Source organism: Melanerpes formicivorus, unplaced genomic scaffold (assembly GCF_026170545.1).
Source record: "Melanerpes formicivorus ecotype bairdi unplaced genomic scaffold, bMelFor1.0.p_v2 SCAF_105, whole genome shotgun sequence".
Lineage (NCBI taxonomy): Eukaryota > Metazoa > Chordata > Aves > Piciformes > Picidae > Melanerpes > Melanerpes formicivorus.
The window spans coordinates 715,232-831,836 of NW_027142457.1; the positions used below are offsets into that span (position 1 = coordinate 715,232).

The window sequence follows — 116,605 nt, forward strand, 5'->3', positions numbered from 1 at the left end:
TGGTGACTGAGACCCCCAAGCCTGCAATCCTCCAAGTGAGATGAAAGGGGAAAATGGAAAAGTGAGAAAACACCTGCTTTCAGATAAAGACAGCTAATAGGTAAAGCAACAGCTGCCTGTGCAAGTAAGGCAAAACAAGGAATTCATTCAGGGTTTTCCATCATCAGGCAGGCGTTCAGCCAGCTCCAGGAAAGCAGGGCTCCATCTCACATAATGGTTATTTGGGAAGACAAATTACATTCCCCTCCCTTTTCCTTCTTCTGCCCCCAGCTTTATATACTGAGGGTGGTGTCATATGGTCTGGAACAACCCTTTGGTCAGCTGGGATCAGCTGTCCCAGCTAGGATCAGCTGTCCCAGCTATGCCCCCTCCCAGCTTCTTGTGCACCCCCAGCCTGCTCTCTGATGGGGTGATGTGAGGAGCAGAAAAGGCCTTGTCTCTCTGCAAGCACTGTTCAGTAACAGCTAAAACATCCTGACATTTCCACACTCTTCTGCACTAATCCAAACCATAGCCTCATACCAGCTATGGTGAAGGAAAAACAGCTCTATGCCAGCCAAACCCAGCACAGCAGGTACCACTAGTGCGAGCGAGCGGGACCGAAAAGAAACATTCAGTGTGAATTAAGACTCTGGCGGAGGAACAAAGAAAATCATCAAAGGCTCAGACATTACACTGAAGTATATCCTGTGTCTGCAGTACCCTCACCTTGGTTTAATTTATGTTTTGTTCCTGGTTTCACCTCTTCTCCTGTTAGCATAACTGCCTATTATCACAAATTGTCAGCGCATTCACAAAGCAAATGGCACCGAGGCTGTTCCTTTTCACTTGAATAAATTAGAATCCCATACCAGCTAATTTTCCCAAAGTACTTTTCAATTGTGGTAAAAGAATATTGCTAATTGCTTTAGGTTGCTAATTACTCTGTGCACTGAAGGGTTTTGTTCCTAAATGCAAAGATCCTTTGAAACCTCAAGAATAGGAAGCGTTTTAGGGACCACTGGCTTTGTGTTCCTTGTTTCAATAGCACGTTTTAAGTGAAGGCACCGGTGTCTGTGCTGCCTGTGACTTCTTACTTGCTTGATTATGCAAAGAGCCATGAACTGCTGCTCTCTACCAGTGGGGAGGGAGAGCTGGCCAGCCAGACACTTGACACAGCTGGCTGCTAAAGATGGAACAATCTGGGCTTTATCCACACAGGTTATTGAAGGACAAGGCATTAAACATTCACAGAAGTGCTTACTGCATCTGACACAAGCAAGTCGCTAATTAGCTGTGGAAAACACAAGACCTGCGTACAGCCTGAAATGTTCTTGGCAACATGCAACCCTTTGTCTCATTTGCATCCTAGAGACAGAAACTCTCCTGAAAAACACTCACCTTAGAGAGACTGAGCCCAGCAACCAGCTTCTTACGCAGTCTGAGGAAATCTGCATCAGAACCCAGCCAGAGTACAGCATCCAGCTCTGGAGCCCCCAGCACAAGAAGGACATAAATCTGTTGGAGAGGGTCCAGCAGGGTGCCACAAAGATGATCAGAGGGCCAGAGCACCTCTCCTATGAGGGCAGGCTGAGGGAGTTGGGGCTGTTTAGCCTGGAGAACAAGAAGTCTCTGGGGAGACCTTAAAGCAGTCTTCCAGTACCTGAAGGGAGTCAACAAGACAGCTGTTAAGGGATATTTTTCAAGGGTTTGTAGTGACAGGACAAGGGGCAATGGCTTTAACATTAGACCAAGGTAGGATAGGATAGGATAGGATAGGATAGGATAGGATAGGATAGGATAGGATAGGATAGGATAGGATAGGATAGGATAGGATAGGATAGGATAGGATAGGATAGGATAGGATAGGATAGGATAGGATAGGATAGGAGGTGTTCAGGAGGAGACTTGTTGGGGTACTTGGTGCCATGGGTTAACTGTTTGGGCGGGTTGGATTGGTTGATGGGTTGGACACGATGATCTTGAAGGTCTCTTCCAACCTGGTTTGGTTTATTCTAAATAAAGGATAGACCGGAAAAGATCATCAAGTCCAACCTATCACCCAACACCATCCAATCAACTAAACCATGGCAGCAAGCACCCCATCCAGTCTCTTCCTAAAGAGATTGAGATTAGACATAAGGAAGAAATTCTTTACTATGAAACTTTAAGATAAATGATGTCCTACTCTTCTGGAACCATCAGGCAAAGGTAACAGGATTAAAATAGCCATTGCAGCATAGCAAATCCTGTGTCCTTCTCATCCTGCACAGTATTGTTTCAGAAATCACAATGTACACGTCATCTCCAAAGAGAGTTGTGGAGATTGTCTTAGACAATCACAGGAATCTTGGTTCCAAGGAAGTAAGGAGCTGGGCTTTATAAATAGGTCTATAAATAGAAGTGCAAAGGATCATGCTAGTTCTTTATGCTCCCCAGAACAATGCAAGAGACCTCATCATTAACTTTCCCTCCATTATTAGAAATAACAGGATGGATGAGCTTTTAGAAACCAAAAGAGAATGAAAAGAGAGAGGAGAGCTGTTCTACAGGAGAGGTAGCACTCTAAATATTGCGTGTAGTCTGGACAACACAAGGATGGACCACGCAAAAGCAGACAGAATCAGAGGCCTCTGCTCTTCTACCTTTGCTGCCTCTGAAAAAGAAATTTGTTCAAATGAGAGGATCCTAAGGCTGCTGTGTTACATTCAAGGGTTCTTATGAGTGTCTCATAGGGGCAGAAATGCAGATAAATTGTTCTCATAATTAGGTCTTCTCTTTTGCGTGGTTATGACAACAAAATAATCAGGGATCTTCAGAGTTCATGATCATCCCTGCTGTTCAGCCCAGCACCACAGGCAAGATGGTCCCACTGGCCCTGGAAATGCTTCATGCAGGCATGATGGGGTATCCATGAAGGTCTTCTCTTGTGGATGTTGCCATGGAAGCTTCTTAGTAACCGGTCTCTAATAAGCCCTTACTGTGCAAATATCAGCTGGAGGTTTGGCTTTGAATGTTCACAGTCCCTTGGCACTGTGATTAATCATTGAATCAGTCAGGGTTGGAAGGGACCACAAGGATCATTCAGTTCCAACCCCCCTGCCATGGGCAGGGACACCTCACACTAGATCAGGCTGGCCAGAGCCTCATCCAGCCAGGGCTTAAACACCCCCAGGGACAGGGCCTCAACCACCTCCCTGGAAAACCCATTCCAGGGCTTCACCAATCTGAAGACCCATGGCATGTTTCATCTGACAAGAGCACTGTGAGCCCATGTCTTGCCTTGACTTGTTAGGTGTCCATTCAAACAGCTGTTTTTCTTGGCTCTTTACCATGCAGGAGAAGGAAAGGGATCAAGTGAGCCATTCAATTCTAGACCAACAAGGATTTTACCGGTATAAAATCAGTATCCTATTGAATTATCAAGCTACAAACCAAGCACAAAGTTGTGTCCCCAGTCACTTAATCTCACAGCAGACACAAAAAGGCATCATCCCTGAAGAAAAATGAATTACTTCCCTCTACAACAATCAAAGAAAATCTTCCTGTGAGCCTCCCTCAGTGGAGGATTTCAAAGTCAGCCTTTAAGTTACTGCTACAGCAGGCAGAGACACTCAGTCATTGTCCTCTCTCAGACACTATTTTTCAGTTTTCAAGGCAAACTTTCAGCACCTGATCTGTTTGGGTTTTTTCCTTCATTCTAACTTTTGGCCCTTCAGTTTAGCAGTTTTGAGAGAACTTGGCAAAGAGCAGCATTCTTCTTGTGCATGCCTGGGAGAACAAAGCTTCAGGGGACAAGGTGAAGCCGTTTGGGTGCACCTTGTCTCTTTGCTGAGGCTTTCTGGAACTAACACATCTCAGTGGAAAGATTTCATATATTTCAGAACAGAAGCACCTTGAACTACAGGAGCACTGCTCGTGTGGAAGCTTCCCCAAATGGTGCTGTATTGAAAGCTTTTGAAAAGCCTCACTTAGTAACTGCCTCAAGGAGACTCGACAGGCTATAGGGAAGTGACATCTCCATAGCATTTGTTCACCCTCAGCGCGTTGACTCCAACTCAACACAACAATCTCAGCCCATCAGGTCCTGCCCCGGTGCTGAAGCAGTGAAGAGAAAAAGAGAGAGAGACATGGAAGGAAAAAGAAGAAAGGAGGATTATGAAGCTGGACAAAGAAAGAGGCAGAGGTGAACAAAAACAGTTGGCTCTTTGTGGGCTGCCTTTACTTAGGATGAGACATAGTTGTAGAAACTACAGGGGGGAAAAAGGGTTTGATTAGACTTTCTGCAGATAAAGTGCAGTCTAGGAAAAGAGCCTGTGATTATTTTTTAGCTTGTGAGCAGGGACAGTAAACATCATAGTTTTGATCACATGAATCACAGGGAGGTGGTGTAGTCACCATCACTGGAGGTGTTTAGGAGGAGACTGGATGGGGCACTTGGTGCCATGGTTTAGTTGATTAGATGGTGTTGGGTGATAGGTTGGACTCGATGTATATAACTACCTGAAGGGAGGTTGTAGCCAGGAGAGGGTTGGTCTCTTCTCCCAGGCAACCAGCACCAGAACAAGAGGACACAGTCTCAAGCTGCACCAGGGGAAGTTTAGGCTGGAGGTGAGGAGAAAGTTCTTCACTGAGAGAGCTGTTAGCCATTGGAATGTGCTGCCCAGGGAGGTGGTGGAGTCACCATCCCTGGAGGTGTTCAAGAGGGGATTTGACGTGGCACTTGGTGCCATGATCTAATAGTCATGAGGTGTTGGGTGACAGGTTGGGCTTGATGATCTTTGAGGTCTTCTCCAACCTTGTTGATTCTATGATGACTTCAAACCTGGTTCATTCTATTCTATTCTATTCCATTCCATTTTTTTCCCTACCTGTTCCACTTTGCCATTTTTCTCACAGCAAATAATTGAATAACCCTGAATAAATCCATCTGAAAATGTCAATATTTGAATGATAGCTCCCCATTCCCCCAGTCCATCAACGGGAGTTATCTTTCAACAGCTTTGGTTTGCCTGGTTTGAAGAACACCCAAAACCCAAGGCTTTCCAAAGTCAGGCTACAGGGAGCTGCTACTACTACTACTATTACTATTACAAATTACTATTACTGCTACCATGTTATGGTCTGTCTTGCTGCTCATCCTTTTCTTCTACAAACAATATCCAGCAGGACAACTCCCAAGCAACAACATTCAGCACTGATGTTCGTGCTTTCCTTCATGCTGCCCTTTTAACTTCAGGACTCCACAGGAAGCACCATAAAATTGCTTCTTTTCCACTTCACTGCAAGATGAATGAGAAGCTTTACAATAAGATTTAATACATTCATTTGGTTAAAAAAATCTGAAAGGCTTTGAAGTTAGTCACCCAAACAAATTGAAACTGGGCTCTAAAATAAAGGATGCTCTGAGGTCCTGTGCTCCTCAGTGATTTCACTGCCCTGCTGACTGCAGGTAGCCAGCAGTTCAACTGGAATTATCTTTGCTATCTAGTGAAATAATTTTGTTGCCCTACTTGTTAACAGCTTTTCTGTGGTCTGATAGGGAGAACCTTCCACAGCCATGAGAGAATGTTGTCTCTCAGCAGTCTGATAAGCATTTGCTGCTCATGAATGCTTTCAGCTCCACCACTGTGAAATTAACTTCTTTTTCGGCATTAAGGAAATGAAGATTTGCTCAAAACAGCAGAAAATCTGTCCTGGAAGGCTTCTTTCCCCTTCCTCTGTCGTTTCCTTCCAATCTTAGTTTAGGAAGGATGTTGACTTGCTGGAAGGTGTCCAGAGAAGGGTTTGGAACACAAGCCCTATGAGGAGAGGCTGAGGGAGCTGGGGTTGAATAGCCTGGAGAAGAGGAGGCTCAGAAGAGACCTTATTGCTGTCTACAATGACCTGAAGGGAGGTTGGGTTTTCTCTTCTCTCAGGCAACCAGCACCAGAACAAGAGGACACAGTCTCAAGCTGTGCCAGGGGAGGTTTAGGATGGAGGTTAGGAAGAAGTTCTACACAGAGAGAGTGATTGGCCATTGGAATGTGCTGCCCGGGGTGGTAGAGTCACCATCACTGGAGGAGTTCAGGAGGAGACTTGATGGGTGCTTGGTGCCATGGTTTAGTTGATTAGGTGGTGCTGGAAATCACAAACTTAATAAGTGTTTCACCACATGGTACGTGTTTTTTTAGTGTACTTGCTTTGGAGGGACTTAGATGTTCATCACTTCTGTCTGTTTCATAGGATAGGATAGGATAGGATAGGATAGGATAGGATAGGATAGGATAGGATAGGATAGGATAGGATAGGATAGGATAGGATAGGATAGGATAGGATAGGATAGGATAGACCAGGTTGGAAGAGACCTTCAAGATCATCATGTCCAACCCATCATCCAACACCACCTAATCAACTAAACCATGCAACCAAGCACTCTATCAAGTCCCCTCCTAAACACCTCCAATGATGGTGACTCCACCACCACCCCAGGCAGCACATCCCAACGGCCAATCTCTCTCTCTGTGTAGAATTTCTTCTTAACATCCAGTCTGAACCTCCCCTGGTGCAGCTTGAGACTGTGTCCTCTTGTTCTGGCGCCGGTTGCCTGGGAGAAGAGACCAGCCCCCACCTGTCTACAATCTCCTTTCAGGTAGTTGTATATCAATGATCAAACAGGACACCATGCTCCAGACAACTTATTGAAACCAAATTGGGTCAATGCTCTTCATGGAGACCTCTAAGAATTCATACATGCTTTCAAAACATAAAATGTTGTCCTAGCAGCACTGGAATAATTTCTTCAGATTTAGAATAGAATAAACCAGGTTGGAAGAGACCTTCAAGATCATCAAGTCCAACCTATCACCCAACACCATCTAATCAACTAACCCATGGCACCAAGCACCCCATCAAGTCTCCTCCTGAACACTCCCAATGATGGTGACTCCACCACCTCCCTGGGCTGCACATTCTGCCCCTCTGCTGTCTTGTTTAAATCCTCCTTCTTCAGCCTCTCCCTCAGATGGAGTCCCTACTGTGCACCTTGCTCTCCATCCTACCCTTCCATTTCCTTAAATTCATCTCACATCTACTCAATCCTTTTGATTATTCTTTTGACAAGCTAGGTTAAAATTGGCCCACGGTTCTAAAAGCCATTAGGAGAAACAGACAGAGTGATTATTGTGACATTCCATTTTGTTCTTTTTGCTTAAAAGCAAGTAATGCAACTTGATACCTTCTGAACTGTAGGCATTCTGTATGTAGCACAGGGAGTCTGTGGTGCTGCCAGTCACAGCATAGCTTCAAAATGAACCAGTTTCCTACAGATGGAGATAAAATTAGATAGCATTTTGGGGAGGAATAACCAAGTGTTGTCCTACCTTCCATCTTCGATGCAGTTGAGGCTTTGCAAGTAGGAACTGGCCTCAAAGGAGTTAAAGATGCATAGAAATGTCTCCTGTTCAACAATAAATGTGGTGCAGAAAAGTGAGACCTATAGTGGAATGCACTAGAGATCTGGACTGCAGCAAGAGCAGAAGGGAAGAACTATCTCCCAGCAACGACCATCTAATATGTTTTATTGATAGGGACAAAGTAATGGCAGGGACTGCACCATGAATTCTGATTCACAACTTCCACCTGCTAGAAGAAAGAGGTAACATTAGCTGCCACAGGAGATGAAGAATGCCTAAGCAAAGAAAATGGGAAAGGAGACACAGTGGGGAAAAGTGTGTGTGTGGGGGGGGGGAGAAAGGAATGAATAAAAGCTTTGAAGATCAGCTCAGCTACAAGAAAATAAGTCAACAACAAAAAGATAACTGTGTGTGACAAGAAATCAATAGCAGGAGTTTTCACAAAACAGAGATGAACCTGCACAAGCAGGTCCAGGTGAGGACCACAGAAACAGCCAGAGGGATGGAACACCTCTGCTACGAAGAGAGCTGGGGGTCAAAATGGAGAAGAGAAGGCTCCAGGGAAAACTTATTGCAGCCTTTCAGTACTTAAAATGAGCTTATTAAAAAGATGGAGGAAGGCTTAGAGAAGGATGGAGAAGAACCTGTAGTGATAGGACAAGGGGTAACAGTTACAAAATGAGAGCAGGATCAGACTGGAGATAAGGAAGAAATTGTTTATGGTGAGGGCGGTGAGACCCTGGAACGGGTTGCCTAGAGAAGCTGTAAGTGGCTCATCCTGGGAAGTGTTCAAGGTCAGATTAGACAGGGCCCTGAGATACCTGAGCTGGTGAAAGATGTACCTGCCACCCATGGGATGCTTCATGAGTTGGGGGATTGTTCTTCAGTCCTGAGGAACAAGCCTATAGCCACTGTGAGCAGGCTTTATTCCTTGCTTCCTTAGAAATGAGAAGGTTTGACAGCTACATAGTTGGGGCCACTTGATTAGGCAAGTACTTAAAGGCTGGACCAGAGGATCCTTGAGGTCCCTTCCAAGCTGGCATTCTATGGTTTTAGGATACTTTCATGCTTACAAACTCTCCTAGCGCTATTCTCTAGCGTGATATTAAAGTTACTCTTAAACACAGAAGAAAAATTCTTGAGAAGTGAAATCTTTCCCCCCAGGGAAATCCACAGCAGCTCAGTACATGTTAGACTCTGGTGTTACATACAAAAAGTTCAGAACATCTTTGCTGCTCTAAGGAGATTACAGTCCTACAGGGACATGAAAAATTCATTGGAGTTTCACAGACAGCTGGGTTTTTTTCCTCCCCCCCATCTCTGACTGGATTCTGTTCCGTCTGGAGAGAATGAAGGAAGCTCTCTTGACCTTCTAAACCTGACTAATTGCTGTGTTAAATTCCACTCTTATTGCATTTATTTCACTGTGTTGCTGTTTTCTTTCTTGTTACTGTTTATTTATCGTCATCTTTGGATTCAAAATTTGCTTGGAAGCTGCTGTTACATTTTGTTTCTCCATTGTGTCAGGGGGTATCTACACTTGAATGTAACATATATGCTTCTAAATTTAAATTACTTCTGTCCCTAGGAGATGAAAAAAATCTATAAACTATCTCTACAGTTCCTTCCTTTCATTGCATTTGAAGTACTCCTCCAGTTGACAGTGTACTGCAAGAGTGGCATCAGTGATTCTCCTGGTGACTGTCTCTCAGCATGCATCAATTCAGAAATAAAAAGGCAGCTTTCTAACCATCTGTGCCTCAGAGACTCAACACAAACTAGAAGACCAGGAGGATTTTATGTTTGGTTTTGTGGGGTTTTTTTTATTCCATATGACCATGAATAAACATTCTGTGGGCCAAACCTTACCCTTGCTTATATTTCAGTGGTTCCAGGCTTTTATCACCTGCTCTTGGAGATAGCTGTAATATTATCACTCCTTGTATGGTGAGACTCAGCAGCTCATCGTCTCCTTGGCTAACACTCCCTCAGTGTGACACTGTGACTTCACTTGAAGAAGAGCAGTCATGCTTCCAAACATGATCAGAAGGTTATTTCATCTGATCAAAGGTTTACCCTAGGAGTCATCAGGGTTTCCAACTTGGCACACATCAGAGGATGCTAAAGCAGGTGACAATAAACAACTCATTTGTTTCTGTACAACTGCCATTGTCTAGGGCAAAAGCAAGGCACTTTTGACTACACTTTGATGAAATGTTTTAGTTTACTGATGTTTAACAATATAAGACTGTTGTCAGAGGATGTAGGGAGGCAACCAGGAAGGCTAAGGCCTCGTTGGAACTCAACTTTGCAAGGGAGGTCTAGGACAACAGAAAGGGCTCCTTCAAATACATTGTAGGGAAAACTAACACCAGAGGCAATGTGCTGAGTGAAGTGGGTGCCCTGGTGATGGAGGACACAAAGAAGGCAGAGTTACAAGATGCCTTCCTCATCTCCATCTACACTGCTGGAGGCTGTCCACAGGAGCCCCAGACACCTGAGGCAGAGGTCATTGCCAGACCACTCTCCATCACCTTTGGCAGACAGGAGAGGTACCTGAGGACTGGAGGAAGGTAAATGTCACTCCAGCCTTCAAAAAGGGTAAGAAAGACGACCCAAGTAACTACAGACCTGCCTGGGTGCGTTCCTGTGTGACCTGGTAGAGGAGATCCTGCCTTGGCAGGGGGGTTGGACTGGATGACCTCTCGAGGTCCCTTCCAGCCTAGACAATGTGACCTCAGGCTTCACTGCATATGTGAGAAGCTATGAGAGAAGAAACTGAGTATTCAAAAAGAAGGTGTGGAGGATCCTGAAGAATTCTCATCAAACTTTAGAGGAAGGAGGGAAATATCTCATGACTCCTCTTGCAGAGTGTTTGCTGCCATACCTCCGACATTTGCTAAAGGCAATATTTACCATTTCCCTCCGCTTTGCTCCCTTTTAGTACCACTTGAATGACACGACACTTCTCAAAATCCACTGTGAAGGGAAGCAGTCTAGTGCTTAGAAGAGATGGAATTCATTATTCAAGCACCAGGCTTACTGACAGCACATGAGAAAGGTCAAAGGAGCAGATTAGGAGCTTGCTGTATGAATTAAACATATCGGTTGAGCTCTGTGGCAGTGAATACATTTCACACGGGCAAAAGAGATTTGGGCATTTTCTGTCAACAGATTGGGGCACATCCTTTTGCACTTTCAGCTTGAGGAAGTGCAAAACATGTTTGGAGAGGGGCAGATGACAAGCAATGAGGTAATAAGAATGTGAAATTATGCCTTGGGCCATTTTAAAGGGAAATGTTGGCTAGGGGAGTTGCAACAGAGAGAATCACAGAATCATAGGATCAACAAGGTTGGAAGAGACCTCAAAGATCATCAAGTCACCCAACACCTCATGACTGCTAAACCATGGCACCAAGTGCCACGTCCAATCCCCTCTTGGACACCTAAAAGTAGTGCAATTTTTAATCCTCCTAAATGAACAAAACCTGAGTAAAGGGATGGGCTCAAGTTTTATATATTTGACTGCCACATGCAAACAGAGAGTCTTCCTTTTTTCTTATCTTTAAAGCACTCTTTAAAGGCCTTAGAGCAGTCAGATTCACTTTGTAGGCTGTATTGCAGTCACTGCTAATGTAGGAAGCAGAGTTTTAAGCAGAGCATTTAAATCAGAGCCCTCAAAGCTAGAAAATCCAGACACAGGAATACCAAATCCAGACACAGAGAGGCATGCACATTCCTAATCATTATGCTAAGCAGCTCCAGTCTGTTCTGCATTAAACAAATAAAGGAAAGAGAGATCAGTGAAAAGGTAAACTGCAAAATATATATATTCCACATGGGGTTTTTCTCCTTGTCGCTGGAAGCAGCAAGCTCCCAAGAAAGCAGCTGTGACTCATTTTCCTCACTCCTCTCTTCCAGATACAAAGCCATCCCTAGATTGGAATACTTTGGAGGCACCACTGGCTGCAGTTAATGGGACTGGGTTGGTAGAGTTTTGTCAGTAAAAAAACCAAGCCATGCAGAGTCTTTATGGGTCACAGGCAGCACCGTGATTTTATCAGTCCCCAAGCTTCAGAAGAGAGTGCACACTCCCCACCCACCCCTTCAAGATCCCTGTCAGCCTTCCCTGGGGAGAAGAATCCTGGCCAAAAGGCTACTTGGACATGGCACTAAAGCAGAGAGATGAGCATCCACATCCACACACAGCTTCAGGTCCCATTAAAATAAGCCTGCCCAGTTCAGGGGCCTTTATCAACAAGCAGCTCTGACTGTGCATGTCAAAAGTTCATGCCAAGTGGAGATCTCAGTTCAGAGTCCCAGTTTCAAGGCTCCAATTCCCAGTCTCTCCACTGAAAGAGTGAACAGGTATCATGGTGTTGCACACTTGATGACTTCCTTGGAAGAGAGTAGCACACGTCACCACACACCATTACTCTAACTCCTCTGTCCAAACCTCTCAGATCATAGAATCAATAAGGTTAGAAAAGACCTCAAAGATCATCAAGTCCAACAGATGACCTCCTCTGGTGGTGTTAACTGATAACAAAACTTTGCAGTCCCTGATTTGTATTTATTGATTTGTTTCAGTACCACTCAAGCTTTCCTTTTTAGTGTAGAACCTACACTTAATCTGTCCCTTTATTTGCACAGCTAATCAAGCAGTAGTCCATCCACCCAACACAGTCCTTGGTGCAGGCTAGCCCTCTGGAATACTATCTTTGCTCCAATTTTAGAAGCCTGAACAATGCAATTTCCATCATATGCAGCTCTTTTCAGATCCAGCAGAGAGTGGTAATAGACTACCACTCTAATTTGCAGCCACATATAACAGTGAAACCAGTGGCCTTGGGTCCTGGAGCTCCCCTACAGCCTTCCCTGGTGCTCAGAGACATTTCCTCCCACAGAATCTACTCTCCAGCTCAGGATATCCCAAAGGTCAAATTAATGAGCAAGGTTGCCTGAAACTGTGTTTCTTCCCTGGAGCCACAATACCAATTAACTGCTCTTTGGAGAGACACCCCAGGTTGCTAAGTGCCAGAAGAAAATCCCTCTCAAGTTTAGAAGACAACATCTCTCCCAGGCAGACATTTCATATCTCAGATCACACGTCTGTGCTGTCATCACCAGCACCTGAGACTCACTGAAAGCTGAAAGCAGGCTGTAGCCTAAATTAAACTAATCAAACCCTACTACAGATAGTGCAGTGCATAAGCAGTCAAACCACAGATGGCATTTGCATTTTTACCTTCAGAAAAGCCCCATCCAATTTCAACTGACACAAGGCTACCATGAAGTTAAGAACACCTTTAGCTGAATGTGTAACAGTGAAGATGGTTTTGTACCACCCAGCCTTGCAAAAGTATTCTTTTGGACAGTCAAGCATGCTGTGTTTCCAGCTCTGATGAGTGGTGAAGGCAGCTACCTGTCCCTTGACAGCACCTGCAGACCAGCAGAAACCTGTCTGGTTTAGCTCTGTATCTGTTTTGTCCCAGGACCACAAAGGGTTAAGAACATCACCAGCTGCAGCTAACCTGCTGCCCACTGTCACCCTGAGGGCTTTCTGACATTGTGTTTTTCCAAGGTTTGTGCCTTGTGTGGCACTCTGCAACCTCTCTCCCACCCTCATTTGCATTTTTTCAATTTCAGTGTGATTTTGGAGTGTTTTGTCTCCAGCTCAAATCTATCAAGGTAGCACTGAGCTGCTCTTTTGATCTGAAAGGCTTTTGCCTGCTCTTACTCCTGTGGATGCGTGTTGTGAACATCCCCTTATTCTCTTAGCAGGATGTTTCTGAGCTAAGTTTGTGCCCAGATGCATGTATTATTTTTTTGACATCCATAAATCTTGACTGTGAAGCTCTCCCATAACACATCTAATGCATCACCCTCAGGTGAAAAGGGGATTTTGAAAGCCACCAAGCTTATAAGCTTAAAGGATCATTTTAGCTGTGTCACCTCAGCTTGCAGTCCCACGAGCTGCTGCTTGGGCTTTGTGTCATAGAATCATGGAACTGTTATGCCCACAAAGTGCCACCCAAAGATCCCTTCACAAATGCACTCCTCTTCCCACACACTCATTTTTCAGGCTCCTGCTTTGGAAGGGACAGAGAATAGGGGAAGCTGGAGTAGATGATCAGGAGGTCCTATCCAACTCAAAGGATTCTGAGACCAAACCCAGTGGCACATGCAGCCATCCAAAGGCCAGCTGCACACACTAACCTGTCTGGTGGCACATAGCCACCACCCATATGGCAGCACCTGGAGAGCCATGCTCAGGCTCACCATCCTGGAGGTGGCTGAGGAAAAGCACCAATGCCAGTGATGCTGGATGACTGAGGCACCCAGGCTCTGACCCAGGACAACCTACCTGACCACAGCTCACCTGACCATGCCCTGTGCCTTCTGCCCTTCTTCTTTGGACATGCCACTAAGGGTGTTTGAAAAAAACCTCACAGTCTTGGCCCACTATGACTTGTCCACTTCTGGATGGTTGCTGCCTTGGCATCTAGTTGGATATTTCCTCACTCACCTTAGCATGATTTTATGTAGTCACCACTGGTCTCCAGTAGACTTTGTGTCCATCTACAGTTAGCCTGGAAAAATTCCATTCAAGGTCAAGAGTTTCCCCTCTGAGTTCTATCACAATGTATTAGAGGTTGGAAGGGACCTCAAGAGATCATTGGATCCATCCCCACTTTGGGGTATCAATTCCTTACAGGAATAGAATAGAGATGGAATAGAATAGACCAGACCAGGTTGGAAGAAACCTTTGAGATCATTGAGTCCAACCCATCATCCAACGTCATCTAATCAACTAAACCATGGCACCAAGCACCCCATCAAGTCTCTTCCTAAACACCTCCAGGGATGATGACTCCACCACCTCCCTGGGCAGCACATTCCAATGGCCAATCTCTCTTTCTATGAAGAACTTCTTCCTAACATCCAGCTTGAACCTCCCCTGGTGCAGCTTGAGACTCTGTCCCCCAGATAATCTTGTAGCCATCTGGCAGGCTCAGCTTTTTAGGGCTGGGTAGATTCCTCTACAGCTTCTTCAACAGCAATCATCTTCTGGAGGAAGCTCAAGATTTGCTTTTCCCCACATTTTAGAGCAAATCTGTCCCTTCCCATCCTGACCAAGAGTAGACAAAAGGCCACATGAAATGGAAAGTGGCACTGAGATGTCACTAGCTGCAAATTAATTCAGTCTGGCCAGCTGTGCACACACCTCTGTTTTCAGGTTAATAACAAAAACCAGCAAGACATCACATTATTAGTCACAACAGAGGGGAAAAAAATAAGAGGTGAAAAGAGTGAGGCTCTCTACAGCTGTTATTACACCCTTCAGAAGTAGAGTGTCCAGTGTCTAGCCATCCTATTATCCTACCTCTGTGAGAACTGGAAAGTGCTGGGGAAAACAAATTAAAAGCAATAAAGGCAGGAACTGTGGAACAGGGACAGTGGTTTTCCCCAAACAGTGGTTTTCTTTCTCTGGTGAGATCAAATATAGTGAATCAATATTTTAGCCCAGGAGGGGCTCTTGGTTTTCAGAGAAACCTTTCTGGAGGAAGGGAAGCATTTCCCATGAATAAACTTAATGCTTCAGGGGACAAATATAGCTGTGACTCCATTTAATGTCAGTTCAATACAGTCACCATGTTTTGGGAGTGGGGAAAAAGCAAAAGGAAACAGACAGGTCACCTTCCTGTCCTGATTCCTGACATGCCACAGCCCTGCAAAGGGTGAAATGGGGAATGCTGCTGTTCCCCTAGAAATATTGTAGCTCTGAGTGCAAAGAGCCCAGGAGGTTAGGGAGCAATAAACAAAAGTATTGTTGTTATTACTTTGTGTCCTTACTTTTATTGAGTCTCATGTTTCTTTGCCAGAGAGAACATTGTTAGCTTCCTTCCTTTCCCTCCCCAGCTGCCTTTGGCCTGTACAAACTGGAGGGGGTTGCTCCTCAATTACACTTATATATATATATACACACACACACCATATATATATACACACACAGAGAGGTTAGGAGTGTGGGGGGAGAGAGGTTAGGAGTGTGGGGGGAGAGGGGTTAGGAGTGTGGGGGGAGAGGGGTTAGGAGTGTGGGGGGAGAGGGGTTAGGAGTGTGGGGGGAGAGGGGTTAGGAGTGTGGGGGGAGAGGGGTTAGGAGTGTGGGGGGAGAGGGGTTAGGAGTGTGGGGGGAGAGGGGTTAGGAGTGTGGGGGGAGAGGGGTTAGGAGTGTGGGGGGAGAGGGGTTAGGAGTGTGGGGGGAGAGAGGTTAGAATAGCAGTGAAGTTTTTCAACTGATTCAGCTAATTTTATTACCTGTGGGAAGTGACAGAACAGCCACCTCTGGGGGGAAAACATAAGAGGACCAGATGTTGCATGGAAGGCAGGAGGTTATTTTCCTTTCTATATTCAGCATCTGCCTTAATCTTCTTTGACCTGTTGAATGATTAAGCCCTGGCCAGACTGTTTGCATTTAGATCTTCCTGAAGCCTCCTCACACTGGGAAGAGTTCTGCACCTGTTAAGAAGAATTTGATTCAATATTAACAGCCTGCAGATAATTCTGCTGCTGCTTGCTGTCAGAAATAGCCTCTCCCCTTTCTGTCACCTGGTCACTGCTGTGTGTGGAACAAGCAGCCCACTGAACATTAAGATATTTTCCCTCTGTACAGCCTTTGCTTGTAAACTGAGGTCAGTGATATAAACAATCATGAATACACAACATAAAGACCAGAGCAGGTGCCTGAGATTTTGGCAGCAGGACCTGTCTTTTCACATTCAGAAGAGTCACAAGAACAGCAGTTGTGCAGCTGGTAGGACTCTGGGTTCTGACAAACAGCAGCTTTTTTTTCTGCTGTGCCTGTCCCAGACCACAAGATATTGGCTGCCATAATTCATGGTGAATCAGGCACAGAAGTGGGGTAGGCAAAGAGGGCAGATGAAATTCAGAAGTCTCCTGCTGTGATTCCTCATTGCCTGCTACCTGGGGCAGCTGTTCAAGCTGAGGCTTGTCAGGTCTGATTCCATGCTACACCCATTTCTGTTGCTCTCACTGAGATGAGCTATCACTCTGGAAGACTAAGTCCCAGGAAAATTCCCTCAGTGCTGCAAAGCTCATTTTGTACATCACTTCTGTACCAAGCCAGCAGCCTGGGGTGTACTGAAACACTGACAGACTTCCCTTATCCCTGACTAATGCATAGACACCACAATGTTACCCTGTAGTTGTAGGTACTCTGACCCAAATTTAAACCAGCCCTGGGGGAGAATTCTGGTGCACGTCAGAATTAAACCTGGCTGGGAAAACAACAGGGAATCAATAAACAATCTTTAATTTCTGACTTCTTGCTCTGAAAATGAAGCCAAGCTGTTCTGATAGATCTGATTCACTGAATTCAAGATGCTCTAATGCAGCCCCAATGGTTTTGCTTGAACAGTATCCCAGCTGCCAGGGAACATGGGCATGCATCATATTATAGCAGTGTAAGAGGGGAGGCATGTGCAGGGGGTGACAGGCAAATCCTTTGCTGTTTAAATTCAAGATGACTTGCTTGGGAAAAGCTCCATAATACACAAGGGGCAGAGACTTCTTCCATCATAAAGCTACATGCCAACAAAGTTAACCTTACTTTTGTACCACATTGTCCTGATGGTTCCCCTCTTCACATCTTACCCAGTGCAGACAGCTCAGCTCTCAAGTGAGCTTTGCCTTGGAGAGGCATTAGAGCTACTCAAGTTGACTTCACTGTGTCCTTGACAGTCAAGGACACAGTCTGGAGTCTTTCACAGCCTTCAGGAGATCTTTGTTTTGGACCCAAAAAGCACTCAGTAGTGTCTGGATACCTGTCTGCAAGAGCAGGCAGCTCATCTCATTTAAAGTAGCTCTTTAGGGTTTAGGTAACAAAATAGATCAACTTGGCAGCATGCTACCAAGAGACTTATTTTCTCTGCTGTTCAAAATGCAGGTCCCAAATCACAAAGCATCAGTAAATCAATTAATAAATTAATTGTCATGCAGGAACACTTAGAAGTAATTAGAGTAGCAGACATGCAGACTGATCTCTCGCATTGCTAACAATTCACACTGCTGGTATTCAGGGGAAGAGAACAACTCTCCCTTCTCCTTGCCCTCAGCTTCCAGCATGCTCCTGGAAGAAGATCACAGATTGTTCTACCTCCCAAAACAGAGAAGCTTTGTAAAGTAGGTTACATTTGTCACACAAGAACCTCAAGTCTGCTGACATCCTTCAGTGGTTTGTTTGCAACATTTTGAATTAAACCAGTGAGCTTGGAAGATTCCCTACTATCTGAAGGGAGGTTGTAGCCAGGTGGGGGTTGGTCTCTTGTCCCAGGCAACCAGCACAAGAGCAAGAGGACACAGTCTCAAGCTGCACCAGCTGAAGTTTAGGCTGGAGGTGAGGAGAAAGTTCTTCACAGAGAGAGTTGTTAGCCATTGGAATGAGCTGCCCAGGGAGGTGGTGGAGTCACCATCCCTGGAGGTGTTCAAAAAGGGACTGGACATGGCACTTGAAGTTCAGTAGTCATGAGGTGCTGGGTGACAGGTTGGACTTGATGATCTTGGAGGTCTTTTCCAACCTTACTGATTCTATGATTTGGTGGACAGGACAAAGAAATTGTTTGTAGCAAGCATGCTCCAAGAAGTTTGACTGACCAGAGCTACACCGCTGTGCTTCTACCACAAGCTCTGCTGTGCAAGGGCTGTGTGGAAAAGGTTTTATTTATCTTTAACATAAGCAAACTCAGAGAGGAGTGCTCTGTAGACAGTCTAACTTAGCTTCCTGACAGAGAGCTGAACAACTTCAGTATCTGAACAACTCCAGTATCTGAAGGGGGCCTACAGGAAGGCTGGGGAAGGACTTCTCAGGATCTCAGGTAGTGATAGGACTAGGGGGAATGGAATGAAGCTGGAGGTGGGGAGATTCAGGCTAGATGTGAGGAGGAGGTTCTTCACCATGAGAGTGGTGAAACCCTGGAATGGGTTGGCCAGGGAGGTGGTCGAGGCCCCGTCCCTGGAGGTGTTTAAGAGCAGGCTGGATGAGGCTCTGTCCAGCCTGATCTAGTGTGGGGTGTCCCTGCCCATGGCAGGGGGGTTGGAACTAGATGATCCTTGTGGTCCCTTGCAACCCTGAATGAAACTATGAAACTTAAGGTGCTTGTAGCCAGGAAAGGGTTGGTCTCTTCTCCCAGGCAACCAGCACCAGAACAAGAGGACACAGTCTCAAGCTGCGTCAGGGGAGGTTTAGACTCGAGGTGAGGAGAAAGTTCTTCACTGAGCGAGTTGTTCGTCATTGGAATGTGCTGCCCAGGGAGGTGGTGGAGTCACCGTCCCTGGAGATGTTCAAGAGGAGATTGGACGTGGCACTTGGTGCCATGGTCTAGTCATCAGGTCTGTGTTGATAGGTTGGACTTGATGATCCTTGAGGTCTCTTCCAACCTTAGTTATACTGTGATACTGTGTAACTTCTGAAAGATCATTTTGAAGACCATACAAACTGAACACTCATCTCTGCAACTCCAAGCTCCTACACGTGTTTTTAGGGGAAGGAACAGTAGAAACCAACCTGGAAGACAGAGCACTGTAATATTTGTCTTGCCAGGTGTTCAGCTCAATTGCTATAAGCTAGAAATAAATTATTTGGTCCTGTCAATATCCCTGCAAGCCTCTGTACCATGATATACCGACCACATCTAGGTCAGCATTGTACTTAAGAGGGACCAAAAAACTCTTTTTACTAGCATCTGAAGGAGAATAAGATGTAATTAAAAGACTAAAAATAAGCTTGGATGAAGAAATAGTTCAACAGAAAATTGTCCTAATATTTTTTGTCTCTAAAAGTAGGACATTCAGACACAGTGGTGCACTTAGCATGATTTTGTTGTCTACACAGGAGGCTGGAAAGCTGCCTTTGCAGCCTGGTAAACCAGAGACACAACAGAAACCTCGATGCAAAGCCCCTTCACAGTTTTGAGATAAAAGATAATTTCCATCTTTTGCTCCAGATTCCTTTTAGAGGAACAAGTGAAGGGGTTTGTGTTGTGAAGACAGAGGCACAAACCAGAACTTTATTCATCAGTTGCCTTGTTGTCCTGCACATCTCAAAGAACTTTAAACCAAGCTATCTGCTGCTTTCTGCTTGTTGTGGCTGTGCTGAGAACATGGGCCATGCTCCTCTCTTAGGGTGATCACAATGCAATTCATGGTAGCTCCATTTGCTACAAGATTGCAGTGACTCTAAGGCAGAAAACTGAAGATGGATACTCATCAGGAGATCTGAATGCAATTGGGTTTTCAGCCTTGGTCCTGTCTCTTTGGTTTTCAGCAGCAATAAAATAGTTACAGAAGAAAAGAACTGTAATGCTGCTGATGACCATGATAGAAGATCTTCAGGCAATACACAACAGCAGGATATCCACTGGGATAAGAGATAGCAGTAACAAGGTAAGGCAGAAGTACTTCTGAAAATGAACAGCTGGGATGTACTAAGCTTCACCTACTTGAAGTTAAGCACAACCATTATTTCACACACACTCCAAAAAAAATACCCAAATAAAGCAATCCAGTAACATGAAGGGATGGGAGAGCTCCCACAGCAGGCCTAGGACACAGGGTTTGATGGGGGGGTTGATATTATGTCAGAACCTTGGGGGAGTGAGGAGGGCTCAGCAGGATAAAGTTTCTCAGCACAGACAGAAGTACCCAGTACAGAAAAGGCTGCTCAGAGACATTTTTTAATACCCACACCAAAGTGACTCTCTCCTATTTCCATTCCCAGCTCTCATCAGTGAGATGAGACCAGACATCCTAAGGATGCTCAGCTCAGCCATCTCCCAGGCAGTGAAAAAGGGCTTGCCTACCTAGGAAACCCGTTGTTAAAGGGGGAAAAAAACACCCTCAGCTGTGAAAGGAAAGCACATTAAGCAATCAGCACCAAGCCCCCTGCCCATGCTGCCATTCTGGTTTGGCACACTAACAGCCCCTTTCTTCAGTTTCCCTCAAGAAAATCAGCTTATCAAAAGGCTGTTGGAGAATAACTCTTGCAGATCATTTCCACTTGGTCACCTCCTTCCAGAGCAAGCAGCCAGTGTCTGACAGAAGGACATCCTGAAATGTTCTTCCCTCCAACCCTCGTCAAGAAGGACACTTATAAAGAGTTCCCAACAAGAGCATTTCATGGATTTCTCGAAACTGAAGAACTCTCTGACTGCTCTAGAAGCTAACCCAGCTGCCATCCCCTGCTCCAATACCATAACAACTTCAGTTTACAGTAAACAAAACCCAGGATGAATTTCAGCCTTCAACCTCACAGTATTTCCTTCCTGTTTTCCCTGCTCATACACAGCTGGAGATATCAGAGGGATATCTCTTTTTTAGGGTGGGATGGATTGGTGTTTTTCCCCCCCCCCCAAAGAGTTTCATAGCCTATTCAGAGGACTTCTTGAACTCTTTCAGACTGGAAATTGAGTATCACTGCTCTATAATTCACTCTGGCTATGCTCAAGCTGTTAAGTCCTGATGCAATCCAGACTGAAGAAGATATGAAGTATTCTGGCAGTCAGACTGCAGACCTCTGATCTGAAGCCTGAAAAAAAACCCAACCCAACTTAGAATACACACCACAGAAAAACAATTTGGACCTCTACAAGATAAAATAAAAGAGAAGAAAACCAAGTAAATAGTGATAATAAAAGAAAGATTCTCCCAGCATGCTTTTAATGCTCACTGGTAGGTCCCTAGAGCTGTTCAAGGGTGTTCCTCGGATAAAAGAATGCTTTTAGCAGCAAACAGCATGGCAGAAGTAGATGAATAGTGGAAATGAACAAAGCAAGGATGCAGGGAACAGTTACCACTGAAATGAAGAAATTAGTTTTCTTTGCCTGTCAAAAAAAACCCCTTGTAATTTGTTACTCCTTGGAAAGTTACCAGTGCTTCAGCTTTACAAAGGATAATCTTGTTCCATGCTCATTTGTTTTCCAGCACCAAATTTAAAGGCAACTGAAATGTTTCCTTTCAAGACCGCAGTGCTTGCTTTAATTATGCAGTCAAGGGGACACAGTCTCAAGCTGCGCCAGGGGAGGTTCAGACTCGAGGTGAGGAGGAAGTTCTTCACCGAGCGAGTCATTCGGCATTGGAATGGGTTGCCCAGGGAGGTGGTTGAGTCATCGACCCTGGAGGCGTTCAAGGGGAGATTGGACGTGGCACTTGGTGCCATGGTCTAGTCATGGGGTCTGCGGTGTCAGGTTGGACTCGATGATCCTCGAGGTCCTTTCCAACCTAAGTGATACTGTGATACTGTGATACTGTGATACAGGTTGAGGTTTGAGCAGCTTTCTGAAGAAAGAATCAACTGAGAAATGCAAGAGGATGGCAACTCACTCTGCTGGCTTCGTGGCAATGAAAAATCAGAGGTTTAAAGCAAAATGAATAGGACAGAATAGAACCAAGAACAGACCAGACCAGAAGAGACCTCCAAGGTCATCACATCCAACCTATCATCCAACACCATCTAATCAACTAAACCATGCAACCAAGCACCCCATCAAGTCTCCTCCTGATCACTTCCAATGATGGTGACTCCACCACCTCCCCAGGCAGCCCATTCCAATGGGCAATCACTCTCTCTGTGTAGACTTTCTTCCTAACCTGCAGTCTAAACGTCCCCTGGTGCAGCTTGAGACTGTGTCCTCTTGTTCTGGTGCTGGTTGCCTGGGAGAAGAGACCAACCCCCACCTGTGTATAGCCTCCCTTCAGGTAGTTGTAGAGAGCAAGAAGGTCTCCCCTGAGCCTCCTTTTCTCCAGGCTAAGCAACCCCAGCTGCCTCAGGCTCTCCTAGCAACCAGTGCTAGAAGTGGCTGGTACTAAAAATGGTTTGACCCCATTTTTAGGCACAAGATTAGCCTGAGAGCTTCTCAGTTAAACCACACCCATACTCTGGTGGGCTTTTTTTTTACTCCCACCACCAATTAAACATCCATATTCTGATTTTTGGCTCCCACCACCTGGATTCTGCACACTCACCAGCTTTCCTTGGCCATGATGCACAGACCCTTGAGGAAAGCAGATAGCAGGCCAGAAAAACAGTTCAGGCACAACATAGATGAGTTCACCAAGTTCTGGACACCTCAAAGCACAATTCTGCACTCTGAAAGGAGTAGTTTGACTTTGAGGACTGTCTGCTCATCAGAAAAGTCAGTGCTGCAGAAGTGGAGCTGAAAAAGCAGCACATAGAGCAGGGTCTGAGAAGTGGAACACTTCATATGAAGTCACCTCAAATGTGTTTTTCCACCTAAAGATGGATTAAAAAAAAAAATCAAGGGAGCAGTGTGAAGGAGGAAGATGGAGAGCAATCAAGTTCTCCACACTGCCCACTTCAGTACTATCAAAGTCTGATTGTCAGGCTGGCTGCTTCTCAGGATGAGAAAGCTAGAGGAGTCTGAAGGAAAGAGAGGGAAAGAAAGAAAAAAATCCCTTAGAATTGAAGTGCATCACTTAGACTCATGGAATCAATAAGGTTGGGAAGGACCTCAAAGATCATCAAGTAATGGCAGCATGGTGTAGAGCAGACACCAGAAGGGAGTTGCTCTGAGGCAGTGTGTAACTGTTAACTGCCTTGGAAGTGTGAGCAAGGCAAATGCTGTGGTTTGCACCACCAGGTTTGCAGGCCAGCCTGTGTGTTCTTTCTGAAGGAGCCATGAAAAATGCCTCTGCAATGTGTCCTCCCCACAGGACTAAGCTGCCTTGCCCAGGGCAAGTCCCTCACAGCTGCAACGCCATTAACTCTGTGCCTCTGCTTTGAGCAGGACATTAGAGCACGGAGCATTACGGTGTGTGAATGGTAGATGATACATTAGAGGGAAGACTTAAAACAATAAGGCTGTGCCACTCTTAGCCTGAGGAGTTTGCAGAAGGCTGCAATTTGTTGCAAACTCAATGGGAAAATAACCTGAAGAGTCACACATGAATCTTCTCTTCCAAATGGGTGCTTCAAAGGAAGCACTGGGCAAACAAAAACCAACCCAAAAACCCCACAGCCAAAAGAACTAATCCTTTAACCCCCACACACATTTCAGACAGTGATGTTTATTGTGCATTTCAAGGCACTGTAAATCCATGAAGCATATAGTACAGGGGTTTTATTAAAGACAAATACTCCTCTATTAATCATTTTGCAGTATTCAAATGCAACAAAAAAAGATGTATTGTGAACAGTTACATTTCAGGCATGGTTTTCATGGTGCTCTCTGAATCTATGAAACACCCAATTCATTTTAAATTCTCCTTCCCTTACTGTCCTGGAACAGCCCTTTCAAAAGTTGCAGCATTTTTCCTCACATCAAGCCCTAAAGTTTGCAACAGACTTTTGGCATTCTCCCACTAGTGCCTTCAGGATTCAGAGGCCAAACCAGCTGATGGCACCCAAAACAAACCTCATTGAGAATGTGCAATCATGATCAGGGGAAAGAAAAAGGTGGAAATAAGTATTGCAAACAGCCTCTGGATTCCCAGTTACTCTTTTCTGCTTTCATCTCTTCACAAAGGTTCACCAGCTACAAGAGGAAATCACTGATCACAACAAGCTGCAGGGTCACTGTGCCATTTCTCCTGAGCCTGCCAGTGTTTAGAATACAATAAACCAGGTTGGAAGAGACCTTCAAGATCATTGAATCCAACCCATCATCCAACACTATCTAATCAACTAAACCATGGCACCAAGCACCCTATCAAGTCTCCTCCTAAACACCTCCAGTGATGGTGACTCCACCACCTGCCCAGGCTGCACATTCCAATAGACAATCACTCTCTCTGTGAAGAATTTCTTCCTAATATCCAACCTGAACCTCCCCTGGCACAGCTTGAGACTGTGTCCTCTTGTTCTGGTGCTGGTTGCCTGGGAGAAGAGACCAACCCCCACCTGGCTACAACCTGCCTTCAGGGAGTTGTAGACAGCAATAAGGTCTCCCCTGAACCTCCACTTCTCCAGGCTAAGCAACCCCAGCTCCCTCAGCCTCCCCTCACAGGGCTGTGCTCCAAACCCCTCCCCAGCTTTGTTGCCCTTCTCTGGACACATTCCAGCAAGTCAACATCTTTCCTAAACTGAGGGGCCCAAGATGAAAGTCATGCATTGACTAGAAGACATGAACTGAGCCATCAGACAGAAACATTTGCCAAGGTGAAGAGTTACAAAACCACTCAACAGCACATGGGGTTTCACTCCACTGAAACCCAGCTGAAAAGGCATAATTTAAGGGGAAAAAAAGGTCACCTTTTGCAGGTTTGTGTAGCAGACTCAACTCCAGTCCTGTAGCAGCTGGCCTTGAGAACCTTCTTGGATAGCTGTATTGTGGAAACCTCCTTGAAGTCAAACCACCATGAGAATCAGAGGTGTTGTCTTTCCTCCTTTCATTGCTCTGCAGCTGCCTTTGAACGAAGGAGCAGGTTTCTCCAACTTCACACTCTATCAAAGCTTAATGACTTGATGTTTGTCTGGTGTTGAGAGTAGCTTGGGGTTGTCTGATAGCTCTCAGATAGCCCACCCTTGGACAAGTTCCCAAAGCAGTAAATGCAAGGTGAGGAGTTGTGGAGGGATCACTCCTCACCATACCAACCTCCCTACAGTGGAGCAGACTCACACCGCTAAGTACCAGTCAAAACTTCTCTGCCAAGCACTAGATTGCAGGGTAGAGTATCTGGCAATTATACAATTCCCCTTGGGAATGTGCCAAGGACATTTCAAACATACATTTTGGAAGTGGCATTTAATTCTGGTGGGGTTTTTTTTTTTAACCCCCTTCTATTTTCAGGAGAGGTTATGCAATTTGTGTAAGGGAGGCTACAGGTGATGGTAAAAAAACATCCTCTGTGAAATACATCACTCTGTTTGTCTAACAGCCTGGAACAGAGTGATCAGAGATCAGGAAGGGAAGGAATTTAGCTTCTGCACATCAATCAGTAGAGGAAGATTGCTATAATGAATTATTATAACACAGCCATTTCACAAGGTGTGCTGTCATCTATTGGTGTCCCACAGCTCAGCTGGAGATTTCCTGACTGCAAGTTCTTTGACAGAAAGATCTGAAAGGCAAAACAGGAACCACTTGACTTAATGTCAGAAGTTTACAAGGGTGTGAATGTGCCTTTGCATTCTGAGTATCCACATCCTTGCTCATCCACCTTAGAATAAACCCCACCATTGGTGACCTGATTCATGCCCTAGATTGTCCTGCTGCTGATGGCTGCAGCACATCAGGCTTGGCTGCTTGCACTGAGACCTGTGGACTACAGCAGTTGTTTCAGAGCATCTGCTCTACCATGAAATGTAGGCAAAGGGTGGTGACAATTTTAAGGTGCAAGCTCTAGGGTAAAATATAGTTAAGAACTACACTTTGAAACTAAAACATGTCCCCAGAAAGAAACCTGAATATACCAAGGAGGAGGAAAAAGGGAAAGACCTGAACAGACTTACTGCTAATGCATGAAACAGTTACCTGTGGAACACACCAAGCACAGAACCAGAGAATTGTTTTGGTTCAAAGAGGCCTTCAAGATCTTCAAGTTAACCTTGGCACTGCCAAGGCACCCCTATAAACCATGTCCCTCAGCACCACACCTACACAGCTTTTAAACACCTGCAGAGATGGTGACTCCACCATTTACCTGGGCAGCCTCTTCCAGGGCTTGACAACCTTTGCAGAGAATGTTTTGCTAATATCCAATTTAAACCTTCCCTGGCATCTGGCTGCTCTGATGCCTGCCCCAGAGTACAGTAGCTACACAGCAGATACTCATCATTATATGAGAGAGTGTCACACCAGTGGTGTTCCCCACGGGTCAGTGCTGGGCCCCATCCTGTTCAATATCTTCATTGATGATCTGGTTGAGGGGATTGAGTCACTCATCAGTAAATTTGCAGATGACACCAAGTTGGGAGCAGATATTGATCTGTTAGAGGGTAGAAGGGCTCTGCAGAGGGACCTTGCCAGGCTGGACAGATGGGCAGAGTCCAACAGGATGGCATTCAACAAGTCCAAGTGCCGGGTGATGCACTTTGGTCACAACAACCCCATGCAGTGCTACAGGCTGGGGTCAGAGTGGCTGGAGAGCAGCCAGGCAGAAAGGGAGCTGGGGACTGACAGCTGACTGACAGCTGGCTGAACATGAGCCAGCAGTGTGCCCAGGTGGCCAAGAAGGCCAATGGCATCCTGGCATGCATCAAGAATAGTGTGGCCAGCAGGAGCAGGGAAGTCATTGTGCCCCTGTACACTGCACCAGTTGGGCTACACCTTGAGTACTGTGTCCAGTTCTGGGCTCCTCAATTTAAGAAGGACATTGAGACACTTGAACATGTCCAGAGAAGAGCAACAAGGCTGGGGAGAAGCCTCGAGCACAAGCCCTGTGAGGAGAGGCTGAGGGAGCTGGGGTTGCTTAGCCTGGAGAAGAGGAGGCTCAGAGGAGACCTTCTTGCTCTCTACAACTACCTGAAGGGAGGTTGTAGCCAGCTGGGGGTTGGTCTCTTCTCCCAGGCAACCAGCACCAGAACAAGAGGACACAGTCTCAAGCTGCACCAGGGGAAGTTTAGGCTGGAGGTGAGGAGAAAGTTTTTCACAGAGAGAGTTGTTAGCCTTTGGAATGTGCTGCCCAGGGAGGTGGTGGAGTCCCCATCCCTGGAGGTGTTCAAGAGGGGATTGGATGTGGCACTTGGTGCCATGGTTTAGTAGTCAAGAAGTGTTGGGTGACAGGTTGGACTTGATGATCTTTGAGGTCTCTTCCAACCTTGGTGATTCTATGATTCAAAGTGTGGTTCCCTGTGGTCATTTTACCTCCCGAAACACATGGAGAGATAACCTACACTGGGCACTACAAATGCATATTCATGTAAATAGAATAAGATAATCATGGGTGCAATGACAAGCTTACATATCTAGCTGGTTAGATGTAGGGATGAGTCAGAATAATCTGTAAATTATCTTGAGAAATCTCCTTAATTCAGAATTAAGAGTTTAGCCCTAAATCACTGATTATCTTTCAAATCATTTAATGCCATTTGCAAAGGATATCAGCAGCTTTAGAGCTCAGTTTCCAAAGAAACTCCCATGCCTAATACCCGAGTTTTAGAAGTAAATCTATATCCACAAGCCACCTGGGCATGTTTTGAAAGCATAACCTGTTTACTCTAACACATCCATGACTCAGTGATGATGTTTTTTCTTATCCCAAAGTTGCTGCAATAGGCAGGGGCAATCTAGTCATGTTTCTATACAATATATAGGCATTGCTGCTCCTCCTGCTAACAAAATAATGCTTATTTTGACAGAAGCTGCTGGGAAGCCTGTGAACACCCTAATCTTGCTGCCTACCCATTCCTCTGCTAAAGAGTTGGAGAAGTCTGACAACACACAGCTCAAGAACACTGAGTTGTTTTTCCAGATCAGCTAAATCCTTTCCCCATCTTTCAGATGTGTCTATCCTCCTCCATCAGAGCAGGTTTGAGGGGTGTGCTCTGTGCTCTGTGCTGCTGTGGGGTTTGAGTGCACCTCTGGTGAAGACTTCTCCATGTCATACTTGTGATGTGGGACAGCAAGCTCTCCCACGAAGGACTGATTTCTGCTTCCCCTCCATCTCTTCCCTGGGGTCTCTGAACAGGAGGCTGAGGTTCCCAACCCATGCTGACACCTCAACAGTCTGCTGGGGCATAGAGACACATGGAGCAGCACACACGTGGCCACAACACACACAGACCCTGCTGCACTGATGGGCATAGCACCCAGCTTGCTCAAGCAGTGATAGAACAGAATTAACCAGGTTGGAAGAGACCTTTGAGATCATCAAGTCCAACCTATCACCCAACACCACCTGATCAACTAAACCATGGCACCAAGCACCCCATCCAGCCTCTTCCTAAACACCTCCCACCACCATCACCTCCCTGGGCAGCACATTCCAAAGGCAAATCACCCTTCTCCCAGTGTCTCAGCCCACCCTAGTGAGAGTCTCTGCTCCTTTTTAGGGCACAATGCTAAGGAGAAAAAATACGATTAAGGCTAATCAAGGTTGTGGGAGGTACATATCTCCTGAGAAGGAGGGAGGACCACAGCCTTCATAAAGGTATCTAAATTGTTTGCTCATGATTCTGCAGTTGCATTATCCCTTATTTCCCCAGCAGCACCACCCCATTTGCTCTCCTCTCCAAGCTAGCTCTTCATGATGAATAAAACACTAGGAGAAGCCCTCAGCATCCTGAGCTTCCTGCCTAAATGAGCTCCTTTGGCTTCAGCCACAGCAGCTGCCATTTGCACTGCTCAGCCTTTCAGGATGGTTTGGCTGAGCAAAACCCACTCTGAAAACAAACAAACAAACAAACAAAAGGCAGGAGGGAGCAAGAGATGTCTTCTCATTTGACAAGTGCACAGACATGGTAAAAGACCTGCACCTTGCCCTGGAGAAAAGTGGTGTGCTCTCAGCAACCCCAGTAACACACACACACACACAAACACACACACACACACACACAACACACCCACACACACACATCTTCTTCTGGGCTAATTGGAATGAAACTATTTTTCCTCCTGCACTACACCTCACCCTGTAAGTTTTTGCAGTGAATGGATATCAAATGTCAGTTCATTACCCTTGGGGTGGTGCCATAAGGCCACGGGGCAGACAAAGAGCCAAGGCCCCATGCTGCACAGTGCTGATGGTTTCAGTTCCTTTAGGATACCCAGAGGAAAGCTGCCAATCCACAGTCACACACCACAAGGTCAAGTCTTCTGATGACCTCTCTCACTTTTGTTGCCAGCAGACAGAAGCAGTGCAAGCTGAGCAGGGCCCAGGGGAGGAGGAAAGTGTGTCACGAAGTGTCAGCAGCAAGAGGCTCTGGATATCCACCCAAATGATGGCTTAGAGCTGCAGCAGCTTGGGCACTCCTTTGGACTTTATGTAACTTTAAATTATTGCACAAGCAATAGAAGAAGAAAAGGCTCAGAGAAGAGGAGGCTCAGGGGTGACCTCATTGCCCTCTACAACTCCCTGAAAGGTGGTTGTAGCCGGGAGTGGGTTGGTCTCTTCTCCCAGGCAACCAGCACCAGAACAAGAGGACACAGTCTCAAGCTGTGCCAGGGGAAGTTTAGGCTGGAGGTGAGGAGAAAGTTCTTCACTGAGAGAGTTGTTCATCATTGGGATGTGCTGCCCAGGGAGGTGGTGGAGTCACCGTCCCTGGAGGTGTTCAAGAGGAGATTGGACGTGGCACTTGGTGCCATGGTCTAGTCATGGGGTCTGTGTTGATAGGTTGGACTCAATGATCCTCGAGGTCTCTTCCAACCCTAGTTATACTGTGATACTGTGATACTGTGATTTTAGGAGGAGGGTTGGGCTACAGCAGACAGCCATCAGAGGTGGAGGGCCTCATCCAGCAGAAGAAAGGAAGAAAGCTGCAGAAAAGCATTGCATGCAAAACACAGAGGCTCAGCTGTTCCTGGCTGCTTACACTACAGCAGTGCTAATTACAACCATTCAATGTTGGCCAGACTGTAGCACTCCATCGAGTTAATCAGGTTGGTAGCAGGGTCACAAATGATTTTCGTTTCTAGGCACGCTGTGCGGTGTTCTGCCTCCAGCGAAATGATTTCACATCGTTAATGTTGCAATTAAATTTCAGGAAAAGGTTTTGCAGGGGAAGCAGGAGAGTGTTCTAGGGGAAGCTGCCCCAAAGTTTCAGCTGTCTGTTTGAAAAGACATGCAGTTAATTTCTGTTAACCAATCACACCCAAAAGATGCAAATCGCTGCATTCCAGAGAAGGGCAACAAAGCTGGGGAGGGGTTTGGAGCACAGCCCTGTGAGGAGAGGCTGAGGGAGCTGGGGTTGCTTAGCCTGGAGAAGAGGAGGCTCAGGGGAGACCTTATTGCTCTCTACAACTCCCTGAAGGGAGGTTGTAGCCAGGTGGGGGTTGGTCTCTTCTCTGAGGCACCCAGCACCAGAACAAGAGGACACAGTCTCAAGCTGTGCCAGGAGAGGTTTAGGCTGGATGTTAGGAAGAAGTTCTTCACAGAACGAGAGATTGGCCAATTACTTATGGCACCACAAAGCCCTGCTGTGGGCTTAGGTGGACTTTGGGGAGTTCTATGGGTTTGGTTCAGAGGCTAAGAATCACAGAATCACTACAGCTGGAAAAGACCTTCGAGATAGAATAGAATAGAATAGAATAGAATAGAATAGAATAGAATAGAATAGAATAGAATAGAATAGACCAAACCAGGTTGGAAGAGACCTTCAAGATCATCGTGTCCAACCCATCAACCAATCCAACCCACCTAAACAGCTAACCCATGGCACCAAGCACCCCATCAAGTCTCCTCCTGAACACCTCCAATGACGGCGACTCCACCACCTCCCTGGGCAGCCCATTCCAATGGGCAATCACTCTTTCTGTATAGAACTTCTTCCTAACATCCAACCTGAACCTCCCCTGGTGCAGCCTGAGACTGTGTCCTCTTGTTCTGGTGCTGGCTGCCTGGGAGAAGAGACCATCATCCGCCTGTCTACAACCTCCCTTCAGGTAGATCATCAGGTCCTACCATTATCTAGCTCTACCAGCTGCCATTACTGCATCACATCCTTGGGCACCATGTCTAGGATGTTAATGATGTCCTCAGAGCCACAAAAAGTGACATTGCTGAAGAAGTACTTACGAGCAGTTACAGACACCTTCCATGTGCTTTATTGCTGCAGGAGCCAGAGCACTTCTTTGGAGTCTCACAGAGCTGCAACCCCACAGCTGCAGAAGCTGCTGCAGCACTCAGCATTCTTAGACCTGCCTTCTTAGCCTTCAGCTTTCCTTTAAGCCACTAGACAGACTTCTGGAGCTTCACAGTGATGCTGAAAATACTGCAAAGGTAAAATTACTAACAGCCATGGCCTTTCTCTAAAGAACAGACCCTTAGCATTTCTCCTCTTGAATCACCTGGGAGAGGTAAATGGACGAGGCAAATATCACTCTGCCTTTTAATTCCTGGTAGGACAAAATCAGATTTCACTCTGTGCATTTTAGTTGCAGTGTTGTCTATGTAGTACTGCAGAATTCCATGTTGAAACATAAATAAAACCCCCCAAAATTAAAATCAGTTCAGAAAGGTGTCTGCAATGTGTGTTTTGCTTCGGTGACTGTGACCTTTAGAAGCTACTCAGGCTGCTGTTGGATTTAACATTTCACCAGCAAACATATTTTAATGCACAGAAGACCATTCTCAAAGTTCACAAAGCTGTTTGCATAGATGAAATAAAAAAGACTCAAAGATTGTAACTGGAGGGAAAAAACAAATAAAATCAATGGCTGCAGGTTCCTTCCAAGTGTAGAATAACCTGAAGCCAGCAAGTTTTCTCATGGGCTGCCTGACACTGACCTGTATCAGGAATAGTGTGGCCAGCAGGAGCAGGGAAGTCATTCTGCCCTGTGCTCAGCACTGGTTAGACTACACCTTTAGTACTGTGTCCAGTTCTGGGCCCCTCAGTATAGGAAAGATGTTGACATGCTGGAAGTGTCCAGAGAAAGGCAACAAAGCTGGGGAGGGGTTTGGAGCACAGCCCTGTGAGGAGAGGCTGAGGGAGCTGGGGTTGCTTAGCCTGGAGAAGAGAAGGCTCAGGGGAGACCTTAATGCTCTCTACAACTCCCTTCAGGGAGGTTGTAGCCAGGAGAGGGTTGGTCTCTTCTCCCAGGCAAGCAGCACCAGAAGAAGAGGACACAGTCTCAAGCTGCACCAGGGGAGGTTTAGGCTGGATGTTAGGAAGAAGTTCTTCCCAGAAAGAGAGATTGGCCATTGGAATGTGCTGCCCAGGGAGGTGGTGGAGTCACCATCACTGGAGGTGTTTAGGAGGAGACTGGATGAGGTGCCATGGTTTAGTTGATTAGATGGTGTTGGGGGATAGCTTGGACTCGATGATCTCAAAGGTCTTTTCCAACCTGGTTAATTCTGTGTTTCTATTCTGTATTCTGATCTCCTTCAGCATTTTGTAAGCAGCTTGGTTCAAAGTTCACATAAACCACCAGAAGACCCTCCAGCCTTTCAATGCACTCTTCTGTTGGGTTCAATCCTTCTCACTTCTGCTGGGTTCAATCCTTCTCTATGATTCTATGAAGAGATCTCAGCAGTGGGAATTCTTTCTCTATTTAAAACCACCTCTGAGATGAGTAAAAAAAACCCCAGAAAGCTCCCTTTCAAACTATTGCATAGCCACTGCTCTGGTTTCACACGCTCACTGCACTCCCTGCATGCTGCATGCTTATAAAGCTGTTACCTAAATCCCATGGTTTACATTCCCTGAGGATTTGTCCATGTCCATTTAACACAACATTTATCAGCTCTAAGTGCCATAGGGATAGGAGCTGTGAATTATTCCGAGCAGCAACTACCTAAATTGGCCAAATAAATTGCTATCATTTTAGGTTCAGTTCATCACAGACATCATTTTGGTGCTGATATCCACACAGGCTCTGAAAATGCTTTGCTGGCTGCCCACTTATTAAGCAAAATAATTGGAATTCAATTGTTAGTGCATTTATTTCACCTCACAAATTGTTCCCCACCATTGATGCACTGCTGAACAGAGAAAGCTGAAGTCTCTTCCCATCTCAATTTCCCCCTTTTGTCTTTGTTTTAATTTTGGTTTTGTTCTCATGCCTTCTTTCAGCCTTTGAAATAATTGGCAGTGGCTCAGCCACAAACATACCTTTCATGGTTTGAAAGCTCACCAGCCTGGCTCTGCTCACCCTCTCCCACCGCCTCTCTGAAGAGCAGCCCAGCAGGCATTCAGTAAAGCTCTCCTTTGAAGTACCTTTGTGCTGATGTCATGGACATTTCTGCTAGCCTGGCCTCCTGGAAGAGGTGATATGCTTTTCACTCTTTCATTTCCATGCAATTCACAGCCCATGTAAAGCAAGGAAATGAGAAATTATGTTTCTGAAAATGGGGGGGAGGGGAAAAACAAACCCACGGGTTTAGATTGTCATCTCCCCTGTGACACCTGTTCCCTGCTGCTTCTGCTTGCTCTGGGGTCCTTGGAGCTCAACTTCCATGCAGAGAAAAGCCAACATCTGCACACACTCTAAAGGAAAGTTTGTTTTATCCACACAGAGATACTGAGCCAGGACAACAGGCTGGCACACACAGCACACAGCTGACTGCTGGGAACCTACTCTAATGGAGAGACAACACTTGTGGCTCACTCCCCTCCAGCATGCCTTTGCCACAGCCTCCCACTAAACAAACCACACACCAGCACACCTTCCAGGACCCACAGGGTCTCTTCCCCCAAAAAAGTCAGACAGCTTCAGGGAAAAGCATACAACAGCCAAAAAATCATCAGAACAAATATTTTCCCCACCTGATACTGACATCTAACTCCCCCTGCCAAACTAATTCAACAAATGAACATTTGCCACTGCCCATAATGTCTGGTAATTCAGAATACAGAATAAACCAAGTTGGAAAAGACCTTTGAGATCACTAAGTCCAACCTATCCCCCAACACCATCTAATCAACTAAACCATGGCACTAAGTGCCTCATCCAGCCACTTTTTAAACACTTCCAGTGATGGTGACTCCACCACCTCCCTGGGCAGCACATTCCAATAGCCAGTCTCTCTTTCTTCCTAAAGAAGAAGAATAATTCTTTCTTCCTAAAGAATTCCTGAAGAATTTCTTCCTAACATCCAGGCTAAACCTCCCCTGGCACAGCTTGAGACTGTGTCCTCTTGTTCTCTCACAGGTTGCCTGGGAGAAGAGACCAACCCCCGCTTGGCTCCAACCACCCTGTATTACATACACCTAAAGGAGGCCAAGTAGTAAATAACTGCTTGGAATGTGATCACTTTTGTCTCATGCCTGCCTTGCAGAACAAGAACAACCCACTGCACAGAATCAGGTTATAATGATAAATAATAATACTCCTCACACTTAAACCATTCAGGCTCTGCAGGGGATGATGAGCCCTGTCTCAGGCAAACAAGATGATGCTTGTTAGTGCCTAGCAAAAAGGGCAACAGCCCCCATCAGGGCAGGGAGAAATTAATGCAATATAGATCAGAAGATTTCATTTCGTGTCTGAACTCAGAACAGGTGAAAATAGGCTACTGGGTCTGGGACTGACACTGTAGGTGTTGCCTGGCTCAAGAAAACTTTTCTGGTCCTCTTCATTTGCTGTTGTTCCCTAAGAATCAAATGCTTCTCTCCATCCCATTCCCTCCACCACTTCTCCTCATTACAAAGCTGTTTTCCTCCAGTCAAGACAGATAAGTGAGGACTGTGAGTGATGTAATTACAGCAGCTCATTCTAGCTCGAAGTCATGGCATCAGTTAATCACACAATTGCTGCCAACAGTAACAGAGAGAAACAAAACCTAGGTCTGAACCTTGAGTACTGTGTCCAGGTCTGGGGCCCTCAAATTAAGAAGGACATTGAGACTCTTGAACGTGTCCAGAGAAGGGCAATGAGGCTGGGGAGAGGCCTCGAGCACAGCCCTGTGAGGAGAGGCTGAGGGAGCTGGGGTTGTTTAGCCTGGAGAAGAGGAGGCTCAGGGGAGACTGGAATGGGCTGCCCAGGGAAGTGGTGGAGTCACCATCCCTGGAGGTGCTCAAGAGGGGATTGGACATGGCACTTGGTGCCATGGTTTAGTCATGGGGTCTGTGGTGACAGGTTGGACTTGATGATCTTTGAGGTCTCTTCCAACCTTGGTGATTCTGTGATTCTGTAAACAGAAAATGAAGTCAAATAAATTAAAGAACAAATAACCCTGATGGAATCAGAACCTGCTCACAGGCATTTTATGAGTGCACTGTCTCAATAAACCCACTAAATTCTGTGGCTATCCACTCAAAACTGCTTCCATCCCAGTCAATGAATTTTTACAGACAACTTCAGAGAGAAACAACAAACTGCTACATTAAAAAGACAACAGCATCTCAGCTCTCCTGTGTGCATCAGAGCCATCTCCTAGCCAGGTGTTAGGTGGATTGAATCATATTGTCACACAAGATGAAATTAAGTTTGCCTGGCTGGATTCAATTTCCAGTCTGTTTATGAAGAGCTCCCATTAACTCTGAGGAGCATTGGAGGAGCTGAAGTCTAAACAGGGAAATTTACAAGCCTCAAAATAGTGGTTTGATGGCTCCTCCAGGTTGCAAACTCTCACTTTCAAATACCTCATCTGCCTGATTTGAAATATCCATTTGCAACCGAGTATCTCCTTCCAGACAAACGCTGTGACCATCACCCTGGTGTTCTTAGGAAGCTTCTCCATCTGCTTTGCTGTATGGCTGATTTCACTGAGAAAGATAAAACCTCTGTCTTTGCCTGTGATCCACATTCAGGCCACTCTCTCCTGCTCTCTACCCCAGTACTGAACTTTCTATGTAAGGTACAGAGTAATCCACCAGGAGACAATCTGCTTCCAGCATTAGCTACACCATCTGAAGCTGGATACAAACTAGAACCATCAAGAGAAACACAAAATGGGTAGAGTGGGAAGAGACCTTTAAAGGTTATCTGGCCCAACCCCTCTGCAGTCAGCAGGGAGATCCTCAACTAGAGCAGGTTGAATGGTTCCAGAGATGGGGCATCTACAGCACCTCTGGGCAGCCTGGGTCAGTGTTTCACCACCCTCATGCAGACTGTGATTTCATCCTGGCAATCCTCCAGCCCCCAGTTCATGCTCTTGGAAAGACTTCTGCATCATTAGCTCCAACACCTATTGATCATCTGCTTCCAAGGTAAGTGCTGAGGAGAGTTGGTATCATGGTAAAGTAAACAAATCACTAACAGCTCATCACTTCAACAAGTGGTGTGAAAACAAAAACATTGTTAAAGTTGTGCTGCACTAGTAATTAGCCTCTTCAACTGTGGAAATGTTTCAGGGCAATTCAACCCAGGAAAGAGACTGAAAAAACAAAATCCTCTTAATTAGAGCTCTTTATGCAGCTACACACACGCAGAAACAGTCCAGGAAAACATGCTAGAAGCTTCAAGTCATGCAAGCAGAAGCAGGAGTTAATTTATCCTTAACTCCAGAACCAGAGCAAGCAGAGAAGCTTCATCCTTTCTGCTTAACAAAATTAGGAACACATAAAAAAAACTATTCTACCCTTATATTGAACAATCTTCTGAAGCCTCTACAAGCTCTCCTAGGATTAGAGTAGTTAGCCTTATTAGGAACACAGATGGTGCACATTTGCTGCACTCAAGAATCAGGTTACACTGGCCCACGTTTGGAGATGCTGGGCAGTGAAAGCCAAACAGAGTGAGTGAAATGGGGGAGGACAAGTAAAACCCAAATACTGTTGCCCATCAAGGCACTGCCATCAAGGACTATCTGATTAAGAAGGCAGCAGAGAATTCTCTCTGATTTAATGTCTGCTTAATACCTTCAACTTGCTGTGCACCAGGAAGCCATCAAAGGTACTGATGGAACAAGCATACCTATGTGATGTGGACAGAACATCACAGCACTGCAGAAAGAAACTATCCAAAAGAGGAGAACAGCTTTGGGAGAAAACATTTTGAGGCAACAGAAGTGACTTAAGGAAAAACTTCTTTCCTGTGAGGGTGTCAGAGTCCTGGAGAAGGATGCCCAGAGAGGTTGTGGAGTCTCCTTCTCTGGAGGCGTTCAAAACCCTCCTGGATGTGATGCTGGGTGACCTGCTCTGGGTGTTGGATCTCCAGAGGTTCCTTCCAACCCCCCACCATTCTGTGACTATGATTCTCTGTGATTTTCCCTATTACCTTTAAGAGAACATTACCATGGGAATGGAGTCATGCACTAGTAAATAATAGCTCAGTGCCTTAGGACCATCAAGGGGGAAGTGAAGACTGGCATCACTGACCACATAGTTCTTCAGATGCAAGACGAAAAACAAATCCAAGTAAAAAACACCCCAAGATGTTCAGTCATAGAGCAGGGCAGGTCAGTCTGTGTGGAAAAACAAGCCAAGCCAGCAGACTCAGCCACAAATAATTGCCAAGCACCACAGCTACAAAAGCAAACAAAAGAATAGCTGTGTGTGTAAAGAGCTTAATTAAGGCATTTTTTGATTTCACTCTAACCCTGCAGCCTGCCCCCCAAAGCCACCAGTCTGACCTGGCAAAGACGACAGAAACACAACACAGAAGTTGGGTAATTAAGGCTGCAGCTCATTAACTCTTCCTGTGATCCTCAGGCTTAAGGTTTCCCTTTGTGTGAGGAGCCATCCATCAGCCCCATTAAAGGTAACAGACAGACAACCCTTGTCTCATAGACCTGTTCCTCTAACACTGATGTGAGGTTCATGTCAGGACTTTCTAACACCCCTAACATATCAAGCCTGTGGGGCTCTTGACTCTATGTGCCCTGACTCAAGGAAGAGAGCAGACTTTGCAATACTGAGGTCAGTTTCAAAGTGATTTCTCTCTAAATGACTTCAGGAGGTGTCTGGGGGAGAGTTACTGCCACCAGAGGTTAAGCAGCTGTAGGAAAATAGCAGCAAAAAACCCCGAGTTATAATATCCTCACCAGAGCTTCAGTGAATCTGGAAGCAAAGTTAAAAGCCATTAGAGTGGGTTCCTGATCCAGTCTCCCAACAGGAAGAGCAGGAGCAAGAAGCACAACTGAAGCTAAGATAAAGACTATATCAGCTTCTGAGAATAGGGGCCAGAACCAACCAGCCAGGCTTTTGCTGATCTTTCCTGAACTTCTCTTATAATCATGAGACAGTGCTCTGCTCCCATAAATTCAAGGATTCAGAGCCCCTCAGGGATACCAGGGAAACCCTAGAAAAGCAAAACAGCCCACATGCACACCCCCCAAAAAAAAGAGGAATTGATCTGAAGTTAGACTCGCTGGATTAAGAGCAACAGGATAATAATCTTGACTCTTCCTTTAGAAATAAGATACATGCCAGTTCCAATTCTGTCAAATAAGGAAAAGAGGTAAAACACAGGACAGGAAAAACACAAATGATACTTTCTTCCCAGAGAAAAATCACAGAATTGTCAGGGTTGGAAGGGAGCTCAAGGATCAGCCAGTTCCAGTGCCTCTACCATGGGCAGGGACACCTCACGCTACAGCAGGTTGCTCACAGCCACATCCAGCCTGGCCTTACAAACCTCCAGGGATGAGGCTTCCACCACCTTCCTGGGCAACCTGTGCCAGTCTCTCACCACCCTCATGGGGAACAACTTCTTCCTAACATCCAATCTGAATCTCCCCATTTCTAGTTTTGTTCCACTCCCCCCAGTCCTATCACTCCCTGACACCCTAGAAAGTCCCTCCCCAGCTTTCTTGTAGCCCCTTTCAGATACTGGAAGGCCACAATAAGGTCTCCTCAGAGCCTTCTCTTCTGCAGACTGAACAGCCCTGCTAACATTTCCCTTAGCCTAAGTCTTATCCACCACCTGCTTGACATGATGTATTTAAAGTGGGGACTAGTACTGATTCTAAGAGGAACTGGGATATAACACAGAAATAATTAGATAGCACGAAGAGCTAAAATAGCACAAAGGTGTGATACTCAGAGACACAAGAGAAGGTACAGCTTGTTCACTTCACACTAGGAGTTTCTCCTGTAAAAGGACTTCAAGTGAAGACATCCTAGATGGGTTTCAGGGTCTCACCAGTGGCCTCATGCCCATGCATTTGCCTAGCAAAGGAGCAGCTCAGTTCAAGCGTGCCAGCTGGGGAAGCCAGACACACAAAGTCATTCTCCATGAATGCTTGGAGACTAAAACATGCTGTCAGCTCCTAGCCAGCAAATAAATAATGCTGCAACACTAAAACCAATATGTTAAAAACCATCAAAAAGAAAACCCCATTCTAAAGGTTATTTCTCCACTCAGTAAAGCCAGTATTAAAATGATTTCATCTTTTCAGCTGAAGACCAAATCAATTGCCCTGTGCTTGCACACACCCACACCCAGGCTGTCAGCTGGGATCCCCACGCTGGCAGCCTCATAATCCACAGCTGTATATTAGCCACCTGAACCTGACAGGAGAAGCTGGTTTGGCAGACTTCCTTTCTGTTGTGGAGGTTATCTAGAGGACAGTGACCTTTAAGCAAGCAATTTATCATGTTTCCTCCTACAAAGAAACTCAATACCACAGCAGACTTCCCAATCAATAGTTGTAACTATCATCACCACAAGCAGCTGCCCAATATTATTATTTTTTTTTTGCCCATTTTGCAGCCTTTTAAAGATAGTTTGACAGCACTGAAAATGTTGCTTTCAGCTTTGACAGTTTTGTCTTGGTGCAGAACCCAGACAAGGCAAACTAAGCGAAGAGCCTTGAAGAGACAAAACCACGCCACCAATGTGCCAGAAACAGCTCATGAAAAGCTTGTTTCCTCCTGCAGGTTCCTTTTTCACACAGAGGGACAAACTGTGAATTCCTGGTAAGCCACCCATCCTTGTGGTCATTCTCCTTCTGTCACCAAAGGCTTCAGGGGTTGCTCAGGGGAGATTTTACAACAGCAGCAATATTGAAACCAGCAGTTGTGAAATAGTTGTAATTTTCTCTAAGATGAAGGCTGATGGCTATTCTGAAAGAGAAGAGAAGAGGAAGAGAAGAGGCAGAGACGAGGAAGAGACGAGGAAGAGAAGAGGAAGAGAAGAGGAAGAGAAGAGGAAGAGAAGAGGAAGAGAAGAGGAAGAGAAAAGAGGTTGGAAGAGACCTCCGAGATCATTGAGTCCAACCTATCCCCCAACACCATCTAATCAACTAAACCATGGCACCAAGCACCCCATCAAGTCTCCTCCTAAATGCCTCCAGTGATGGTGACTCCACCACCTCCCTGGGCAGCACATTCCAATGGCCAATCACTCTTTCTATGAAGAACTTCCTCCTAACATCCAGCCTAAACCTCCCCTGGCGCAGCTTGAGACTGTGTCCTCTTGTTCTGGTGCTGGTCACCCAGGAGAAGAGACCAACCCCCACCTGCCTGCAACCTCCCTTAAGGTAGTTGTAAAGAGCAATAAGGTCTCTCCTGTGCCTCCTCTTCTCCAGGCTAAGCAACCCCAGCTCCCTCAGCCTCTCCTCACAGGGCTGTGCTCAGGCCTTTCCCCAGCCTCGTTGCCCTTCTCTGGACACCTTCAAGAGTCTCAATGTCCATGTTAAACTGAGGGGCCCAGAACTGGACACAGGACTCAAGATGTGCCCTAAGAGACATCCATGAAGTAAGGGTAGCTAAGGGTTCCCAGGTGGTATAGATTGTGATTGCAGAGAGCTTAGGAAGGAAACTCACAATTTAAGTAGCACAGATGGATAACAAAGCTGTTCATCCTCTCATTCCTATATTGAGAGAGATTCCAGTTACCAAAGTGTTTAGAATCATAGAATTGTTAGGGTTGGAAGGGAGCTCAAGGATCATCTAGTTCCAGTGCCCCTACCATGGGCTGGGACACATCACACTACAGCAGGTTGTTCACAGCCACATCCAGCCTGGCTGCAAACACCTCCAGGGATGAGGCTTCCACCACTTCCCTGGGCAACTTCTGCCAGTGTCTCACCACCTTCATGGGGAAGAGCTTCTTCCTAACATCCAATCTGAATCTCCCCATTTCTAGCTTTGTTCCACTCCCCCTACTCCTATCACTCCCTGACACTCACCCAACTGTATCTCAGTTAATACAGCTGCAGAAAACTCAAGGTCTGAAGCTTCCTAGAGGCTGAATGCCCTGATTTGGCACCATAGAAATTTAATTGAAGAATTAATTCTGGTCTTTCATACTCTTTAGAAGTTTATTTGTTTTAAATAATAGATGGGTAGGATTTGGTTTTAAGCTTAAAAAGTTGCTACCAGCCTGTGTCACAGCAAGGTGTTCAGTGAGTTCCAGGCAGAGGGTAAAAGAAAAGAAAAAGTAATTTGAGAACTGAGGTTTCACTCAGCAAGGAGAGATTTGGCTCCAGGTGAGACAGGAACATCTCTTACCTAATCCTTTTGATCACATCTGAAGGGAGCTGATGCAAGCTAATCACAAACCCAAGGGGGAATTTTTCTTGTCATGTGGAAATATCCTGCACTTCATTTTCTCACCCTGCATCACACAGGGAAATAATGAACACACATCCTCATTCTTTCCTCTCTCTAAGCTTTTGGTTTTAATTTATTAAGCCAAATAAGAGGTAGGCAGTTGAAATACTTCTGTTTAAATTCATCACTTCCTTTCATGCAACTCACCTTATTTTTATTTAAAGCATATCAGCTGGGAGACTCTAACAAATACAGATGTGGCTGGTGGTGGTGCTGGCTGCTGTGGTGCAGGGGCTCCCTGCCTGCTTGCTGGACTCCTCAACCTGAGGCAAGCACATGGCTGGCACTGGCCAGCAGCCTTGCTGGAATATTCAGTCCAGTTCTTGGCCCTTCAGTTCAAGAAGAACCTCAGGGACTTGTGGTTCTGTGCTGGACTCTTTCAAGCCAAGATGCCAAAGGCAGTAGAACATCTTCCTGCTGAGGAAAGGCTGAGGAGCTGGGGCTCTTTAGCCTGGAGAAAAGGAGCCTGAGGACTGACCTCATTCATGTGTATAAGGATGAGAAGGGCAGTGTTGAGAGGAGAGAGCCAGGCTCTGCTCACTGCCATCCAACGATAGGACAAGGGGCAATGGGTGCAAGCTGCAGCAGAGGAGGTTCCACATGATCATAAGGAAAAACTTTCTCATGGTGAGGATGACACAGCCCTGGAACTAATTGCCCAGAGATTGTGGATTCTCCTTCTCTGGAGACATACAAAACCATCCCGGATGCATTCCTGTGTGATCTGCCCACGTGCTCCTCCTTTGGTAAGGGTTATTGGACTGGGTAAGGTCTCTCCCCACCCCCAACACTGATTGTCTTCTCCTACCCAGATTTTTTTAGTGTAGTCTCTAAGCAGAGGGAAGCATCCCAGGCCCCAGCCAACCCTAGCCCTTTGCTTTCTGCACACAATTTTAACACTGCTTGTAGACTTGGTATATACTTCAGTCCTGATAATCAATGATCAACATTTCTCAGGCTACTGCATTTCCTACAGAACACCAAGCTATAGCTTTATTTACTTAATTTAATTATGGAGACACATAGGGAGCACTTGGTTCTTCTGGCAAAGTGTGACAACACTGATACCTCACTAAAATGAGAGAAGGCTTGTGCTAATGATACCCTGGAATGCATATCCTTTAACAACATCCTTTATTATGAGAATAAATACATAAAACAAGTGCAATATATTAGCCACATTTCCTCATATACATTCAGAAGAGAACAGGAAGCTAACAATAAGCATAATCATCAGAGCTGGTTGAACAAACTGATTTTCACTAAGCCAACAACACTGGAGGACAGCTGGAAAGTTTAGTAGAGCAGGCAAAGAAGATGGAATTTCAATGTCTCCTTCTAAAGACAGGCTCAAGGTGTGAGGTGATGGAAGTTGCTTAGCTCCGAGCAGTGGCTGTTTGGGGTTGCTCCGACTGCAGCTGCTTCCCAAGGTATTCCCTGAAATACAACAACAAAAATAGATTGAGAAACACTCAGTGGAGCAGTGGAAGTGGTGGGAAGGAAGAAGCAGAGAAAGAGATAAAAACTTAAGGTTGGAATTATTTGTTCAGTTAATGCCCACTGCCAACAGTCAGCTGGAGCTACTATGAGAGTGCCTCTCTGAAAACGTGGTCTGAACCAAACATCAGCAACAGCATCTCTGGAAAAAGAAAGGGCTCAGTAGTAACCTTTAGAAGTCCTGACAACCACACAGCACACCCACAAAGCACAGCCTGTGCTTGCTGACTATAGATACTAGAAGCTGTGGCAAAGCATGTAAAGGGATCTGTTCCACAAACCCAGCTGCACAAACAAGCAGTACCAGTGGACAAGCTGACAGCTTCACACACAGGCTAGCAGAACAGTCACTGACTGAGGAACTCTTATGTTTAAGCTGGAAGAAAGAAGAGATGACAGAGTCACAGATTTGTTTTGGATAGGAAAGACCTGGGAGATGGTTATGTCCAACCATTAACAGCATTGCCAGCTTACCAACTAAACCATGTGCCTCCACACCACATCTACGTGGCTTTAAAATCCTTCCAAGGATAATGACCTCACCACTTCCCTGAGCAGCCTGTTCCAGGGCTTGACATCCCTTTTGGGGAAGAAATTGTTCCCCAGACCCAATGAGATATCCAAGCCAGGCTCACAACACTTAAAAGCATTTCCTCAGCTGCATTCTGAAGCACACTAAGTCACTTATACCTATCCTCTCAACCCAGGAAGAAACAACCCACACACTCTTAGCATTTGCCTTGAGCCACAAGGTTTGAGTTCTATGGAAAAACACTGCACAACTCTTCTGTGAAAGCAGCTCTCCATCCCACAGAACCACAAAGCTAGCTGGGCTGCTGCTTGTTACAGAAAAGCCTCAGCAATTGTTCCACTGCATCAGCTGAAGGAGAGGGCTCGGCACCTCTGAGATGTCGGTGTCCTTTTTCCATTGCTGATCCTACACTTAGCACCACAGTTTTTCCTCACTGCACAAGCATTTCAACCTACACAGGTCAAACATAAGCAGCAGTTCAGGGGAATTATGTTCAGGATGAAGCCTTTAACAAGAAAGCACACTCAAGGACTGCACACTTGGCTTGATTTACGAAAGGAAAGAAAGGAAAATCAGCTCTTGCTGCATAATTCAGAGCCCGGCTTTCAGTTTAGAATCCTGCTGAACAGCTGCTCCCTACACATTACAGCTCCTGGTGCACAGCAAGGTTTAAAATCACAACTGCAGCACCCAACAGCACTTCTCAGCTTTGATGTTAAGCATTCAGAAAAGCAACATTCCTATCAAGTAAGAATATTAATCCCAAACTTCACTGGCAAAATATCAACCCATCCTTATCAAAAGCAGATGCAGCTGTGTGGTGGGGAGATAACTCTCCAGTGGGATTGTTTAGACTTATCCTCATTTTCCTTTTTACACCCAGCAGTGACTTATTTCCATTTTGCTACTCCTCTGCTCCAGACCTGTGACCAATGTTTAAAGGCATAGCTTAAAACTGCCACAAGCTGGCCCAGCCAAGCTTGCTTTCACAATTCACTGCATGCAGATGTGCAACAACTCAGTGTAAATCCATGAGAGTACAATGCATTACCTCTGCACTGCAGAGCAGTGTCAACATGTGCAAGTGGAGTGCATCACTTCTGAGAGGAACTACAAAAATCCTCCATTTCTCAACTCAAATTTAGGTCAACAAATCTTAAACCACCATATTTCCCACTTCCTTGGTCACTCAGAAGTCTGTCACAGTGAGGGGTAAGTAATTTCCATTTGCAAATGAATCTTTTCACCCATATTTGAATGGCCAAGTGAGATTCTTCCCCCACCAGTAATTTCTTTCTTTCCCCCCCCAGGCCTATCTTGAAATACACAATCTCTGTGGTACCCAAAGTGCTTTCTTCCAAGAAGCAAGCTTTAGAGGTGAATACATGAATTTAGAATAGAATAAACCAGGTTGGAAAAGACCTTTGAGATCATCAAGTCCAACCTATCACCCAACACCATCTAATCAACTAAACCAAGTGCCCATCCAGTCTCTTCCTAAACACCTCCAGTAATGGTGACTCCACCACCTCCCTGGACAGCACATTCCAATGGCCAATCTCTCTTGCTGTGAAGAACTTCTTCCTAACATCCAGCCTGAACCTCCCCTGGTGCAGCTTGAGACTGTGTCCCCTTGTTCTGGTGCTGGGTGCCTGGGAGAAGAGACCAACCCCCACCTGGCTACAACCTTCATTTGTTACATCTCAAATCCTTATTCCACTTTGTTGCCTCATCCTGCTTCATTTAATTGGTGAAAGACACTGACACCCTCAAGCTAAGATATTTAGGAGTCATGGTAGCTGCCAAAAAATGCTTAAAGGTCAGTTAGGAAAAGGCACAAGGACCTGCTCCCAGCCAAACTCAATGAGTAGGGAATGAAGAGGTAAGTGTGAGCTGGCACAAGATCCTGCCTGAATAATCTGTACTGATTTTCAGCTTGAGCAAAGGACCAATGTTGATAACAGAACCTCTGGTAGATGAAGAAGTTTTCAGGTACATATAACACATTCTAGAGGCCATATGCTAGAAGCAGCAAACCTTTAAGTAGCTCTCCTGTAAGTGTTAAACTCCAACTTCCAGGGCAGTCAGATTGGTCTATCCTTTAAAGAAAACTGAAAAGCCTCCTTATTAGCAGGCAAGGGAAAAGTTGAAGTCTAGAAGAGTGAAACTGACTCTCTCTCTCTTTTCTAACTACACTGATTTTGAATCCCACTTCCAAGAACTAAACTACCAAAAAAGGAGCTTGATGAGCTCCAACATCTCTCATTTCTAGCTTCTTTTAGCAGACTAAGGTTCTTGAGAGGCAGAATCCTGTATCAAAATCAGGTTTAGGTTGGAAGGGACCAAGTTCCAACCCTCCTTGCTTCAATCACTATGCCATTTATTAATTCTCCTTCCAATACCATACTTGATCATGCCTCAGTGATGCATCCTCATGTGATCCAGCTCCACACATCAGCTAGACTGGATATTGTACCAACTATCTGGTCCCCAACACTCAACAGCACTGCTGCTGGCAGAGCAAGAAAGCACACAGGATAAATTACTTAGAAGTAATTACTTAGAAGACATTAAGTGATGCTAAAGAGATACCTTTGCTCCCTGCCTCACCAAGTGCATGATCAGTTAACATGTGAAGGTAACTGGAATATTTTGCCCCAGCTCACACCATCCACAAAGCTGACAGCAGATACTGCTTTTGCCAAGCTAGCTTCATCATATCACAGAATGCCTGACAGCCTCATTTATCCCTGACTTCAAAATCCCTAAGGAAAAGCCAGCTGAGCAGCCACCAGTGAACTAGTCAAATTACTCAGGAGTGAATTGTCTCCAAGTGGAGTTATTAGCAGGCTAATGACACAGCTGTGCTTTAAGCAGAATGACACTTGAGCTGCCCCCTGACACTCCCTCACTGCAGGTACCAGAAGTTCTCCTCACTCTGCTGCTCCAAGCCTCAGCCTTATTAGAGAGCCAGTCAACAAATGATGAAGGGAAAAACAACACTTCAAATGCTACTCTCAGCAACTGATCAAAGACATGGCAGCAAGTGACTTGTCAACTTCATCTGACCAACCAGCCCATGAGGGTCTGCTGCTCCAGGAGCTGAAGAACAATTGCACTTGCACCCCCTTAAAGCATCAACAGAGAAATGACAGTGTAGAGTGAAGGGAAGGACCAGAGCAAAGAACAGTGCAGAAGATTGGTCAGGCATGCACTCTGCATAGCAACTGCCAATTAAGTACTCAAACAAGTGGAAGCCTAAATTACAGCTTGAATATTAAACAACTGAAATAAGTTAAAATACATTGCTGAATTACTCATGTGACATTCAATCATGTAAGGTGAAGCCACTTAATTCAACTGCAGCCAGAACACAAAAGGAAATCTAACTAGGATCTCACACATCAGCATCAACTGCAATCTTACCACACAAAAATGTTAATCTCCCCTGAAAGAAATCTCCTCTCTTGAAGCCTCTCTCTCTGCACCCAGTATTTTTTTTGCTGTTAGCAGTGTGTTAAATAACCTTCACATACCAGTTGTGAACCATCAGCTTCTGCACAGCCAGCAGGGCATTGTAACGGACTTGTTGGTCCTCATGATGCATGTGGTTCATTACCAGCTGTTTACCACCAAGTTGTTCAATCACTCTGAAAGAGAAGAGAGGAGCAGGGTTGGGTTTTTTGCCAGCACTTCAGCTGCCAGGTAGCTATCCTATCCAACCATAAAAATCCTAGAATGGTTTGAGTTGGAAGGGTCCTTAAAGATCAAGTAACTCCAGCCCCCATGGGCAGGGACCCCTTCCACTAGACCAGGTTGCTCAAGGCCATTTGACTGCATTAAGAGGCCAAGTTTAAGTCATGCTACAATTGCAGGCCTCTCACACTACCTATCTGAATTCTTGTTTTCCTCTTTTCTTTTAGGAACTGCCAACATCTGGAGGTATTTGCCCTGGACTCCTGTTGGCTGCCCACTACCTACTTCCACAAACTGAACAATAATTAATCAAGAAGGAAGCCTTTTTCAGAGAGGGTGATTAGCTTTACTCAGCTTGCTGAAGAACTCAATTTTGGCTTGCCAGGGCACAGCACTATCTACTATTTAGGAGGAGGTAGTGTCCTCCTTCCCATAAATGGATGATAACCAGATCACTCCTCTTTTTTTGCAAGAATAAAGCTCCAATCCATCCCAGCACTGCCTAAGCCAGGGGGGAAAAAAGGCTTGTAATCACAATGACAGCTATTAAACCACCCACTTGGTACTCCTCATAGTGCTTTTTGCCTTTCAAACTGTGCTAGAGCCACAGCTGCTCCTGCACACGATGCAGAACAGGCTGCTAAGATAGAACTTAGCAAAACTACACACTGCAGCTGCATCTTTCACTGCAGACTTCACCCCCAGCATTTTAATAGGTACACCAAATCCCACAGGAAATCCTGATGGAATCTTCTACTCTGTGTCATAAATAGACCATTTCTTCAAAACATGGAAAGCAACACACTTAAAACCAGGGAGCCTACAGGAAAGCTGGGAAGGGACTTTCCACAAGGGCTTGTAGTGATAGGACTTAAGGGAATGGATTGCAACTTGAGGAGGGCAGATTTAGACTGGAAATTAGAAAGGAATTCTTCATAATGAGGATGCTGAGACACTGGAACAGGTTGCCCAGAGAGGTCATGGAAGCCCCCTCCCTGAAGGTGTTCAAGAACAGGGTGAGGCCTTGAGCAAGCTGGACTAGTGGAAGGTGTCCCTGCCCATGCTGCCTATGGCAAGGATTTGGAACTAGATGATCTTTAAGGACCTTTCCAACCCAAGCCATTCTAGTAATCTGTGAAAAAGCATCATCCAGATGACTTTGTAGACTCAGCACTTTGCTCTGTCATAATGAAGAAAGTTCAGGGAAAGAAATTGTAAGGAATACATAAAGTGGTTACTCACTGACTTGCACATGGGTTCTTTTACCCCTCTTCTCTCACAGGCCACTGAGTAGCTACACTATCCTGTGAGGAAGCTACTGCTTGCATTACTCTTCACCTGATGCTATCATTCCATTCTAAGCCTACACTAGCAAACTGCTTTGGTTACTGCTCTTCTCATGGCCAAATTAATGCATTACTGTGGCAGAACAAGTATAAAGATATAACATGGAGAAAAAAAAAGGAAATTCCCATTTAATTTTGCAAGCCATTCAAAACCATCCTGGAATCCACAGGGAACATGATTCATAGATTAACAGAACAGTTTGGGTTCAAAGGGACCTTAAAAATCATTTAGTTCCAACCACAGCCTAAAACTACCACACCTGCCTTAGGCTGCCTCACATTCCTAATCATCAGTTAAACATAAAACCCACTGCACACAAAGACAAGAGTGTGCAACACAAACAAGAGATTCCCCCTCATCACATGCCTGACAAAGCCTGAATGCTGAGGAGCTGAAAGGAGGTTAAAAAAGGCAGCACATTGAAAAGCTTCCTTATGCTAGGAGCATGGAAGAATCACCAGGAAATGTTAAAATCCTATCATCACAAGTGGTAATTGAGCATTGCAGGTGACAATACATCACTGAAATTACAGCTGAGGACGTGAAGAGTCCAAGAACCATTCTTGCATGATGCTGCCTACTGCTACAAATCTCTTCCCTTCCATGAGTTTTAGGCTTAGAGGACTGCAAATCTGTTCATGATTCTACTGCTGTTGAGACAGTAGGCAGCACAAGACATGTTTATGACATTCCCAATAAGTCTGTTCTCATCTTCTCCATCAAATCCTGTGCAGAAACAGACCACTCTCTGCACCAAAAATTAAGTCATGTGTCCCTTGGGGTGACTGATCAGCATGACTCCTGTAAAAGAAGTGAAGTCCCACTTCTGCTTCAGTGGTCTCTCTACCTTTGAGATGCAATTATTCAAACATCTTTGCACAGGGGGGTTTAAAACAAAATAAAGCAAGAAAACATAGCAATTCCTATCTGTGTCTTTTGACAGGAGTTCACAGAATGGTAGGGGGTGGAAAGTATCTCTGGAGATCACCTAGTCCAAATCCCCTGCCAGAGCAGTATCACTTGGGGCAGGCTGCGCAGGAATGAGTCCAAGCAGTTTTTGAAAGCCTTTAGGTTTACAAGGAGCACTGACACTTGCACTCAAAGGTGCATTTATTATGCTAAATAGAAGCATAACTTGCAGTCCCCATGTAGCATGTTCTAACATAAACAATCCAAAGAAGCCAGAGGAATGTCTGTAGCTAGTCTCAAGTCACAGCACGTTGGCATTTTTCCTACCGTTTCCCACGAGGATAGTGCCGGACATATTCTCCCACATCATGAGCAGCTACAGCCAGCACCTGAGGGTCATCAGAAACCTCCAGCAGCTTTGTCAGGATTCTAGGAAAGAATTTCAAACAATCAAACCCCAGTATTTGTTATGGGTTTCATCATTTAAATCACTGATAGCTTGGAATAGCCAAACCTGTAAGCACAAAAATGCTTTGCAAGTCAGAGAGTCACCAAGGTTGGAAGAGACCTCAAAGATCATCAAGTCCAACCTGTCACCACAGACCCCATGACTAAACCATGGCACCAAGTGCCACGTCCAATCACCTCTTCAACACCTCCAGGGATGGGGACTCCACCACCTCCCTGGGCAGCACATTCCAATGGTTAACAACTCTCTCTGTGAAGAGCTTTCTCCTTACCTCAAACCTAAACTTCCCCTGGCACAGCTTGAGACTGTGTTCTCTTGTTCAGGTGCTGGTGGCCTGGGAGAAGAGACCAACCCCCTCCTGGCTACAACCTCCCTTCAGGTAGTTGTAGACAGCAATAAGGTCTGCCCTGAGCCTCCTATTCTCCAGGCTAAACAACCCCAGCTCCCTCAGCCTCTCCTCATAGGACTTGTGCTGAAGGCCTCTCCCCAGCCTCGTTGCCCTTCTCTGGACACCTAAGAGGAGAACTGTTTCCATACATCAATTGATCAAGCTGTTTCTCAAGTGAAAGCATGAAGAGAGTCACCAGCAAAAATCTGCATGCAAGTTCAGCTAGACATCCTGCCTGTCACCATCATCAATACATCTTGACCAGTAAAAGCAAATAAACAAGTCTGCCTTTGAACAGAATGAACCATACACAAGTAAGGACCATACAGGCTAAAAAAGGCAAGATGTTCTGACTTGCTTTCATTCCAGGCATTACTTTGTGATGAAGTATTAAACCTGTATTAGAGACAGGTTCAGTTCAACACAGAAAATGGATTGTGATGCTCAGGACTCTGACAACTCACTTGAGTAGTTCATAATTCTTCTCGTTCAGTCTCACAGCATTCTCCCGCCAAAACTTCTCAGACTTGTGTACAGGACTCCACTCCAGCCTTCCTGACTTGAGCTCAGAACTGTATTCATCAAAGGAGCTGCAACACAAAAAACCCTAGATGGAACATTGGGTAAGCTCCCATGGATGGTGTGAATCATCTGCCAAAGCCTGCCCCTAGCAAAACAAAGCTGGAGGACGACTTGCTGTCAATGTTTGGATGCCGAGCCTCTCTGTGAGCATGAGAACTGGCTCAGAGGAAAGGTATGAGAAGGAAGAGAAAATTCTGTTTTCAAACACACCCCTCCATCCACCCAAAACAATTCCTGGGCGGGGGGGAAGGAAGAAAAAACCCCCAACTACACAACCACAGCATTTGGGATTTTACTTGGCTGTTTTCCCAGGTTTCAACTTCCCCCACCAAGCTCAGTCCTTGCCTTTCATCCCAGTTTGAGGTGAACCCCAATACTCAGTTCAATTTACACACAAGAGCAAAAGCTAACATAAGGAAAGAACTAACACACAAGGGCAAGAGCACTTCAGAATTTGAGCTCATCTGCACAACAAACTGTATTCTAACCAGGGAGTCTCCAGCTTAGAGAACTCCTAGAAGATGGCTCTGAAGTCCTTTAACAATTTATCAGTTGCAAAACACTCACACATCCAGAAGTGGATTTGTAATATGACCTTGTCAAGGAAATAGAAGAAGGGCAAAGGGAAATCTGGGTTGAGATCCAAATGAAAAAGGAGGCTGGGGAGAAAAAAAATGGTTGGGAAGGAAAAAGGGAGCAGGAAGAAAAAGTCCTGAGGAAAGGCTCAATAGGAAACTTTTCTATACAACCAGCATCTCTGCAGAGTCTACCTCCTTCCCTAGCATTTACATCTCAATTCTGTCTGTTATTGAGCTTTATAAAAGGTCTATCACCAATCTTGATGTAGTTCCATTTTTCTGAAGTTCACACTGCAAAGCATACCTAAGGTCCTGCACGCTCTCACCAAGCTTGTCCAGTAGAAACTTGATGTCTTCACTTATGTCTTCATCATCGTATTTCTGCTGATCCAAATTCTCCAGCTGCTTTAGAACTTTACACTGAATCATGGCAAGAGCATATTCTTGGCGAGTTTCCCTCTCAGTGGACTTCTCTAACAAATTCTAGGGAAGGAAAAAAATGCATTTATGTTGTTTAATAAGAGGTGACTGAAACAAAGGGTGTTTAAAAAAAAACACTCCTAATGTCACTTTTTAGTTTACTAAGTGACAGAACTGACCACTTCCCAAAATAACCTCTCAAATAAGAGTCAAGTATGAGTCTAGCACCCAGTGAATAGAACAGAGCAAACCAGCTTGGAAGAGACCTTCAAGATCATCGTGTCCAACCTATCATCCAACACCACCTAATCAATTAAACCATGCAACCAAGCACCCTATCAAGTCTCCTCCTGAATACCTCCAGTGATGGTGACTCCACCACCTCCCTGGGCAGCACATTCCAATGGCCAATCACTCTCTCTGTGTAGAACTTCCTCCTAACATCCAGCCTAAACCTCCCCTGGTGCAGCTTGAGACTGTGTCCTGTTGTGCTGGTTGCCTGGCAGAAGAGACCAACCCCCACCTGGCTACAACCTCCCTTAAGGTAGTTGTGTAAAGCAGTGGCTGCTTTACACCTACATTTAGTAACAAATTGACCAAGACCAGCCTTGGACGTGGCACTTGGTGCCATGGTTTAGACATGAGGTCTGTGGGGACAGGTTGGGCTTGATGATCTTTTAGGTCTCTTCCAACCTTGGTGATTCTGTGATTCTTACTACACAGGAGGAGCATTCATATCTGTCACTACAGCATGTGAAGAATAAAACCCAACCAAACAAAAAAGACCAAACTAAACCAAAACAACCAAACCTTTGTTTTGCAAGGTAGAGGTGCTGAAAAACACACTCACCACTGTGTCTGATCTCAGGTCACTTAGACCATTTTCCTCTTAGATGGCAACACCAGAAAGTATTAATTTACCTGCTCTGATAATTTTTCACATCAATTCAGACTGACTACAAAGACTATGCCAAAAAAAAGCCTGCCCTTTATTAGAGGTTGTCATAGAACGGCTTAGGTTGGAAGGGACCTTAGAGATGACCCACTTCACCCTCTGCGCCATGGGCAGGGACACCTCTCAACTAGACTTGGCTGCTCAAGGCCTCATCCAACCTGGCCTTCAACACCTCCAGGGAGGGGGGCAACCACAACCTCCCTGGGCAACCTGTTCCAGAGTCTCATCACCCTCATACTGAAGAGCTTCTTCTTGAGATCCAGTCTGAACCTACTCTCCCTCAGCATCAAACCATTCCCCCTTGCTCTGTCTCTACACATGCTTTTAGCTTTGGGTAGCAATGAAAGCCTTAAACAAAGAAAGTATCAAAAAACCCCAACCAAACCAAAAAACAACCCCACACAGCAAAAAAGCCTGAAGTCATCTTTCCAACTCAAGAGTTACCATCTGGATGGGATCAGCTGCTTCTGTATTTGGGAATACTCCAACTAGACATTTTTTACTCCAACAGAAGCTTGTTGGTAAGACTGGAACTACAAGCACAGAATGTAACAGTCAAGTTCCAATGTCATTTGCTCATTACACTTCTACTCAATTTAATTAGCTTCAAATTATGTTGTTCAATCAGAGCTAGCCACCTGCACTTTCTGATAAAGCTGAAAACATGAGTTTCATATAAAACACAAAAGTTCTTAATAAACAGAACATGTGTCCACACAAATCAGCCTGAACTACCAGATACAAGCAATGAAACCATACAAAGGCAATGTGACTGCATCCCTCACATTCATGCTACACAGCCATTACATTTAAGATCCCTAAAATCCAATGGAGGGTGTCCCACTCCATAGCAGGAGGGGTGGAACTAGATGATCTTCAAGGTCCTTTCCATCCTCACCCTATGAATTCAATGAATATCAGGCATGGTGTTGGGAAGGAAGGGCACTGCAAATCAGTGCTATGACTTGCACACTGGAAATCAGCCACATTACCCCTTTTAATGGCACAGTAAATTAGCTCTAATGTGCAAAAAAACCCAGCCCAAACCACTTCTATTTCAGTAAGAGAAGTGAGAAGTAAAAGGTAATTTGCAGAAAGCAATGCAAAATCAGAGTGGAAAGTGCTAATGAGAGCAAAAGAACAAAGCAGGGCTCTTAACAGGCAAAAATACACCCAAGCTCAAGGAGCAGGCAAAGTTTCCAAAGAGCTCCTAAGTAAGAGAATCATAAGCAGATGTGGAAGCCACTCCAAATACTATCATTATCCAGCTCAAACCATTGTTGAGATATTCAAGCTTTTTCTAGTGGAACAGAAAGGCTATGTTAGAAAAGCAGAAACAGGAACACACTGACTAAGAATTAATCAATAAACCACCAAGTGACAACAGAAAATGAAGGTACAAAATTAATTACAGGGAGGAAACAAAAGACCAAAAAAGTCTGATAAAAAAAAACACCACACATTTCAATAGCTAAAGAAAGTTATTGATTCTAAGTAGTTTGCTTTGGAGAGAGAGAGATTACATTACATACTTCAGGCAATTAACTTGCCAAAGAGATGAGACATGTCAAAGAGGAGCAAATGGGGAGCAAAAGAGACATATGTGACTTGTCAAGGCTTGTGGCATACCTTCAGTAATGCACTGACAGCAGAGATGATTTAGGGAATCATCAAGCCTAATCCTCCAAGCAATTCATCTGTAGCTCCATAAACTGGCCTCATAAGGGAAGGGCTACTTTGGCTCTGCTACCTGTTTCAATTTTGCTTCAGAATTCACAGCTCTGATGTCTAATTTCTAATCTATGACATCCTGGCTGCCAGTTTATAACCTCATTTTCACACCAACCCTAGGCTTTAATGTTGGAGAAAGGAAACAGCTAAGTTAATTTCCCCAAAGCCTGTAACAGAAGTGTCTTATTCTTTCTTAGTTTTACTTATTACAAGACCTTGGCTTCATTTTTGTCTCATTTTGCAAATCACAAAACAAAATCCAAGCAGAAACAATTATTTGAATGTCTCTAGAGAAGGAGACTCAACCTCCTCTCTGGGCAGCCTGTTCCAATGCTCAGTAACCCTCACACTGAAAATGTTGTCCCTTATGTTCCAGCTTTCCTTATGCTCCAGCTTGTACCCACTGCCCCTTGTCCTATCATTGGACACCACTGAGCAGAGCCTGGCTCCATCCTCCTGACACTCACCCTTCACACATCTATAAACGTAACAAGGTCACTCCTCAGCCTCCTCTTCTCTAAGCTAAAGAGATCCAGCTCCCTCAGACCTTCCTCAGCAGGGAAATGTTTCACTCCATCTTGGTGGCTCTCTGCTGGACTCTTTCAAGTAGTTTCCTGAGGTCTTTCTTGACATGAGGGGCCCAGAACTGGACGAAGTATTCCACATGCAGCCTCACCAAAGCAGAGTGAAGGGGGAGGAAAAGCTCTCTTGACCTACTAACCACACCCCTTTTAATGCACCCTAGGATGCAATGGGCCTTCATGGCCATGAGAGTACACTGCTGGCTCATGGTCATCCTTCTGTCCACTGGGACCCCCAGGTCCCTTTCCTCTACACTCACCCAACAGGTGAGTCCCCAGCCTATACGGTTGTCCTGTCCCAGATGCCAGACTCCACACTGTCCTTGTATTTCATGAAAAGTCTCCCTGCCCAGCTGTCCAGCCCTTGGCACAGCTGCAGTCAGCCACTCACCCGAAACGCTGCCAGGATGATCCTAGTGACTTTCTCCTTGACAGATTCCTGAAGAATATCCGACAGCACAGGGACGATGTTGTACCGACGGAGGTACTCACACATTTGAGGGCTGAATGCCAGCAGCCACACACAGAAAATCATCTGATACTGGAGCTGGAAGCCACATTTGTTGCTCAAGACTCCCATGATACTGAAAAAATGAACAGAGCATACATTAGATATTTAAATGACTGCATAGATTGTATTGCTCTACCTCAAAACATTGGAAGCTGGGGTTGCTTAGCCTGGAGGAGACTCAGGGGTGACCTTATTGCTGTCTACAACTACCTGAAGGGGGGCTGTAGACAGGCAGAGGTTGGTCTCTTCTCCCAGGCAGCCAGTACTAGAACAAGAGGACACAGTCTCAGGCTGTGCCAGGGGAGGTTTAGGCTGGAGGAAGTTTTACACAGAGAGAGTGATTGGAATGGGCTGCCTGGGGAGGTGGTGGAGTTGCCATCACTAGAGGTGTTCAGAAGGAGACTTGATGGGGTGCTTGGTTGCATGGGTTAGTTGGTTGGGTGGTGTTGGATGATAGGTTGGACATGATGATCTTGAAGGTCTCTTCCAACCTGGTTTATTCTATTCTAAAGAGATGGTTAGTAGGAATTCACTGGAAGTTGTTGATGAGGATACAATTCCCACTTCAGTGTCCTGCACCAGTATTCATCATTGCACAAGCAGCTCGTTCACAAAGCCATCCTTTAAGGACAAAGCTCATTTCCTCCTTAGCCTTACAGCTACAGAGCAGCTTCTCCCAACATGAACTGCACTCATCTCCAGGTTCACCACAATACTGTTCCCAGTAGCACATTTAGGGCATGATTTGTCATTGCAGGAGAAACAGAAGAACACAGAAGCTACTCCTTCAGAACTAAGGAGTAAACTCAACAAAAGCTACACAACTGGAATTTGTTTCCTCTCCACAGGAGTGCCCCAAAAGAGCTGACACAGTCACTATTTAACAAGAGAGTCCTTCGAAAACTGTTTATAAATACAAAGCACCACCAGAGAGGCAGCATCACAAGGACCTCCAAGAAGAAATCCTGCAGAAGCTTTGTTGAGCTGAAGCAATTTACAAGTCCATTTGAGGTGAGCTCACCCAATTTAAAATGGAACAAACACCGCCAAAACCAAACCCAAACACCCCAAACTATGTTCAAGATCGCTGCTGTCAGAATGAAGACAAATTCAAACCAAGCCTTACTGTAATGTTTTAATAGTTTATTAAACAGCTTCCTTGGTGACAAAGTTTGGTTTGATCATGTCCCCTTACCACATGCAAACATTTCTGAACTCTCACCTCACTGGCAGCTTTTGACTTCCCTCCATTTCAGAGCACAAGGATATTTCCCCCCCCCCCCTTCAAGTGCAAATTGTACAGTTCCCTGCCTCTCACACATGGCAAGAAAGTGATTTGTAGACAGCCACTTTTTAACTAGGATGACTGACAACACCCTAGCCTCCAGCAGAGCTATTTATGAGGAGAATCTGGATAGAACAACAACATACTGGAAGCCATATGTAGAAAAAACCAACAATTTGCTTAGCTCTAGAATGTTTCTCCTTTCACTAATATTTCCAGATAGAAAAACTCCAAACTGAAAGGCAAGGCAGATGAGCTGCAACTCATTTTGTTAGTCCTTGTCCTGCTAAGTGAAAAACAGAGCACCTTCAGCTAGACAAATGGCTATATTCCCCTTCAGGTATTTATTTAAGCAGCTCTTCATGAAGAGTAAATTAGCATTAAAGCCTCCACGCTGGTGCCTATATCTGCCAGTTCAATTGATTGGTCTGACTGCATTCATGATTGAAAACAAATAGGTTTTGTGTTCAAACAGAGCAGCTGTCCTTTGCAAGAGAGCTCTGTTGCAGAGGAGCTCACTGGGGAATGTGTCATTGTGTGTGCAGGTATACCAATATGAACTGAAATAAATGCTCACCAATTTACTCCATCTGCTTCCACCCACGCAAAGCGATATTCATTGACCCTGAGCATCAGCTGCAGACATCCAGCAACACATTGGACATACTGGGAACTCTGGGTGAAAAAGAACAGATCACTGCTTACTGACAAGAGTTAGGTAGTATGTGCTCAAGTTCAGTCTTCTTCCTAGCATCCTTTCCTTCAGGAGCACTCCCAAGTCAAAGACACTCACCCTCATGAGGCTTTGTATCTCCACATTTGAAGGAGGAAGGTGGGAAGCAAAATATAAATGAAGTTTTCAACAGCAATGAAGTCTCATGCATGTGATACCACTTTGCATTGTCTTAGCAGATTTTCACAGCCCACCTGAAGACACCTTTTGGCAGCTATGAATTAAGGCTGTCTTCTGTTGGATTAAACTGCCAGAGTACTTCATCCACACCATCGATTCTCATTGTGTTGAGCAAGCTTTGCTAAATAAATCAGCCAACTGGTTACCAAGTACAAGGAACTTTGCCAGAGGTGACAGTAAAAAAAAGGTAATGCATTCTTGGGTCCAGCCTCTTCCCATTGCCATCCTCCAACTCAAAGCAGCAGTGGTGTCCTCACAATTTTGTATTTTCATACATCTATAGAATGGTTTAGGTTGGAAAGGACCTTAAAGGTCACCCAGTTCCAGCCCCCTGTCATGGGCAGGGATACCTTCCAAGAGACCAGGTCACTCAAGGCCTCATCCAACCTGGCCTTGAACACCTCCAGGGAGGGGGCATCCACAGCCTCCCTGGGCAACCTGTTCCAGTGTCTCACCAACCTTACTCTAAACATTTTCCTCCCCATCTCCAGTCTACATCTCCCATTCACAAGCTTCAATCCTTTCCCTCTTACCTCTCCCTACATGCCCTTGTAAAAAGTCCCTTCCTGGCTTTCTTGCAGGCCCCCTTCAGGTACTGGAAGGCTGCTATAAAAATCTCCCTGAAGCCTTCTTTTCTGCAGGCTGAACAGCCCCAACTCTCTCAGCCTGTCCCCATAGGGGAGGCTCTCCAGCCCTCTGATCATCTTGGTGGCCCTCCTCTGAACCTGCTCCAGCAGTTCCTATGGTGGGGACACCAGAGTGTGCCACAGAAGTACCATGCTTATCACAATGGGATGTACACTGACACAAAAGACACTGTTAGAAAAACCAAGTAGACAAAATCAGCCCCAAAGTTTAGCTTTACATTTTAGCCTTTGTCTTCTCTTCACTGCAAGTTTAGCACAGTAAAGAACATTAAGACTAAAACTTTCCCATCAGGAAAATGTTGACAGATACACCACTGAATTCTATTTTCACCCTACAGGAACAGCCACAAAGAATCATTAAACAGCTTTTCATCTCTAAAAGCATCTGCTTTCTATGTTTCTGTTCAGAAGATGGGCTGCAGGTTCCAAAATGGAACTTGGTCAACCCACTGGCCCTCCCACTACAGCAACACAAAGATCCCAAGGTACAACAGGAGGGATTATTTTTCCCCTCTCTTGCTCAGCTTCTGGCATTATTAGCAACATATCTGAGTATTAGTGAAGATAAAGTGTTGGGAGGTTTTGTCTCTAAGCCTTTTTCTTTACTAAGTCTTGTGGGGTAGATCACTCACAAAATACAATGTCAAACTCCTCAAACATTTAACTGAGGGAAGAATTCAGACAGTGCCACATGAGAAGAGAAAGAGACAAGGAACAGAATTCGAGATAAAGATGAATTATTCTCTGTTTCTCACCAGAGATTAAGACCTTGACATAAAAACTGAGTCTGAATGTCAAGACCCAAATGATTATAGAGAATATTCATTTCCCTGGGTAGGTATTCACACACACACACACACATACACCATGCAAACAACAGCCAGACAGCCCTCCCACCTCAAATGGATGAATTTATCTACACCACCAGCCTGGATGCTACTGAACTTGGCTCTTTTTTTCAAGTCTGTCACAGAAGCATTCTCCTCTAACACTACTGTAAGTGACATTTCAGAATAAATCCCAGCCCTCATTTCCTGCATCTCTAATTTACTCTGAAATAAATTAGTTAGGATCTGCCTGGAAATCCTGCACTAACTAGATCTGAAATCAGACTGCTAATGAAGTCAAGACAATATCAGCCAACTTAATTATCCTTACAACACTTCTGGACTTGCAGTCCTGCTGCTTTGGAGCCTGCAGTGGTGCAGTACATTCATGCACTACTACAGTACACTGAATACAGATTTCTAGGCAAGTCAGCAGAGCTCACAGCTCCATGCAAGTGGTAGTGTGTGCTGTACAACCATTTACTCTTTCAAGGCTGCAAGACCAAGGGCTGCCTGCCTAACCACCAGCATGTGGCACACACAACTGCACATGAAAGACTCAGAGTTCAGCTTCTGTGCTCAGACCACAATTCCAAACCCTATCCATGGTCATGAAAAGCACTTCCTCATCTTTTGTATTTTAAACCTCAGTCAGGTGTTAGTTTAAGAGGCTTTTCTCACAAGGGAGATGTTCCACGCCCTTCAGCATCTCTGTGGTTCTGAGCTGGACTCATTCAAGCAGTTCCCTGAGATCCTCCTTGAACTGTGGGGCCCAAAACTGGACACAATACTCCAGAAACAGCCTGACCAGGGCAGAGTGGAGGGGGAGGAGAATCTCTTTCAATCTACTAACACCCCAGCAATGTAACTATTGATGCAAAGAGGACAATGCATTTCCCCCTGAATTCAAGCTATTCACAGACATGAAAAGCTCACAGCTTTGAAAGGACTCTTGTAATTTCATGCTACAGAAGTGAGGGGTAGCATTAGCTGTAATATCTGATGTGCCCCAAGTTCTGCACACCATAAGAACCAAAAGCTTCTTAGTCTCTGGTTTCTGGTAGTTCAGTGCTAAACAGACAGTACTGTTCAAATACTAACTCAAGTTTTAACAGAGAATCCTAGCTACATCTTCAGCTTCAACAACCCAAACCAGCTTATCAAATGCATCCTTCCATCGGCAGCATTTTCTGTGGAGCCGGTGGTTTGAAGCTCCTTTTGTTTCTTGGCGCCACCGCCTGGCACTTCGCTGTCCAACAGTTGTGCCTCCAGGCGCTTCCCATCACCCACACCCCAACGCCTCCGCCCCTTAACCCCAGCAGTGGCCAGCACCTGCTCACAACGGCACATGGACGGATTTCAAAGCTCTACTCACATCACTCGTGGAGACTGCTCCTGCTTCCACAGAACCCCCTGCACCACGCAGTTTCTACCACAAAAAGAAACAGTTAAGATCAGAGCTGCCCTCCACCCTTTCAGACCCTTGTCAGCAAGTTCCTTTCAATTCCCCCATCTCTCCAGACACAGAAACAAAAGATCAAGAAGCTATTAGATACTCTTCCTGCTCAATATGTTGTGATAATATATGCTGTTTATTTCCCCCACACCATCATATCTAGCAGAATATGCTTGAAGCTGATCCTGGTACAGGAAGATTTAACCTTATCTTTTTGCTTCTCATTTTTTTAAGTGTGGATTTACTCAAGACCTTCATCCATCTTCATCTTAGATTATGAAAACTTCTCTGGAATCTTCCTGAAGTAAACTACAACTTTAAGATTCTTCCTCCAGGTGAAAAACCAACCACAAAGCCAGATTAAAGCAAACCAAAAACCACACAAAAAGAGAGCAAAACCCCCCCACAATAACCAAAAAACCCAACCACCACCACAAAAACCTCAAACACAAGCCACAAGAAACAAAAAAACCACCCAAAATTTGTTTCTCTCCTCTCCAGGGTCGACTTCAGCTACAGAGAGAATGAAAAATGTCACTGGGGTTTGCTAAGGATTGAAGAGAAGAAAAAACTCCAATAATTAATACATGGGAGAACAATTCACCTGTGAAGGACAAGCCAGAAGTAAGTGAGCTTCTACTGGGCTCATATCATCAAAATGCTGTCCAAATAACTAAGGATGTATTTAGTTTCAGACAGGACTACAATAGAAAAGCTTTTGACTCCAATGATGTGGTGCAAAAAAGTTTTGACAGTCACTTCCTTCTCCCCCCAGGGTTTTTATTCCCAGCAACAAGTGCTGAGAAACAAAACCACCCAGGGAAACAAAACTGAAATCCCTCTTCAAATCATTTTAGTGTCCAAAAAAAACAAGCCCCAAACAAACAAAATGTTAAGGAGCAACAAGACAAAAAGGCTTATTTTTTATCATGCACATTTCAAGGGCTAGAAGAGGAAATAAAGCTTAGTATTTCACATGCTTGAATAAAAGATACTTAGCTTTAAAAGCTACAGAGGTAAAATTTCACTTTAAAAGCCAAAGAGAACAAACAAAACTACAGCTGGCTTGAATATCCTTGAACAAAGTTTCCTAAGTCACTGCCATGTTTAGAAACAGAAGTAGGTGCTTGGTTTTTATTTTACCTGTGAACTGAGCTGAGTTTTAATCCAGTTGAAGTAGTAATTCAAGTCACTGCCTTCCATAAGCTCCCTCCCCCAAGCAGCCAGTTTGGCAATAATTCTTGCTGCCTGAAAAAGAATGCAAATCAGATTGAGAAAAGCCCACCTCACAATCACAGCCATTTCAGGATTCAGGGAGGTGTCCTGCAAGCTCTGGACACCAACTGCAGACAAAAGATGGCCCTGTACAGAAACCTACCTGGTTTTATATACAGGGATCCCTTCATGCCTAGTAATTGTGTCTGTTCAGCTTCTACCTCCCCTAACTGATCTACTGACTGGCAGTTGTGATAAAAAGCTCTCTTCCTAGTTATGTCTTACTGTGCTTGGTTCTAAAATTCCTGCTTTTCTGAGCCTTTGAATCCTGTTCTAATCTCCCTCCCCCCAAAAAAAGAAAACAGGGTAAATAAGTAGTGTCACTTTTCTTTCTGGTGCTGGAGAGCAACAAAGCTGGTGAAGAATAAATCTTATGAAGAGTGACTGAAGGAGCTGATTGTTTAGTTTGAGGAAGAGGAGGCTAAGGGGAGACCTCATTGCTCTCTACAACTACCTGAAAGGAGGTTGTAGAGAGGTTGCTGCTGGTCTCTTCTCACAGGTAACTAGCAATAGAACAAGAGGAAATGGTCTCAAACTGCAACAGGTGAGGTTTAGGTGACAGGTTGGACTTGATGATCTTTGAGGTCTCTTCTAACCTTGGTGATTCTGTGACATTAGGAAAAGTCATCTTTTCCCAGAAAGAGTGGTCAGGCATTGCAGTGGGCTGCCCAGGGAGGTGGCTGTGTCTAAAGGTTGTTTAGATGTGATGCTTGGGGGATATCACAGTATCACAGTATGACTAAGGTTGGAAGAGACCTCGAGGATCATCAAGTCCAACCTATCAACACAGGCCCCATGACTAGACCATGGCACCAAGTGCCACATCCAATCCCCTCTTGAATGCCTCCAGGGATGGTGACTCCATCACCTCCCTGGGCAGTGCACTCCAATGACGATCGACTCGCTCAGTGAAGAACTTTCTCCTCACCTCAAGTCTAAACCTCCCCTGGCGCAGCTTGAGACTGTGTCCTCTTGTTCTGGTGCTGGTTGCTTGGGAGAAGAGACCAACCCCTTCCCAGCTACAACCACCTTTCAGGTAGTTGTAGAGGGCAATGAGGTCACCCCTAAGCCTCCTCTTCTCCAGGCTAAACAATCCCAGCTCCCTCAGCCTCTCCTCACAGGGTTGGGCTCAAGGCCTCTCCCCAGCCTTGTTGCCCTTATCTGGACATGTTCAAGTGTTTCAATGTCCTTCTTATGGCTTAGGAGTCAACACTGTAGAGTAGAGTGAATGGCTGGACTTGATCCCTGGGGTCTTTTCCAACCTGAGTGATTCTTTGATTTTCTAAGGCATGGTTAAGTGAAGCTTTTATCACGACTGACTCATCTAGATTGCAAGAGGAAAACTTTCCAGTCCAGGCAGTAATTCAGCTTCAAACTCTAAGTCTCCTAAGGAAAACTCAAGGCAGCATTTTTTTTTTCCCCCCTTTTCAGTGAGAGGTTCATTCCAAACTCACCATATGCACAGTGAAGAGATCTTGTCGGTTCAGCATGGGCAGGAAGTAGGACCATGCAGTGTTCTTACCACGTTTTGCATAATCAAAGAAGATAGAAACACGCTGATGGTTCTCCTGTAAAGATTGGGAGAATGGGAAAGCTGACAGACTTGCAAAAGGGTTGGACAGAAAGCAGTTATTTGCTCCTCTGGCATACATCAGCAGAGGGTAGCCTGGCTTGTAAGAGCCCATGGAAATTGCTCAGTTCGGCAGTTAGCGTGGATCATTTCAGCGCTCCCCACATTAAGGCTCATTTCAGCACTCCCAACACTAAGGTTCGTGATTTGGGTGGGCAGAGAAAAACAGCTTTGAAACAATAAATTGCATCTCAGATCTCAGCACTCCCTGAAGTCAAAATGGATGCATCCTTTCGAGCAACTGAAAGGAGAAATGAGAGGCGAGCTAACTGCTGTCATTTTCCAGAGGAACCAATCAGCCAATCCATTCTGCTTGAATGAAGCCCCACATACCATCTTCCATGTATTGCTATGCTCACACAAAAGCCTGCTGTTCAAAAAGTCATTCTGGAGAGTTAAGCTAGCCCTGTCTCTCCAGAGGAAGAGAGCTCTTCTCTCCCAGATGAGGCTGCAACTGATTCAGTAGCAACCTGCATACCCAGGAGAGGACACAGCCACCAGAATTCTGTTTTCCTGGGCTTCTAGACTGAACCAAGTACCTGAACCTGGGCTTTGTGTACAGTTTCTTTGAGCATTCCACCTAATAACCATTATGAAAAGCAGCTGTTGCCACTCCTCAAAAGAGACTAGGTAAAAGGCCATGCAAAAATTTGTTTAGGTGGGTTGGATTGGTTGATGGGTTGGATGCAATGATCTTGAAGGTCTCTTCCAACCTGGTCTATTCTATTCCCTAGTAGCACAGAATACAGATAGTCTTCCAGAGAAGGCAATACCTGGATTCTTGCCTTTTCCTCAGCATTTCCATATACTTTGGAGCCTGGTGGATCATCAGCTTTTATTTTAAAGAGATCTCTTCCCAAGTCAACCTACTACAACCAAGTACACACCTCCTAGCAAGGAATGCAAAACTGTCTGAACCTCTGCAACTGGGAAAGTCTCATGAGAACACTACCTCAGTCTCCACTACTCAGTGATTTTCAATTCCCAGCTCCCCTAGCTGAAGGGCCTTCCTCCATCAATTCAGCACCCTGTTATTAACAGCATGGACCAAGACTCAGCCAGGCAAGCTTGCTTGCTGGGATCTGCCCCTGTACTCAGCACTGGTTAGGCCACACCTTGTGTACTATGGCCAGTTCTGGGCCCCTCAGTTTAGGAAAGATGTTGAGTTGCTGGAAGTGTCTAGAGAAGGGCAACAAAGCTGGGGAGGGGTTTGGAACACAAGCCCTATGAGGAGAGGCTGAGTGAGCCAGGGTTGCTTAGCCTGGAGAAGAGGAGGCTCAGAGACCTTATTGCTCTCTACAACTACCTGAAGGGAGGTTGGAGCCAGGTGGGGGTTGGTCTCTTCTCCCAGGCAACCAGCACTAGAACAAGAGGACACAGTCTCAAGCTACACCAGGGGAGGTTTAGGAAGTTCTTCATAGAGAGTGATTGGCCATTGGAATAGGCTGCCAAGGAGGTGGTGGAGTCACCATCACTGGGAAGTGTTTAAGAAGAGACTGGCTGGGGTGCTTGGTGCCATGGTTTAGTTGATTAGATGGTGTTGGATGATAGGTTGGACTTGATGATCTCAAAGGTCTCTTCCAACCTGGTCTATTCTATATGATCCATTAAGTACAAGATGTACCTATGATCCAAACAGTGGCATCTTACTAAGCATCAGATTTCATCAAAAGTACAAAAATTACTGCACAAACACAGGCTGAAAATTCCTGTCCTGATCACCGACTGGGAAGGTCAAGTGTCACTAGCTGTCTGACAGCCACAGCCCTTGACAGTGATTAGTGCTCCAGAAGGAACAGGTCAAAAAGCACTCAAAAATCCTCATAAAAATTTTTGTTCAGTCTGTGAAATAGAATTTTAAGGTAAGATGTCAGGAACACAGTGCCTTGGTGGAGAGCCTCTGCTCTGTGAGGATGGGCTTGATGAAAAACGGCAGCTCAATCAAATCACTGTTAGCAGCCACACTTGTGCTGCACAGCCTGGCTAAAAAGAGCAAAAATAACTACATCAAGGAGTTCAGTTTACAACACAGCTAAGGAAGAGACAGGTCTGGAAGCAGAAAAGCTGAAATAACTCCAACAGGCTGCCAGTCAGAAAACTGCTCTGGCTAAAGACAAGAGGGAAGGAGCAGAGAGCTGCCTGGAACAGCCCAGTGCTGCACCATGCAAGGCAGCTACTGACTACCCCCACAAAGAGGAAATCCTGAAGATCTCACATCAACAGTTGAATAATTTAGCATCTGCCACTTCTGTCAAAGCCTAATACAGCTCACTCAGGTGGTACTGCTGCCTGCACCACCTACAGTGCAGGTTCTTAAGGATTTCACAGGCAACAGGCTGTGCAGTGTGACAAGGTCATTAACCCAGAGAAACTGTTCCAAGTACTTATCATATAAATGGAGTAAGAAACGTTTCCCCAGGGAATGCTAACATTTCCTCCAGTATGCAAACACTCTCCACCTTCAGGAATAAGCAGAATGGTGATATTTTGGTGAGGCAATCACATTCACCTCACTTCTTCCAGCCACCGAAAGAAATCTATCTTAAAACGATGATCAAGTCCATAAGTACAACTGATGGAGCAACCCTGGACACCCAGGTAGGCTCCTGGGGTGCTCCAGACAGTTGATGTGATTTTTAGAACCTCACAAGGAAAGCATCAAAAGACAACAGAAGAACCACAGACAGTCATTATCAACACAGACAAGAGATGGCTACTGTTGCCTACAGCAGTTGCTGTAAGCTTCAGTCACCAAAACTAGGCTGCAAATATTCTTTATCTCATGGAACAGCAGCAAGCATCCCTGCTCAAAACAACTTCACTGAAAGAATGAGTGGCACCATGACAGACTGAATCCTTCAGCACTCTCTCACTTAAAATCTTTGCAGGTACTGAATTAAGACTACTTAAGCAAAGACAGGAGACTTCACACCCACTGGTGTGGATTCTTCTGTCCATGCAGCCTGCATGAAGCTCAACCTGAGACTCAGTGCTGCTTTCTGACAACCAGACACTTTGAGCATGTGCAACCAAGGGTTCATAAGGCATCATAAACCATGTTCATAAACCATGTTCTACCACATGCACATGACCAAAAGAACATCTAAGTCCCATTTCAGCCTTGTCTAGTGGAGACACAGAGGGTTAGGAAGCCCTGGAATGAGGACATACAGATGCTTGCACACAAGCCCTTTATGCCAGCAGCAGGATAGCCCTGAATAATGACATCACACAGAGAACTGCAAAAACCAGAGCAGCCTTTCAGCCACTGAAGCTAAACTTCTGAAGTGAAAGAGGCATCCATTTCATTGAAAAGCAAAGATACCCTGTGCACCAAGTACTTCCAGAACATGAACACAGATATACAAGGCTAAGTCACCCATCCAACTTTAGGTCAAGCATTTCATTTCTGAAGACAAGAACTGAGTATTTCAAAGCATATTTTGAATACACTTTGACAAACACCTGAATTAAGGCCCCATCCCTGGAGACAGTCAAGACCACACTTTGATGTGGCCCTGGGCAGCCTGACCTAGTTGGAGGTGTCCCTGCTCACAGCAGGAGTTGGACAAGGTGACTTTTGAAGGTCCCTTCCAACCCAATGCAATCTCTGAGTCAGGGTTAGAAAACACTCAAACATGCATTTAAATACTTAAAACCAGGAGAGATTATTGACCTACTTGCAGCATATCATCCACCATTGTCAGAATGTACTGCACTGTCTGTTCCTTGGAGATATGAGTCATCAAGTTTATAAATGTTTTAGCACACTGGAAAAATAAGAGAGATACTGAAATTAGTATTAGCAATTGTCTTCAGTCCTGATGATAGCAGCCAGGGCTTCACTAATTCACAGTTATGTCTTACACAAGCATTGAGCATCCCAACATCTTATTCTACTGCAGTAAGAGATGAAGACATTTGGCATACTACAAAGAAAATTTTCTGTCACCCTTCACAATTTGTTTCGTGGCTTTCAAATGCCATAACAGTCAGCAGTGAAAGTCAGCAAGGTGTTTTGTTGAATGACTGATGAGGAAGTCTCCATCAGTGTGGGTTTTTTTTTCCCCACCAATAAACTGACAAAACCACAGCAAACATGGACACAGTATAAGAACATTTCAGCAGGGGTCAGCCCATGGCTTGGACAGGAGCACACTGCACTGGGTTAGGAACTGGCTGGAGGGCCGAGCCCAGAGAGTGGTGGTGAATGGTGCCACAGCCAGCTGGAGGCCAGTCAGTAGTGGAGTCCCCTAGGGATCAGTGCTGGGCCCCATCCTCTCTAACATCTTTGTTGATGATCTGGATGAGGGCATTGAGTCCATCATCAGTAAATTTGCTGACAACACCAAGCTGGGGACAGGAGTTGATCTGCTGGAGGGTAGAGAGGCTCTGCAGAGGGACCTCAACAGGCTGGACAGAATCCAACAACAGTAGATTGAACACATCCAAGTGCCAGGTTCTGCACATAGGCCACAACAACCCCATGCAGTGCTGCAGGCTGGGGTCAGAGTGGCTGAGAGCAGTCAGGCAGAGAGGGACCTGGGGGTGCTGGTTGATGGTAGGCTGAACATGAGCCTGCAGTGTGCCCAGGTGGCCAGGAGGGCCAATGGCATCCTGGCCTGCATCAGCAACAGTGTGGCCAGCAGGAGCAGGGAGGTCATTCTGCCCCTGTGCACTGCACTGGTTAGGCCACACCTTGAGTACTGTGTCCAGTTCTGGGCCCTTCAGTTTAGGAAGGAGGTTGAGTTGCTGGAACGAGTCCAGAGAAGGGCAACGAAGTTGGTGAGGGGCTTGGAACACAGCCCTGTGAGGAGAGGCTGAGGGAGCTGGGGCTGCTTAGCCTGGAGAGGAGGAAACTCAGGAGTGACCTTATTGCTGTCTACAACTACCTGAAGGGAGGTTGTAGACAGGCAGAGGTTGGTCTCTTCTCCCAGGCAACCAGTACCAGAACAAGAGGACACAGTCTCAGGCTGCACCAGGGGAGGTTTAGGCTGGAGGTCAGGAGGAAGTTTTACACAGAGAGAGTGATTGCCCATTGGAATGGGCTGCCCGAGGAGGTGGTGGAGTCGCCGTCACTGGAGGTGTTCAGGAGGAGACTTGACAGGGTGCTTGGTTACATGGATTAGTTGGTTGGGTGGTGTTGGATGATAGGTTGGACATGATGATGTTGAAGGTCTCTTCCAACCTGGTTTATTCTATTCTATGTCACCTGTTCCATGCTATACAGTGTAGACAAATCTTTGTTCCATCTTCTGCCTCCTGAACAACTCTACTCTAGAGGCTCAGTAACAAGTAATAGTCACAACACTGTTTTTTCACACTTCCTCCTTCCTCTTCACCAGTCAACTGAAAGCACAATGGAGGTTTGAACTGCCAGACTGATTATGCTGTGGCACATGGTGTTCACCATTTATGCTTTTGTCACCATGCAAATTATGATCTATCACACATAGCAGGGCCATCCACCAATCTCCTATCAGCTCAGGTCCAGTGCAGGTATCTCATCTCTTACCATGCCTAACATGACACTAGACACCTAAGCAGCACTCAGGGGACTCTGTTGCTGGAACTACATTACAATTGTTCAGCTAGCCAAGTGAAAAATCACACTGGCAGTAGCCCACACAAGTCAGTCAGATGACATTTAATTACTTAATAGGTTTTTAAGAAGAATGGCCAGCCTATGTGTGTGTGTGGGGAAAAATAATCATAATGGCAAATTGTATTCTTTCCCCATAGCATCTTAACTGTATGCAGGCAACAACAGAATAGATTGGGTACAAACCCCTCCACCCTCCTCCCCAGGATGCAGATTATTAAAAGGCAGTTACTTGATTTCCTTCTGTTTGCAACAACTCCTGTTTTTCTTCTGGATTTCTCTTCTGTTCAAACTTTTGGATAAACTCACAGTCTTCACCTGAAATCATCTGCCCTCTGAAAGGCAAAAGAAGTCAATCTGTAAGGAACATGAACAGCAAGTTATTGCAGACTGTGCTAGGTTTATGTGACTTCAAGGAGTTGGTAGCAGAAGGGCTGCAGGGCTGGCTTCTGTAAGACAACACCAGAAGCAGTCCCCTTGTCACATAGGTTCAGTTCCAGTTGGCTCCAGGGCAGACCCACCACTGGCCAAAGCTGAGCCACTTCTTCATAACATTTTTAAGGAGTAAAAATCTGCTGCATAACAGCAGCCAGGGGAGAGCAGTGAGAATGCATGAGAGAAACAACTCTGCAGACACCAGCGTCGGTGGAGGAGGAAGTGCTCCAGGCACCCCAGCAGTGATTCCCCTGCAGCCCCTGGTGAAGGCCATAATGAAGGTTTTATTCCCCAAGCTATACAAAGCAGTACAGAAGAATCCAACAGCTTTGTAAACAGGCTTTTAATACTTCATCAGAGATTTCAGACATCTGATTAATAGTTTTAGTAATTAGGTGGTGGAGTCACCATCACTGGAGGTGTTTAAAAAGAGACTGGATGAGGCACTTGGTGCCATGGTTTAGTTGACTAGATGGTGTTGGGGGGTAGGTTGGACTTGATGATCTCAAAGGTCTTTTCCAACCTGGTTAATTCTTCTATCCTAATGCAGCCATTTCCATTAATCTCATTTTTCAACTGAAGTAACTGATAAAAACTGATTAAACCCCACAAAAACATTTAAAACAAAGAGTAAAGCAGCCTCAGGCAGCTGCTACCTGTTACCACAATGCTGTTTTCTTTCCCCCCTCACTCCCTCTTCAAAGAGTCCTTTAAGCAAACCATGCAAGGAACCAAAACTTCCCTCTCATCCTTCTCCTAACAACCACTTCATTTTTTATTTCTCACAAGGTGTCTACCCAGCCTTTTGTCAACAGATAAAAGTCACTTTGAGCTTTAGCTCTCTGGGTAGATCTGGTTTAGACCAGGAGTCCTGTACCTGTGGTTTAAATCTCTGTTCTTGAGGCCTGCCTCTGAGAGCACAAGCCACAGGAGAGTAAACTGCAACTATGCAAGGTTTATCAAGCATGATTTTCTAAGATCATCACTTCTAAAGCCTCTTGGTCTTGAGATGATTCAGACACTTGTGATTCCTTCTTTATATTATGCATTTCCTCCAGCAGCTCTTGTTCCCTTTTTCGTTTGAATGATTTAACAGAAGTCATTCTGGAGGTTGGGAGGGGGTTGGGTTGGTTTAATTTGGGGGTTGCTGAGGTTTGTAAATACCAAAGCCTGATGGAATCTACAGGAAACATGAAACCATCGTGCCAAAGCATAACTTCTTTCATCCAGGTAACTGCAGTACTTTGCATGCACCTACAGGCCATTCATTTTATGCAAACAACTGTTTGAGCATTACAAAATCAGAACAGCAAGACAGGCTGAATGCACTTGCCACAAGACCAGATAAATTAAAACCCAAAAAGCCAGCACACTCCCACACACTACAAGTGAGGAAGCTTCTCCCTTTCTTCTAAGGCAAGGCTGGCTTTTGAAGTCCAAGATATTTAACCTGCTTTAGAAGGTTGCCCTACTCCTAGGAAAATAGATTTACTTAGTCTTCTAACATCAGAATTCACAAGCATTAACATAAAGCACTTGAAGACACAAGGGGAGGTAGGAACAAATTATCCATCAGGTATCCCACCTGATTAAATACAAAGTGTTACCAAATGCTGTATGCCTAGAGAACCTACAGTGCCCTAAGATGCAAGTTACACTCTGACACAAGTTCACTCTTTTACTGCCCTTAGAAAGCAAAAAAATCAGACTTGCTCCAAGCAAGCTAACAGCCCCCAAAGACATTCTGACACCCTAAGGCAAATGGTGAAAGCAACCACACAGGACAACTGCAGAGGGCATCAACACCTCTAAAGTGTCAAGATCCAAAGGTAGGAAAGTCTGTACAGAACTAATGGACTCAGCTACATTAAGCCAGACCTACACATTGCCTTCACTATTCCAGACTTTCCTGCTTTCTTCTTTCTCAGACAGAAACCCTAGCTGGAATTCAATACAAAGTGTACAGTTTAGCATGAAAACAAAGAAATTCTTCTCCAGAGCTGTCATACCTAACTATTTTACTTTGGGGCTAACAGTATACACAGAAAACATCCCAAATCACCACTTGTGTGTTAGCAGTTTGTCATTTAGTTTACAGTTATAACCTTCAGACAGACTGAAGGAGTTGGGGCTGTTCAGTCTGGAGAAGAGAAGGCTCCAAGGTGACCTAATTGTGGCCTTCCAGTATCTGAAGGGGGCCTACAGGAAGGCTGGGGAAGGACTTCTCAGGATCTCAGGTAGTGATAGGACTAGGGGGAATGGAATGAAGCTGGAGGTGGGGAGATTCAGGCTGGATGTGAGGAGGAGATTCTTCACCATGAGAGTGGTGAAGCCCTGGAATGGGTTGTCCAGGGAGGTGGTCGAGGCCCCGTCCCTGGAGGTGTTTAAACCCAGGCTGGATGAGGCTCTGGCCAGCCTGTTGTAATGTGAGGTGTCCCTGCCCATGGCAGGGGGATTGGAACCAGATGATCCTTGTGGTCCCTTCTAACCCTGAATTATACTATGAATATACAATATGCCAGTTAATCTTTAGCTTGAACTGACTCCACAAGTCAAGCTACTACAGTCTGACCAACTGCTAGCAAGCCATTTGACTTTGCACTGAAGAACAGAGAGAGCAGAAAGGGACTTCAGAATGCCTTCCCATGTGAACCAGACTCCAATGCTGCTGTGAGTGATGCAATCTTTAAAGCATCTTATATGTGTAAGACTGTCACAGACAGCTTAATCTCACTAGCTTGTTGTTATAACCTGAAATCACTGGAGAAGCAGTGAAAAAGAATATCCCATGCTCACTTCGATTGAGAGCAAACAGCTGTAGTCCCACTTTATCCTGAGTAACTGCAACCTACTGCTCACTTGTCACTGAGACAGCTCAAGAAGAGCTGCCCAGGATTCTTCAGGACACATTTCCCCATCAGATAGGTAACAGCAGTACAATTTTATTCACACACAAAGCACTTTAGCAACACAGATAATACACCTGTATGCCAATGCTTACTGCAAACTTTTATTACATCTCAACTAGTCCAACAAGGATAAACCCAAGACCAATGTTTGAGTGATAAGGGGGGGAGGGGAAGAGTATATTTGCATGAATGTGTGATAAAACTCTTAATTAAACACTCAGTTCACAGAAGTAGAGTTCCCTTTCTTGTAATAAATCATTAGACAAGTTTTCCCCAACCATTTCCCTTTAATGCCAGCTTTTTCCAGCGGGACCAAGAGAGAATGTTCCTTGCTGTAACTAACCTAATGTTCCAGTATTACCCAAGAAGTCTGGCACTGAGAAAAGAAAGAAGCAAGAAAAGGAACAAATTATGAGCAGTTTTTACTTACTGAAGATATGACTGCCAGTTCACTTTGTTTGCACGAACTTCAGCAGCTTTGGCAGCAATGATGTTTGTTGGGACAGCAGCATCTACAGCACCTCGGATATCCATCTTAACCGGCGATTAAAACGTGCCTACAAATGCAAGCCACATTTGAGACCTCTTATTGAAGTTTAGGTGCAGTATTTTAAAGGAAAAAAGTATCTGTTTCAGGTGTCCCATTCCATAAAACATCTCTCAGTCCTTCCTGAAATCAAAGTGTTATGCAGTAGCTAAGCTGTGACCTCCCTGAAACAAACATAGGTAAGGTAAATCTACAACCTAAAGTGTAACCAATTACAAGTTTATTAGAATAAATAAACTATAAACCTTTATTAGAATAAACCAAACCAGGTTGGAAGAGACCTTCAAGATCATCGTGTCCAACCCATCAACCAATCCAACCCACCCAAACAGCTAACCCATGGCACCAAGTACCCCATCAAGCCTCCTCCTGAACACCTTCAATGATGGCGACTCCACCACCTCCCTACAAGCAAAGTTGTATCCCATGATTAAATAACTCCCAGTCTTGTATCTCCAAGCAATCAAACTATTGAATGAAACCCATTTTTTTTTGTTTGCAATGCCCAAGCAGGCCTACAGATAACAGAAGCCATCTTCCTTCCAAATCAAGACTGAGAAGGTTTAAAAATCCAACCTACACTTCCCCAGCTCCCGGTAAATTAGGGCTGATTTTGTTCAGGTATTTGTCTAAGAGTAAGTAGACATTTGAAACACATGAACTACAACTTCAGAAGAGAAATGCAAGTTACATAAACTGAATAAAATGCTACATGGACTAAAGTTAGGGCAAGGAAGAAGGGAGGGGTGGGAGGAAGGTTTTTTAAAGATTTAAAGTGTCTTTAAAGATTTAAAGTATCCTAATCTGATTTGGTTTGAATAAATCAGATGAACTTTTCCCCAAGTCTGGTCTATTTTGCCCATGAGGGTAATTGATGAGTAATCTTTCCCTGTTCTTAACTCATGAGACTTCTGTCAGATTCTTTTCTCCCCTGTCCAGCTGAAGAGGGGGAGTGAGAGAGCAGCTTTGGTGAGCACCAGCCATGCAGTCAAGATCGCTGCACTACAGCCAAGTAGATGCTGGGCTTGTTCAAACCCAGAGGATGCTTTTAAGTGTTTTCATAGGTGACAGGTTCTACTCTAAACTTTACTAGCAGACAGGATGAAACACTGTTACCTGTTTTGGTGGTTCAGAGACAGTTGCCTGAATTAATTCATTTAGGTTAACTGTTAGCTCCCTAAGGCAGTAGGAATGGGGGGTGCAATGGGAGGAGAGCAAGGATTTTTGAAGTTCATACATCTGAGCAGTTTGTGATGTGCTCTCTCAGGTCTGTTTTAACCAACAAACTTATGAATTTGTGTCTGTGAATATTTCCAAAAGATATGCTAGGTCCCCCTTCTCCTGGGAGAAAATTAAAATCATCACTACCCAGAAAGCAAACTGAAAAGTAAATGTGAACAGAAGCTCTTTGTTGGGACATACATTACCACAGTGACCTTCACCACTTCTCCTTCCTCCTTCCTTTATGCTTTAATCTCCACCTGACTTTGATGCCAAAACAAGAAGTATGTTTGCAGAGGCTTCAGACCCAGCTGGAGCAGGAATTCCTTACAGCTTAAACTGCATCAAGCCTCTCCAGACTGCCTGTTTATGGATTTATTATATGGGTTTTTTTTGCTCTCTTTACAGAAGCAAGAGCAAACTGGTACATTCTGACCCATCCCTAATAAACATACCTTGTATGTATGACTGAATGAAAAGATGATTCTAACAGCAAAAACAGAATAGAAGGAACTACCCTGAACGAATGAAGCAGCAAAACTGTGCTCCCCTTGAACCTACTTCTGAGAACAGACAGCCACAAACACAGCACCGTTTGCTATGTCCTTCAACAACCACTCATGGTTTCCCTGCAATTACATGACCCAGAGAGAGCCGTTTAAAGGCTCCTCGGGCCGCAGAGAAGGAAAGGGTAGGCCATACCGGGCTCAGAAGTAGGCAAGCGACACAAATTAACCGAAAAAGTCGAGAGGCGCCTGGAAGAAATGGGATGAGAACAAAACACTTAGCCCCTGTCCCGTCACTCCCCACAAAGGCTCAAAGACAAAACCGCCCCCTAAGAGGGCCCGAAACCTTGACAAAGCCACGGCACCACACAGAGCCCTTCGTGACGGCCCCGGGCCCGCCAGAGTCCCCGTGAGAGGCCGTGCGACAGCACACCCCCACACCGGGACCCCCACACCGGGACTCCCACACCCTCCCATCCCCGCGGCGAACAGGGCCGAAGACAGTCCTCACTCACCCCACAGGCACGCCGGGCAGGTGACAGCCGGGGAAAGGCGAACGAGAAGGCTGCGGCAGGCCCGGGGAAGCCCACGTACCCAAAGGGCCCCGCCGCCGCCGCAGCTCTCCACAGCGGCTCCGTAACGGCTGCTGTCATGTGACGCCTCTCACCTGACCGCGACGGCGGCCTCAGAGGGACAAATCACCCCCGGCGCGCTCCGCCCCGCCCCGTCGCCGGGTGCAGGCGGTCATTGGGGTGGGGCTGTCGGCGCCCCCCAGCCTGTGCAGGGCTGAGGTGTTGGGCGTCAGTCGTGGCGTGTGTGCGTGGCTGTGGGTCTGTAGTGGTATGTACGTGTTAGGACGTGTATTTATACACAGACACACACATATATATACATGTGTATGTGCATGCATTTTTATATGCATATGTTTTATATGCATATACTTAATCTACACAACGACATGTGTTTTCATAGGTGCACGGATTTGTTTGTAGACACACGTATATGCCTCATCCCTGGAACTGTTTCAGGTCAGATTATCTGTGGTTTAGAACACCCTGCTCTAGTTGAAGTTGTCCCTGCTCAGTGCCTGGAGATTGGAATCATCAACCAGAGAGGTGACTTGAATCTGATCTTGCTTTCATGGCTGAGTGACAGAATAAAGATTTTAGCCAGTTCCTCTTTTACAAGTGTTTGTAGCTTCCATCCTGCGGCATTCTGCATTTCCTGCTTCTGCTCTGCCTTTTCCTGGCTTGTCTCACTTTGCACTCATCTTTTGAGTCCAACATCACACATGGAAGAAGTATGTTCACCTTTTCCACAAACCACATTATCAATGATGAGACAAACAAAACCAGAGCACAAAGGGCTTAAATTAACATGAGTTGCAAGGATTTTTAAATGGAACTTGCAGAATTAGAGAATCATAGAATCATTTTGGTCGGAAAAGACCTTTATGGAGTCCAACCATTACCTAACTCTTTTATGTCTGGTGCTAAACCATGTACTTCAGCACCACATCTCTGTCCTTTAAACACCTCCAAGGATGGGGATTCAACCACCTCCCTGGGCAGTCTGTCCCAGTGTTTGAGAACCCTTCTGGTCAAGAAGTTTCTTTAATAATGAAGGCATCAAAAGCCTAGGCAGTGGTCCTACAAGCCTTCAGCTAAGCTGGAGACACAACAGGCTTTCCTTCCATGAACTTCCTCAATTGTCCACAATGATACTTCTACCCAACCCCCAAACTGTCCCAGCACTTACTACTGACAGCTGAGTAAGCAGAGAAAAACAAATTCATGGTTTCACTTTGGTGCCCAGTGTGATCTTTTATTTAGAGCATGCATTAGGTCCTCAGTGGTCTTTTTCATAGCAGAATTGTACCACCTGCAGGAGTCCCAGCACCATCCGTTCAGTCTGGGTAAAAGGACAGATTGCCATTTGCAGACAAAATTTGATACTACAGCAACATGTGATTTTTGTATAGAAAAGAGCTTTGAAAAGCTGTGATTTGGCGTGTTGACACTGTCATAATGGCAGCCTCTGCTTTTACTCTGGTTGAGAGGCTGCAGTAAAAACCATTTTCTGTCACCTTGGAGTGAGGTGTAATGGGTGAAAGTATGCATTTGCTGAATTAGCAGAAAGAGAAAGGCAAAGAGAGGAGAAATAATTGCAACAGTAATTACATTTGATTGTATTTTAATAGGAGTTGGAGGGGATTTTTAGGGCACTACCAAACTGTAAACATTAAACCTGTGCCAGGCAAGTTAACACAGTTTCTAGCAGAGGAATCAAATTAATGAGCACAATGTAGAGGGTAGAGAGGCTTTGCAGAGAGACCTCGACAGGCTGGACAGATGGGCAGAGTCCAACGGCCACAACAACCCCATGCAGTGCTGCAGGCTGGGGTCAGAGTGGCTGGAGAGCAGCCAGGCAGAGAGGGACCTGGGGGTGCTGGTTGATGGTAGGATGAACATGAGCCTGCAGTGTGCCCAGGTGGCCAGGAGGGCCAATGGCATCCTGGCCTGCATTAAGAACAGTGCGGCCAGCAGGAGCAGGGAGATCATTCTGCCCCTGTACACTGCACTGGTTAGGCCACACCTTGAGTACTGTGTCCAGTTCTGGGCCCCTTAGTTTAGGAAGGAGGTTGACTTGCTGGAACGAGTCCAGAGAAGGGCAACGAAGTTAGTGAGGGGCTTGGAACACAGCCCTGTGAGGAGAGACTGAGGGAGCTGGGGTTGCTTAGCCTGGAGAAGAGGAGACTCAGGGGTGACCTTATTGCTCTCTACAACTATCTGAAGGGAGGTTGTAGACAGGTGGATGATGGTCTCTTCTCCCAGGCAGCCAGCACCAGAACAAGAGGACACAGTCTCAGGCTGTGCCAGGGGAGGTTCAGGCTGGAGGTCAGGAGGAAGTTTTACACAGAGAGAGTGATTGCCCGTTGGAATGGGCTGCCCGGGGAGGTGGTGGAGTTGCCGTCACCGGAGGTGTTCAGGAGGAGACTTGACAGGGTGCTTGGTTACATGGGTTAGTTGATTAGGTGGTGTTGGGTGATGGGTTGGACACGATGATCTTGAAGGTCTCTTCCAACCTGGTTTGGTCTATTCTATTCTATTCTATTCTAATGTGCCATACTAGAAATGTGAACAGTATATTGTTCTCAAATGCACCTGGATAATAATGTCTTTAATCCACATATTCTTCTTAATCATGTAAGGGAATAAAGAAAACATTACAAGTCACTGCAGCTCAGTAAGGGACAGACTTGTCTTACACCTCTGTTCATGTGTGTGAACAGGGTTAGTACTTGGAGTATTTTCAAAGGGATTCAGTGAGATGCATCTGCAGGTGCTCTTTAAATAAATAAATAAATAAATAAAGGCTCTTCTGGGCTAAAAGGAACGTTCTATGCATTGACTCCTGGCTCTTGAACGGTCTGTGCATTGATTCCTGGCTCTTGAATGGCCTGCTCGCTGATTCGTGGCTCTTGAACCCTCTGTAGACAACAGAGGGTAGGATGACATGATCAGCTTTCACAGTGCAGAAGGGTCGTCAGCTGAGCGCAAAAGGAATCTGTCTGGAGTCTGTGTTGTTCAGCACACTCAGAAATGCCTGAGAAAGGAGGTGAAGGTAGTGAAAACTATGCCAGTGCTAGTGCTGCTCCCTTGGCAAGTGCGCAGTTAAGCTGTGAAACACCTTGCCAGAGGGGCGTGGGCATGCTGCGTTTTCCCATGTGCTCTTATCCCCTGTCTGTCAAACACTTGGGCACACTTGGCAATTTTCACTCAGTGTGAATCCCATGAGACACTGTGTTAAGGAATTTCACTGCAAGGGCAGGCTTGGAGAAAGAAAAACATTATCTAGTGATTGCAGCAACCTGTCTCATGTGCCTGCCGTCACTTGGGCAGCAAGAAGCTATCCTCAGCAGCCAGTACAAGCCCACCTTGTGTCATCAGCTCTGGAGAGCACCTCATGGGGCTTTATACGTGCTGGTTGAGTCTCTGAACTGGAGCTTGCTAAAGGTTATCACTGTAAAAGTGCTACGCTCTTAGTTTTGGCAAGCATCTCTCCTTTAGGATTCGGGTGCTGCAAAACAGTTCTCATTTAGCTAATTTTGGTCATGTCAGTGCTTGTCCATTAACTTCCAACAGCAGAGCTTCACTTGAGGCTTCTATATTTAGATGACTTTATTGATATGTGAAAGAGGGAGGAAAATGGAAAGCATGTCAGCATGCAGGAACAAAAGTCATCAATTGCCTAGATCACAAAGAATAAAAACGTTCACCCATTTAATACAGGGGGAAAAATGAATGCAGATGAGTCATCCTCACAGGAAGACTACAGACAGCTGAATGTTGAGAGCGTTTTTCTCCTCTCTTCCTTGTAATGAGAACAATGTATCATTGTCTCTCACATACTCTGCAAATTACAGAACTTTGCACACTTGCCATTTCACCTTTCAGCATTCTGCACGTCACCCAGCTGTCTCCTGTGTGGCTGTACCAGTTTTTAACTTGTACAGGAGAAATGGCTTGGAAAGCTTATCCAAGCAAAACATACTTTAGAAGGTCAGGGAAAGCAAGCACACTTCTCTTACTTCATCTGGAGGATTAACTTGATTCATAGAACAGTTTAGGTTGCAAGGATCCTTGAAGATCCAGCACCAGAACAAGAGGACACAGTCTCAAGCTGTGCCAGGGGAGGTTTTGGCTAGATGTTAGGAAGAAGTTCTTCATAGGAAGAGAGATTGGCCATTGGAATGTGCTGCCCAGGGAGGTGGTGGAGTCACCATCACTGGAGGTGTTTAAGAGGAGACTGGATGAGGCACTTGGTGCCATGGTTTAGTTGATTAGATGGTGTTGGGTGCTAGGTTGGACTCGATGATCTTGAAGGTCTTTTCCAACCTGGTTAATTCTATTCTATTCTATTCTATTCTATTCTATTCCATTCCATTCCATTCCATTCCATTCCAGGCTTAAAACCCATCTCTCCAGGGTCATGCAGGAAGGAGCAGCATACACATTGCATCCTCAACAGCAATGTTTTGGAAAGGAAAATAAACTAACATGTTATTGTAATAAGTGATTTTTTTTTTCCCCCCTGGAAGTGAAGTACCATGCAGAAACTGGAACAGAAAGGCCAGCACAAACCTATTTATAGCCTTGAGAAATAAATGCAACTGAGGTTAAAATAATAGAGTACATTAGGGAGGAGAGACAAGTGTCCCTGTTTCATGAATATGCATTTCTGTCTTGAAAGCTGGAGGATCTCAGGGTCTCTCTTTGCAGCCTGCAGATTCTCTCCTCCTCTCACCATCAGTCTCTGCTGCTTTGTACCAACAACTTGCCTGGACAAGAGGGTCCACACCTAAGAGTACAGAAGGGACACTCCTCTCTGGGAAATCACTGCAGTACCAGGATTATCACACTGGGTTATCTGGGTTATCACACATAAAAAAAACATTTAAAACCTCAATAGATCTCCTAACTTCATCCTTTCTTACAAGAAAAGGCTAGATCAGAGCATTAGCTTCTTGGAGGAAAAGGAAATGCTGAGCTACACAAACAGAAGGCAGCCCTCTCTGTAACACTAAGAGAAATAATCTATTAATAATCTACCTGGAGTCTTAGTCTTTATATTTAGTCTGCCTCTATCCACAGACGTGGCTGCTGCTCGTGTAGTGTTTCCACTGGGGCTGGAAGGATTACCAGTAGACCATCTGTTCAGTGGGTGAGAAAACCCATGATTGACAAGTGCCACTGACCTGAGACTGACATCTCCATTTGGTGCTGCCTGCCTGCAGACTACAGCTATGTGCTGAGTTGCTTCTTCAACTCATAAATGAAATACATTCTCTCTGAGGTGATAAGAAAATGTGCTTCCTGATTGCTCCAGCCTGTTTGTCTGACATGGATTCAAACACTCTCTGCCTGCCTGCCTTCCTCCTTTTCAACTTACTAAAACCCATGGAGTCGCAAATCTAATCTCCAAGCTGGCATGGTGCTGAGGGGATGAGGCACTGCAGATATCTGAGGGCAGATAATCCTGTTTGTCCCCACAGCTGTGGAGGCTGCAGGGAGAAGGGGCAAGCTGCAGGAGGCCCTGGCATTTGCCCATCAGGGGAAGGACGAGCCGTCTCTATGTTGCTGTCATTCAGCCCAATGTCTGGGATTTGGTTCTGTTTCATCGTTAAATAAAAGCGGTGCTTTGCCAGGAAGGGTCATCGGGAAATTGGATTTGGGAGCAGCCTTTTCATTGCTCAATGTGGAGGCAAGTTATGCTCTACTTCAGGACTCACAGCTACCGCCCAGATAACTGTCAAGCAAAGGAGACCCTCCAAAATGAAGACGAAGAGGCTGTTAAAGCAGCACAGTGGATTCTCAAGGTAAGGCAAACTCCAGGATTGTTCACATGCCCTGAAGGAGGGGGGAAATGGTGCATCTGAAAAGAGGCAGGAGGAAAGTGTTCCTGTGATGTACAACAGCCACAGACTGTTTGTCCCCAAGACATCGATAGTCAGGTTGTTTCTCTTTATTCCTGAGCCGTTTGCACTGCCCTTTGTTCCTCAGCATGCTGCAACCCCAGTGACAAAGGGGGTGGTGCTCCACCTTCCTCTTAAGTGTCTGCTTTCAAACAACACATTAAACACATCCATCTCACTCATAAAAATGATTCATACTTCGTGGAGCTAATCTGTGGTTAAAAGGGTGAGGGGAAAACATGTCACTTCGTGGTGTTTAGGCACTGAGTGGGTCTGCACTTCTTACTGATACTACCTCAGATTATTTGTATTGGTGGTCAACCAAAGACATCCCAAAGAAATCAAACACAGCATAATACTACAATCCATTAGGGGTGCTACTGTAAATCCTCTTCACTGAGCCTGTGCAGCTGAACCATTTGCCTTAATTAAAAAAACAACAGTCATGCATCCTCTACATTTTCTCCAAAGCCTGAAAGCTGTCTGCAGGGTGAACCAGTGTTGTTTCTGATGAGCAGCACACTTCTGTGTAGCTCAACAGAGCAAGGGAGATGGATGCAAGAACCAGTGCCTCATTAAAACCTCGGTGAAGAAGCGGTGCACCCTTGTGCGTGGTAGGGAAAAGTAAGTGGCAGCAAAGTCACATGCTCTTGGAACCACATTTCAGGGGTTTTCAGACTAACTTAGCACCAGAGTGGAGAGAGACTAAGGCAACCAGTCAAGGTTGTTGGCAGGGTTAGTGAAAGACAAGATGGGGGAAGAAGCCACGTTGCACTTCTGCCAGAGGGACATTCAAGTTAAAGTAAGAATTGGTTTCTTCACCCCATCTCCTTAGCCCATGCACATCCATTTCCAGGAGTCCATTTCATTTGAATTACAGGAATACACTCACCAGAAATCCTAAGTGGCTTTCACTGCTTTTGCTCAGAGGAAATGGGCAGCTTTGACACTACCAGGAAGCTGTTTCTGGTCATGCACCAAGTACACTCCTTTCAGACTTTTATGTCATTCTGTCTCATTATCTGTCCATTTAGCACATGAGCCTGGGGACTTCTTGGCCCTCTTGAAGGCAGAGAGGATTTTATCACTGGCAATTTAACCCTTGGTAGTTACAGCTGCTGAAACCCACACTCTGAGCCCTTCACAACCCATCTCCCCAGTCATTTCTTGTATAGCCAGCCCTTAATTCATCCCAGGTGAATAGTTCCTTTCAGCTAGCTGATCACTTTTATGGTGCTTGCCTGAAACTGTAGTTGGTTGCTGAGCCTGTGAGAACATGGTATGCAGGACTGAGTCAGGAACCTCACAGAGGACAACTTTTTATTTCTCTTCTCTCTACAGAAGGACCTAAATGACACTGCAAAGTTCAGGGCCACTCACTGTCCACGGTTCCTTAAACACCAGGGTTGCCAGCTTCCCTTCTGCTGGCTGTCCTACTTACTTTGTTCTGTGCTGATGCTTTTCATTGCTTCAGCTGCAGCCAGTGTGGCTCCCTCTGGTAGCAGGGACAGCTCAGGAGCTGGTCTGTAGCCACTTCATGAGCTCAGCTGAGGTGAAATTGCTGTCATGTGGAAGCTCTTGTGTAAGGCTGTGTGCTCTGGGGGAACATGTCTCCAGTACTTCATAAACCATACCAGCAAATGCTCCTTTCCCATATGCAATGTAAGCAATGTTGCTAGGTTAATGAGTCCTCAAGGACTGCCTTACAAAATTTACCTATCTAAAAATGTGTCCAGTCCTAAGGCTGGACAACTAAACTAAAATGCAAGCTTTGCCTCATGTAGGAAGTTTCTTTTTCACTGAGCCAGGATTTCCTGGTTAGGAAAGCAACTTGAAGTTTGTATGGTTCAAGACTGCTCTGTCACTTACACCCCCACACCAGACAAGATCACATTAAAACCTCTCTCTTTTTTTCACTGGTGGCATTGAAGCCTGTTGAAATTCCAGATTCTTTCTGGTAAAAAGTTTCCATGTGTGACTCTGGTTGCTATAGACAAACTGTGTGCTTAGACCCTTAATTTGTGTGTCTGACAGTCTTTGAGGCTGAGGCCCCTATGCTCATTAATTCCCACGTTCCCTTCCACTTTAGCTAAGGTTTTAGAGTAGAGTAGAGTAGGAGTAGGAGTAGGAGTAGAATAGAATAGAACAGAATAGAATAGAATAGAATAGAATAGAATAAAATAGAATAGAATAGAATAGAATAGAATAGAATAGAATAGAATAGAATAGAATAGAATAGAATAGAATAGAATAGAATAGACCAGACCAGACCAGACCAGGTTGGAAGAGACCTTTGAGATCATCAAGTCCAACCCATCATCCAACACTATCTAATCAACTAAACCATGGCACCAAGCACCCCATCCAGTCTCTTCCTAAACACCTCCAGTGATGGTGACTCCACCACCTCCCCGGGCAGCACATTCCAATGGCCAATCACTCTTTCTATTAAGAACTTCCTAACACCCAGCCTAAACACCCCCTGGCACAGCTTGAGACTGTGTCCTCTTGTTTTGGTGCTGGTTGCCTGGGAGAAGAGACCAACCCCCTCCTGGCTACAACCTCCCTTCAGGTAGTTGTAGAGGGCAATAAGGTCTCCCCTGAGCCTCCTCTTCTCCAGGCCAAACAACCCCAGCTCCCTCAGCCTCTCCTCGTAGGGCTATGCCCAAGACTTCTCCCCAGCCTCATTGCCCTTCTCTGGACATGTTCAAGAGTCTCAATGTCCTTCTTAAATTGAGGGCCCCAGAACTGGACACAGTAGTCAAGGTGTGGCCCTAACCAGTGCTGAGTGCAGGGTCCAAACCCAACTCTTTGAGCAGAATGCTTGAATTAGGTTTGTTTATTCCTGAACATGCTTTCAAAGAGAAACTGAATTACAAGGGAAATGCTTCTGAAAAGTGGGAGGCAGAGTATAAAGGCCTTTGAAATTCTCCTCATGACATTTCTATTAACTCTGAGTTGTTTATTTCCGATCTCCATTTGCATTGCTTCCCTCTGACATGTTTGCCTCTCAATTTATAAACATGTTGAAAAGCCAAAAAAGTGCATGAACTGCTTTTCACTTGTCTCGACACAACGATCCAAGGGCTTCCAGCTCGGTGTCCCTGGGGCAGCAGCCCTGTTCTTGCTGTTCCTTGGCAAGCAGAATCCAGCTCCTCTTGAGATCTGCATTACCTGCCAGGGCTTTCTTTGCTTTCTTCCCCAAGACTTGAAGAGAGGATAGCATAGCAATAAGTCAGAAGCTGTGTGCCAAGTAAAGGCAGAGAGCAAGTATTAAACCTCCTTGAACATCAACCTGTGATACCCCAGTGCAAGAGCATTGCCTGTCTGCGTGCCAAGTCCTACCCACTGTGTGGGAGACCAGGCAGAAACCAACATGGCCCCAGGCACACTGCCTGGAGAAGCAACCTGGGGGATGTAGAATCATAGAATCATAGAATCAATAAGGTTGGGAAAGACCTCAAAGATCATCAAGTCCAACCTGTCACCCAACACCTCATGACTAGACCATGGCACCAAGTGCCACATCCAATCCCCTCTTGAACACCTCCAGGGACGGTGACTCCACCACTTCCCTGGGCAGCCCATTCCAATGGCCAACAACTCTCTCAGTGAAAAAATTCCTCCTCACCTCGAGCCTAAAATTCCCCTGGCACAGCTTGACATATGGCATCCTCTTCCCTTCACCCAACTAATCCCAGCTCTGCAGAAATCCTTTGGGTTTGGAGGGGTCCAACATTATTCCATGAACTCCATGTAGTATGGAAGTCACTCGTGACCACTCAGAGCTCATCTAAATTATTCAGCAACTGCTGTGAGTTGTGGTTTGGTTGAGAAAATAGGGATCCATTCACAAACAACTCCAGAAAGGTCCAAAAATCCTATTGGCAAGGGACAACATGCCAGTGACATGACTACACTGCTCTGCCAAGTGCTCTGGTGGCTTGAGGAGCTGTCAGTCAGTAGTTACTGTCAAAGGTCCCTCTGAAGCCTAGTGTTTTCTTTGCCTTTTACAAGAGTGAGGAAAGTCCTGATATGAGTAAGTACACTCACCTTCTTCACTCAGTGTAATCCCTCCCAAGAACATTTTCATGTCAGGAGTGTTTATTTGGTGAAGTCTGTTTTTCATACTTACTCAGGGTAGCATTTGTATGTCTGAAAGCTTGTGACTGTGTCATGGGGTGTTAGGAACAAGCAGTAACTTACACCAAGAACACATTCTTTCTGTTCTTCTGAACAGGTGTTGTGCTTACTTAAACAGACTGAAATATAGCCTCATAGTCACATTTTATCTAATTCTTATGGTTGAGATGGGCAGGGGATGCAAAATGTGTGGCTGTGGATTCAGTCACTTGACAGCTAACATTCTTCAGCTTTGCCGAAGGAGTTATTCTTACACATCAGATGTAAAGTCAGAGACATGTTTGATGTTCTGTTTTATTCAGGAGCAGTGTTTCAAAGGAAGGCAGAATTCTGGGGTGTCACAATGTGCTAGCAATGGGGCACCCTTTGGCAGGCCTAGCCCTGAAAGACACAACAAGCCACTGCCGCAGCTTGTAGCAGTGCACAAAGCTCCTTTTCATCACTTGCTTGCTACCCCTGGGCAGCCTTGCAGAGACCTTTCATGTTTGGTTTGGGGTTTTCTCCCCATGTCTCCCTTGAATGTCCTTAGAATCAAAGAATCACAGAATGGTAGGGCTTGGAAGGGACCTCTGGAGATCATTTAGTCCAGCCTTTCTGCTAATGCTAATGCAGGTTCACCTGGATCAGATTGCCCAGGGTCACGTTCAGGTGGCTTTTGAAGGTCTCAGGGGAAGGAGACTCCAGAACCTCTCTGGGCAGCCTGTTCCAGTGCTCCACCACCTGCAAAGTAATCTCCTTATCTTTAAGTGAAGCCTCCTATGTACTAGTTTGTGCCCACTGCCCTTTGTCTCATCACTTGCTACCGCTGAAAAGAGCACAGCCCCATCCTCTTGTTCCCAGAGATACCGATCAGCATTAATAAGATCTCCTCTCAATCCTCTCCTATCCGGGCCAAACAGCCTCAGGTCTCTCAGCCTTTCCTCCTTACAGAGATGCTGCTATCCTCTAATCATCCTTGTAGCCACCATTGGACCCTCCCCTGTAGTTCCCTGTCTCTCTTGGAACTGGGAACCCCAGAACTGAACACCATATTCCAGGTGCAGCCTCACCAGGGCACAGCAGAGGGAGAGAAGAACCTCCATTGACCTGCTGACTACACTCTTCTTCATTCACCCCAGGAGACCACAGGACACCTTGCTGGCTCCTGGTGAACCTGTTGTCTACCAGCACTCTCAGGTCCTTCTCCACAGAGACACTTTCCAACAGGTCACCTCTCACCTGTACTGGTGCAGGCAGTTATTCCTCCCCAAGGGCAGGACTCTACACTTTGCTGAACTTCATGAGGTTCTAGCCTGCTCTCATGGACCAGGCTGCTCCAGGCTGCTCAAACCATCAAATACAACTCCTCTCAATATTAATGTGCTTTAATCTTTAGCATAATACATGAATGTCAGAACTGGTGAATGTGGCTTATGCAGGAATTATTCTATCAGGCAGAAAATGTTGTTTGCTTTTTTACTGTGGGGGTGGTTGAACAGTGGGACAGGTTGCTCAGAGAGGCCTTGAAGTCTCCATCCTCAAAGGTATTCAAGCACTGCTTGGCACTGTCTTAGGAAGCCTGAGCAACACTCTGCAGAAGCTCCTTCCAACCTCAACTATTCTGTGAAACAAAGAGCTCTTCACAGTGTCTTCCTTGTTAAACTCTTCTGTAATTAGCTGGCATAATAATATTTAAACCTTTTAATTCATAAAAGCTTTTTCTTTTGCATCTAGAAGCTCTGCTCTGAGAAGAGCTAGCTGCTGCTCAGCGTGGCCTAGGAGCCAACAATAGCTGCAGAGACAGCAGTCAGAGAGCATTCCTTTGTAAAAGCTGTCAAAATAAGAATGTGCTACACATTACTGGGTGGATTGCTGGCATATTAATGGTGTGCAAATTTTCTAGTCCTCAGAGATAATTTGTCCTAATTTGCAATCATGTGTTTTTCCAATTTAGAGATTTACATATTTTACCTTTCAAATAGCCCTAACACTTCCTTTTTGGGCTGTGCACCTTTGGAATGGAAAAAGGCAGAGTTCTGGGCTGATGAGGATATTCTGTCAGAAGGAATTTAATGAACACAAACCCCTAAAGATAAACTGGGGTTTGCATTAGTTCTGGAAATCTATCAGCACAGCAGTCCCAGGCTGACCTGAATGGCAGAGGCTTTCATTAATGTAAGGTGACCTTCTTTAAGTGGAACAAAATGTCACACTGGTTAATAAATAATCCACTCAGCTTGAATCTAAATCAAGTCATTTGAGGTATGGGTGGGTTTCAGATTTACAAGTGTACTCATTTCAGATGTCCTTCCACCAGCAAGAATCAACAGCTGAGGTACAGAATACACTGAGAGAAAGTTGAGAGTACAGTTGAGATTAAAAAATACCATTTCTCTGGAGCACCAAGGAGGAGTTCTCAAAAAGGCATCTAGAGTGTGTGTCTGAGAGTCAGGAGGAATTGCCCTTTCCTCTGTGGTTTGTCCTTCACAGCCAGACAGGGAAAAGAATCTCCTTTTAGGCATCCATAGAATCACAGAATCACCAAGGTTGGAAGAGACCTCAAAGACCATCAAGTCCAACCTTTCACCACAGACCCCATGACTAAACCATGGCACCAAGTGCCACATCCAGTCCCCTCTTGAACACCTTCAGGGATGGTAACTCTACCTCCCTGGGCAGCACATTCCAATGGCTAACAACTCTCTCTGTGAAGAACTTTCTCCTCACCTCCAGCCTAAACTTCCCCTGGCACAGCTTGAGACTGTGTCCTCTTGTTCTGGTGCTGGTTGCCTGGGAGAAGAGACCAACCCCCACCTGGCTACAACCTCCCTTCAGGTAGTTGTAGAGAGCAATGAGGTCTCCCCTGAGCCTCCTCTTCTCCAGGCTAAACAACCCCAGCTCCCTCAGCCTCTCCTCACAGGGCTTGTGCTTGAGGTCTCCCCCCAGCCTCGTTGCCCTGCTCTGGATGTGTTCAAGGGTCTCAATATCCCGTCTTAAACTGAGGGGCCTGATTTGCACAGGTGTTCAGTCTCCACCAGGGAAGTGGCTAAGTTGTTCCTCCCAGTCCCTTGGTCCTGTTTCTGTCACTTGCAAATTTTTGTTCCCCTTCTTTATCCACATTACCCAGAACTCTGCATGTCAATAAGTGGAACATTTACACCACCTACATATTATATAGGCTCTAAATAAGAGAGTTAAAGGATGTTTCTCAGTTTACATCTAAATCTTCTGGTCTCTTTGGCATGGCATAGCTGGATATTTCCCCAGTCAGAAGACTGATCAAAGTGAGTCACAGCCTTAAATGCCAAACTAGCATTTCTTTATGTTCACTGCAAGGTTTGATTCTGAAAGATGGTTGCTATTTTTATGCCAAACTAGCCCTCCTCACTGCACTGTCTTCATCCTGCTCATACAGACCCTGTGCAGATAAATGCATGTGCTTCATTTAAGTACAAGAATAGCATCTGCCTGAATGGTTTACCTCACCCACAGTGGCATGCTCAGGCTGTAATATTGCTTCAAGCTCATGAAAAAAAAAGCTGTTCTGTCTCAGGCATCATACTGGGTTCTAAGCAGGCACATTTTAAACAGGAAGAAAAGCCAAACTCCACTGGATTCTTACCCTCCTTTCCAACTCATCAGGAGAAATAAATTAAAGGTGTTCCAAACTAGGGAAGAAAGTCTAAGCTACTGCAGACAGAACAATTTCAGTCCCACTTTGCCTGAAATACTAGGTTCAGTTTTGGGCCCCTCACTACAAGAAGGACATTGGAGGTGCTTGAGCATGTCCAGAGAAGAACAGCTGAGCTGGTGAAGGGTCTGGAGAGCAAATCTTGTGAGGAACAGCTGAGGGTTGTATAGTCTTCAGAAGAGGAGGCTGAAGGGAGTTCTCTTTTCCCTCTACCACTACCTCATACTCTTTAGCAGTCTCTCATTTCCCACTCTGTATTCTTTTGTTCTTATTTTTTTGAAGGAATTATATTGCTTTTTTAGCTCTGATGTCGTGTTCTCCACCAGAGCCTGAGCTGCACTTCCTCTCATCAGCCTCTTTAACGTGGCTGCACAATTCCACCAGTGAAAAATCTGATCAAAAGTCAATGGCAGAAGTCAGAGTGGCTTCCTCAGGAATCTCATCAAGCTGGAATACTACTGTGCAAGCCATACTGTGCAATTGGGCTTTCACATACACTTTGAACTACTCTGAAACCTCAAGCTCCTCAGGACCATTGGTTCCAATTTGCCTCATTAATCTTCTTTTTGAATCAGCTCTGGAATGTAACTCAAAATTACTTTCTATACTGAAAAATTGCAGTCTTGCCAGTTTGGGATTCTTCTCTAACTATATTTACTACTGATCAAGCATTTATGATCCTGTATAATAATGAGGTCATGTGTGACACCACCACACCACCCCCCCACCCAGGGAGGTGGTGGAGTCACCATCCCTGGAGGTGTTCAAGAGGGGATTGGATGTGGCACTTGGTGCCATGGTTTAGTAGTCATGAAGCCTTGGGTGACAGGTTGGACTTGATGTTCTCTGAGGTCTTTTCCAACCTTATTGATTCTATGATTCTATGAATATCAGGAGTGTTCCTGCAGGTCATTGTTGGATAGGTAACTCTTGAGTGACATTGATTCCATGAAGATATTTTTCCTTTGCTAATCATGAAAAGGGGGAAATATTTGTGTCCTCAGTGTTAGTTTATTTCATTTCCATTATGGGCCGAGACCAGGACCCCCTGTAGCAGGAGTGGTGCTTCGGCACTAATCCCTACTTGTTGAGGTTTCCCCGTTCAACTCGCAGGTGCACAGTGACACCTTCTGGAAGCTTGTAACGAAAGTTCTTGAGCAGCATCCTCTCATGAGCTGGAAAACACAGGGGGTTTAGATGTAGAAGCTATTCCTTTTTTTCCTGGTCAACATTTTTCCCCCAGACCTTGGCAGCAGGTTCCGTGATGTCATGGGGACATATACTAACAGGGGTGGGGATGGGGGGAAATGTTGTGATGATTGAATTGTTTGGGTCAAATTAACCCAAACCTGTAGGGTTTTGAAATTATTCCAAATAATTCAAAAGTTTAGGGGGGGGAGGGAAGAAAATAGGGGATAAAATGTAAGTTAACTGCATGATGGCATTCCATTTGTAGCTATTTATTGGCACCCATAAGGTGAGAGGGTCTGGCAGAATACAGTGGGGCTTCGACTTGCCAGAGGTGCCAAATGAAACTGATGGCAGTTTCTTAATGCAGTTGTGCCTCAGCAAAGAGTTCATTTTTGGTATGTGTCATATTGCAATTCCTAATTAGACCTTCTTTGCCCAAGCTGCTGGCTTCCTGGGTAGTCTGTCAATCTGCTAGCGACTCTGAGTCACCGAGGAGTTTAAGCACACAAGTTGTGGCACGGAACTCGGTCAGAGGGCTCATGAACCCTGCGGTGCCTGCATGCATCAGCTGGACTGGGGCCAGAATGGGGAGCAGGCCTGCCACAGAGCTGGCTCTGAGCCTCTAAAACCCAGCATTCAGCCCTATTACTGGAAAATATCTCCCCATTTGTAATATTTAATTCTACCTCAAAGATTAATTCTCTTTCAGCTTTCTTTTCTTTAGCAGTAGCAGAGATGTGATATGTAGGAGTGGAGAAGAAACAGGGTTGTGAGTGGAGACAGCAGAGGCTGATTTCCAGGCTTCCCAAGACTTCAGAGGAGAGCCTGACTGACAACAATACTGAGGCTGGGAGTTTTGGCAGAACATGTATCTGGGATTGGCCAACCCTGAGAAAGTGCAGCACCCTAGAGAATAACTTCAGAGTGCTGAAATAATTAGCAAAGTAGTGAGAAAAAGCCACTGACAGCAAGCAATTCTGGATACTCTGACATCTAAGCCAAGTCCAACCATTACAATAACTTTTCAAGCACTGCTCCTAATGTGATGCAATCAAAGGTTTTAATACAGGACCTTGAAGAAACTGAATCCTCCAGTAAAGGACTAAGAGAAGTTCTGTGCTTGACATGTGCCACTGAATGGCATTAGGAGGAACTTCCCAGTGGGACTTTCACATGTGGGGCCTAACAAAATAAATTCTGCTGGTGAAATAATGCATTGCTCTTAATGTTGGTGAACAATCAAGTACTAATAGGCATCCCTGCATGTGGGACAAGTGGATGCTCTCCGGAGCCATGCAGCTCCGTGGTTAATTCTGGACATCTGAAGACTCCAGTTTATTCTGCCTCCCATCACCACTGAACCTCCATCTTCTGTTTGAAGTCACTAATAGACCCATTAAGAAAAGTCATTGAAACCTGTAAGACACTGATGGTGGAAGAATACAAATGGTTACAAGTTTAACCAAGCTGTTTCCCACTGGTGCTGCCTTCAATCCTAATTATGGTTACTTTAAATGCACCTTTTAAAAACATGCATAGGTGTTTTACAGTGAAAGGTTTTGATAAGAAATAAGCTAAACCAAATACCAGAATACTGCTGATATATAAAGACAACCTAAGTTCAACTAGAGACCCTGGGAACTCATTTCACTGCTGTTAAGTGTCTCCTCTCCCAGCAAAGCCCATCAGTCTTCAATGTAATTTGTAACAAGTGCACTTTCATGTCAAGGAAAATAGTCCAAAAATGGCTTCTTACTTTGTGTTTGAATTGCCCCCTAATTCACTATGAATCAGCTCCATTCAATGGTCCAGAAATTCTCCATTTAACAGCTCAAGTGGGCAGGAAACACTAAAATAGACTAGTACCCAGGAGCTGCTGCACTGCTGTACAAATGTGTATGACCTCTCCTTGGGCAAGGAGCAGAAGTTCAGGTAGGAGGCCCCACAATCTGTCCTAACACCTTAAAGCAAAACAGGCTGCAAAAGGGCCAATGTCTGCATTGTGTCACCTATGGATGTGTGACTGCAAGGACTGTGTTTAAAACACAAATACATGTTCAGTATTACCCTTCCTGTGACCTGTTCTTTGTATTTTCAGGAGAATAGATTCCAATAAATCAATAAAATTACATAAAACAAACACAGATGCCATACTTTTTAGTAGCAATGTTCAATAGTAGTAGTAATAATCATCATCATAATCAATACAGTAACAGGCTTCTTCATTTCCACAAAGGCAAAATCAGCAGAATATGTTAACTGATCTGCACAAAAAGAGAGCTCTTGAAGTGCCTCACCTTTAAACCCCCTTTTAACAAAGTCCAAACCCTTGCTTATGCAGTTCTGTCCTACGCAGCTGGACATCAGCCTGCACCCATTACTCAGGGACAAAGGAGAAGATGCCTGTTCTGCCAGCTTTGAGAGGTCTTTAGGTCTCCAAGCCACACAGCTGCTTCAGGTTTGAGATGTCTGTATACATATGCAGTGATGCAGAGGTATCTACCTACAGAACTAGGTAGAGATGTCTACAGACTCGAAGATGCTCAGCTCAAGTGGCTTTGTTTACCTGACACCATTCATTCTAGGAAGTGTGAGCACCATCTTTTTATACAATACTATGCACTAGCACTCTGTGTCCTTACTGCTGAAAAATACACCCATCTTTAATAAGGTGTTAAGTGATCATGAACCTCCTGAAGGGAATTTGAAAGATGGGGCAAGACCACACCTTCCAAAGAGGTTACACTATACCAGATTGCTAAACCTGCCCTTTTCCAAGCATCCCTGCTAAGATTTACAGAGCCATCCACCTGGGATCATAGTCTAGAGTAGGCTTAGAGGAGTCACATCCACTTAGTGGTCTGAGAGATCATCGCCCACCTAGCACAGTAACTAGGAGATGGGTTCAAAGGCTGTGGTGTTTACAAATGTTTTGTCTTTGGTTTCAAGACTCCTAAGAACCCTGTTCATACACTTACTGAGACTTTCTTCCCTCTTCTCTGACAAGAAGTGAGGTGCTATCGTTGAAGTCTAATTGTCAACCTTGCAGTGCTTCTATAGGTCCTGTCTGGGCCTTGACAATTGCAATTCATCACCAAAGTATGTTTAGTGTATTTAACATCCCAGCTGTGTGCTTTGTGCCATGACCGAAAGGGCAGAGATTTACAAAAGGGCTTCTTGCCACTGAGTGGGAGAAATACTAAGCAGGGTGTTTGGGCAGGAATGAACCTCTCAGGTTTTTTCTGCTCTCCTGGGAACATTGTCCAGCTTCCACTCTAGTTCACCTCTCTGAAGAGACCTAGGGGAACTCTGTGCTGCTAAGCAACAGCAATCTCTCCTTATGTGCAGGAATGGCAGCTTTCCCCATACATCTTAGCTCTAACAAGCACCTTCCCCTGGCACCCACAGCACCACAGTTGTGTTCTTCCGTTGCAACAGCAGTGCCTTTGGCCTTCAAGGGTGGCATCGTCGCTGTGGGAAGGGCTTTCTTCACACCGTGCAGAAAAACTTTGTCTCTTTGATGTCAAGAGATCAGTTGTAGAGCAGGAATGTTTTGAGAAAGGCTGACCCTTGATGAAAAAGAGAACCCAGCAGAGGAACAGGCATAAATCACTGCTAGAGGAACGGCCAGCGCTACCTGGCCCTGCTTGGACTCATGCTCTACTAGGGCGGGTTCTCCCTTCTGGACTGTGATGCTCACAAGGAAGGGGACAATCTGGCTGCGGTGCCGCAGTTCAGGAACCTGGACAGAGCCGGGCGTGTTCAGCACCCTGGACAGGGACCGCCGGCGGCGGCCCCTGGCGGGGGGGTTCTGAGCCCCGTTGTTCTCAGCGGAAGCTGCCCGTTGTGGTTGGCTTGGCGGGGGGAAGGAGGGAGGTGTTTTGGAGGGTTGCTCCTTACGTATAGGCTGTCGTCGGCCAAACTCGTCGTCTCGCTCCTCTGTCCCTCCGGTCAGCCCCCCAAGGGGCACCTGCTTGCTACGAGAAGACTCCTCCAGTCCTCACCTGAGGGGCCAGATTAGAAAAGTTAAAAACACAGCGAGTGCCTGCGTGGGGCTGAAGTGCAGCCCCTAGTACGAAGTGGTGTGGGTTCAAGTCCGGTTACCACCACGGATGGGGGCTTGGCGCGGGGCTGGGCTCTGCAGGGCTCCCGCCTACCCCCGGTAACGCTTATTTTGTGTTTTTCTCTCTTTCTCCCTCTCCCCGCCCCGTCCTTCCCCCCCCCCCCCCCCCCCCGCTCCCACACCTCCCCCGCACGCCGCAGCCTCCGAGGCCTGCCGGGTCCCTCTCCCCGTTGTCAGCTCTGCTCTCCAGCCCCTTCCTGCGGTCGCAGATCCCCGCTCGCCGGCCCTGCCCGCGTTTCGTCTCGGCTCCCCGTCGAGACGCCCCGGGGCCCCGCTTCGGCCCCGTGGGCTTGGCGGTCCTGCTGGCCGGGAGCGGGGCGACCGTCCCTTGCCCGCTCGCCGCCCTGCTGCGGGGCCGCTGGGCTGAGCCTCCGCCGGCCTCCGCCCCGCCGTCGTCGCCGCCGCCCAGCCGCCTCCCCCCGGAGCGCCGGAGATGCCCGGCGTGCCACGGAGCCGCCCCGCCGCCGCCCCGCGCTGCCCCCGAGCCGCCCGGCGCTGTGAGTACCGCTCCTGGGGCCGCGTCCGCCCCTTCCTCCTCCTCCTCCCCGCAGCAGGGAAGTCGCTGTCCGCCCACATGCCCCCAGTCAGCACCGGCGTGGGAGTCCCGGGGCGCTGGGCGAGAGCCTGGGGCTCCACGGGCAAAACCCGCCCCTCCTCGCCTGCCGACCCCATCGCTCCCCGGGTCCGCTGGCTCCAACACGGCGGCTCTTGCGGCCGCCCTGCTCCGCAGCCGGTACGCAGGCGGTAAGGGAGCAGCCCCGACAGCAGGGCTGCCCGCCAGCTCTCCTAGGAACAGCGAGCCCAGCTCCGGGAACCGGGAAACGCGTCCATGCAACGGATCAGTCTCGGTTTCACGGCAAGACCGTGTCGTTCAGCCGGGGGACGGCGGTGACACAAACCAGCTGCAGCCGTCCCGTTAACCCTTTTCCCCTCCGCTGCGCCCTCCCGCAGACAGCATTTGGGACTACCCGGGGGTCCGTGGTGGCGGGACGTTATCGGTGAGATAGTCCGCAAAACGTGGCGGCGTCGCTAAGGGCGCTTCTGAGAGCGGGGTGAGGCAGGGTAAGCCCCGAGCCCGGTGGTCCCAGCCCATCATCCTGCGTGGGGCGGAAACAGACCTTCCCCGTGGACCGCAGCTGGATAGCATCGTGCCTAGCTGTAAGGGGAGAACTAGCCCGGGAGAGCCCGGTGAGCTGTGCACCTCTGCAGGACAGGAAGCGGTTGGGGAGGAGGGAGGGAGGACAGATCTGTCCCTGCGGTTACTTAAAATGCGGGCGCGCCCCAATCCTGGGCTCTCATTTAGGGCAACTCTGCCGGTTAAGGCACCAGCACGGAGCCCCGCGGAGGCACTGCCGCCTCCCCAAGTCCTTCCCGCCCCTCCCCTGCTCGCAAACACGCTCTTCTCACACCCTCACACCGGTTTTTCTGCCATTTCTCACACCCTCCCCCCTCCATCTCCCTCCCCCAGCACCGGCCCCATGGCTTTCTCCGCGCCCTCCCCAGAACCCCGCCGCGGTGCGGGCTCTGCGGTGGACACCCCCGTTGCAAATCTCTCCTGAGTTGCGTCGGCTTCTGCTGCTCCCCTCGTCGGGGGCTGCCCGGTGACAGCGTGCCCCGTCGTGCAGCAGCCGGGAGCGCGGGCTGCCGTCTTAGGTCCCCCCCCCCAGTTCTGGTCACGGCGAGCGAAGCCCGCCCGCATCCGCGGCCGGTACCGTGAGACGAGCCCGAAAGGGCCGGGCGCATGCGCGGGGCTGTCGAGCCTCCGTCCCTGAGCGCCCAGCCCGCCGCTACCGGAGGCGAAGCGGGCGAGGACTCCCGGCGTGGCCCCGCCGCCGACACCGTAAGTACCGCTCGGCTCTGCCCGGTGGCTGCCGAGCACCGCTGCACCGCGCCCCGGGCAGCCGCGAGACCCGCACGGCAGCCAGGGCAGCCCGGGGGTAGTGGGACTGGACGGGCGGCCCCGGGGCGTGGGAGCGGTCGTGGCCGCCCTCCACGGGAGGAACCGGAGGGATCCGGCGCGGGAGGCGCTTCTCCCGGTTTCCCAGAGGAGCGGGAGCCGCAAGCCGGTAGTGCACCGCGATGGGTCTTGCACTGCCCTGTCCCTTTCCCCGGGTGTCCAGCGCAGGGCACAGGGAGCACCCGGCTGCCTCCGCAGTGGGGGCACCACCCCGACCCGCGGGCTCAGACCCGGCGCAGGTAACAGCTCTGCTCGGCTCCCGCCTGGGGCGCAGGGCCCTTCCTCCTCCTTCATCCTCTGAGGATGGTGATACGGCAGCATCCAGCACCGCCACGGCCACCCCGTCGGGAAGTGGCTCACGGTTCCCGGGGCCCTCAGCTCCCTTGCGAAGTTAGGGATGAGCAGCATCAAGAAGCTGTTTCCTTAGAGGCTCTTCCAGTATCCGCGGCCACAGCGATCAACCCCCGGTGGGAGGAAGCTCTTCCTGCGCCCTGCCATTAGTTAGAGTCAGGAGGTAGGAGAAAAGCAGGTAATGAAACTTGGACACAGCAGCAGAAAGTGAAATGAGATTATCCTTGCACGCCAGTACCAATTACAGCAATCTAATATCCATGTCATTGAGTTGATGCAACCCTTCCATCATCCCCTTTTTGCTGTTGAAAAATGTAAGGTGAAAACTTCCGCTGCAGTACGGCTGGTGTGATGGAATGGTGAGGGCTCTCCTTGTCCCTCTGTGCCCCAAACAGAACAGCAGCAGCAGGTCCAGTGCTCCATGGGGCCATTCATGTGGTGCCAGTTACTCCATGGCTGTACTCCAGCAAACCCACTACTACTGAGCTACTCACTGTGTGACAGCACCAAGCCCAGGAGCTCCTCGCTCAGCGTAAACACAGCACCAAAGTCCCTCTCCATTTGGAGTGTCCTGGTCGTGGTCAGGTCAAAATTAGGAGCAGCATGTTAAAATTAGAAGCATCATGTTAAAATTAGGACCATTGTGTCAAAATGAGGATCATGGTGTTAAAAGGAGGAGAGTCTTTCTAAACTAAGAGTATGTCCAAGCCAACTGAATGTAAAATGAGCACTAAGTCTTACAAAACGCTCTAAGAGAACAGTCCTTTGGTTCCCCCTTTAATGTCTTATCTATCCCCTTCCATCAATACATACTATGGTATCTTCATTCTGGGCCCCAAGGCATTAATAATGGAAGCATCTCCTTTCCCCCCTTATCCTTTGGAAAGAGCTGCATGTGTTGTTCAGAGTTAGGACTGATGTTTGAGGACTCAGCTTAACGGTACCAAGAAGGAGGTTTTAGAGTATTGAGGTTTCTGGGTCTCTTAGAGTGCAGGTCATAAGTTGGTGAAGCTAAAGTGCAGGCAGTTAGCAGTACTCAGCCACTTACAGACATCCATCCCATCCTTTTGTCACTAAGTTATCCCAGGGAGGCAGCAGGTGTTGGGAACAGTGTGGAGCCACACAGAAGCAAGAGTATTCTGAGCTAGAGGTTCAGGACTCCAAACCTGCTGTTGATGGGCATGTTGCAAAATTGGCACATGCAAAGAACTGCAGCAAGTGTTGTGTGGAAGTGTCAGTGTGCTCAGGCACACTCTGACTGGACCTCAGCTTTGCAGTGACTTGGATAACACTGCTCAGGCTGACAATGCCCCACCGAGCTTGCTAGGCAGGAGGTACCTGCACCAGCACCAGCCCTGCTGAGCTTGGAGGCAGGAGGTACCCACACCAGCACCAGCCCTGCTGAGCTCACTGGGCAGGGAGTACCTACAACAGCACCAGCCCTGCTGAGCTCACTGGGCAGGAGGTACCCACAGGAGCACCAGCCCTGCTGAGCTCACTGTGCAGAGGGTACCTACACCAGCACCAGCCCTGCTGAGCTCACTGGGCAGGAGGTACCCGCACCAGCACCAGCCCTGCTGAGCTCACTGGGCAGGGGGTACCTACAACAGCACCAGCCCTGCTGAGCTCACTGGGCAGGAGGTACCTGCACCAGCACCAGCCCTGCTGAGCTCACTGGGCAGGGGGTGCCTACAACAGCACCAGCCCTGCTGAGCTCACTGGGCAGGAGGTACCTGCACCAGCACCAGCCCTGCTGAGCTCACTGGGCAGGAGGTACCTACAACAGCACCAGCCCTGCTGAGCTCACTGGGCAGGGGGTACCTACACCAGCACCAGCCCTGCTGAGCTCACTGGGCAGGGGGTACCTACACCAGCACCAGCCCTGCTGAGCTCACTGGGCAGGAGGTACCCACACCAGCACCAGCCCTGCTGAGCTCACTGGGCAAGGGGTACCTACACCAGCACCAGCCCTGCTGAGCTCACTGGGCAGGAGGTACCCACACCAGCACCAGCCCTGCTGAGCTCACTGTGCAGAGGGTACCTACACCAGCACTGTTCCTGCCACAGCAGCCAGCGTAGTACAACCCAAAGCGAGCTGCGACAGTCGGCATCAATAGGCAGCGGTACATGAATCACTATTTCATGCACTCTGGGGTGACTCATCCCGATTCAAACCAGCTTCCCGACCAGTACAATGTCAGTCAGCTCCTCACACAGTTCAACATGAGTCAGATCTCCGAGTACAATGTGCAGTGAGTCACCAACTAACACAGCAGCTCCATGTGACTCCAGCACCCAGTGCGCGGTGCCGGAGCTGCTGTCTGCTGTGAGTCACTTCATAGTACAGTAAAATGGGCTTTTTGGAGACCATTCATAATTAAGCACAATGCAACCAAGCCCTCAGTAGGAGATGATAGGAGTGAGCAGAGCAGCCTGCTGCATGCACTGTTTTCACTGGTTGCATAGTAAAGAGGTTTGTAAAATATTGGGATGAATGATTTTCTCTTTTTTTAAAGAGAACTGCATAAAAATAACTAGAAGCAAATACAGCCTCTGACATGAAAGCCAGCCAGAGCAGGGCTGGAGCAGCAGTAAAATTCCCAATACTGCAGAAGCTTGGGGGACTTGTTGGGTTTATTTTTGCTTCTGAGAGCCGATCAGCCAGTGAAAACTGACAGACATCCACCGGGGCTGACTCCAGCTGCCACAGACAACAAGGGATGCCAGCAGTCTGTGCTGTGCAGAGGAGGACTTGACACTGATTTAACTTAATTGCAGTTTGCAATGACCTGGTTTATGAAGGGACTCAGCATGGGATGAAGTTACCTCCATATTCTCACTTCCTGCTGCTCCACTGTCACAAGCAGTGAGCTGGATGGGAGAGGGTTGGTCTCTTCTCCCAGGCAAGCAGCACCAGAACAAGAGGACACAGTCTCAAGCTGCACCAGGGGAAGTTTAGGCTGGAGGTGAGGAGAAAGTTCTTCCCAGAGAGAGTTGTTAGCCTTTGAAATGTGCTGCCCAGGGAGGTGGTGGAGTCACCATCCCTGGAGGTGTTCAGGAGGGGATTGGACGTGGCACTTGGTGCCATGGTCTTGTAGGCATGAGGTCTTGGGTGACAGGTTGGATGTGATGATGTCTGGGGTCTTTTCCAGCCTTGTTGATTCTATGATTCTATGAACAGGTTGCTTAGGTTGTTTTGTTGGGTTTTTTTCCTGTGCAACTAGTTAAAAAGTCTGTCAGCTCTTTCCCATATTACAGGGGAAACAATGACAGAGGCTGACCCTGCTAACTGCATGTTAAAGGAACATTTTCAAGGAAGTCTCTGGTGTTAGAATCCGAAGTAAAGAAATGCTTTACAACACTACCACAGGGCACACAGGGCATCCCTCTGAGAGAGCAATACAAAAAACCCCACTGAAACCCCCAGTTGACAAGAAAGTCAGCCTTTACTCAGAATGAGACTTCAGTGCAGGAAGTTTCTGCAGCCCATAGGCTGATCTGGCAGCCAAATGTGCAGCACTGAACACCAAAGAGAGAGAAGCAGGAGACATCAAAGCCCTTAGTGCAAAAAGACCTCAGTTCCGGATGTCATTACCTGTTGCTCTGTGGCATGAGGCACTTTCAGCCAGTCCTTCTGAAATGCAAAGCAATGCACTCATCTGGGTGGATGAACCCAGCTCCTCTAGAAGAGTAAGTTAAACCAAACAGGTGAAGGCATCCAATTCCTGGATATTTTTGCATGAAAGCATCCCAAAACCTGTACCTGAAGGGGGCCTACGAGAAAGGTGGGGAGGGACTTTTTACCAGGGCTTGTAGTGATAGGACAAGTGGGAATGGATTGAAGCTGGAAGAGAGGAGATTTAGACTGGAGATTAGGAAGAAATTCTTCACAGTTAAGGTGGAGAGACACTGGCACCATTCTAGGACTCTATGATATGATTCTCTTACTTAAACTCACAGAAACTTTCTGTTGTAGTTTTATCCACTTAAGCCTTTGACAGACTCAAGTGCAGCAGTGACCTCAGAAGCTGCTTCCATTCTGTGGCTGCCAGTCTCCTCTCTGCTAACCTGTGTCTTGCACATGTAACCTCCCCACCACCTCAGTCACACCAGCACAAGATGCCACATCTCCAATAACACAAAGAAATCATCTCCCATAGTACAACTTTCACAGAGCTCCTGCTCTTAACTCTCTGAGTAGCAGTGCAATAATGATGCCTAAAGCATGTGGGGGTGAGTTCATTAACATGTTCTAACTCCTCCCTACCTAAAATAGGGCACTGCTTGATGCAGAAAGGCTGTGTCAGACTTGTCAATGAAGAGGAAGAAGCACCAGCATCCAGCTTCCTCTTCACATTTCAGCTGACAATAACTGCTGCAGGCTTCAGCAAGAGTACACTACAGCCCCAAATATTTCTAGACAAATAAAACACAGATTCAGAGATGTACTTGGAGCTTGACCTCATCTGCAAACCTCTTATTTGTATGTAAGTACAGACTCCCTTTCTTCCACCTCACTGGTGATCATTACTGGGGGGTGTCCAAAGAAAGAGTAGCAGTGTCAAGAGTTGTATATCACACAGTGGTTTTGGTTGGAAAAGACCTCTAAGATTATCAAGTCCAACCACTGACCTAACATCACCATGGCCACTAAGCCATGTCCTGGAGTGCCATGTCCACAGGTTTCTTGGACACCTCCAGGGATGGTGATTCCACCACCTCTCTGGGCAGCCTGTTCCAACCCCTGACCACCCCTTCTGTAAAGAAATTTTCCTAACATCCAGCCTAGCTCTCCCTGCAACAATTTCAGGCCATTTCTCTCAGCACCTGGTACTAGGGAGAAGAGACCAACTGCCACCTCACTCCAACCTCCTTTCAGGGAGTCGTAGAAAGCTGTGAAGTCTCCCCTCCGCCTCCTCCTCTTCAGTCTATACAATACTAGGACCAAAACAAGAGGACACAGTCTCAAGCTGTGTCAGGGGAAGTTTAGGCTTGAGGTGAGGAGAAAGTTCTTCACAGAGAGAGTTGTTAGCCATTGGAATGTGCTGCCCAGGGAGGTGGTGGAGTCACCATCCCTGGAGGTGTTCAAGAGGGGATTGGACGTAGCACTTGGTGCCATGGTTTAGTAGTCATGAGGTGTTGGATGACAGGTTGGACTTGATGATCTTTGAGGTCTTTTCCAACCTTATTGATTCTATGATTCAATCCCAGTTCCTTTAGCTGTTCCTCATAAAACTTCTTCTCTAGACCCTTCACCAGCTTCATTGCCCTTCTCTGGGCATGCTCAGTGTAAAGCTCAGTGACACCAAGAGGTGGCTTTCATTGCTGTAATGGAGTTGGGCTCAGGCTTGGAGTCTTTCCTGGAGAATAACTGGACTGTGAAGATCCACATCCATGCACTTGCTGTGCTGGCTGTCAGCTAGTGTTACAGCACTGGGCTTCACAGGCTCTAGTGCCACTGAGAAAGCTTGTGGCCATGTAGATCAGCCCCAGGGACAGGATAAGGTTTGCACACCTGCCCAACTGTAATGTGTGCAAGGAGGAAGCACTGTGTCCAAGTAACAGAACCTTGCCACTTTGAGCTGAGAAAATGTCATTGTGCTTTAGCATAAAGTAAGGATAAAAGCCACTGTCTACAGTCGTCTTTTCTGGGTATTCCTCTGTTTGGATTTGGTTTGGGTTTGTGTTTCGTTCTGTTTTAATTTGATTGAGGTTTGGTTTTGTTTTAAAGCTTGACCTTTGTGGCTCAGATTTTACATACTCCTCCTCTGTTCTCAATTTTCTTGGTAGTCCACCTTTCTCTTAAGAGGTAAGCAAATACTATACTAAATGTTACAACTAAGCCAAATACAATCTGAAGTGCTTTTAACCAGGGAAATAATTTTCATTCCTGACCTTCAGCCTCCTTTGTGTCTATAAGGTTACATCCAGAAATGCCTCCTACTCTGAATGTCAGATAGGCACAACTTGGAGTGGAAAGGGTATGGCAGGCATGCTTATTCCTGTACCTCAGCATCACCCTTAAGGCACACTGGAGTTTGTCCACTGCTGTCAAAAGGAGCTTCACAGATGCTTGCTCGAAGCCCTGGACTTTGGTTTTTTAATGACTTATTAGAATTCAGTAAGGTGAGCATGTACTTTTAATATGAATCACAGATGCTGTCTAGCTGGATAAGAAGCAAGAACATGTGCCATTATTTTCCCACTATTTTTGGTTCATTGCTTTTCAGGGACATTGTTATAATGGACTGAATTTGCTGTCATCAGTGCAGAGAGGACTGCTTTCTCCCTGGGAGATCCAGAAATACCACACCTTGATCCTACATTAGATTGACTTGAAACAGTGAACCAACCAGAGCTGGCCCTGATCAACTCAAATCCTACTCCCCTCTCTCAATTAACTCAAATCCTACTCCCCTCTCTCAATTAACTCAAATCCTACTCCCCTTTCTCAATTAACTCAAATCCTACTCCCCTCTCTCAATTAACTCAAATCCTACTCCCCTTTCTCAATTATTTGATTACCTGGTGCTCCACATGCAGGATTCAGACAGTTCTGTGGATTCCTCAGGAATATGATCAGCATTAGTACTTCTAAACTGAATGCTTAAAAATTCAGGTGGAATTTTTCTCTCATCATGAGACATTGATGGCCCAAAGAAAACATCCCCTGTGTTGATGGACAGACTTGTATCTGACTGCCCAGGGAAATTAAACAGAAAATAGTTGACACTGGCCAGTGGGAGGAAAAAAAAATCCATTTATAGAATCAGAAAATTGTTTCAGTTGGAAAAAAAAACACTCTAAGATCAAGTCCAACCATTAATCTAAGACCACCATGGCCATTAAACCGTCTCCCAAAGTGCCATGTCCTTTAGAATCATAGAATCAACAAGGTTGGTAAAAGACCTCAAAGATCATCAAGTCCAACCTGTCACCCAACACCTCATGACTACTAAGCCATGGCACCAAGTGCCACGTCCAATCCCCTCTTGAACACCTCCAGGGACAGTGACTCCACTACCTCCCTGGGCAGCCCACTCCAATGGCCAACAACTCTCTCTGTGAAGAACTTTCTCCTCACCTCAAGCCCTAACTTCCCCTGGTGCAGCTTGAGACTGTGAGATCCATTCTCTTGGAATGCATTACCCATAATACTTGCACAGGGGAGTAAATTCCTTCCTGCATCTTACCACAGCATTCCTGCTGGCATGCCACATCCTAACCAGGTTGTGATCCTCTCCAAACCTCTATACACAACCTCAAATACACAATCTGACTGTCAGCTAGCTACCTCAGGCAATGCTTGCAGGGTAATCATTAAACAGCTCTGCAATTCAGAAGCTTGGGCTTTCCCACATTTGGGGATGAGGGAGGCCATGGAGTTTTTGGAAGCTATATTCTTCTTCTGATTTTCTGTTTCTGGGCATTTCAGCCTCACTTGTCAGATGAGGTCTGCAGAGCTACAGAATGGGTTATTTCTCTCTCTGTTGTTGTTGTTATGTTTGATTCCTCCTGCAAAACAGGTGCATCTTCACCTGCTCTGCATGCCATGCGTTTGTTCTCCTGGGAGAGTGGGTGGTTCTCACAAAACCAAAAACCACTGAGCCCTAGCAGAGAGAAACAAATTCAGCATTGAAATAGAGTTACAAAAATCCCCCAACCCAGACAGCAAAATGTAATGCTGCACTCTGCTAAAATAATCTCCTCTCATCTCCTGAGGCTCTGTGACAATGTCTGTGCATTCTCCCTCAAGTTCCAATAATTGCATTTCCCAAACCTGGCTCAACATTTTAGAAAGGAAGGCAACTTTTAACCCTCCCCTCAATTTAAGAAGGACATTGAGACTCTTGGACGTGTCCAGAGAAGGGCAATGAGGCTGGGGAGAGGCCTCGAGCACAGCCCTGTGAGGAGAGGCTGAGGGAGCTGGGGTTGTTTAGCCTGGAGAAGAGGAGGCTCAAGGGAGACCTTATTGCTGTCTACAACTACCTGAAGGGAGGTTGTGGCCAGGAGGGGGTTGGTCTCTTCTCCCAGGCAACCAGCACCAGAACAAGAGGACAGAGTCTCAAGCTGCACCAGGGGAAGTTTAGGCTGGAGGTGAGGAGAAAGTTTTTCACAGAGAGAGTTGTTAGCCATTGGAATGTGCTGCCCAGGGAGGTGGTGGAGTCCCCATCCCTGGAGGTGTTCAAGAGGGGATTGGAGTTGGTGCCATGGTTTAGTAGTCATGAGGTGTTGGATGACAGGTTGGACTTGATGATCTTTGAGGTCTCTTCCAACCTTACTGATTCTATGATTCTATGGCTCTTTCAAGTCTGATATTCGATGCCAATTAAAACTAAAATCAAAATTGGGAGCAGCTGATTGTAATTCCCAGACAATTGTCACGGCCTCAAAAGAAGGTTTAGCAACCTGCAAAAGCCTACACACCAAGGCATCTCCTGGCACAGGAGGGCAGCTAGTTATGGATCAAAAAAATCAAATACAGTCTAAATGAAGAAAAACCTCCACTTTGTACAAGCTGGCATTTCATCTGCAAAAGACATCTGTCACCTAGGCATGGCACAGTCCTCATAACAGGGAGAGCACTGAGTGCTGCAGAGCAAGCTTGAAGCTCAAAGAGAGCCAGGTCAGAAAAGGACAGGGACTTCAAGGGACCTGGTATCTCATTAACACCACTACTCTGCACAATCTGCAGAATTCAGGCTTCAAAAAGCTTTCCTGGAAAAGTGCAAGAACCACAACCAGTGCTTCCACCCAAAAGTGTTTCGTGCTGTCTTCAACTGAAGGAGGTGACCAAAGCTCTGCCTGTTAACTATTGGCATCCAGTCCCGTGTGCTCTCCGTTGGTAACTCCTCATCCTGACAAAAGCACTGAATTCCTTCTTGAGAATAGCATTTGAAAACGCTGTGGCAGTCAGACCTGTAATGTGAAGTGTCAGCCCTTTCCCCTTGCTACAGGGCAACCAGCAGGTTTGAGGCACGCTCAGCACTAACTGAAGGCCAGACTTTGATCAGAGCTCAGGTGTCTCATTCAAGCATCACCAAGTCTGTGCCTTGGTTAATCAAGAGGGAGAGAGAAAGAAAAGAAAGTGAAAACCAACAGCAACAAAAGCTCTAAGTGCCTCGATGCCACTTTCCTTAGGACTGGCCTTGAAGTCGAAACCTGAGGAAACCCTTTTCAGCTCCTAGGCTTATACACCACTGTGCTGAGAGCTGCAGCTCTTTCAGACTCCCCACTTCCACCTTTTGCTCGCTGCATCACCACTTTCTTCTCTTTGTATTCCCACCCATGTGCAGAATTCATCAACCCTTTGCCTTCCATCACGGCACTTAAATAAAAGGAGTGAATCTTCCAAAGGATTCAACACCTATGAGCTCCTGTAGGGCAAGAAAAAGAAAACCATTTAGCTTTTCAGTTCCTTTGCAGCTGTGTCCTTCAGCACTTCTTGGTGAGACTTTTAAAGCAGAAAGGAAAATAAAAGAGATGTTTCTCACTTGTCCCTTCTCTTGCTGCCTTGCAGCCCATGGGATCGGAGCGGATGGAGATGCGCAAACGGCAGATGGCTGCGACCCAGGAGACCCCAGGTGCTGCTCAGGCTCAGCACAGCACAGGCAACCGAGGGTCCAACGCCTGCTGCTTCTGTTGGTGTTGTTGCTGCAGCTGCTCATGGTACCCCCTCTCATTCACGGCTCTGGGGAACAGAACAGCGGGGGAGGGAGCAATAGCCAGCATAAAGGACAACATAATGGCTCCATCCCTTGAGTCGTTGGAGGTCAGGCTTGATGAGGCTCTTAACAACCTGAGCTAGTTGGGAGTGTCCCTGCTCACTGCAGGGGGGTGACTAGATGAGCTTTAATGGTCCCATCAAACCCAACATATTCTATAAGCCAAAAAGCCCCACCTGGGTTGTTCTGCAAATCCAAGACTGAGATGACTGTGATCTAATACTAGACACAACCTTCTGCTCAGTTTTGCTGCTTGTTTTCCCCTGCCATTGACAAAATTCCTGCACAGTTACCTCTGCTGTACTTTCCTTGTCAGTACAGTGTAATGGAAAGTCTGGTTCGTGCAGGACTGGTTCTCCCTCAGCCTTGAGCTTCACCAGGGCTTCCATTAAAACCTGAAAGCAATACCAGAACATACCATGGCATTAGATTTAGGACTGGGACTTAACAAGCAGCACAGGCTGTGTTAAATGGAGTGAGGAGAAGGTGGAAGAATCTGGAAGTCAGAAAATGAATAACCAGGTGCTCAGCACTGTTCTTTTATTTCACAGGCAACTGCAGCTGTTGTCATTAATTAGTGTTGCCAACTCATGGCATCTGCAACTCATTTGAAGTTAATCCTTAGGATCAGACTTGAAACAGTGTGGGTGTTTGCTGAAGATGAGTTAAGCAGAATGTAATTCAGAAGAAATCCCACTACAAGGTGCTAAGGAGGAAAATGTATCAGGGAAGCAAAGCAAAGGAGGAAAAGGAATCACTTGATTCTTTAAATTAATGATGTCTTCACCTTCTTTCTCTTATCTGCTTCTCTAGAGCCAAGTGATTTCATTCAAAACTGAAGTAAAGCTTCCCATACTCAAAGGTCCTTTATCAGTCTGGGGCCAAGTGCTAATTAATGGGTGAGACCAGAACTTGCATTGAAATAAGGAAGGGACAGACCTAGTGTGGAACAGCCACAGGAGTTCAACCAAGACACTGATCTTAAAAATGCACTATCCACCACATTAACCCTTCAGAGCCAGCAAACCTGGCACTGAAGTGACAAGAAAAAGTCATAAAAAGCCTCACAGCCCATGCTAGGAATCTATTCCACCATTAGAAGGCAAGGGAAGAGCAGGCTGATAGTCCCTTGCTGTTGGTACTCAGCTCCTCAGAAGCTGGGATCCCAGCTCTGCCCTCCTTAATGCAAACAGTTAACGTTCTGTAAGGACAAATGGCTGCTTGGAGCTTTTTGCCCGATGCCAAGTACTCTGGCTCTGATCCTGCAAAGCTTTTCAGCAGGTGCTTAAAGGTAAACTAAGCTAGAGTTTAAAGAGACTTTTAGTACTATGCCTGTACAGGATGAGAGTCTGCCGCTCTGCTGAGCTGGGTGTCAAAGCATCCCAGAAAAATTCCAGTGTCACCTGAAGAGTTGTTCAGTGCAGCTGCAAGTGGCTCAGTCAAGAACTGCATCCCACAAACTTGGATTGGATGTTAGGAACAAGTTCTTTACTGTGAGGGTGGTGGAACACTGGAACAGGTTGCCCAGGGAGGTGTTTGGGGCCCCCATCCCTGGAGACATTCAAAGTGAGGCTCAAGAGGGCTCTGAGCAGCCTGATCTAGTTGGGGATGTCCCTGCTGACTGCAGAGGGGGTTGGATTGGATGGCCTTCAGGGGTGCCTTCCAACCCAGACCATTCTAGGATTCTATGAAACACAGCTTGCATGAAAGTACAAAAGAAGGCAAATTTATCTGCCAGGTCACAGTGCATAAAATTTGCATTTTTTAATCTTTGAAATTGGTGACAAAGTGCTTGCTTTTTTTTCCCCCCACCCTGCCACTTCACCTGGTATTTTCCAGGATGCTCATTTTCTGTGCACCTCACCGTTCAACCAATTCAAAGACAGCAATTTACTCTACAGGGCGTGTGAACGTACCCAGATTTTCATGCTGCTTCAAATGCCTACTGGCATTTCAGAAGCAGCTGGGAAAGCAGCAGAGTCCCCAGCACAGAGCACCTTGGGTTAGCTTCAAAATAATTTCAGACTTGATTCTTTAGTTTCTTGGGGGGGGGAGGGGGAGGGGGAAACAATTGTTTTCTAGTAGCAAGCAATGCAAAACAAACCGTAATTAAGCTATTTATATTCCCTGTTCACAGAGCCTTCCCTCAAAATAGCTCAAGTGCTTTGAACAGAAGAGAAAAAAAAATTATGAATAGGAATAAAAAGAAGTCTGGATGAGTCATGCAGCTGAGTTGCTGAACATCCAATATTCAGCATACTCTTAATAGTAGATTTAGAAGGAAGAAATGGTGCACCGAGTCTCTCAGCTGGATGCTCGGAGCCTGTCTTCACTCCTACAGCCAAAACTCAGCCTCCAGCCTCTTCAGGCTGGATGTGAGGAGGAGGTTCTTCACCATGAGAGTGGTGAAGCCCAGGAATGGGTTGTCCAGGGAGGTGGTTGAGGCCCCGTCCCTGGAGGTGTTTAAGACCAGGCTGGACGAGGCTCTGGCCAGCCTGATCTAGTGTGAGGTGTCCCTGCCCGTGGCAGGAGGCATGGAACTAGATGACCCTTGTGGTCCCTTCCAACCCTGACTGATACTATGATAAAAAGAGGCCAGAATCACTGATAAGAAGGGGACTCTTCCTTTATAAAGCTGACTAAAATTTTGTCTGCTCCTTTGCAGTCTTACTGTTAGAAATCAAGAAGAGGAGAGAGCAAGGAGAACATCTCAGGAACTCCAAGCAGAGGGTATCCCCAACTGTGAGGAAAGGTATGGTCTTTACTGTGGGTTCTGTCAAGTTAAAATGAAACAAACCCAACAAACCCTACTAGATAAAGTGAACTACCTGAAATTTGTCATTTCTGCTGAATTTGCAGCCATCTCCCTCTTACCTCCTGAGGAACCAAAAGGCTGATCAATAATCTTTTGCTTTATTTACATGCAGCATGTAAAGATCACTTCTTTCTGAAGTAATCTTGAAATACATCCTGTTCCCACCCAGCAGCTGTGTGAAGTGAACTGGCAGTGCTCAGCCTCACAAAAATAATTGCTCCAGAATTGCTCCACTAGTTAGGAGCACCTGGAAAACTCTAATAGACAGGAGGGTACCTTTTATGGGGTTTGAGTAACGACTCAGTGCCCCATGAGGGTGGTGAGACACTGGGACAGGTGCCCAGAGAAGCTGTGGAGACTCCAAGCCTGGAAGCACTGAAAGCTGGGTTGGATGACACCTTGAGCAAGCTGCTCTAGTAGGAGGTGTCCCTGCCCATGGCAGAGGGACTGGAACTAGAAGTCTTTGAAGTCCCTTCCAGCCCAAACCATTCTATGATTCATTCCAGGTACTTTCATTCTGCTTTTAATGATTCAACAAAGTGCAGAAAAAACACCTAGCTGTTGCAGGGACTTCTTTGTTGCAATTACTTTGAGCAGTAAGCTGCAGTTGCTGCATCAAAGCACTGGCACTCACCTGCATCTGAACTTTTGCTAAGGATGCTTCCAAAAAAGCACCTTATTAATATCTACTAGAGGCTGTACTTGGTGAGGAATTCGAGCCCCATCCATGAGCCTTGTGACAGCAGACAACACAGGGCCAGCTTGAGTAACAATCATTCATTTCTCTCTTCTTGTCTTCTCCTTCCTTCTGAAGCCCTGCTCCTACTCTTGAAGAAGTGAATGCCTGGGCTCAGTCATTTGACAAGCTGATGCTTACCCCAGCTGGCAGAAACGCCTTCCGGGAGTTCCTCCGAACGGAATTCAGCGAGGAGAACATGCTCTTCTGGATGGCCTGTGAGGAACTCAAACAGGAATCCAACAAGAGTGTCATTGAAGAAAAAGCCAGACTCATTTATGAAGATTATATTTCTATCCTTTCTCCAAAAGAGGTATATTCCTTTCTCCAAAAGAGGTATATTCCTTCACCCAGTGCATTCTTCGGTGCTGCTGTGCACAGTGAGTTCTAATGTGGTCAAAGCTACAGTACTCAGGGAGCTGGAGCACCTCTCCTATGAGGACAGACTGAAGGAGTTGGGGCTGTTCAGTCTGCAGAAGAGAAGGCTCCGAGGTGACCTCATTGTGGCCTTCCAGTATCTGAAGGGGGCTACAGGAAGGCTGGGGAGGGACTGCTCAGGATCTCAGGTAGTGATAGGACTAGGGGAAATGGAATGAAGCTGGAGGTGGGGAGATTCAGGATGGATGTGAGGAGGAGGTTCTTCACCATGAGAGTGGTGAAACCCTGGAATGTGTTGTCCAGGGAGGTGGTCGAGGCCCCGTCCCTGGAGGTGTTTAAGAGCAGGCTGGATGAGGCTCTGTCCAGCCTGATCTAGTGTGGGTTGTCCCTGCCCATGGCAGGGGGGTTGGAACTAGATGATCTTTGTGGTCCCTTCCAACCCTGAATGAAACTATGAAACTCTCCCTCCACCATGCTTCACTGCCAGCAAGCAGAGATTTAGGGGGAAAAGGCAGACCCATCGTTAAGGTGAGATGGTCTGAACTACTTCCAGTGGCTGCCAGAAAGCTCTTCCTTTGTTACCCTGGCATGAAGATGGAAATCTTTAGTTTAAGGCACAAATAGAGAGATGATCACTTTATCCTTGCTCGAGTTTTGGACAAATGAAGCTTCTTTGTCCTTTGCAGCAGGAAAGGGCTGTGTGCATCTCTCCATGAGCACAGGAAAACCACAAGGAAAATGTTTACAAAGCACAAAGCAGCTGACAAAACATGGCATAGAACACACACACTGACTTCACAGAGAGAATTGTTAGCTGTTGGAATGTGCTGCCCAGGGAGGTGGTGGAGTCACCATCTCTGGAGGTGTTCAAGAGGGGACTGGACGTGGCACTTGGTGCCATGGTCTAGTAGGCATGAGGTGTTGGGTGACAGGTTGGACTTGATGATCTCGGAGGTTTCTTCCAACCTTACTGATTCTATGACTTCATGAAAAAATTCAAAGCTACTTGTCACTTGGCTGCTAGAAAATGTTCCAAGTTCTGAAGACACCTCAGTTCAGCTTGAACACAATCCTGCCAAGCAGGCTGGAATTCTAAACCCTCCAATATCAAAATAGCAATATATTGAATATCAAAACTCACATTTCATTCAGCTGCAGGCTGAGGGAGCTGGGGTTGTTCAGCCTGGAAAAGAAAAGGCTCTAGGGAGACCTAATAACAGACTTCTACTACCTGAAGGGGGCTCTACAAGAAGGATGGAGAGAGGTTGTTTACAAAGGCCTGTGGTGATAGGCTGAGGGACAATGGCTTCAAGTGACAGAAGAGTAGATTTACATTGGATGTTAAGGACAAGTTCTTCACCATGAGTGTAGTGGTCACTGGCATAGGTTGTCTGGGGAGGTGGTTGGGCCCCATCCCTGGAGATATTCCAACTGAGGCTCAACAGGACTCTGAGCAACCTGATTTAGTTAAGGATGTCCCTGCTTACTGCTGACTGGATGACTTTTGGAAGTCCCTTCCAACCCAGACCATTCTGATTCCCTGACTCTATTTACTTATAAACACGCTGTGTCAATCTAGTCAGTCTGTTCCACTAATACCTTTCTACAGAGACTAAAGCCATGCAGACAAAAAGATGACCTTACCTGTATAGAATCATTTTATAGCCATAAGTGTGGTTCACATCAGTTCACTCTGCTTTTTACCAGAGGGATTTGATTAGGCAACAGCTTCCCGGGTTACAGTTTCCGTCTGCGTCATGCTGCTGACTCCAAATTCAGTCTCCTTACCACAGCACTAACTCCTGAGGAAACCAACTGTCACAAAACATTACAAATCCTCTCTACTACAGAGCAGGAGGCTGCTCTAGAAATAGTGCCCCAGTCCCTCAGGTCTCAGTAATAACAAGATTGCAGGCAGCCTTGCTCAAAGGAACAATTTCTTTACTGAGAGAGTGGTCAGGCATTGGAACAGGCTGGCCAGGGAGGTGGAGTCACCCTCCTGGAAGGTGTTCAAAGAATGTGTAGAAGTGGCACTTTGGGACATGGTTTAATGGGCAGGGTGGTCTTGCAGTGATGGTGGAACTTGATGACCTTAGAGGTCTCTTGCAACTGTAATGATTCTGCACAGGGAAGTGGTGAAGGCATGAGGCACTTTGGGATATGGTTTTGTGGGCATGGTGGTGTTGGAGTGATTGTGGAACTCAATGAAGTTAGAGGTCTCTTGCAACCTTAATGATTCTTAGGAAGGTTACCTCAGCAAGAAGCTTACCCACATTCAGCCATCAGCACCCCCAAGTCTCAGTCATTTTAGCCCAAGCACATTTAGCAGTCTTTACCCTTGAATCACACCAGCTGAAACAGTTAAAGACAACAACTTTCAGGTCAATACAACAAACCTAAAGCCCCCAGGTGTACTCTTCCCCACCACTAATGATGTGATTTTGTGTTTTCATACACAGGTCAGTCTGGACTCCAGAGTAAGAGAAGTTATCAACAGAAATATGCTGGAACCCTCCCAACACACCTTTGATGATGCACAGCTTCAGATTTACACCTTAATGCACAGAGACTCCTACCCCCGGTTTATGAACTCTGCCATTTATAAGGACCTGCTTCAGTCCTTATCTGAGAAATCCATTGAAGCATAGGATTTATGTATTTATTCTCAAAACAAAACAGAACTCTGGGCTACACCAATCCACAGGGAATTTAGAATCACTCAAGAGATTTACCTGAAAACAACTCAGGCAAGTTTTGAGTACAGACTGAGCGATTTAAACACGCACAAGGCTCTGACACAATCAGCTAGCTACCAGTTTCTGACCCAATTCTGTGTTACTTTGCAAAAGAGAATGAAGAGAATGAAATGAAAGTGGTGGTGGTCAAAAAATGCAGTTTGTTTCTTTCCAAGGCAACACAAAGCTCAGACCCAGATCTGAGGTACAAATGCCAAGTGAGCACAGAAGAAACCCCACAATGGGGTTTGATTTTGAAGTGGAGTGTTAAGCTTTCTTGTAAACCAGACCAGTTGTCCCATCCATGCTGTGATCAAAGTGAAGCCAGCACTGTCACTATCTGGGTTACACTACAGAATGTTTCACCTAAGTGTACAAGTTGTACCTGGCACAGGCACACTCCGCTCATCTTGCTGTATTTAATGGGTATAGAGTGTGCCAAAGGCAATCAGCGTGGCAGCCTCCGGGTTGGGAGAGCTAGCGGTCGCAACAATGCTGCCTACAAAGACCTCTCGCTGAAGAATTGTTATTTTACTACTAGAGTCTGCTGAAAGTGGTTTTTAAGTTCCTATTGTTGATGTTTATAAAGTTAAAATTATCTACTGAAGAGGAATCTGGGCATTTCAATTCCCAAATAAAGCACAAGAATTCTCACATGTTCTTCTCTTCCCTTGGCAGGTAGATGTAAAATCCCTTCACTATTGGCTCCGGAGAGGATGGCACTATCAACCACCCTGCTTTTGTACATATTAAATTCTCCCATGACCTGACAGATCTTGTAAAGTTTCTATTACAGATCCACACATTTTGAATTGGCAGATGAAGGAAGCTGGAACTATTCTGTTCTGATCCAGCACTATTCCAGACTGTCTCAGAGAAAAGCAGCAGCTCTATCCACTAATAAACCACATTCGTTTGCAATATCCCCAAAGCATTACACTTGACTGCTGGTCAGATCTCAACTTCAGTTATCAACAGGGACTGCTAGGAAGAAAAGAAGTTGAATCTATATAACCTGTGTGTAGATTTGTGATTAGTCAGACTTCTTCATCTTCAATTACAAGATTCAGTACCTGAAGGGGTCACAGAATCATAGAATCAGTAAGGTTGGAAAAGACCTCAGAGATCATCAAGTCCAACCTGTCACCCAGCACCTCCTCACTACTAAACCATAGCTTCAAATGCCACATCCAATCCCTTTTTGAACACCTCCAGGGATGGTGACTCCATCACCTCCCTGGGCAGCCCAGATCCTACAGGAAGGCTGGAGAGGGACTTTTCTTAAGGGTGTCTAACAATAAGACAAGGGGGAATAGCTTGAAGCTGAAGGAGAGTAGGTTTGGACTGGATATTAAGAAGAAGTTCTTCAGTACAAGGGTAATCACACTCCGGAATAGTTGCCCAGGGTGGTTGTGGATGCCCACTCCCGGGGGGTGTTCAAGGCCAGGTTGGATGAAGTCTTGAGCAGCTGGGTCTAGTTGAGATAGCCCTGCCTATGGTGGGGAGGGGAGAATAGATGATCTCTAAGGTCCCTTCCAACCTAAGCCATTCTATGATTCCTTACAATTCCACTGTATTAAACTTAGGAGTTTATAGTGGACTTCCATCAAGTTGAATGTTTTCCTGCATTTAAGTAAACCAAATGACATGTAGAGGTAGTGAAAGAACATATGTGGAACAAAAAGAAGATAAAAAGTACCCCTAGAAGGGAAGTACCAGGCAGAGTTCAGTGACATTTGCTGTAGCCTTTCTAAAACCTACCCTTTGCATAATTCCAGCACTAGGAAAAACACAAGATGGGAACTTTCTCTGAAAAAAAAACAAGGAAAGGGGAATAACAAGGCAGAATTTAGGAGATCAGTTGAATTGTTTCCTCTATGGACTCAGCAGGAGCCATGTTTTCCCCTGACTGCATTTGCATTATTAAAGAAATAATGATGAGATTTTTTCATTACACAGCACCACAGGAGAAGGCTCAATCCGTGGAAAGTTAACAATAGCCAGGGAGCAGTTTCCAACATCTCCTCCCAGAACCAAATCACTGTTTGAACATGGAGAAAAGTAAACCAAAAACCTTCAGACAGCAAATCAAAGCTCTTTTGCCCCCTGTGGGACAACAGTGAATGAGTAAGTTAAGAGGAAGCCCTTCTACTATGACTTAAGACATGATCCAATTAGTGGTTATTGCTGCTAAACATCATTGGTGCCGGTTATCTCAGCTGAGTTTCCAATAATCATACCCAAAGCATTATCAACACCATTTCAATTCACAAAGTACTACATGACAGGCAGTGACTTCAACAGAATAACTGAGAGATGTGGGTGAGGCAGCAAGCATGAGGGGGCTTGGAGCCAGGCTGCCGCTGCTGTGCCAGTCAGGGAGGGTAAAGTGCTCCAAAACTGAGCTGGCAAAGTTTAAGTAGGCCACATTCAGCTTGCTGGAAACATCAGATGCATGCATCAAAGTTCCAAGTGTGTCATTTCATGTCTTTTAAGTTCTCCCTCTCTGCCTGCAAAGACACCTCATTAAAAGCTGGAAGACAGACCCAACGCTCCCACTTTGTCTCAAACAATGTGTCCTATTGTTCTGCAAGAAAAAGGAAGATGATGAAATGAAATCAGAAGTGTTGAGAAAACTCCATCAGTTTGGGCAGCTCTGTGGTTCAAGTCAGGTTATTCAAAGAGGAAAAGAATGACTTCTGAAGCTTGTTTTCCACATGCAATTAAAAACCTCTAGGCATTTCCTTTTACTTCTGCTCTACAATACACTGAGCATTTGCAATGCACTGTTTCTCCTCCTGACACAGTCTCAAGCTGCACCAGGAGAAGTTTAGGCTGGAGGTGAGGAGAAAGTTCTTCACTGAGAGAGTCATTAGTCATTGGAATGGGCCGCCTGGGGAGATGGTAGAGTCACCATCCCTGGAGGCGTTCAAGAGGAGGCTGGACGTGGCACTTGGTGCCATGGTCTAGTCATGAGGTCTGTGGTGACAGGTTGGACTCGATGATCCTCGAGGTCTCTTCCAACGTTGGTGATACTGTGAAAAACCTGACCCAATGGCAGAACTGTGGCTTAGGCTTAAGCTTAAACTCAACAGCAGTGGCAGAATGCTGGTCCCTAGACCCTCTGAGAGTCTCTCTTTAATGACTCAGCCAACCCAACCCCCTAAACAGGGGGGTTATGTTATGTGAGGCTGCTTAATGCCAGGCAACCAGCACCAGAACAAGGGGACACAGTCTCAAGCTGTGCCAGGGGACGTTTAGACTCGAGGTGAGGAGAAAGTTCTTCCCCGAGCGAGTCGTTCATCATTGGAATGTGCTGCCCAGGGAGGTGGTGGAGTCACCATCCCTGGAGGCGTTCAAGAGGAGATTGGACGTGGCACTTGGTGCCATGGTCTAGTCATGGGGTCTGTGT

At 46.2% G+C, this 116,605-nt stretch overlaps 2 protein-coding genes across 6 annotated transcripts; one reads left to right on the top strand and one right to left on the bottom strand.

The window, feature by feature from the left end:
* Positions 1-42,562: 42,562 nt before the first annotated feature.
* On the bottom strand, positions 42,563-75,534 carry ATP6V1H (ATPase H+ transporting V1 subunit H). Of its 2 annotated transcripts, XM_068166694.1 has the most exons (14): positions 75,410-75,534; positions 73,051-73,177; positions 69,509-69,611; positions 67,355-67,444; positions 63,499-63,612; positions 61,913-62,017; positions 60,689-60,742; positions 57,504-57,601; positions 55,522-55,714; positions 51,748-51,926; positions 50,748-50,873; positions 49,754-49,855; positions 47,011-47,124; positions 42,563-42,882 (listed from the first exon to the last, which is right to left on the bottom strand). In XM_068166694.1, the coding sequence occupies exons 2-14, from the start codon at positions 73,152-73,154 to the stop codon at positions 42,822-42,824; spliced, it is 1,443 nt and encodes a 480-aa protein (XP_068022795.1). In that variant the 5' UTR covers positions 73,155-73,177; positions 75,410-75,534; the 3' UTR covers positions 42,563-42,821. The 2 variants fall into 2 exon arrangements, with proteins under 2 accessions (XP_068022795.1, XP_068022796.1); XM_068166695.1 differs by lacking the exon at positions 63,499-63,612.
* A 5,171-nt stretch (positions 75,535-80,705) lies between these two features.
* Positions 80,706-113,847, top strand: RGS20 (regulator of G protein signaling 20). Of its 4 annotated transcripts, XM_068166707.1 has the most exons (6): positions 80,706-81,273; positions 94,637-94,993; positions 106,325-106,473; positions 109,195-109,281; positions 110,159-110,393; positions 112,918-113,847. In XM_068166707.1, exons 1-6 carry the CDS (start codon positions 81,151-81,153, stop codon positions 113,104-113,106), a joined length of 1,140 nt encoding a protein of 379 aa, XP_068022808.1. In that variant the 5' UTR covers positions 80,706-81,150; the 3' UTR covers positions 113,107-113,847. The 4 variants fall into 4 exon arrangements, with proteins under 4 accessions (XP_068022808.1, XP_068022809.1, XP_068022811.1 ...); XM_068166708.1 differs by lacking the exon at positions 94,637-94,993 and having other exon boundaries at positions 80,710-81,273; XM_068166710.1 differs by lacking the exons at positions 80,706-81,273; positions 94,637-94,993 and adding an exon at positions 95,669-95,684.
* Positions 113,848-116,605: the final 2,758 nt, after the last annotated feature.

What these genes read in the sequence shown, in the direction of transcription:
- ATP6V1H (XM_068166694.1), bottom strand. Translation starts at nt 73,154, where the DNA reads ATGGATATCCGAGGTGCTGTAGATGCTGCTGTCCCAACAAACATCATT. An exon ending in AACTGGCAGTCATATCTTCA is followed by an intron (nt 69,612 to 73,050) that starts GTAAGTAAAAAC and finishes TTTGCCTTTCAG; the next exon opens with AGGGCAGATGATTTCAGGTG. An exon ending in TCATCCTGGCAGCGTTTCGG is followed by an intron (nt 51,927 to 55,521) that starts GTGAGTGGCTGA and finishes TTCCTTCCCTAG; the next exon opens with AATTTGTTAGAGAAGTCCAC.
- RGS20 (XM_068166707.1), top strand. Translation starts at nt 81,151, where the DNA reads ATGTGGAGGCAAGTTATGCTCTACTTCAGGACTCACAGCTACCGCCCA. An exon ending in ATCCCCAACTGTGAGGAAAG is followed by an intron (nt 109,282 to 110,158) that starts GTATGGTCTTTA and finishes TTCCTTCTGAAG; the next exon opens with CCCTGCTCCTACTCTTGAAG. An exon ending in CTATCCTTTCTCCAAAAGAG is followed by an intron (nt 110,394 to 112,917) that starts GTATATTCCTTT and finishes TTTCATACACAG; the next exon opens with GTCAGTCTGGACTCCAGAGT.